Raw genomic sequence first — 112,038 nt, forward strand, 5'->3', positions numbered from 1 at the left:
TAGTGACATAGTAAAAACATACCCTCCCCCTCGTTATCATAACACAACAGGTACGGGCATGAGGAGGCGGAGGGACTAGGACAGGTGGGTGGTGCTAATAAAAACATAATTTTAACAATTTCTGTACACTTTTTCACTTTTTTGAAAAAAATCTTCCTCCTAGTATAACCATAATACCTGAAGATTATGTTTCAGGGGGGGGGGGGGATCACTGAAAATCACGGCACCCCGTCTTTAACTTTTTTTGTTTACTTGGTCTGCTCTTTTTTCCCTCTACACCAAACACCTCTTTGCCAAAACATAGCCGATCGTTGTGAGCTTGTAGATCTATTTTTTGGTAAAGTTCTCCTTAGAAAAGGGATGCTAGGGTTCAAGTGGTTAAGGTATAAAAAAAAATCATATCACACAAAGATTTGGCGGACCCCCTGTAGTAACTCTGAGGACCCCCTAGGGGTCCCGGACCCCCTGTTGAAGACCCCTGATCTACATGATATAGGGCTGGGTCATATAGATACAATCATGCCACACTCACAATACTGCAGTTACAATATATAACTCAATATCGATATTGTGACAATATTGTGGGGATGACTATTGGCGATTTCACAAAATATTCTAAGTAATTTACACATATATAATAATGTAATAACTAAGACAAATAATAGAACAGCTAGAACAGTCAGGTAAGTTCATAAAATGGTATCACTTTACTGTAAAAAAATAGAAAGCAGGAAAAGGCTAAACTTCACATCTCATATCACAAATATCACATATCGAAAATGCCACACATCGGGCAAAACCAGCTATGTCCAAAATATTCACTTTTCAGGAAATGAAAAAAGAAACATGTTTTTAGAACAACACAATACTGGCTCGTCAAAGTTGGTATGACGACTTTATACATTGTCTTACTTGAATGTGTCCTTATATTATCATCACTTTACCCAGATAAAGCACAAGTGGAGTTAGGGCGCGCTCCCACCAAAACATGGTCGGCTAGCGTTCAACGCAGGTTGTGCGCGGCCACTGTTTTTTCCAGCCAGCGGATTCAAAAAAATGGGAGTGACGCACCTGTCACTCACTTTCAAGACCCTCCCCGTTTCCCGTACCGCCTTCCGCCTTCAGTCGTGTAGAGCGGATAAACGCTCTACACGACTGCTCTTGCGTGAATCCACGCATTTACATTGACAAAGCATTGGGAGTGCCCCCTTAGGAGGTTTTTGACCATTAAATTGGGGATTGGTTCTTTTTCCGTCTGACTTTGACGTTCTAATCAATGATGGATAAAACAACTATCTCCAAAGTTGGAGTTAGGGCGCGGTCCCACCGCACTTTTATTTTAAAAATAAAAAAGTGGAAAAATGGACTTAGCTGGTTTCTGCCCGACAGATCACAATATGAGGATGATGTCCAGCCTTACATGATAATAAACCAAATGTTTTATGGTCATGGATTCACCAGGACCCTGGATGGCTTGATTCTAGGCTTAAAATAATTGATATAAATATTTTTGGAAATCTCTATAGGAAAAAAATGCATTGGCTTTCTCTGAGTGGAACCAGAAAATGGCCGCCACTGCTATGCCCTATAAAGCTATGGGGTTTAAGGGGATGAACAAACCCTGATAACGATGAATGTCCAGGTGATTGTCTATGTTATAACATAATCATGGAGTGTTTATAGTTGATGCTGTAAACTGTTGATGATTATTAAGTTAAAGGACGACTTCACCCCTTTTCAACCTGTCTTCATATAATTGGTCCTCACTAATACTCATGATAAAATGGTAAAAAAAAAAATCTACTCAGTCTGTGTCTCAGAGGAGGGCTGTGGACAGTTCAGAGTCCCGTCTACCAGTGACATCATCAATGAGGAATCCAAGCTAATAGAAACTGCAGGCTTTCTATTCCTGGAAAGTTGCAATGCAATAAAAGAAGCCTTTGTTCTTGTGTTAATAAAAATCTAAATAAAAAAAATTAAATCTTGTTGGAAAAAAAAATCATGCCTAACGATGATGTCACTGGTAGACGGGTTTCTGGACTGTCCACAGCCCTCCTATGAGACACAGACCAAGTAGAAAAAAATGGTATCATTTTATCATGAGCATTAGTGAGGACCTATTATATGAAGATAGGTTGAAAAGGGGTGAAGTCGTCCTTTAATCCATTAAGACCTACCTGGAACGCATCTGTGTCATCTTAGATTCGAGCTATAACCATTATTTTGTACTTTGGCTATTCAAAAATAGCAGATCTACAAGATCATTGAAGATCTACAAGCTCATAGTGCGGCACCAAGTGTCGCACTATGAGCTTGTAGATCTGCTATTTTTTGAAAATCTTTGAATATCAATTTTTCAAAGCGAACATTTGTAACTGTCAAACTTCTCAACAAATGTCTGAAAAACTATTGTTGCTATATCTTCTTCCATGTAAAGGACCCCCATCTCAAAATATGTTCCAGGGACCCCCAGAAGCAAAGATTTGAGTTAAACATTTTCGCTTTGAAAAAATAATATATACATATTCAAAGATTTGCACAAATTTTCTCGATTTTTCAAAAATAGCCAAAGCATAAAATAATGGTTAAAGTGGTTAAACAGATGCGTTCCCAGTCTTAAAGGGTTAATATTCCTCGTCCTCACCTTGCTGTGTGTTCCTCAGAGTGTTTGTCAGTAGAGACGTTCTGTCCAGCATCGTGAGCCCTTTCTCGCTCAAACCGTCTCCTCCGACTCGATGCTTCAGACATTATTCCATTGGTCAGCAAGTCTATACTCTCACTGATGGAATGAAATGTAATGTAATTACAGTAAATCCAGACATGGAACAGTGAATTATAGACCAATTATTTGTTTACTAACATTGAGCCTGGACGCACAGGTGATTGTTTCACGCAATCAATTCCCAACCTGTTTCGGGGTGCACTGGTTTCAGCACACCCCAACCCCCTCTTGTGTGTGTTGGCTAGTGAGACGCGTCCTAACGAGACCTGATATAATGGGTTTCGTTGCGCGCATACTGGCTGCACGCAGCCAGTATGACGTCGTCTGTTAAGGGGTCTATAGGATCCAAAAAATGAAACAGCTTAGCCATTTTACCACAACAGTGAAGTCTGTAACACTTTACTTATAGGTTGGGTCTATTAATGCATTATAACAATGCATTATAATGCACTTATATGGCTTCATAACACTCGTTATAAATGTTTATAATTAGCGGTGGTGGAATGTAGCTAAGTACATTTACTTAAGTACTGTAATTAAGTACAATTTTGAGGTATTTCTACTTTACTTGAGTATTTCCAATCTCCAGTACTTTTACTTCTACTCCACTCTCGGATCTCGGATCCAAATATTGTACTTTTACTCCACTACAATTATTTGAAAACTTTAGTTACTAGTTACTGTGCAGATATAAATTATTATATTTCAAAACATACATTAACCACTTTAGCCCTATTTTATACCTAGGCTATTTGAAAATAGCCGATCTACAAGCTCACAACGCATGCGACGCGTTGTGGGCTTGTAGATCTGCTATTTTCAAACATTTTAGTACTTTTACTTTTGGTAATTTAAAGGTAGGGTAAGTGATTTGCGTTGGTTAAAATAATTGTTAAATAGCTCTATATTCTGATAGTACTCATTGCTATAGAGTGTTTGTTCAGTATTAGGAGTCTCCTTGTCTCTCCACCTCTTTATTAAACAGAAAATGCATTTTCGTTTCAGTTTCATTTCCAATTTTATCCAAACCAGGACAGAGAACTCAATCAGGATACAGATTAAACAAGTGAAATCGGAAGTGATGACACTAAGAAATGAGCAGACAAAATTGGAACTGGAACACTATACAAATTAAGCTTAAAAATGGGTACTTTCACCTGATTGGCTGAGATTTTGACACCTACCGAAAAATGTATTTTCTGTTTATTAAAGAGCTGGAGAGACAGGGAGACATCTGTTACTGAAAAAACACTCTATAGCAATGATTACTATCAGAATATAGTATTTTAACCTTTTAACAAAATACTTTTTGTTTTAACCAAAAAATATCACTTACCCTACCTTTAAGTACATGTTGATACCAATACTTTTGTACTTTTACTCAAGTACATTTTGAATCCTGGACTTTTACTTGTATCAGAGTATTTTTATTTTGTAGTATTAGTACTTTTACTTAAGTAAAACATTTGATTACTTTTTCCTCCACTGATAATTAGGCATAACAACTTATAACAAGGTTTATGATGTATTATAAGTGCTGGGTCATCATGCATTATTAAGCTCAGGCTCGGCGGAAAAACACATCATAATAACTACCATACTTATAGTCACTTATAAAGTGTCTTTGTTATACGTTGTTACGCATAATAATTATAAACATTTATAACTAGTGTTATGAAGCCTTATAAGTGCATTAATGCATTAGTAATGTGATTATAATGCACTACTATAGACACAACCTTTATGTAAAGTTTTACCGTGAATTATTTAACAGCAGATTGACTTGCATTCCAGTTAACGCACCTGCAATGACTATTAAGAGAGTAACTGGTTTAATGTTATGCTTCATGTCCAGTAAACTCACTAATAACGATGAGATTGTTGACATGTTGAAATGTTTTACTTAAGTAAAAGTATCAATACCGCAATGCAAAAATACTACTTGTTACTGTTACAAGTAAAAGTCCGGTATTGAAAATGTACTTGAGGAAAAGTACAAAAGTATTGGCATCAAAAATCAAAATATACTTAAAGTACCAAAAGTAAAAGTACTCTTATTATGCAGAAGGGTTTCTTTCAAATGTATAGAAATCTTTTGAAAATAGCAGATCTACAAGCTCACAATGTGTTGCATCGCAACGTGCTGTGAGCTTGTAGATCTGCTATTTTCAAATAGCCAAAGTAAAAGTGGAGTAAAAAAATAATAGTTGCCTCTGAGATGTAGGGGAGTAGAAGTAAAAGTATTGAAAATTGGAAATACCTAAAGTAACAGTACCTAAGTAGTAAAGTAAATTAAAATTGTACTACTTCAGTAAATGTACTTCGTTACTTTCCACCACTGGTCATTGTTGATCAAACAACAACAGGTGGTTGGTATCAGGGGAAGCTGTTGCTGGGCTCCCGTACACTTGTTGCCAGGTGTTACACCCACGCTAGTGACCTATCGAATAACCGCACACTGTGTAGGCTGGTGTTTGAGGTTGTTTGGTTTAACAACACTTTTTAATATTTAGTTTTATTTTAAATAAAAACTACAGTATCACCAACCAGTACTAGGGTTAAGTTAAGTGTAGAGGGGGAATAGAAAATAATAATAATAAATAATAATAATAATAATGGTAATAATAACCAGAGCAGCAGTTTATCTAGGATTTAATTCAAGTTGTTGATAGGCTGTCGTGATAAACAATTAAATCACATCTCTTGGGGAATGTATTTCTTATGCAATTTAAATAATTCATCTTTTAACGTAGAAGAGAATAACGCGCCCGGAGTCACTGACTTCGATAGGTCACACATTTCACCATGACACCGCCATCTATGAAGTAAACCAAAACAGAGACGCAGCGGATACAAAACACAACGTTTATCTCATTAGTTCGTTCAAAACAGCCGCTTATTCAACTCATACAGTTGTATGGTTCAACTCTACATACTTGTGAGGACATTCTAACACAATCATTTTGAGAAAGATTCTTGAAAAACACTTACAGAAAAAATCTCCTCACGAGCCGTTTGAATGTGACGCCATCTTTAGCGTCCTAAGTGACGCTGTGGCCTCACGTCACCTGGTTCTGTTTCCATTCTGAATGAACTCATGAGTTCCGGTATAGAGCCCGCCTACTGTATCCGGTTTGTTTCATGCTCAATAGCATGTTTCTTCTTGACATCAAACTATCTGTATGTCCGGCTGGTCCAACCGTCTTTTGTCTCCTGAGTTCTGATTGTTTTAGTGACCTCAGCAGGGGTAAAAAGTAATGAAGTATTTACTCAAGTACTGCACTTCAGTAAAAGTTGTAGGTATTTTTACTGGAATATTTACAATTTACAATTTTCAATACCACTACATTTCAGAGGCAAATATTGTACTTTTTACTCCTCTACAATGAATTGAAAACTTTAGTTACTACTGTAGCTACCTTGTAGATTTTGGTTATTACAAAACATACATTAACCACTTCAGCCCTGCAGCCTACTTGGCTATTTGAAAATAGCCGATCTACAAGCTCACAACGCACGCAATGTGCCACGTCGTGAGCTTGTAGATCTGCTATTTTTAAAAGATTTTAATTACATTTTATACATTCTAAATACATTTGAAATACCTCACTTTTACTTAACAGAAGTATAAGTATTTCTATTTCTGCATTGGTATTGATACTTTTAAGTAAAACAATTGGAGCACTTCTTCCACCACTGGACCTCAGTGTGCAACAGCACTGTCTCTCAGATCTATTATAATGAAATCATTGTTGTATGGATCTAATTCCTTATTGAAATAGCCTGGGACCAGACGAATCTGCGTGTGCAAAAAAAAATGCACTCTGCAATTTGGGTCTGGCCGCTCCATAGAGAATCCATTTCCTGCTCCAGAAGACGGGGGTAACCAATCAGGGCCCAGTATTCGAATATGGGAGACTGTAATTGGTATGTTGGTTTGTAGGTCTAACCAATTGCGTCGAGAGTCATTGTTTTGATCCCGCCCCCTTGGAAAAAAAACGTCCTCATAGAAGCACCAGACTCATATCCACGCAGTGATATAGTATGTCTACGCCAGGCTATTATTGAAAGTCTATAAACTTGATGCAGTGATAACTCACTATAGAGATATTCAGCTGTATTATGTTCAAATAGTGTACCAGACCACCGTGAACATAAATATGCTGACCCCAGCATGTCTATTCTTGGGGGAGCATTTGCCAAAAATAGCAGATCTACAATCTCCCAACGCGTCACAACGTGACGGGTCGTGACGCGTTGGGAGATTGTAGATCTGCTATTTTGGGCGAAAAGATTTGCCTTTGACAGAAAAAACGAAAAAATACAGTTGCAACTCAGCTTTGTTTTACTAAGAATTGAGAGTTCAAGTGGTTAATTCTCCATAAAGTCATTAGTCTCACCATAGACATGATAACAGATGTCATCCTACTGATATGCCTGGTGTTACATTCAATGTAGGGGATAGAACTGTGTGGAAACAATTCAGAGAATGAATCAATGACATCTATAATATTATCCTTGTGTCAGGCTTTATTTCATTTTAGATACTTTTTAGATCAAGTTATTTTGTCAAAGTGGTCTATTCAATCACAAAGATGTAAAAAACTAATGTAATCCAAGCCTGATAAAAAAAAAGCATAATTGTCTCCACTGTACAAACCTCCTGTAATGTAAAACATAATATACAAAACCACACAATCCAAGAATATTACAAATTAGTGCAACAAAGGACATAATATTCTCACCTCCTGAATCTGATTTACAATATTGATTTGTAATATTTGATATTACTTTTAATAATTATATAAATACAAATTTTCATTGAATGTAAATATTTCATTTTGAACACAAAGCTGGACAAGATGAACAATCTAGAATCTAGGATTACCTTATATTAAAATGTATAAACCATAAAACAAATCAAAGTGTATCAGTAGTTGATATTAAATGTATTTAAACATAAGATGAATCAAAGTGTATCAGTAGTTGATATTAAATGTATTTAAACAAGATGAATCAAAGTGTATCAGTAGTTTATATTAAATGTATTTAAACATAAGATGAATCAAAGTGTATCAGTAGTTGTCCAGCAGTAAATGTTGACTAAACAAAACATAAACAGCTACTTATTGAATCTGCATTAAAACTCTTCATATGGATTTGATCCATTTCCCTCCAGAAACATGCAGGAAAGACAATTACACTAACTTCTGTCACAACATGTTTCTGAAACAAGAACATCTGAAAAACCTAAGCCTGATTTTCAAACACGACGAAAATAGCTGATCTACAAGTTCACAATGCGACACATCGTGACCCGTTGTGAGCTTGTAGATCGGCTATTTTATGTATGTATTTATTTGAGAGGTTTAAAACATTCAAATGTTATCTTTTATATTTCTTATTTGGTTGGGATGCCAGTCAGGTTTCTCTCTTGGCATGTAAGATTGGTCAGTTTGTTTTGTTTATATTTTTGTACTTTAAATGTTTAAAGGGGCTACACCATGAATTTAAAAAAAATATATTATATATAAATATTGCCCCCTAATACGTTTTAAACAGGTTGTAAGCCTAAAAAACATCCAGATATTTTTTCTCACAATCCAGGGACGTGCTGGCCACTGGGAAATTTGGGACAATTCCAGAAAGGCCTCTCCATTTCAGGCCGACCAGGCCGGCCGTAAAAAAAAAACGGCCGAAATTAAGAATCCGGGCCTCTCTATCTGAGATTCCCAGGCTGAATTAGGGGCCCAGCACGTCCCTGTACACAGGTTACAGGTTAAACTGCATGCTACACAGGTTACATGTTAAACTTCATGCTACATAGGTTATGTTAAACTGTATGCTACACAGGTTACATGTTAAACTGCCTGCTACACAGGTTACATTTTAAACTGTATGCTACACAGGTTACATGTTAAACTGCATGCTACACAGTCAGGTTACATGTTAGACTGCATGCTACTGCAGGTTACATGTTAAACTGCATGCTACACAGGTTACATGTTAAACTGCATGCTACACAGGTTACATGTTAAACTGTATGCTACACAGGTTACATGTTAAACTGCCTGCTACACAGGTTACATATTAAACTGCATGCTACACAGGTTACATGTTAACAACTTTGATCATGGAGAGGGCCACTATATTTCAACACTCACTCCAGACGGCCACATTGCATATACTGTCGGGCCTTCTATGTCACACAAGAGTAGCAAAAATAGCAGATCTACAAGCTCAAAATGTGTCGCAGTGCGACACGTTTTGAGCTTGTAGATCTGCTATTTTTGAATTGGAATTCAGATTTTTTTGTGCTATTTTTGAATTGGAATCCTGAAAAGTAACATTTTTATTTAATTTCAAATGCATGTAGTTATACTAATGTTAACTTTATGAACTTAAATACAAATACATTGTACATAAAAAAGATAATTAGAATTATAATACTAGTCATTAAGCTACTAATAGACTAAAGTAATGAAAGCGGGTCATGAATTGTAACAGCTGAAATCAATAATATATCAGTATTCCGATATTAACCTGCGGGCCACATTAAGTGAAGGTGAGGGCCGCATGTGGCCCCCGGGCCGCCAGTTGCCCATGTATGGAGTCACTCGCAACGTTGCCAAGACATTAGTGCTGAATTGTCAGATGTCATGAAAGCTATGAAGAAGCTGTGAAGAACACCCTGCTCTACTTCACCATTTTGAGGTTCACACGGAACAGTGTGTCTCACACATGTTGAAGTGTCTCACACACGTTGAAGTACTATGTGTCTAGTCAGGAGTTTTTACTTCTCCAAAACTGCACAGAGCTGGCTGACCATTTCAATGACGATGTCTGGGTTGTGAGCTGAATAGAATGTTAAAGTTCTATGCAAGGCCACAATGCACACGCCATTCACGTTTCTGTACGACAGAATGGAAAGCATTCTAAAAAATAAGAATACACAGTTTGGGGTCCTTCTTCATCTCTCTATCAGCTAGGGGGTCCTTGACCTGAAAAACTTTGAAGACCCATCTACATAAAAGCGGAAATACGTCATCCAGGCGCACAAACCTACCCAACTATACCCCCAACCCTGTGAGACCGTGTTGGTGTGAAGGACAGTAGCAATTTAGGCAACATAAGTTAAACCAGTCTAGCAAAAGTGTACATACTTCATATAATTTATATGATTCATAAATCATTCATGAATCATTATCTATGAATCGATAATGATTCATAGATAAGCCCTAATAAAAAGCCCGTCAACAGAACCTGCTGTAGCAAGTTCACAATTTTGAGTGTTACTTGCATAGTCTAAATGTAAACCACACTTAACACCCACTGTCTGAGAAACGTTTACATTTCCTTCTTCTGCTGCGTGTTTTTAAAAGTGTTGCATAGCGAGTGCTGACAACTTAATTTGCTATTTTCGTGCCTTTTATACTTGGAGACTGCCATGCTCAACTAAAACATTTTCAGCATTTTCAAACAGCGACCTAACCTACATTGTATTGAATGAGAGCAGGGTGGAGAGCAACTGTGGTTCAGCAAGACCGATATTTAAATAAGAGAAGGGCAATTGCTCCTGTGAAAGCAAACAGGCAGGTGCTCAAGCTCTGGTTGGATCCTATGTGTGCACAGGTTACAGGTTAAACTGCAAAGAATCCGGGCCTCTCTATCTGAGATTCCCAGGCTGAATTAGGGGCCCAGCACGTCCCTGTCACAATCTGACTGTCTGTCATTCCAAGCTTTTTCAGCTGCAATACCAAAACGTCCTATTGGGCAGGGGGGAGCTACTGAGCAATTCTGTCTGGCCATCATCAATGCAAAATCAGGGCAAGTGACATCACTTGCCCTGCCATTCTGAAATGGCCTGTTCAGACACGCCCATTCAGGAAATCCATGAAATGAGCATGAATGACTGAATGTTAAAAAAAAATATTTTTTTTTGTACAAGAGACACTGGGGAGCCCAAAAAATACTAAAAACCTAAAAAAAAAATGAAATTTATGGTGTATCCCCTTTAAATCAAACCCTACAAAATAATGCACCTGTTAAAATGCACTCTACACACTGAATGACCACATCCAATCCAATAAGAACCATACAAGCGCACAATATGAACCAATATAATCCTATATCCTATTTAAAGACGTTTACAGAAACATATTCACATAGTTAAATACCTTCGCAAAACAATTACCACAGTGCTAAAGTCAATAGAACAAAAATAATCCAACTCTAAATTCAACTATGGGGTTTTTGTTTTGCTTTTTTTAGTCCAGGTTTCTCATAGAAAAACAGAAAATCATGGTAAATTAGTTTCAGTTCATTTGGTGTAAATAAACATAAACAGTGAGCAGAGTGGATATGAAGATGATTTGATCATAGACGACTGTCACTGATGATGAATGAACACTTTGATAAAGTATTGTCTTACTTTATACAACATAATAACCTGCCACTGCTCTCCTGAAAATGAGAGTGTGTCATTAGTCTCCTGCACTAATGAGAGCGTTGCTCCACTGATCCTCTCTACATAATATCTATATTCTTAGTTGACTGGAGTCTCCCAGGGATCTGTATGTCATCCCCTCCTTTTGTCCATCTACAGTACACCAAATAGCCGATCTACAAGCAAGCTTGGCTATTTTTGCTGAATGTTCATCCCCAGAATAGGGACACTAAGGTTTCATGTGGTTAAAGTGTTGTGTACGTATGTACGCACGCACGCACGCACGCACGCACGCGCGCGCGCACAAACACGCACACACACGCACACACACGCACACACACACACACACACACACACAAATCACTGTACACAACGCTTCCTCCCAGATGGCTCTGCTTGGCAGACTTTGATATCAGTAGTTATGTTATCACCTGTATTTCCGTTACAGAAATAAGGATAGAGTTTTTCAGTGAAAGTGTCTTTATGAGTGTAGATGTGAGTCATGTCTTCAGGATCGTAGAAGGACACCTCCCCCCTGTCATAGTCCAACTCCACTCTGATCTTCTGAGGATTCCTCTTCAGTGGGAGGGTTTTTCCACACCCATTAGTGTACTTCCCACTTCTCTGATATAAACACCAGATTCCATAGGCTGGTGAGGCATGTCTCTCTCCCTTCCTGTCAACAGACTCTTTAGCCAAACCTATATTCCAGTCAGAATGCTCTCCAACCTCTACCTCCCAGCTGTGTTTTCCTGAACTGAAACCCTCTGAACCTAGAACAGTGGAATACTTAGTGTTCCTCTCTGGGTTGTCAGGAAGCTGCTGCTTTGTGTCTGTACGTCTCACACTGGTCAGGTCTTCAGACAGACAGAGCGAGTCGTCTGCTGTGTTTGGATCCAGAATGACAGGAGTGAACTTGACCCTCTCCTCCATCTTCTCCCACACTCTGAAGGTCAGGTTTTCCAGGTGTTTGGCCACGTCTATCAGAGCTCCAGAGACCAGCTGTGGATCTGACAGTTTACACTGGACTCTGGCGCTGGTCTGAATGTGTTTATAACTGCTGAGAAATTACACACTGGGTTTCTGCAGCTCTTGTTCTACAGCAGAGATGCTGTCTGAGAGAGAGGAGATCTGATCTTGAATGATCTTCATCTCTCTGCTGACAATATTCCCCTTCTGCTCCTCTTCCTTCCTCAGAGCTGCCAGTCTGCCCTTCTCTTCTTCTCTCAGGAACTGGTGGATCTTTTCAAACTCTGCTCTGATCTGCTTCTCTGTGGTCACCACCTGCTTCTTGTTGTGTTGAACCACTTCACTGTATGTCTGTTCAACCTTTTTGTATTTGTTCCTCTTGTCCTTTAGAGACTTGAGGTCAGGCTTCAGTTTGTCCTTCAGGTTATTGACTGCTTGTTCTACATGAACCAGAGTGTGACCAGTGGGGTGAGGAAAGTCACAGATAAGACACACAGCTCTCTGTTCTTCCTCACAGAACAGTTTAAGCTCCTTTGGATGTTTACTACACAACACCTTGACTTCCTCCTCAGGTGACTTAGATTTCTGTGTTTCAACAGAACAGTCAGCTAGTTTCTTCAATGTAAAGTCAATAAGTAGACCCTTTGATGTTTTTCTCTTACAAATGGGACAGTTCTTGTTTTCATTTTGTTCCCAGAATGTTTTCAGACAGTTATAACAGAAGCTGTGATGACAGCTTAGAGATACAGGATCTCTGAAAGTCTCTACACACAAGGAACATTCAAGAGAAATGTTCTCTGTCATTTCCTTTGGTTTGTGAAGACTCGCCAGTTCACATCCAACTTCAACTCAGTGATCAGTGAGTCTCCAAACAGTGCTGCCAAGAAAACAAATGTTCTGTTGTGAGGATTTGTTCTCAAGTATTCAAGAAGTGTGATTTTCTCTATTTTCTTCAGTATAAAAGTATTCTTCAATGACAATATTAAACATTTATATTCCCCTCAATGTTGTATAAACCTGTATTGTTGTGTATAAATCTTACAGCTTATAATGGCAATACAGCCCAGTTCAGCAATGACAACTTTTGCGCATAGCAACACAATGCATTGAGAGCTTGTAGATCAGCTATTTTCTGTGAATGTCACCTCCTGAGGGTCAAAGTAGTTAATGGGTAACCCATGCAATTATAGTGAGTAGTTAATCATTGCTGTTTGATACAAACATCATTGTAGTCATATGCATGTATATGATTTATAGTATTTCATTTTTTTAAAGTTTAATGTTCAGAAATAACTAATTCATGTACCAGGTGTAAAACAAAACCAAAAACAAAGGGCCAGGGTAAGTAGGAGAAAAACTATTCTACTATTTCTGGAAAAACAAAAATAGCTCAATCTTTACAACAATATACAATCAAGGAGCAGTATTTCATTTTGTGTTAGCCCGGTGGTCATGTCTTTACAACTGTCTAAGAGTAAAGATCCATACAAGGTTCTGTAGAAAGTTATTAACTGTCAGACAGTTGGAAGATCTGATTATAAAAAAATGTTTTAAAACAATCACAGAGCCATAATGACGTTTTCACAATTCATCATTACAAAGAACATGACTTTTTTTTTCCAGAAACAAGTTTATGAAGTGATGGTGATTGATTACATGAGTGAATCAATGTGTATGTTCAGGGATGGATTCTAAAGCTAATACAAAATAAGTATAATTTGTAAGCCAAGGAAATGAATTGTCTGATTTTATTTGGACTCGTCCCCTCTAAATCCCCACTGGGATCTTTGCCTACAAACTGAACTATTTGAAATCACACAAAAAGTACTCAATGTTTACAGTCTTTAAACTTACCCCACTCAACAGCGGTCTTCAGTTAGTTTGATGTGTTTTTTACAGTAGTTTTAATGTTGAGAGATTCCACTAGATGGCGATCATGTACCACCTGACAGAAAGAGAGTAAATGACACAGATCCATGGAGGGATAATGACAAAGTAGGAATATTATAATGAAAGCCTCTGAACACAGGGACATTCAATAGAAGATTATTTCTCTGCCATTTCCTTTGTTTTGTAAAGTATCTTTAAATAGCAAGACTTACCAGTTCACATCCAACTTCAACTCAGTGATCAGTGAGTCTCCAAACAGTTCTGTAGAGAAAACAAATGTTCTGTGGTCAGGGTTTCTGCTCAAGTTTTCAAGTGTGATTTTCTCCATCAGTATACAAACTATCCTTCAATGAAAAGATTAAACCATAAATATTCTCTTCAATGTCCTGTACACATGTATACATACGCTTGAGATTGCATCACTGCAAAGTTTAACAATGATAATACTGTCAATTATCTAAACCACTTGAATCCTATACTTCCCAGCAATAAAGAGTTATGACTCCTGTAATAACATGTAAACATCTTGGAACTCTGGAAACGCTGAACATAATTAATAGAACCATGTTTGAATTTTGTATTGTTTCTTGTAAACGTATGGACAGCGTGCGTGCGTGCGTGCGTGCGTGCGTGTGTGTGTGTGTTTGTCACAGCTGATATCTGTCATGTCAGGCAAGAAGAATATGAAACTATTTCAATGTCTTGGTTTGATCTTCTACAGAATACATACTGTAGAATGTAGAACCACAATGGAAACAAGTCCCCAGGACTTTTTTTGTGTTTTCCTTTTAGCCTTTTAGCCTAAATACTTTAGTACCTATGACTAATAAAGTATTCACTCAATCAGGTAATATGTGTATGTGTGATATAATATATTCAGTTTAATGTTCAGACATAATTGATGTTCCAGGTAAAAAAAAATAAGTAAAAAAGAAAATAAATTAAAACCCATTCAAAACACATTTGAATATTTCATTATATTATATACTATATTTAATAAATACCCTTTTTTGCCGGGATGGCTTGGTTCCAGGCTTAAAACAATTCATATCAATATTTTCGGGGGGGAAATAATGGGTTTTCTATCTGTGTTAACACAAAATGGACTGATTCGCCCTATAGAAAAACTATTCTATTATTTCTGGGAAAAGTTAACATAGTTCATCTTTACAAAATGTAAATATGATCTGATTCTACTCACAGTGAATATCTACAGTGTATTTCAACACACTATAACACTGGCCTTCAGTAAGTTTGTTTTGATCATTCTGATGTCATGAAGAACATACTGTACCATGTGATGTGTTCTTTACAGTAGTTGTAAGGTTGAGAGATTCCACTAGATGGCAGTCATTATTTGCCACCTGAGACAAAGAGAGAGAAAGACACATAGATAGAATGGATGAAGACACAATATGAATGTAATGTATTCTCATTGGAGAAAAACAGTACTCTCTATGTGGTTTCTGGTTCAGGCCTTACTTGTCAGGACCCCAAGAGAAACAAGCCCCTAGGGATTTTTGTGTTATCCTTTTAACAATTATTGAAAATCGTACAGCTGTACTGTATACAAACTGTAAATAAAGTAGGCTACTCAATCAATCAATCAAAAGGAGTCCTGTGTGTTCATGGTCCTTGTCTGTAGACTAAAGGGCCATTCACACTGAGCACTAGAACTATATCTATAAACAAGTCGTTTTAAAAAGTCAGTGGATGGCAGAGTTCACACCAACTACATACAAAAATGACAATGGTTAATAGTATAGTTATAGTTATCGTTAGTTAGTGCTCAGTGTGAATGGCCCTTTAGAGTTTTAATCGGTGAATATCTTGCAGTAGAAATGTAGTCACACAGCGTCAGATACAAGTTACAGATACAAAGACAGTTAGGTGAGCTGAGAGAGAGAGAGAGAGAGAGAGAGAGAGAGAGAGAGAGAGAGAGAGAGAGAGACGTCAGAGTATAAATCAAACATGACTGCCGTGGGTGTGCTCTGCCTGTTATGCCTCAATGGCGCGAGTGTGCGTGTCTGTCTGTCTGTCTGTCTGTCTGTCTGTCCGTGCGTGCGTGCGTGCGTGCGTGCGTGCGTGCGTGCGAGAGAGAGAGAGAGAGAGAGAGAATATTTCTTATGAACCATTTAATGCATACTATAAGAGTCATCAATAGATTAACATGGTTTATTATTCTCATACTTCTTTGATTCCTATAAGTATAATGTCAAATTTACGATGAGGAAAGTCACCATGTTTTGTTGTAAAAGGTAGAATAAGTGTCTCCCTGTCTCTTTCAGAATTGAATAGTCCTGCTACTCACACACACATGCATAAACATACATGCCCCTCTCTACCTATAAGAACTCATTACAACACAAACATCCACCCACACCCTCACATATGTGAACAGCTTCCTCCTCCATGTCTCCAGTACCAAGCTCTGCACCATGGCTGACCAGGCCTTCTGCTTGGCTGCACCACGCTGTGTAACAGCCTTACTAACAGCTTAAGGACACTGCAGACCCTGCACTCTTTAAGACTAAAATCATTTTTTATCCAGAAAGGCTTTTTTTGTGGAAAGGTGTCAACTCATCCCACTGGCTATAAAAAGTCTTAACATGTAGAGGCTCATTGTTTTAAGTTACATATTAAATCAAAAAGATGAATAATGGAATGATGGCTGGAGCTCAAATGTAGAAGACAGACTCATGGAGTAAAGTCTTCTGTACTGTTTAGTTACTATATTTGGCTCATTATGTTTTCATTCTGCTTGTCTGAACATTGTCCTTTCTCAGAGTAAACTGAGATATAGGTCTGGTCAGGAAAGACAGGAGAATATGCATGAGTGCATGAACCAGGATCAGCTGAGAGAAGTCCTTATTTTTGTGCCCCTTCCCTTCCTCTATACACTACCACACCAGCACACATTATATTTCCCCTTCCTCTATAAACTACCACACAGCACACATTCTAATGGCCCTTCTTCTATAAACTACCACACAGCACACATTCTAATGCCCCTTCTTCTATAAACTACCACACCAGCACACATTCTAATGCCCCTTCTTCTATAAACTACCACCAGCACACATTCTAATGCCCCTTCCTCTATAAACTACCAACTTAACACACATTCTAATGCCCCTTCTTGAGGTGATTCCTGGCTGAATTTCAAAGAACCAAAAGGATGAAGTCAATTAGTCAAATGATTTGGTGTGATACTGGAGAGGAAAAAGCTGTTAAAACAGTCATATGGAATAACACAAAACACACTCACTGACATAAAGGACCTTACTGTAATTCTCACCTTGTACAGTGCAAAGCGGACACTGGTTCTTAATGTGTCTTTAACCATTTTACAATGAATTCCAAGAGTAAAGTTCTATAGACAATTATGTTACAATTAAAATAAATGTAACATTACAATTCTGCTTTTGTTTGGACTCGTCCCCTCCAGATCCCCCACCCACTAGGATCTGTATAGACTGAACTCTTTGATTTCACACAAAAAGTACTAAATGTCTCCAGTCTGTCTACAGTGAATATCTACAGTGTATTTCAACATACTGAACACTGTCCTTCAGTTAGTTTGGTTTGACCATTCTGCTGTCATAAACATACCATGTGATGTGTTCTTTACAGTAGTTTAATGTTGAGAGTTTCCTTTAGATGGTGAACATTAGCTTCCTGAGAGAAAGAGAGAGAAAGACACAGAGATAGAAGGAGGGATGAAGACACAAGACACAGTGTGAGAAATACAAAGTTAAACACATTATGGATATGTAATGTATTCTCATTGGAGAAAAATCCTGAAACATTAGAACTCTGTACACAATATAAATCTATGTAGTTTCTGGTACAGTCCTTACTCTGTACACAATATGAATCTATGTGGTTTCTGGTTTGTGGTCCTGTGTGTTCATGGTACTTGTCTGTAGACTTTGAGCTTTAATTTTTGAGTATCTAGTAGAAATGTAGTCTCACAGCGTCAGATACAAGTTGATAACCAGTAATATGATTCTATATTTCCTGGTTAAAGTGGTGAGCTGGGCGGGGAGACAGAGAGACAGAGAGAGAGGTTGCAAAAACCTTCATAAAGAACAACTTATCATGTCAACATATCACATCATCATTACAAAAGAATGTGTGTGCGTGCGTCTGTGTGCGTCTGTGCATCTGTGCGTGTGTGTGTGTGTGTGTGTGTGTGTGTGTGTGTGTGTGTGTGTGTGTGTGTGTGTGTGTGTGTGTGTGTGACATGCACATAATATTGCTTATGAACCATTTTGCCATTGTAGTAATACATAAGAGTCATCAAGTATAATAAAAATGGATTTAAATGGTTTATTACTTCTTTGATTCATAATGTCAAATTTACTAGTGGAACCAAACGATAAGGAAAGTCACCATGTTTTGTTGTAAAAGGTAGACTAAGTGGCTCCCTGTCTCATTCAGATTTGAATAGTCCTGCTTCTCACACACAAACATACATGCCCCTCTCTACCTATAAGAACTCATTACGCCACAAACATCCACCCACACCCTCACATCTGTGAACAGCTTCCTCCTCCATGTCTCCAGTACCAAGCTCTGCACCATGGCTGACCAGGCCTTATGCTTGGCTGCACCACACCAGTGGAACAGCCTTCCTAACAGCTTAAGGACACTGCAGACCCTGCACTCTTTTAAGACAGGCCTAAAATCATTTTATCCAGGAAGGCCTTTTTGTGTAAAATTGTATGTAATTATTGTCAGCAATATTCTTTAAGCTTGACACCATTTTCTAACCCTTTGTGAGTCTTGTTTATAACTCTGTAGCACTCTGAGATTCCCTGTAAACAAAAAGTGCAATATAAATAAAACTATTATTATTATTATTATTATTATTATTATGCTAAATGGGTCAGAAAAAGTCTAAAAACTAGACTTGGTATATTGTACTATAACCAGTCGTGTAAAGTAACCAAGTAAATTTACTCAAGTACTATACTTAAGTACAATTGTGACATATTTTTACTTTACTTGAGTATATCCAATTTTCAATACTTTTACTTCTACTCCACTACATTTCAGAGGCAAGTTTTGTACTTCTACTGCAGTAGCCTACAATTATTTGACAACTTGACTTACTACTTACTTTGAAGATTTGGATTTTATATTACATTACATTACATTACATTACAGTCATTTAGCAGACGCTTTTATCCAAAGCGACTTACAATAAGTGTATTCAACATAGGTAGGGAACGAAAACTACTAATCACCAGAAGTCTTAAGTGCATTTCCTGCAAAAAACAAGCAACCAAGAGTATACCTAGCGCTAAGGTAAAAGTGCAATATATCAGCTACCTACTTTCTTAAACAGATGAGACAAAATAGAAAAATCAAATGAGCACGAGCTCAAACAAATAAGTGTATCGACTAAACAAGATCCAATAAAACAATACAAAACTAAAACAAGAGTTCGTACGAAACATACATTAACCACTTCAGACTTATACATTTCGGCCATTTGAAAATAGCAGATCTACAAGCTCACAATGCGCAACACATTCTGAGCTTATAGATCTGCTATTTTCAAAGAATTTGTATGACTTTTATTAATTTGAAAATGTGTGAAACTTGTGAAACATTCTGCGTAACAAGTACTTTTACTTTTGATACTTTAAGTATATTTTGATACCAATACTTTTGTACTTTTACTCAAGTCATTTCTTTATTCGGAACATTTGCTTTTAACAGAGAATTTCTACATTGCAGTATTGGTACTTTAATTTTACTCAAGTAAAATATTTTGAGTACTTTTTCCACCACTGACTATAACACAAACTATTAATTGATTCTTCAGGGTATTGACTGTTTGTTGTTAATTATTATATTTGTTTTTTGATGATTTTATCAGATTTGAACAGAAGCTGGTAATTCATATAACTATAAGACAATCCGAATTCTCTGCCATTACCTTTGATTTGCAGATATCTTTAAATACTAATACTCACCAATTCACATTCCACTTCAACTCCCTGATTATGAGCCTCCAAACATGTACTGTTCCATTGAGATGTAACACACCTTGTAATGGCGTCGCAGTTTTGTTCAAACATGACATTTACTTTCTATTTCAAATGAACTCGCTCCTGGGAACAACAAGGTGTCAACTCCTCCTGCTGGTTATAAACATCTTAACATGTAGAGGCTCATTATCTGAAGTTATATTCAATAAAATAGATAAATAATGGAAGCTTGGAACAGAGAGAGAGAGAGAGAGAGAGAGAGAGAGAGAGATATTATTGATGCCACCATGAAGCACCTCACATTAGACTGTTCTTTCTGAGCAGTCTCAGTCATAGTTACACCATGGTTGGTGACAAACATAGAGCACCCGTGATATATATACTACCACACCACACCAGTACAAATGCTAATGTCCCTTCTCTTATAAACTAACACATCAGCACACACATTCTACATTTCTAATGCCCCTTCTTGAGGTGATTGTAGCCGAATTTTAGAACAAAACTAATCTCATAATAATGTGGAACGATTAACTGTCATTTGAAGTAAAGTTTGCATTTACTGCCCCAGTAGCTCACCTGAGAGAGTGTATACTGTAGTCTACCATTTAAAGGCTAAGTCCTTAGTTCCTACAGCTGGCCTAGCTGGGTTTGAATCCGACCAAAGATCCCCCTTTCTGCCCTTATGATCACTTTTTTCACTGTCAAAATAAAGAAAAGAATAGTCTTTCATGTAAAGATTTAATTCAGAATGTATGCGAGCTAAGGTATACGATTTTGGTGGAGATGGAGACAATGGTGAGGAAAAATCTGTCAAATGGAATAACACAAAACACACTGACATTTAAGGACCTTAGTTCTCAACTTGTACTGTGCAAAGGGGACACTGGTTCTTCATTTTTACTTTAATCACACCACTTTCCATGAAACTGTGATTTCATGGGGGGTAACCATGTTCTTAAGTTTAATCCTGAGGGACTTTTAGGTCAATTGTGGAGCCATTAAAAAATCCACATAATGGAGTAAGATCAATCTTATAATGAATGAATGCACACAGAATGATTCACATGCAGCTATAATTCAGCTTTTATATATAAATGACTCTCCACAAAAATAGGTTTCAATGCACATAAATATACAGTATTAGTTTTGCATGAAAATCTAAAGAAAATCCACATAGAAAAAAAGGTTCACACATGTATTTCACAAATATGGCTAGTTTTAAATATATAAAAATCCACAAATGTTGAAAAGTACTTGTAAGTTTAACCACTTAAACCCCATACGTTGTTGAGTCCTTTAGGGCCCTATAGTGACTTTTCTGTATTTGGTCTACATTTTCTTCACTGAAAATAGTAGATCGACAAGCTCACAACGTTGAAAGTTTGTCGAGCTTGTCGATCTGTGTCAAAGGTCTCCCCAGAATATGGATGCTGGGGTTTAAGTGGTTAATCAAAATATATAAACAAATCAATGTATATGTTCACCAATCAAGCTCAGACTTGCTGTTTTGAATGTGAACCCCAACAAATCATATCAGGGGAGCGGCACAGTGTGAATTAACACACAAATGACAATTGTTCCATTAAGAAACTATCAATGGTCCAGGTGTGTTACATTTTAGGTAGGCTACTGCTACTTTTTAACCACAGCTAATGATTCCAGACAGCAGAATGAGTTTGGGAACAAACACAATGAGACAAAAGAATAATTGTTTCATCATGTGGAATAGTTAATGTATTTGTCTCCTGAGCAACAACTATGCAATGATGGTGAAGAAAGGGAACTTGGACTTATAGGACACTTACTGACAAACCACAAATGATTTGACTTCCAGCCGAGAAAATGAATCAGTATTCTATGTACAGTATGTGTCTCATCAGCAACTACTGCAGTGCACAGTGATTTTCCAGTCGACAATGAAGTGAGCAGAACGTATAGCACACACACACACACACACACACACACACACGCACAGACACGCACGCACGCGCACGCGCACGCGCACACACACACACACACACACACACACACACACACACACACACACACACACACACACACGCGCGCTCTCACAGACACACACACACACACACACACACACACACACACACACACACACACACACACACACACACACACACACACACACACACACACACACACACACATCACTGTACAGAACGCTTCCTCCCAGATGACTCTTCTTGGCAGACTTTGATATCAGTAGTTATGTTATCGCCTGATCTTCCAACAGATATACATGGATAGAGTTTCTCAGTGAAAGAGTCTTTAAAAGTGTAGATGTGAGTCCTGTCTTCAGGGTCGTAGAAGGACACCTCCCCCCTGTCATAGTCCAGCTGGACTTTGATCCTCTGAGGATTCCTCTTCAATGAGAGGGTTTCTCCATGTCCATTAGTGTACTTCCCACTTTTCTGTAATAAACACCATACTCCATTTGATGGTGAGTCATGTCTCTCTCCCTTCCTGTCAACAGACTCTTTAGCCAAACCTATATTCCAATCAGAATGCTCTCCAACATCGACCACCCAGCTGTGTTTTCCTGAACTGAAACCCTCTGAACCCAGAACAGTGGAATACTTAGTGAACCTCTCTGGGTTGTCAGGAAGCTGCTGATTTGTGCCTGTACCTCTCACACTGGTCAGGTCTTCAGACAGACAGAGCACAGGGTGTGCTGTGTTTGGGTCCAGAATGACAGGAGTGAACTTGACCTTCTCCTTCATCTTCTCCCACGCTCTGAAGGTCAGGTTTTCCAGGTGTTTGGCCACGTCTATCAGAGCTCCAGAGACCAGCTGTGGTTCTGACAGTTTACACTGGACTCTGGCGCTGGTCTGAGTGTGTTTATAACTGCTGAGAAATGACACACAGGGTTTCTGCAGCTCTTGTTCTACAGCAGAGATGCTTTCTGAGAGAGAGGAGATCTGCTCCTGAATGATCTTCATCTCTCTGCAGACAATCGTCCCCTTCTGCTCCTCTTCCTCCCTCAGAGCTGCCAGTCTGCCCTTCTCTTCCTCTCTCAGGAACTGGTGGATCTTTTCAAACTCTGCTCTGATCTGCCTCTCTGTGGTAACCACCTGCTTCTTGTTGTGTTGAACCACTTCACTGTATGTCTGTTCAACCTTTTTGTATTTGCTCCTCTTGTCCTGTAGAGACTTGAGGTCAGGCTTCAGTTGGTCCTTCAGGTTAATGACTGCTTGTCCAATAGGAAGCAGTGTGTGACCACGGTGGTGAGGAAAGTCACAGATATGACACACAGCTCTCTGCTCTTCCTCACAGAAATGTTTAGGCTCCTCTGGATGTTTACTACACAACACCTTGACTTCCTCCTCAGGTGACTCAGCCTTCTGTCTCCCAGCATAAGAGTCAGCTAGTTCCTTTAGTGTAAAGTTAATACCTAGATCCTTTGAGGATTTTCTCTTACAAATGGGACAGTTCTTGTTCTCAGTTTGTTCCCAGAATTTCTTCAAGCAGTTAGAACAGAAGCTGTGATGACAGCTCAGAGATACAGGGTCTCTGAAAGTCTCTGAACACACATGGCAGTTCAGGTAACGCTCGAGGAAAGTTTTCTCAGCCATTTCCTTTGGTTTGCAAAGTGTCTTTAAATAACACGACTCACCAGTTCACATCCACATCAACTCACTGATCAGAGAGTCTCCAAACAGTGCTGTAGAGAAAACAAAAGTATTGTTCAATGAACGAACAGATTAAGCACTTTATATTCCCCTAACAGTTCTATAAACCTGTATGGTTATACATCTTACAGCTTACAATTGCATCACAGCAAAGTGTAGCAGTGATAACATTTACCTTATTGGTAAGTTATCTTACCTTGTCTCTTACGACTTAAAACCTATATTTAGTTGAACATTATTCCCATGGTCTACACTAAATATCTTTGCTGAAAATAGCCAATCTACAAGCTCACAATGCATCGCAACGCTTTGCATGCTTGTAGATCGGCTCTTTTCGGTGAATATTCCCTCCTGAATAGGGATAGAGTCAAAGTGGTTAATGGGTTAATTATAAAAAAATAATTAATTAAGAGTTGTTAATCATTACTGTTTGATACTGTACATCAAACCTTACAGAACTTTTTATATCGTATTGTGATTCTTATAAACCCTTAGTATTCTATATACTCTAAAAGTATTTTGATTTATACAATTTTGAATGCATATAATTACCTTATTGGTAAATAAAGTAAATATATAAAGAGTTGTGATCCTATAATAACATGTTAACAGTAGAATAGGATGTGCAACAGGTCCACACAGCTGAAAGACATTGAGAGTTCATTGTGTGTGTGTGTGTGTGTGTGTGTGTGTGTGTGTGTGTGTGTGTGTGTGTGTGTGTGTGTGTGTGTGTGTGTGTGTGTGTACTATACAGGTGATTTATCACCTGTATAGAACATTCAAGAAGTTTTTCTCTGTCATTTCGTTTGTTTTATACAGTATCTTTAAATAACAAATACTCACCAATTAATTCACATCCAACTTCAACTCAGTGATCAGTGAGTCTCCAAACAGTGCTGTAGAGAAAACACATGTTCTGTGCTCAGGGTTTTGCTCAAGTTTTCAAGTGTGATTTTCTCCATCAGTATATATCCTTCGATGACAACATTAAACCATTTATATTCTTTTTAATGTCCTGTACACATGTATTGTTGTGTATAACTCGTACAGCTTGCAATGGCATCACATCAAAGTTCAACAATGATAACATTTACTTCCAATTATCTTAACCACTTAATCCTATATAGTTGACCGAATTCTCATGGTCTGTGTCACAACGCATGTGCATGTGTTTGTCACAAATAATAAGCTGATACCTGTCATGTACTAAGGCCTGAACCAGAAACCACATACATTTATATTGTGTACAGAGTTCTAATGTTTTTCTCCAATGAGAATACATTATATTCATATCGCGATTAACTTTCTATTTCTCACACAATGTCTTGGTTTGATCATTCTGCTGTTAGGAACGTACCATGTGATGGGTTCTTTACAGTAGTTTTGATGTTGATAGATTCCACTAGATGGCGGTCATTATTAGCCACCTGAGACAAAGAGAGAGAATGGAAGAAGACACAAGACACTGTGTGAGAAATAGAAAGTTAATCGCGATATGAATATAATGTATTCTCATTGGAGAAAAACATTAGAACTCTGTACACAATATAAATGTATGTGGTTTCTGGTTCAGGCCTACTTGTCAGGACCACCCAGGAGCCCAATAGAAACAAGCCCCTATAGGGCTTTTTGTGTTATTCTTTTAACAATCATTGTAAAATCATACCACTGTACTGTTTACAAACTGTTAATAAAGTATTCAATCAATCAATGGAAAGGAGTCCAGGAGTGTGTTCATGGTCCTTGTCTGTAGACTAAAGGGCCATTCACACTGAGTTCACACCAACAATAAAATACAATGGTGAACAATTTACAAGAGTATAAATCAAACATGACTGCCTTGGGTGTGCTCTGCCTGTTATGCCTCAATAGTGTGTGTGTGTGTGTGTGTGTGTGTGTGTGTGTGTGTGTGTGTGTGTGTGTGTGTGTGTGTGTGTGTGTGTGTGTGTGTGTGTGTGTGTGTGTGTGTGTGTGTGTGTGTGCGCCTCAATTGTGTGTGTGTGTGTGTGTGTGTGTGTGTGTGTGAGAGATAGAGATAGAGATAGAGATAGAGATAGAGATAGAGATAGAGAGAGAGAGAGAGAGAGAGAATATTGCCTATGAACCATTTAATGCATAATACATAGGAGAGAATGGGGTCAAAAGTAACACTTTTTACATTTTTTTGTTTATTGTAACACTGTAAAAATAAGTCATATTAACACACTATATCTCAAATAAAAGCACATAACTAAGTAATATGTGTTTTTTATAATTTAATATTTTAACTTAAGAATGTTTTATATAATTCCAAGTGACAAAAAAAAAAGAATGTTTTATATATGTAATTACAATTCCGTTTTATTTTTATTCAAATTATTTTATTTTAAAATTTATTTTTTTCAAATGTATGTCTATTTTTTATTTAAATGTATTTTTACTTTGAAGTGGGGCAACCATGATGAAGTCGCATATTCTAGCTAGAAACACCTATAGCACCTACAGGCTGCTGACGTTAATTTGTGACCAACATAGAGATACCATTCATAAGTTTAAATTAGCTGTCATCTTAACTTTACACAGCAAAATCAGTTTTTGTTGAACTTCTGCTGAGATGAAATGATCATTCTACAGTTCCATAGGCAGAGAGAGGACCCTACTGAGCATGTGTGGAAGAAGTCTCACCCCTCTAGCTTGTTTCTGATTAGAATTATTGAGTGTGTTACGTTTGCCCCCTGTTACTTTTGACCCCAGTCTCCCCCTAGGAATCAAATAAGTATGAGAATAATACACCATGTTAAACCATTGATGACTGTTAAGTATAATGTAAATTATGATGAGGAAAGTCACTTTTGTTGTAAAAGGTGGCTCCCTGTCTCATTCAGAATTGAATAGTCCTGCTTCTCACACAAACATACATGCCCTTCTTCTCTACCTATAAGAACCCATTACTCCACAAACATCCACCCACACCCTCACATCTGCAAACAGCTTCCTCCTCCATGTCTCCAGTACCAAGCTCTGCACCATGGCTGACCAGGCCTTCTGCTCGGCTGCACCACACCAGTGGAACAGCCTTACTAACAGCTTAAGGACACTGCAGACCCTGCACTCTTTAAGACTAAAATCATTTTTATCCAGGAAGGCTTTTTTGTGGAAAGATGTCAACTCCTCCTACTGGCTATAAACAGTCTAAACATGCAGAGACTCATTGTTTTAAGTTCTATTAAATCAAATAGATGAATAATGGAATAATGGCTGGAACTCAAATGTTGAAGAAAGACCCATGGTGTAAAGTCTTCTGTAGTGTTTCGTGACTATATTTGGCTCATTATGTTTTCATTCTGCTTGACTGAACATTGTCCTTTCTCAGAGTAAACTGAGATCATACTGTAGGTCTGGTCAGGAAAGACAGGAGAACGTGAGTGCATGACCCAGGATCAGCTGAGAGAAGTACTTAATTGTTGTGGTATGTGGTCAGTAATCCACCAGGGCCCCATAAGTATTTTTTAAGTTATGTAACAGTATGGCATTATAGTAAGTTGCACAGTAGCTGTTAACTGGGGAAACAAATACAAATGTTTAAATAAAAAGACAGTAATATAGTCTCTGTCTGATCACAGTAGTTACACCATGGCTGATGACAAACACTGTACAGCACCCATGATTTATAAACTACCACACCAGTACTAATGCCCCTTCCTCTATAAACTACCACCAGCACACATTCTAATGCCCTTTCCTCTATAAACTACCACACTAACACACATTCTAATGCCCCTTCCTCTATAAGGAAAAATCAGTTGTTCAATCCTGTTACTTTCAGTTGAGGAACATTGCAAAAATCAAGCCATTCCTGTCAGCCCCCAATCTCGAAAAGGTCATTCATGCTCTCATATCATCACGCCTCGACTACTGCAACTCCCTCTACTCTGGCCTTAGCAAGAAAGTCACATCCCGCCTGCAAATGATACAGAACTCTGCTGCTAGATTACTTACGAATACAAGAAAACAAGACCATATCACACCCATACTAGCCGCCCTTTATTGGCTGCCTGTGAGCTCCAGGAGTGATTTTAAAATTTTACCTATTACTTATAAAGCCCTGCGTGGGCTGGCCCCTATTTATATCTTTGATATGCTGTCCCCTCCTAAGTCTGAGCGCATTCTTAGATCCTCAGACAAGGCCCTCCTGGAGGTACCAAATACTAACCTAGTAACCCGGGGTGATCGGGCCTTCGCAGCCCGGACACCTAGGCTGTGGAACACACTGCCGGTGCAGCTGAGGTTAGCACCATCCGTGCCTCTGTTTAAGTCACTACTGAAAACCTACCCTCTACACTAAGTGTTTTTCTTAACAGTTTTTTATATGACTGTACACACCCTAATGTTGTTATTTGTTTAATCAAACTGTGTTTTGCTTTGTTGATTTTTTAAACCTTGCTCTGTTCAGCACTTTGTAACTTTGTTTGGAAAGGTGCTATAGGCCTACAAATAAAGTTCATTATCATTATCACTCTATAAACTACCACACCAGCACACATTCTAATGCCCCTTCCTCTATAAACTACCACACTAACACACATTCTAATGCCCCTTCCTCTTTAAACTACCACACTAACACACATTCTAATGCCCCTTCCTCTATAAACTACCACACTAACACACATTCTAATGCCCCTTCCTCTATAAACTACCACACCAGCACACATTCTAATGCCCCTTCCTCTATAAACTACCACACCAGCACACATTCTAATGCCCCTTCCTCTATAAACTACCACACCAGCACACATTCTAATGCCCCTTCCTCTATAAACTACCACACCAGCACACATTCTAATGCCCCTTCTTGAGGTGAGTCAAATAGTCAAATCATTTGGTGGGTAGACTAGTGTTACAAAGAGAGTGCAGTAAAGTGGAATCCATCCTATCGTAACAAAGAAAAGTATTTTTGAAGACGATATCTATCTATCTATATACCATCTTGGTTGGATCTTTAAAAAAAAAAAACATGGCCGCAGTGGGTTTACACTTAAACTTAATCTAGGGTTTACACTTAAACTTAATCTATGGTGATAGACAATGGTGAGGAAAAAGCTGTTAAAACAGTTACATGGAATAACACAAAACACACTCACTGAGTGCAAAGGGGACACTGGTTCTTAATTTTTCTATAACCATTTTACAAGAAATTCAATTTTTGTTCTAGGACAAAAATCACAAAAATGCTTTTGTAGAGTCAATTCCAATTGAAAATCTAATTATACTAAGATCCAGACCGTTCTCTGCCATTTCCTTTGTTTTGTAAAGTATCTTTAAATAACAAGACTCACCAGTTCAACATCCAACTTCAACTCAGTGATCAGTGAGTCTCCCAACAGTTCTGTAGAAAACACAAGCGATTCTGTCAGAATTTCGTTTTCAAATTTTCATTTGCTTGATTAAAGAACATCTGAGGATTAAACCGTTTATATTTAGCTTAATATCCTGAAAACCTGTATTGTTGAGATCTTACAGCTTGCAAAGGCATCAAAGCTCAGTTCATCAGTGATATGATTTACTTTGTACCTTGTACAGTAAATGAGTTAATTATTATCCACGCCAGCCTTACAGGCGGTGAGGTGGATATTATATTTAATTTTACAGTATGTTGTTATATTGAGTAGTCAATCATTAATGTTTAATACCAACATATTGTATCATTGTAATTATGGTACATTATAGAAGTTATGTTGTATTGTGATTCTTATTTATTCATCTTATTTATAAACATTGTATAACTACCGCCCTATTTCTATTCTTATAATCTCGAAAGTCATGGAAAAAATAGTCTATGAACAGGTTGATAAGTACCTTGCCGAAAAAAATCTAATTTACGAATTCCAATCTGGTTTCAGAACAAACCACTCCACTGACACATGCCTTCTCTATTTGAACGACTCTATCAAACAAGATGTCGACAAGGGCAAATATTGCGGCATGGTCATGCTGGACCTCCAGAAGGCTTTTGACACCGTTAATCACCCAATTATGATCAATAAGCTCAAAGCAATAGGCTTTGATGACACGTCGGTGAACTGGATGAGATCCTACCTGGAAGGGAGGGAGCAAGTGGTGGAAGTAAACGGCACCCAGTCCCCTCCCCTCCCAGTGACTTGTGGTGTTCCTCAAGGAAGCATACTAGGACCACTACTGTTCCTGATATATGTGAATGATATGTCCTCAGCTTGCGACTGCAAACTGTTCCTGTTCGCAGATGACTCGGCTCTGCTGGTCTCGGACAGGGACAGGCTGCAGGTTGAGAAAACTCTCAGCACTGAACTCAACAAGATCTGCATCTGGCTCTCCGACAACAAACTCTCATTACACCTGGGTAAAACTGAATCCATCCTCTTTGGGTCCAACCCTAACCTTAGAAAGGCTGAGAGTTTCACGATCAAAGTGGGTGAAAATGTTATCACAAGAAAGGAGGAAATTACCTACCTGGGTTCCATCTTGGAGGCAAACCTCTCAGGTGACAAAAACGCTGAAAAGACGATCAAAAAGGTCCACAAAATAACACGGAGGATGTGGAGGCTTGTTCGTAAAGTCAGTAAGAATACTCTGAAGATTCTTGTAGGGGCCCTCATACAAGGTCATTATGATTATGCATGCACTTCATGGTATCACAACACCTCCAAGGCCCTAAAAACAAGGCTCCAAACATCCCAAAACAAACTTGTAAGGCTACTTCTTGGCCTCAATTACAAAACCCATCTAACCCATGCCCATTTTGCTAGGCTTGGATGGCTTAGGGTTGAGGACAGAGTACAGCAACTTGCTATGGGCCTGGTCTTCAAGATACACCACAACATTGGGATCCCCCTGTATTTGTCAAAATACTTCCAAAATGTTAATCAAGTCCATGATCATAACACCAGAGGCAGCTCCACAAACCATGTTCAACCCAGATTTGGCACAACAAAGGGAATGAACTCTTTCTCATGCTATTCATCTAAAATGTGGAATGCCCTACCAAAAGGAGTAAAGGAGTGTAAAACCCTACTCACTTTCAAAAATGCCCTAAAGATACACCTTCAGGAGGCTGCAATTCAAAAATGGCCCCTGTCCAAGTCCTAACCTACCCCATTAGTCCTTGGGCCAGACGAGATATCGCTACCACTAAGTTGGCAAAACCTTACCTATACTAAATTGTTTTTTGGGCCAATATAAGTAAATAAAAATATGATAGACTTTCCATAGGAGCAGCTTTTTACATTTTTTGACATGTTGTTATTTTTCTCTATAGGCGGATTTTCATTCATAGCCAACAACATATTAAAAGTTATATAACACACTTTTTGGACATCACACTGCTCCTTTTTTTTATAAATTAAACAAACCTGTGTCCAATTAAAGTAGTTGATGAAGTGGGTGTGGCCTATTTGGTGGTGGAGCAGTTTTTTCAGGAATCAAAGCTGAAGTCGTAGAGGCCCTAGGAGGGGTCCACGCGCGACTGCTTATTTTTAGCGGCGCTAGCCGCTCTATACCTTTAGGTATAGAGCGGATATTAGCCCTCTATGCCTGGCTTTTGCGTCAACGTTCTGATTGGTCAGGTGCGCCAACGTTCTGATTGGTCAGGTGCGTCAACGTTCTGATTGGTCAGGTGCGTCAACGTTCTGATTGGTCAGGTGCGCCAAAGTTGTGATTGGTCACTATTCATGACATCACTATGATGTCATGAATATAGAATTCGATGTCTATATAAACGATGACAATGACTTCATCTTATTATTCATTTGGCTAAAGTCTCCGTCTAGGTAAGTTATTTAAAGTTAATATGACGAATAGAAAGAGAAAGATACAAGAACAGATGAAGGGTGAATGTATAGAAAGTCTGAGTTCGGGACCCAGTCATCCGTTATGACAGAATGGTTTGATAGAGACGATCGAGAATCCAAGAGTCCGTTAAGGTTCTGATTGGTCAGGCCCGTCAAGGTTCTGATTGGTCAGGCCCGTCAAGGTTGTGATTTGTCAGGCAAGGGGACTATTCATGACATCACTATGATGTCAAGGTTTATTTTTTATTTCCTCATGTTCTTTTTTGTATATATTTTTATTTGGCTAAAGTCTCCTTCTAGGTAAGTTATTTAAAGTTAGATCCTCAATTTAACTTTATCTGTCGTCGACGCTCTGATTGGTCAGGTGCGTCAACAAAGTGATTGGTCAAGCTTCACATGACACGTGGCTATAAACACATTATAAACACATATCGATGACAAAATGTATTCAAAGGCGCCGCTACCTTCACACAGGGTGTGATTTTTTTTTCTAGTTTTGATTTTTGGCATCCATAGGACCTCTAATATTGGGATGTTGATGATCCCAAGAAAAAAAGTGGTCCCAAGTGTGTTTTTTTCAATGTTTTATTAACCCTATGAGACCTGCGGGATGGCTGGCTGGAACGCCGGCGATACTGTCTTTCGGAGACTGTGGAACACTCAAATTTAGACGTAGCCCAAAGATAGAGATACCATTTGATTCCAGTCAACCTCAGGTTTCCAATGGGACCAACCTTGTCATGCTACCTTGTCGGGAAGGGGGCTAAATACCTAATGATTCAAAGTTAAGACAACATTTTGGCGAGGGAAAAACGACCATCACCATTTTCCAAATGGTCCCTTGAGCTGTCACCTCAATATATGTGAATGAAAATGGGTTACATGGATACCTACAAGCCTCTCCTGTACAGACATGCCAAATGTATGCCTATCTCATGCAGTTCTGGGCAAGAACCATGCAGTGTTTTGCATGCAGTACAAATATGTAATTTCTGCCTATTGTAAAAAGGAGACCACTTCTAGGAGATGAGACTGCATCTACAGCTGTATGAGACCACTGTACTGTATCTAGAAACCACTGTACTGTATCTAGACCACCACACTGTATCTATTGCTATATGAGACCACTTTAATGTATCTAGAGACCACTGTATTGTATATATACCACCGCACTGTATCTATTGCTATATGAGACCACTTTACTGTATCTAGAGACCACTGTATTGTATATATACCACTGTACTGCATCTATTGCTACATGAGACCACTGTACTGCATATATGAGACCACTGTATTGCATCTAGACCACTGTGCTGCATCTATATCCCACTGTACTGAATCTATAAACCACTGTGCTGCATCCAATCCCACTGTACTGAATCTATAAACTACTGTACTGCATGTATAGACCATTGTACTGATTTACAGATCACGACAGGGGTCTACAGATGCACTACATGGTCTACAGATGCACTACAGTGGTCTACAGATGCAGTAGAGTGGTCTACAGATGCAGTAGAGGGGTCTACAGATGCAGTATAGGGGTCTACAGATGCAGTATAGGGGTCTACAGATGCAGTAGAGGGGTCTACAGATGCAGTAGAGGGGTCTACAGATGCAGTAGAGGGGTCTACAGATGCAGTAGAGGGGTCTACATATGCAGTAGAGGGGTCTACAGATGCAGTAGAGGGGTCTACAGATGCACTAGAGTGATATACAGATGCAGTATAGGGGTCTACAGATGCAGTATAGGGGTCTACAGATGCAGTAGAGGGGTCTACAGATGCAGTAGAGGGGTCTACATATGCAGAGTGGTCTACAGATGCACTAGAGTGGTCTACAGATACACTAGAGTGGTCTACAGATGCAGTATAGTGGTCTACAGATGCACTAGAGTGGTCTACAGATGCAGTAGAGGGGTCTACAGATGCAGTAGAGGGGTCTACATATGCAGTAGAGTGGTCTACAGATGCACTAGAGTGGTCTACAGATGCAGTAGAGTGGTCTACAGATGCAGTAGAGGGGTCTACAGATGCACTAGAGTGGTCTACAGATGCACTAGAGTGGTCTACAGATGCAGTAGAGGGGTCTACAGATAGAGTATAGGTGTCCAGAGATGTCTACAGATCACGACAGTAGTCTACAGACATACTAGAGGGGTCTACAGACACACTATAGGGGTCTACAGATCACGACAGGGGTCTACAGATGCACTACATGGTCTACAGATGCACTACAGTGGTCTATCGATACAGTACATCAGTCTATAGATACAGTAGCTAGTCTATAGATGCAGTACAGTGGTCTTTAGATGCAGTACAATGGTCTATATATGCAGTACAGTGGTTTATAGATTCAGTACAGTGGGATATAGATGCAGCACAGTGGTCTAGATGCAATACAGTGGTCTCATACATTACATTACATTACAGTCATTTAGCAGACGCTTTTATCCAAAGCGACTTACAATAAGTGTATTCAACATAGGTAGGGAACGAAAACTACTAATCACCAGAAGTTTTAAGTACATTTCCTGCAAAAACAAGCAACCAAGAGTATACCTAGCGCTAAGGTAAAAGTGCAATATATCAGCTACCTACTTTCTTAAACAGATGAGACAAAAATGGCAAAATCAAATGAGCACGAGCTAAAACAAATAAGTGTATCGACTAAACAAGATCCAATAAAACAATGCAAAAATAAAACAAGAGTTCGTACAACTAGTTAACAACAAGTAGGCCAGGCAAAGAGGAAGGATAGTGTTTCCTGAAGAGGTGGGTTTTCAGCCTGCGGCGAAAGATGGGCAGTGACTCTGCTGTCCTGACATCAGTGGGAAGTTCATTCCACCACTGTGGGGCCAGAACAGAAAAAAGTCGTGACCGTGTCGATCGACCAGAAGGACCGTTGAGTGGCGAGGGAGTCAGTCGCCCCGAGGTGGCAGACCGGAGTGGTCGGGCAGGGGTGTGGGCATTGACCAAAACCCGGAGGTAAGAAGGAGCTGTTCCTTTCACTGCTCTATAGGCTGTGAAAGGAACAGCTCCTTCTTACCTCCGGGTTTTGGTCAATGCCCACACCCCTGCTCATATAGCTATAGATGCAGTACAGTGGTCTCATATAGCAATAGATGCAGTACAGTGGTATATATACACAATACAGTGGTCTCTAGATACAGTAAAGTGGTCTCAGATAGCAATAGATACAGTGTGGTGGTCTAGATACAGTACAGTGGTTTCTAGATACAGTACAGTGGTCTCATACAGCTATAGATGCAGTCTCCTCTCCTAGAAGTGGTCTCCTTTTTGCAATAGGCAGAAATTACATATTTGTACTGCATGCAAAACACTGCATGGTTCTTGCCCAGAACTGCATGACCATCTTGGATGGCATCTTGAAAATTATGCCTTTCTGCTAAGTATATTTTCCTGGATATTTGGGATGTTCTCAAGCATGCCTAAATGTACCAGAATCAATTGAAAACCCTTTTGTATCAATGTTTAGGGAGGTTTAGTGGTACTCTTTCTTATATGCCTATTGACCGGTCTATTTCTCATAAAAAGTGCTTGTTTAAGATAAGGCTGAAAATGACCACCCCAGAATGAAATACTATGGGTAAATTATACATTTCCTGAATCCTTAGGGTCATGACAGTATTCCAGTTGTTGTGTTTTGTGTCTCTGATGTTTCTTGATGCCACAGAACTAAAAGAAAATATATGGTTTAGGCGGAAATTGTGAGAAAAAAAAGGTTATTAAAGGTTTGAAGAGCTCCAGTGACCACTGTACTTATCATACATAGTCACCAAAGGGCTCGAATGAAAGCTCAAAGTGTCCCCTTAAAAATGATACCAAACATAAAATATAAAACATTGTAATATGCCCTGAACGTGAGCCAATACCAAGATATGCACATGTGTCTAAAATGCCATTTTTCAATGGGGGGTGGTAACTTTAGCAGCTGATAACCCCAATTTAGCTGGGCCTCAGGAAGGTCTATCATACTAAAATAATATCTAGGGATGTATAGGAATAAAAAAATCCCAACTAGAATTTGCCATCCCAGGTGGTAGCGATATGTGAGATTTTGGGGTTTGGCCCAAGGACTACATGTCCTAACCTAACCTACCCCCCCCCCCCCTCTCTTTCTTTTTGTACATATTTTTCACCCTTCATACTTCATACCAGTAACCTGTAAACTGATTGTATGACATTCTGTATAGTAGTGTGTATATCTGTCTGTCTCTTATATGTCAACATGATTTGTGTGCATGGGGATCTCATCTTAAACAAGCTACGTGCTTAACTGAGCTATCCAGTTTAGTAGACCTTGTATTGCGAATTTGTACTTCCATGTACTGTTATGTACTGCCATGTACTGTTCTCATGTCTTACTAAATAAAGTACATCAATCAATCAATCAATCAAATGTATTCAGAAGTATTTTTTTTCTGTTAAATCTGCTTTCCCTGGAAATAAAGCAGAAAAAGTAATGATAGAAAGAGATCTGGAATAATACGAAAACAGTAGAAGGTGTCAAAGTCTGCAGTTCCACAGAGCTGTAAAGACATCAGATTTCAGAGTTAGAGTGTGTGTGTGTGTGTGTGTGTGTGTGTGTGTGTGTGTGTGTGTGTGTGTGTGTGTGTGTGTGTGTGTCCACTTGCATGTGTTTGTCACAAATAATTAGCTGACACCTGTCATATTTGATCTTCTAAAATTGGTGATATGATTTATATTTCATTTATTTAATTCCAGGAGTAAAAAAAAGCCAAAGCAAGCAAGAGAAAAACTATACTGTTTGTGTAAAAAGGTAATAGAGCTCAATACAAAATATAAATCTTATCACATAATATTCGGTAGAGCAACATTTCATTTTGTGTTCGCCTGATGATCATGTTTGTAAAACTGTCTAAGAGTCTAAAAATCTAAAAGTGGCATTTCTTCATTGGCCCAATCTGAAATACCCGTTTTGTTTAATGACTCTAGAGATACTGTGTATTGATTTGTGGGATTTTTGGACAAAATCTGTAGGAGTACTGTCAAAAAATGTGTTTTGCACAAATCGGCCTCCTGGTAGCGCTATGAAAGGCCCATGTGAAGAATTTGGGGCAGAGGTTCTGCTGTGGCATCCAGGGAGTGTGTGTGTACAGTTTTGCTGCGATCAAGCCAACGGTGCCAGAGATTAGCTGTCCACAGACGGAGGGGGCGACGGACACGGACACACACACACACACACACACACACACACACACACACACACACACACACACACACACACACACACACACACACACACACACACACACATGTAACAAATACTCACCAATTCACATCCAACTTCAACTCAGTGATCAGTGAGTTTCCAAACAGTGCTGTAGAGAAAACAAAAGTTCTGTGCTCAGAAAAAATGACAAGATGAAACCATTTATATTCTTTTCAATAAATGGTAAATGGTGCATTTATATAGCGCTTTTATCCAAAGCCCTTTACAAAGATTGTGCATTACATTCACCCATTCACAGTTCATACACACACACATACCGATGGCAGAGGAAACCATGCAAGGCACCAACCTGCTCATCGGGAGCAATTAGGTCAATGTCTTGCTCAAGGACACTTCGACACTAACTCTGAGGGAGCCCGGGATCGAACTGGGAACCTTGCGGTTTCCAGTTCACTCTACCCTGAGCCACTGTTGCTATTAATGTCCTGTACACATGAATTGTTCTGCATAAATCGTACAGCTTGCAATGGCATCACATCAAAGTTCAACAATGATAACATTTACTTCCAATTATCTTAACCACTTAAATCCTATACTTAGTTGATCGAATTCCCATGGGCTGCACTAAATATCTTGGCAAAAATAGCCGATCTATAGGCTGTGTGTGTGTCACAACGCATGTGTTTGTCACAAATAATAAGCTGATACCGTTATGTACTCGGTCAGAATAATATGAAACGAGATTTCAATGTCTTGTGTATGTGCATGTGTGATATGATTTACATTTAATTTATTCAGTTTAATGTTCAGAAACAATTGATGTCCAAGTGAAAAAATGGAAGAAAGAGGCAGAGCAAGGGAAAAAATATTCTACTGTTTGGGTAAAAAGTTAACATAGCTCAGTCTTTACAAAATATAAATTTGATCAGATATCACTCTATCGTAGAGCAGCATTTCATTTTGTGTTAGCTTGATGGTCATGTTTTTACAACTGTCTAAGAGTAAAGTTCTATAGACAATTATTACAATTCAAATAAATGTAACAATAAATGTTCTGGTTTTGTTTGGCCTCATCCCCTCCAGACCCCCCACCCACTAGGATCTGTACCTACAGTATACACTGAACTCTTTGATTTCACTCACAACTTAGTAAATGGCTACAACAAATATCTACAGTGTGTTTTGCTTTGATCATCATTATTCTGCTTTCATAAACGTACCATTTGATGTGTTCTTTACAGTAGTTTTATGTTGACAGACTCCACTAGATGGTGATCATTAGCCACCTGAGAGACAGAGAGAGAATGACACAGAGATAGAAGGATGGATGAAGACAAAATGTGAGACATACAAACTTAAAAAAACATATTAATATAATGTATTCCCATTGGAGAAAATCCTGAAACATTAGAACCATGTAGGCTACACAATATAAATCTTTGTGGTTTCTGGTTCAGTCCTTACTTAATGAATTGAATAATGAATTCATACTTGAATTGAATACACAGGACCACAATGGAAACAAGCCCCTGTGTGCGTGTGTAAACCGTACCTATAATGCATCATTCAGATATCAGAAGGACAAAACATTCTGTATGGCTGGATATTTTAGTGCATTATTATAAATCTGGTGTCCTATAACTTGCCAAACAAAACCTGGGTCAGACTTGACACATGTGAATAATCCACTGAGAATTACACATAACAAGCCTACAAGATGTGTAGTTTTTATAAAGTGCTTCAGTTCAACTACAATAATTCTGGAAAAAGGCTCCCTCAGCAACACATGGTTTCTGACAGAATGTGGGAACAGAAAAATGTAGACTATAACAAAATAACATTTCAAATAGCCTATTAATATTGTTCAAATCCAAACAGAATCCTGTATTTGACATTTATATCCATTTGACCATTATATCAACGGTCCATGGTCCTTGTCTGTAGACTTTAATTGTTGAATATCTTGCAGTAGAAATGTAGTCACACAGTGTCAGATACAAGTTGATACTGTATCATGAGAGTTTATATTGCCTGGTTAGACTTAGTGGTGAGCTGGGCGGGCAGAGAGAGAGAGAGAGAGAGAGAGAGAGAGAGAGAGAGAGAGAGAGAGAGAGAGAGAGAGAGAGAACTGATAACACATGCCACAACTTCATTAGAAAAGAATGTACATGAAAAAGTAATGTGTTACATTCAGTGTCTTATGAAAGCAGACTGATTCATTCCACCAAAGCAAAAGCTGCACATCAGATCTCAATGCTTGTCCTGCATGTCCACAACTAAAGATTGTCAATACTCTTAAAGTCATAACTGACTCTACTGTCACTAACTTAAGACTGGGACGAGAGAGAGAGAGAGAGAGAGAGAGAGAGAGAGAGAGAGAGAGAGAGAGAGAGAGAGAGAGAGAGAGAGAGAGAGAGAGTGAGAGAGAGAGTGAGTGTGTGAGTGAGTATAAAACTGCCATGGTGTGCTCTGTCTGTTATGCCTCAATGGTGTGTGTGTGTGTGTGTGTGTGTGTGTGTGTGTGTGTGTGTGTGTGTGTGTGTGTGTGTGTGTGTGTGTGTGTGTGTGTGTGTGTGTGTGTGTGTGAGGGGGGGGGGGGGCGCCCGAGTTGAACATATTTGCATACGTGTAGCATAAGTTCAGGCATTGTAAGTGCAACAAAAACATACTATCATAAAAAAGGTTTTGACACCCCTCTGTCTCTCTCTGTGTCTGTCTCTCTCTCTCTCTCTCTCTCTCTCTCTCTCTCTCTCTCTCCAGTCTTAAGTTAGTGACAGTAGAGTCAGTTATGACTTTAAGAGTGTTGACACTCTTTAGTTGTGAACAGCAGGACAAGCATTGAGATCTGATGTGCAGATGTTTTCTCTCTCTCTCTCTCTCTCTCTCTCTCTCTCTCTCTCTCTCTCTCTCTCTCTCTCTCTCTCTCTCTCTCTCTCTCTCTCTCTCTCTCTCTCTCTCTCTCTCTCTCTCTCTCTCTCTCTCTCTCTCTCTCCTAACCTTTCTTCAGGTTATTGACTGTTTGTTCTAGGAAGCAGCTAGCCCCTACGGAACCTCTCCCTCCGCTATGTAGCTCCGAGATGAGGTCCCTCTTTATTTCCTGCCTGATGCTGTAGGCCTCGTCGCACATTTTCCACTTTACATGTTTCTTACCCCTTTCTGCACATCGTATCCAAAAAGTAAAGCATTTGCGCCACTCTCTCAGATGTTTAAAATTTTAGCTGGCAATAAAATCTATCCAACGAGTTGAAGAAAGTATTTAATTTGCCTCGGTTTTCATCCGGTTCCAAAATATTTTGCATTAGAAGATGCAATTCAACATTGGACCAGTAGGGTAACCAGTAATGTTATCTCTACGGGCGCAACTCTTGCGCAATGTCTTAAAAACATGGAACCGGATGAAAACCGAGGCAAATTAAATACTTTCTTCAACTCGTTGGATAGATTTTATTGCCAGCTAAAATTTTAAACATCTGAGAGAGTGGCGCAAATGCTTTACTTTTTGGATACGATGTGCAGAAAGGGGTAAGAAACATGTAAAGTGGAAAATGTGCGACGAGGCCTACAGCATCAGGCAGGAAATAAAGAGGGACCTCATCTCGGAGCTACATAGCGGAGGGAGAGGTTCCGTAGGGGCTAGGAAGCAGCTTGTGACACACAGCTCTCTGTTCTTCCTCATAGAACAGCTTACGCTACTCTGGATATTTAGGCCAACAATACAACATGCTGTGTAGTAGCCCTGAAACATGACAGTCATGGACCCACTTGGTCCTGGTATTCGTTTTTTTTTTTTACATTTACAACTCTCACATGTACATAAACGTTCATATTTCAAATATAAAGTGCTTACCCCAAAGGCACGGATGTAAAAAGTTGAGGCAGAGCGCGATAAGTACCCGAATCTCCCGTATTGTTCAATAAAAAGCATTTTAATCCGATCGGCGGCCATTTTCTTAATTTCTTTGTAATGTATCAGAGTGCAATACACCTCCCAACCAGTAGTGTCGCATAGTTGAAAGCATCGGAGAACATTCGGGGGAAATGGCCGGCGGTCGGATTAAAAAGCTTTTTATTGAACAATACGGAATATACAGGTACTTAGACCTTTAGCGACTCAACTTGTTACATCCGTGGCTTGGGGGTAAGCACTTGATATTTGAAATCTGAACGTTTATGTAGATGTAGCAGTTGTGAATGTAAAAAAATCAAAAACCAGAAACAAGTGGTTCCATGACGCTTGTGACAGACGAGCGTCATGTGAACCATGGTTAGTTGTGTAGTAAACATCCTCCTTTTTGATTCACCCAGTATCATCTCAGTATATTAAGTTAATTGTTAAAGGCTATTTGAGTATTTCCCCCTACAAATGGGGCAGTTCTTAGTTTGTTCCCAGGATGTTTTCAAGCCTTTACAACAGACACAGGAGTTCTGAAAGTCTATGAACAGATGTGGCAATTCATATAAATAAGAACATCTGAATGATTTGCAAATATCTTTAAATAATAACACTCACCAATTAATTCACATTCCACTGCAACGCAAGGTTTACGAGTCTCCAAACGTGTAATTGTTCCACTGAGACGTAACACACCTTATAATGGCGTCAGTTCTGTATGACATTTACTTTCGATTTCAATATTAACATGTGCTAGCTCCTGCAAAGCTCCTGGGAACAACAAGTTGTCTACTACTCCCCCTACTGGCCATAGACATCTTAACAACCCTTATTGTAAGTTATATTAAATCAAATAGATAAATAATGGAAGCTTATTGGAACAGGACTGGTGGCTGGAGCTCAAATAGAACACAGACTCAGTGTAAAGTCTTCTGTACTGTTTAGTGACTATATTTGTCTCATTATGTTTCCATTCTGCTTGACTGAACATTCTCCTTTCTCAGAGTAAATTGAGATCATAGGTCTGGTCAGGAAAGACAACAGTATTGAGGGTGGATGAACCAGGTTCAGCTGGTAGAAGGGCTATAGCCTTATTTATTATGTGCTCTACTCAGTGATCCACCCGGACACCAGGGCAGGAGAGTAAGTTGCACAGTAGCAGGGAAAAAAATGCAATGGATTTACCATTTATGATTCAAAATATGATCTTCAAGTGCCTGACTGTTAATTGGGAAAACACATGAAGTTTAAATCATAAAATGAAAAGACAGTAATATAGTCTCTGTCTGATCACAGCATTTACATACATGAATGAGTTTGGAATATTGTATGCTTTTACGTTTAACCATTTAAACCCCATATGTTGTTGAGCCGAGTCCCTCAGGGCTCTATACTAGTGACTGTTTTGTTTTCATTAAATCTACATTAAATATCTTTTGTGAAAACAGCCGATCGACAAGCTCACAATGTCAAAAGTGGTCCCAGAGTACGGATGCTGCGGACTAAGTGGTTAAACAAAATACATTAAAAAAACTAATTTACTGTAGGCTATATGTCCACCATACAATCATGCTCAGGTTTGCTGTTTTGAATGTGAACACCAACGAATAACAGGGGAGTGGCACAGTGTGAATTAACCATGGAATGAACACAGGAATGACCCTGGCAGCATATCAATGATCCAGGTGTGTTATGCATGTTTAGTACTAGACTAGTAAGACTACAACTACTTCTAAACCACAACTATCCAGACAGCAGTAGAATGACTTTGGGAACAAACACCTGACATGAGACAAAAGACATGGTGACAATGAACATTTTTTTCATCATGTGGAATGGGAAATGTATTTGTCTCCTGAGCAACAACTTGACAGCAATGGTGAAGAAAGGGAACTTGGAAAGACACTTAACCACAAACCATTTGACTTCTCCAGCCGAGAAAAAGAAAGAAGCAAGTGAAATCTCAGCTACAGTATTATGCATTTGTGTACCGTACATGCAACTGGATAAAGAGCTGTCATCACATCTGCAGCACAGTTGGTGAAGAAAGAGAACTTCCAGACAAACCACAAATAATTTCACAACATTTTTCGAAAAGACACAGAGGTGAGAATAAGACAGAAGGAACTGAAACCTCAACCATGTGTACCGTGCAGGAAACTTGATGAAGTGCTGTCATCAGTATTTTAAAAAAGTATTTTTGTACAGTTACATCTGCATTGTTGTGTAATGTGAATAACACTTATGTTCATAATGTATCATGCCTTAATTATTCATTTTAAGGTATTGACTTATTCATGTCGTTGCCCACCCCTGTTCGCTGAATAGTGTAGGTCGTTGGTTCTCAAAGTGGGGTCCGGGGACCCCCAGGGGTACTTGAGCTTGTAGATCTGCTATTTTTGAAAAATTGTGAAAATGTGTGCAAACCTTTGAATATATATATATTTTTTTAAAGCGAACATTTGTAACTCAAATCTTTGCTTCTGGGGGGTCCCTTGAACACAATATTTTGAGATGGGGGTCCGCGGCCAGATACATATCATTTTGGGGGTCCTTGACATGAAAAAGTTTGAGAACCACTGGTGTAGGTGAACCCCAGTGCGGACTTAAACACTGGGGCAAGAATTAATTAAAAAATGGAGTTGTATTGCCAGCCAAGCAGAACAACAAAAGTGGGAAAACAAAGGATTAGGTAAACATTTTAGGCCTGGTTTAGGTTTAGGCTGGTTGGGCAGGCGAAGGGAGGTCCAGGGAAGCCACAAAAGCAGAGCAGGCAACAGGACAGGAATCAGAGAGCTTCTGCAACAAAAAAAACACACACATTACAAGGACCTGACAAGGAATGAAGAGCAGAGCAGAGCCTAGAGGCTACTACTAGATTGCCAAAGAACTGTAGCTGATGAGGCTCCAAACTACTTTCCACGCACACTCTAGTCATACGCACTCACACACACACGCAAGGAGATGAGAGGTAGATAAAGCATGGGAGCTGATGTAACACTTCTAGAGTATACACAACTGAATATGTTGCTTTCTGTGAGATGAGGTGATTTAGAGAATGTTTAGAGTGAGACCCTCAGCAGACAATCCCATGGGGCCCTTCTGACCATCTTGAAAGAGCCTTCAGGGGCCTTTATTGCTCTGGGCCCCAGGCAGTTGACTACTTTACCTGTTTATAAAATGTACCTCTGTATGTGGGGTGATTTTGGTTCAGCTTCTGAAACTCAGCGTCAGGGCCAGTTTTCTAGAGAGGGCCTCACTGACCTTTAGGCCCCCGGGCCTGGGATCCCTGAAGGGGCCTGACAGGCCCGTTCAGGGATCCAGCTCTACAGTCCACTAGGGGATGCAATCACTCAGAAAAAGAAACAACACAGACAGCTCCTGGTAAATTGACTCTGTCCTACTATTTATATGATGATATGCCTGTACACAGTCATATCAGCTGTGCCTGATGTTGGATAACCTGGGAGATAATCCTGGGTTATTCATTATGTTTCAAACATAAAATCTTTATCAAGAGAACAGATGTAGCCACTTGACTTGTCAAGGTTAATATAACAAAAATATTTCTAGACATACAGTAGCCAAAATGTGACATCTACCTCTTGAATGGGAATGAACCTACTGTATATCTGTGTTAACAATGTGAATTATGTCTGTCTACCCATTACAATGAATTAAATTGAAAAAACATTATAGGTTGTACCAGTGATTGTGATGTTGATGGACCGGCTGAGTTCTCCTGACTCGGACTGACACCAATAAAGTCCACTGTCGAAAAGGTACACTTCCATGAAACAAGATCCTCCTACACAGAATCACAATGAAAAGAAAGATATATAACATACCTTCTGTGGATCCCCATTCATTGCAGGTTTCATTCCTACTCTCTCTTTGCACAGACCACCCCAGCACAGGGTTCCCTTCTTCTTCCTCACAACTCAGTGACATGGTCTCGGATCTGAAGAACTGTGATCGTTCAGGGCTGACTCTCAGAGACACTGAAAGAAAGAAAGAAAGAAAGAAAGAAAGAAAGAAAGAAAGAAAGAAAGAAAGACAGAAAGAAAGAAAGAAAGACAGAAAGGAAGAAAGAAAGAACAGAGGGATGAGAGGGAGAGATACGCCCTACCTGTAGACATAATCTGGTCTGAGCAGTACTAAGCTGCTATGTGTCACTACAACTAACATTAACAATAGATGAAAGACCACAATGCATCTGACCAACTGTAATGTCTTCATCTGTAGTCTGTTGTATACTAGGCTGCACTAGCCTTCCTGCTTTCGTGTATAGAGGGGCGGGTTTAAAATCAGCGCGGAGAGAATGCGCCTGATCCCATTGGTTCACCAATCTGTCCGTCAGCCCCCGCCCCGTCAACACAACATTGCGAGCAACGCCCACTGCACTCTGGTTGGTTGGGGAAATGAAACACTTCCTATACCGGGTACACTGACACGCTGGTCCAGGCTTTTATTTTTTAGCAAAACTAAACAATAAAAGCCTGGAGATAGAGGCTAGTTAGTAATAGACTTGTACACAAATAACTAAACTAATTTGTCCGTGTTATGGTGTGTGTGTGTGTGTGTGTGTGTGTGTGTGTGTGTGTGTGTGTGTGTGTGTGTGTGTGTGTGTGTGTGTGTGTGTGTGTGTGTGTGTACCTGTGCAGCCTGGCTCAGTGTGCGTTGCGTGTCGGCAGTAGGGATGGAGCTCGAAAACCGGGTCCATTATATACCCGGGCATGAATTTATCGAGACCCGGTTTTCGATAAGCTTTAGGCTTGTCGAGCCTGTTATCGAGTGTAGCGGCCCTTGACGTCACGTCTAAACTATCAATACAAGAGGCAATCAAGAAATAAATCTAATCACCCACGCTTGCACAAACATGTTGGTCTAAAAGTGTATTGATAGCTGCAAGTTGTGCCAAACAGCGCTGTCCGTCCCTCAGTCTATCGTTGCCGAAAATGGCAGATCTACAAGCTCACAACGTGGTGCGAACAGACGCAGTGTGAGCTTGGAGATCGGCCATGTTTTGGTGCGTGACACCGTCGTACGATGAAGTATACATTGCGCTTTTAAAGTGACAGTACACACATTAACCGTTTCTTCAATATTATTTTCCAAAAGTAAAAAGGTCACTTGCCTTCTGTCTGTTAGAAAAGTACTGTATTTGAAGGCCCTAGTAAAATGTAGTGCAAGTGATATATTTTGGTTAAAACAAAGAAAAAAGAATAGAAAAAATAACTATGCATTTTTTGTTTATAAAAAGTTGAAGAGACATGGAGATTTTATAGTAATTATTACAGTACTATTCATAATATAAAGCCATTTAACACTTATTGCACATTATATGAATGGTTGTTTTAATGATAGGCAAACATATTTTTTACTTTTGTCATCTTCATTTAATTTTAGATAGTGGTCAGCCACAAACTCACTGTCACAACTGGCCAATAAAAAAAGATACCGGTTCTGTTCAGAGTTTTTCGCCTCACGTCTTTTTTCTTAATAATAGAAAAAGATCGATAGTGGGCTCGATAAAAGCTCGGTTCGATAAGCAGGCTTGATAAGGTGCTCATTATCAATAAAAATTAACGAGCTCCATCCCTAGTCGGCAGTGTGCGCGTTGAGTTGTGCGGTTAGCGTGCGTAGTTGAGCGGACTGCTCCTTTAACAGAGCCTGGGCCTCCTGCTCAGCGCCTGGCGGAGCTCCGCACACACACTCTCAAAACGCTCCACCAGCACCTACACACACACACACACACACACACACACACACACACACACACACACACACACACACACACACACACACACACACACACACACACACACACACACACACACACACACACACACACACACACACACACACACACACACACACACACACAATCAAAATATACTTAAAGTACCACAATGAGTACCTCAAGTAAAAGTACTCATTGTGCAGAATGTCCCATTTCACATGTTCAAAATGTGTAAAAAATATTTTGAAAATAGCAGATCTACAAGCTCACAATGCGTCGCGATGCGACACATTGTGAGCTTGTAGATCTGGTATTTCCAAATGGCCGAAATATATATACGGCTGATGTGCTTAATGTATGTTTTGTAATAATAATGTGTTCATATCATTTTAGTGGAGTAAAATATTTTATATCTATATAAAAACCTAAAAATTGTACTTAACTCATTCAGTGCCACTGGACGTCTAAGACGTCCAAAAAAAAAAAATGTTCAGAACCCAAGATATGATGATTTGAAGATTTGCTGCTCCATTCACTCTTTGTTTAAAGGAGGAGTTCACCCAAAAAATTACTTATTTTCTATCAATTGCACACCCCATGAAGCCTTGAATTAATGGATTTATTTTTGTTTTTGTGGCATTCCTAAGCCAATAATTTGATGACCGGGTGTGTATCCGGTAAGAGACACAAATAATCTACTTTGTGTCTCCTACCGGATACATTAGCCGGTAGGAGACGGGAATCAAATTATTGTCTTAGGAATTCCACAAAAACAAAAATAAATCCATGGATTCAAGGCTTCATGGAGTGTGCAATTGATGGAAAATAAGTATTTTTTTGGGTGAACTACTCCTTTAACTTCTTACTGAAAAAGGCTGTATCTCGGCTCCTAAGCACTTTTTTTTTACAATGAATTTTGGCTGTGGCACTCAGAGCCAAAATTCCATAAATAAGCTGGGCACTGAATGAGTTACAGTACTTGAGTACATGTACTTCGTTACTTTACACCATACTATATTAGCTCTCATTCAAAATAAAAAAATATATATATAATTTCAGGCAGTGCGGTGGGCAGCCTCACCACGTCACAGGGGTCCTTGTGGCGGTGGTTTCCACGGTTACCCTTGGACGCTCGTTTCAGATTGGCCAACTCCAGCCGGAGGGACCGCCTCTCTACCTCAACGGAGTGCAGCCGTTGGCTGAAAAGCAGGAAGTGTTGCTGCAGGGAGGAGACCAGAGTCTGGAGGGAAAAATGACACGTTTAACACTTTGTTGTTGCGTCGACATTCTTTTCAGGTGAAAAATACGCAGCCATCGTTTTGTCTGAACCACTTATGTAGGTGGGGTGGGGGGTAGCTGTGTGGGTAGAGCCTGGCAATAGGCTCTATGCACAGCAGCCATATTGGGAATGAATTGGGCCCCTTCCTTACTTCCTTCACAGGTGATACCAATGATACTAATTAAGGCTCTGTTCCATTTAGTGTGGCATAGTGGTTGTCTTATTTTCAAGGACCCCTATAACTCTGAGAGTGTACAAATGGAACCAAATGGACCCGTAAGGGTCCATTTGGTTCCATTTGTACACTCTCAGAGTTACACACACCCACCATAAGGGGCCATTTGGGAACCAAAATGGAGTGTTTCTAGTGAGCCAACATGCACGATATCAGCACCCTGACCAGAATGGAACAGAGCCTTCATTAGTATCATTGGTAACACCTGTGAAGGAAGTAAGAAGAGGCCCAATTTATTTCCAATATGGCTGCTGTGCAGAGCCTATCAGAAGGCAACAAACCCCCCCCACAGTATAAAGTTCAAGTTGCATGTTCGTCTGTCTGTGGCGGGCGCGCAGATATGCCTATACTGCATAATATGGACTGGACATGTGTGACACGCTGTTAAACACAATAATCCCAGCAAGGACTGCGTTATCAGCCCACAAATGGACATGCCCCATGTCGGCGCAAATCGGCACGTACAGTAAAATGCCCATATATGGACATAAGATCCCTGCCGTCAGTGCCTGGCACTCAATGTGCTAAGTGACTGGATTATGCCCAAATATGAACATATATGTGTCACAGGGAAATTGGCATTCCAGGGAATTTGAAAAAGGAGCGCTCGTTTTTAGGCGCGGGGCTTCGGCGAGAGGCGGGGATTTTAGAGACAGGGTTTTTTACGCAAGTCGCTCCTCGGAGGAGGAGGAGGAGAAGGAGGTGGCGGCGCGAGGCGGGGCTTTGATGCGAGGCGGCGGGAGGAGGAGGAGGAGGCGCGAGGCGGGGCTTTGATGCGAGGCGGACCTGGATTTGTTGTTCCCCCCCACGTAGCAACCAGGAAGCTACGCTAGGGGAACGCTGAACACGTGTTCACACGCACACGTGATAATAGTTATTGTCCATGACGGAGGCGCGCCGACTTAGCAGAGCTTGAGGCCGAGGAGGCGTGCCCGCGCCGACCGGCCGATGGTCTGCTAGTCGAATCAGCGCCGTCCGAGTTGTAAACCGATAGGGTGAGAATAGATCTTTTCATGGATTACTATCCACGTGTGCATGTGTGTGTGTCGTGGATAAACTAAAACAAATGTTAAAAGCCAGAACACAATAAAATTATCTTAACAGTCATGCTTTCAAATACAGAATTCTACAGAATTGCCTGGGGGGGTGGGTGAAAACGAGCGCTCCTTTTTCAATTTCCCTGGAATGCTGATGGTCTCAATACTGACATCATCCAATGCTGGGTACCGAATCCCGATCGCGCCGAACAATGCGACACACCGGGCAAGCAGATAACAGGGTGTGAAGAGAGTAGAGGAATTTTGCTTGTATCTGAACCTTAAGGAACCTATAAGGAAGTCTTACCTTCCTATTGGGTGGTGGAGCTGTCAGTCGAGCCAGACCCCGCCCCAGCCTAACCACCAGTGAACACTGGTTTCTACGGAGCCCCTGAAGGGACATTACTAGGTAGATTGTTTGAAGTGTAGATACATTTTTTTAAAGGGTCACTTTATTTTTAAAAGCTGGCGGTTTATGTTTTGTGGTATGGGAAAAAAAATCATATGTTGGCAGAAAAAAAGGAGGAGGCTATAAAAACAAAATATTTAGGGGAAGGATTGTTTTGGGGGGGTTAACATTTTTTTTTATAGTTGCTTAATTATTAAAGGGTGTATAGAATAATCTTTTTAGAGAATGACATTTTTGTAAAGAGGGATGATTTTTTTTTTAGGAGAAAAAGATTTTTTTTTCAAAGTGAGGTTTTTTTTCAAAGTGAAGAAAGTTTTTTTTTCAAAGTGAAGAAAGTTTTTTTTTCAAAGTGAGTTTTTTTTTCAAAGTCGTGCGCACGACTTTGAAAAGGAGGGAAAATATTTTTTTTTCAAAGAAAAATTTTTTTTTTCAAAGAATTTTTTTTTTTTTTTTCAAAGAATTTTTTTTTTTTTCAAAGATTTTTTTTTTCTCAAAGATTATTATTATTTTTTTCCAATTTTTTTTTTTTCCAAAGTGAGTGTTTTTTTTTTCAAGTATTGTTTCATCTTCAAAGTTTTTTTTTCAATGGCCGGGGGTCCACAGGGGTCCCCGTGGCGGGGATGGCAGCCGGGGTTCCACCGAGGTCCCAGTGGACCGGCCAGGGGTCCACGGGGCTCCCCGTGTCGGCCGGTGCTCAGCTGCCCGACCCGTCCGAAGGGCCACCCTTCCTGGGTACCAGATGGGACGAGTGCCCTCCCTACCCTGGAGGTGCGCCTCGGAGCTCCGGGCGGCCCGTGGACCGTCTCTACCCGGCAAGCGTGGGGTCCCCTCTTCCGCCTCTGCTGAGTTGCTCCGGGGCTCGGGCAGGGACAACGGGGGACCCACCTGGAGCTCGGAGGCACACCTCCAGAGCTGGGAGGGGGGCACTCGTCCCATCTGGTACCCAGGAAGAGTGGCCCTTCGGACGGGTCATTATTATTTCCCCCTTTTCTCTTCTGGACCATTTTCTAATGCAAGTTTAGTCTGAAGTAATTACGCCGCTTTTTAGTTTCAATAAATTGTAGAATATTAAGTAGGTCTATAATATGCCACCAACGTAATAACACAATGTATAATGCCCCCATCTTTCTAATTCATTAACATGCCTCATGCTTCTGCAATTGCAGCTATTGGAGAACTAAAACTAGATAGGCTTAGAGAGAGCTTCGCCTATTTATAGAATCACTTCTACAAATTAAAAAAGAATAAAAACATACATGCATGCATGTATACAGTATAACCATATAGACCTATTTAACTACTGCTGGAGCCCATATGTGAATGAGATTACAGGATTGAAAAACGACTTTGATCAAAAATAAGTTACTTCTATACTTACTTCCAACTTCTACAAGTGAAAGAGAGGTGATTCACTCTAACAATCATCATCTTGGGTCATGTTCTGCTATTACAGCTATTAAGTACCTCAAATGGCATGTGAATGCAGAGGTGAGTCGTCTTGGGTCATCTTTCTAATTCATTGACATGCTAAGGCACAGCTATTGTCATTGAATTTATTGAAATAATAAATCAAATAGATAAGTCACTTTAACTCCTCATCACAACCATGTAGCCTGCAAAATCAGGGTCTTTATTTGCCACTCTTTGCAGAAATGTATACATCAGCAATAACTGTGTCATCACATCATCACTGTGTCATCATGTTGGGTGTGTTGTTCAAGCCCTCTTAGATGGCTGGCTGTAGACATGGTCAGGTCAGGTTGTAACCTTGGCAGGGCGTCCAGCAGCAATCCGATGTTTTCCACCAAAGCTGTGTGTGTGTGTGTGTGCGTACACACACACACACACACACACACACACACACACACACACACACACACATATACATATTTATACACATATACATACACACTGATATAAATGACAGCTTAAATTAAAAGTGCATACAAGAATTACAAATAGACATTTGTGCTTTGACATTTGCCATGTTCATGACTGCTGTTTCCTACATTATCAATTGCTTACAGAGTTCAACGTGACGTTGAACTCTGTTGAATAGTATTACCCCACAAAACATATAGATCTTAGTTCATTACATAAGTCATTACATGCTAAATGTTGCATTTATCTCATGCTATGCTGACATACATTCCCACATTCATGTTGCTAACAGAAAGCCTTTGGCCAAAAAATAGACCAATTAAAAAACCTTTTTCTTTTGCACTTGAAGTATACTTAGCTTACATGACAAAGACTCAAACCATTGGAGGGGGGTAACTCTTGGAAGCTAGTGTACTTTACTATCATCAGGATGACTTGAACCATTGAACAGGGGTGTGGGGGGTAACCCATTTTTGAAATCTTGGAAGCCTACTAGCTCCTTCCATGCACCTTAACAAAATGTCATCCTACATAACAGCAAGTTGAGATCTCATTCATTTAACTGCATTGGATTCGCTTCCTGGGATGTCAAAGATGAAAGTCTGAATGAACTCCCAAACCTGGGAACATGGTTTCAGGGAAATTGAGATCGAAGACATAAAATGCTTTAAAACACCCATCACCCAAAAGAGATGGGTGCGCCAAGGTCGCCCCATTTATTATCACATAAGCTTGGGAACACTGATGCCCCTCCCCTAGCATAAAAACATATGGATACTCTGTGGTTGCTGCGGTCAGCTACTGCACCAGGTTTGCCACAGGCTGAAGAAGAAAAGAAAAGAGAGGAAAGAACAAGATTATTACAAGTTGATACAACAGGTTAAATTGAACTCCAAAGCTCCAGTGCTGTAGTCAAGTCACTATATCTGGAGTCTAGGTTGAGTTAATTCCCCAGTAGTGCTCAAGTCCAAATAGTGTCCAAAGTTACTGAACATGAGTGTGAATGCACATGTAGGTGGAACACACATGCCTGCCCTTACACAGCATTAAAATAATGTCACTGTAATTAGCTATCAATATCTTATGCCAACTTATATATTAGGCTATATTACAAAAAATGTGTCTGCATGATCCAACTGTTTGTTGGGCTTCTTCCTCACGGAAGACCAAGGCTGGAGACCAAGGCTGGGGCGCTAACCCATACTGCTCCCGGAGTATGTGAGCTCTATGTGAATACCAGCTGAGAGCAAATCTACTGTATGTTGACGCGAAGGTCACCCGCCTTCTCCTTCCTGGCCGGCCATGTGAGTGATCTTCGCAGAGAATTCAGGGTTCATCTCCCAGTACACTCAGGATTTAACATCGAGAAATCATGAGAAATCTACAGACAGGAAAAGACAAAAAAATGTGTAAGGCAAAAACAATAATCGATTTAGTCTGTACTAAACTTATTCTGTGAGATGTAACCTCACCATGCCTTGAGTGTCCACTAGATGCGGCAACTCTTCGATTATGGCTTGGATTGAATTTGTCCCATCTGCAGTCTGCAGTGGTGGCCACATGTTTTGGCAAGGCTTGTCTGCAGTTATTTGATTCTGTGAAGAGCAGAAAAAGATTAACTCAAGCTAATGGTGATAGATGAACATCCAAGTTTACAAGAACGGTTTGTTGCAAAAAGCATAGTCACATGAGTTGGATTGAGATAGAAGGGCAACTTGTACCTTATTTCAATCCAAGACACCTTACTTTACCTTTTTCATGTGACTCCTCCCTGGCCTGGGTTGAAACATGCATCATAAAGTAGAGAAAGATATCAGAAAAGAACACACACAAACACACATGCACACATTAGGAAATAACCAGCAGCAACACTGAAATTAAGAGTTGCCAATAATGGTTCACATTACAGTAGGATTCACAATGGAATGTTTTGTAACAATGTATTAACTTTACTTACTGTCCCATGACAGTCCCTCAGGCATGGAAATGTATCCACTATCGATGACACCAGCTTTGCCTTCGTAGCTGAAGTTGGAATTTAAAACAATAGACATTTTATTAACATTTCTTTTTGGATAGTAGGGCCAAACATATTTTATTGCTTTACCTTAGCTTGACATTCCTCTCCTTTAGCTGTGCTAAATTATTCTAAATAGCCTGTATTGTACATACAACTGATATTTGTTTAAGTAGGCCATCTTTTACATGGCTAAAATTCTACATTTTGATGCTGGCCCCTCTCACATCAGTAAATTGCTTTGCTTAGTGTCTGTGCTACTCTCTGTTTCTCTAAAATGCAAGTGTGCTGACCGCCATCATCTGTAGCTAATACACTGACTATATATATAAGTACCTCATACAACCCCAATTCAAATGATCTGAACTATCCTGTTTAAACCTAGTTCACACCCGAGATTACCTGGATGAGATTGTTCAGAATGCTGTTGTGGTTCGCATTAGTGAAAATGTACCACTAACCACACACTAGTCAACAAATGGGCTTAATCTGTGTGTGAGAATACTCACTTCTCTACGAAGCTCTCCATCAGATGAGACGAGTATACGGACCATTGATCTTCTTTCAGTCATAGAGATGTAATGGCTTTCCTGGAAACTGGCATCCAAGCATTTCCCATCACCGGTTTTGTTGAGGATTTCACATATTCTATTTAAAAAAAAGAGGAATGACTAAAGGAATTGAAAAGAAAAAAACATGAATCTCCAAATAGACTAATCAGACAAAGTTGTTTGTAACCCTACCCTACCTATAGTCAAGGTGAAGCTAGTCTTGTAAAGCTGCTTTAACAGAAAAATTGAACTTACAGTGCAAATGTTGCTGCTTCCTCCCCTGAAACGCTTTGCTGTTCTGTAGGCAATTCTGGAGTGCCTTCTGGGGCTTGAATCCTGAAAAGTATGAAAAGGGAATTATTGCTTTATCAGAACTATACAATGGATACATTTGTTAAAATCAAATACAAAACAATTACACTCTATTTATTAATTTATTTTAATCAATGTGTTTACAACACATCCCTAATACTACAGTATGTGAGAATTTGGCCTTCAACCTAGCTAAGTTGAGTGCAACTTTTTAATCCTGTCGTCCTCTAACTTTTCCCATTCCTCCACTTAAGTCGCACAGCATTCCACCTCACCAAACACATGTATGAAAAAATGGCTATTTTGTCCAACATGTAAAAAAAGAAAAACATGATGTGAACATACACGGTATATCATGATAATAATAATAATAATAATAATAATAATAATGTAAAGTATACATGATGTGAACAAGCACGGTATATCATAGTAATAATAATAATGTAAAGTATACATGATGTGAACATGCACGGTTCATCATTATAAAAATTATGTTAAGTATCATAGCAGTATAGTACAGTAGAGTATAGCAACAACACCTCATTAAGCTACAAGTACAGTACAGTATAGCAACAACACCTCAATAAGCTACAGTAGGTATGCTACATCGCACAACGTTGTCGGCCCCAAAAATAGCAGATCTACAAGCTCACAGCGCGTCGCGGACGCAACATGTTGTGAGCTTGTAGATCTACTATTTTCGGTGTCAACGTTATTCATGTGATAGAACATGATAGAACATGCCAGCCAATATGATGACATTCTCTACCTAGAATTAAATCACTTTGAAACGCTGCGCTCCATGTACCAGTGGTTCTCAAACTTTTTCATGTCAAGGACCCCCAAAATGACACTTATTACCCCACGGACCCCCATTTGAAAAGATAAGCCATGGACCCCAATAAGAGAAGGTGTTTACGGCTCTCTAGCAGTGATTCTCAACCATTTTAATTTCAAGGACCCCCAGTTTAACATGCATTAGGCTACGGACCCCCATTTAATGGCATCTATACCTCTGGGACCCCAATTCATATTGTAAAATCAATGTTAATTTAACTCTTGAGAGTGTACAAAAGGAACAAAATGGACCCGTATGGGTCTGTAACTCTGAGAGTGTAACGGGTCCATTTGGTTCCATTTGTACACAGTGGATTTGAGTGCCAGTGCTAGCTGGGTGCTACCCATGGAGCTAACGGTGCTAATGTTAGCGTTAGCTAACATAATGGCTAACGTTAGTAAGCAAGCTGTACTTACCATACCTCTATGGTACACACGCATACATTCATTCATTAATTCTCCCAGATAGCGGTAGATTAATGAGAGCACCTTATCACTTACAATAATTTCCTTGTAAACAAATGAACGTTAGCTGACCAGCTATTTCCTCCGTGGTGGAAACTGGAAACTGGAAGTGGAAAGTCTGGTGACCAAATTTGGTCAAAGAGGAAGTGACGCACTGATTTTCAAACTCGTGCGCACGAGTTCAAAGTCGTGCGCACGAGTTTGAAAAGGAGAGGTTTTATTTTCAAGATAGGTAATATTTTTTTTTGTAAAAGTTTTTTTTTTTTTTTTGTAAAAGTTTTTTTTTTTTGTAAAAGTTTTTTTTTTTTTGCAAAATATATATATTTTTTTTTGTAAATTTTCTTTTTTTTTGTAAATTTTCTTTTTTTTTGTTAATTTTTTTTTTTTGTTAAAGTTTTTTTTTTTTTTGTAAAAGTTTTTTTTTCAAAGTTTTTTTTTTTTTAAGTCATGCATGAAAAAAAAAAACTTGAAAAAAAACATTATATTCCCTAAATAAAAAAAAATCATCCCCCTTTAAAAAAATGTCATACTCTAAAAATATTATTTTATACACACTTAAATAATAAAGCAACTATAAAAAAAAAGTCACCCCCCCCAAAAAAAAATCTTTCCCCTTTTAAAATACTTGTCATCCCCTAAAAAAAAATATTTTAGAGCCTTGTTCTTTTTCTGCCAACATATTATTTTTTTCACCATACCACAAAACATAAACCGCCAGCTTTTAAAAATAAAGTGACCCTTCAAAAAAAATGTACCTACCCTTAATACAATCTACCTAGTGATGTCCCTTCAGGGGCTCCGTAGGTTTCCTCTGTAGGGGGCGGGACCAGAAACCACGTCTGATTGGCTGAAAAGATGTTCCAAGAGGTGGGACAAACCTTCCCGAGCTGCTGACGTCACTTCTGGAGGGGTGGAGTCTAAAGAAGACGAGATAGGAGGAATTGTGTGTGTGGTGAGAGCACTCTTCTGTCTTTGTGAGGACATTTGGTCATTTTAGTAGAAAGATGAACATTTTGGAAATGCAGTCACTTTTCAACAGGCTGTAGAACTACATATTCACTCCCAATTCTCACCTCTTCAGACTCCACCTCAGCCCGTTGCACTTGACCAAGTTTTGACGACCAATGCAGACTAACCCTGGTCATTTGTTCTTGTGTTTCTGTTGTTTTTTTTACCACAAGGTTAACATGTAATTCAGATAGCATGTTATTTAGACATATGTTCATTGTACCTGATATCCTATAGTTTCAATGTACAGATTATTATTTTGATAGTAGTATATTGTTTAGATTGATTCTAGGTTCTAGGTTTACCTGTGATCCTAGTTTCTGGAGACACTACACTGTCTCTCTGCATTTGATGTATGCGTTTACCTTGCTTGTTTAAGTCTCTCTGGATAAGAGGGTCTGCTAAATGCCTACATTGTACATATGGACAGGACTTAAAGGAATACTCTTCGTAACCAAAACATGAATGACCAATTCATTCATGTTGCAAATGTTAAATTAATCAATAATAAAGAAACTGCATGGCCCATTTCTCACCTAAAATGTTATCAGAAGCTGTTTTGTTGAACCATAAAAGGGGAAATGGAGATTGTTTCCAGGCAAGCTAACCTTAACCCTAACCTCAACCTTAACCTCACAGAAATGAAGCCTAAACCTAACCTTAACCCTAACCTCACAGAAACTATGCCTAAACCTACCTTAATTGACAATTTGGCCAATGTTTGACATTTTTTATGGTATAGTTTGTTGATTATTTTTATGCAGTAATGGTCTTTTGTCTTTTTTTTTCCCTTCTTTTTTTAGGTATTAGAACCTTTTTAGGTCTTTAAATTCCTTAAATTGTCACTTCACTCTCATCTGGGGACCCCACCCCCCAAATCATGTGGGGACCCCGACCCACAGGTTAAGAACCAATGATCTGCTAAACCAGTGATTCTCTGCATTCTCTTTTTTTTATCAAGGCCCTCAAGTTTGATATGCATTAAGACTACAGGCCCCTATTTGATACGATGTTTATCTCTGAGCCCCCCCATCTATCTACACTGTGAGACAGTGTTCATTTAACTCTGAGTGTGTAAAAAATGGAACCAAATGGACCTGTATATAGACCCATGAGGGTCCATTCTAACCCCAGAGAGAAGTTCATGGTTAGAGTTAAGTACAATGTAGTTTTTATCACAATCTAGAAATACTCTGCCATTACAAGTAAAAGTCCTGTAGAGCCTATCAGTGATACATTCATGTGTTCATCACTTTGACAGCCGGTAAAGATGGGGCTGACTTTAACCCATGAAGACCTGAGACCGATTCTACAAATGCCTTCTAAAGCAGTAGTTCTCACACTTTCAAAAATGTCAAAAAATAGCAAATGTAAAAGCTCAAAGCGCAGCATGAAGTGTCCAGCTTTGAGCTTGTATATTAGTGTAAATAGTGTGCTACTATTTAAACCGTGACAGTTCCAGAAACTGTTTTATCCACTGTCCTGGCTCTTAAGGTGCTAAACAAAAAGAAGTTCTTATTCTTGGGTTATCGACATCTGTCAGTCAAGAGTAGTAGACGTCCAAATAAAGTTGAATTCAAGTCTTCCTCTGAAACTGTTATTCACCTCTATTGTTGGGGGGGGGGCGGGGTTCAGAGCGAGAGAGGGAGATTAAGACACATTTCACCTTATCTGGTATTAAACCACTGACTCATGTTTCAACAGGGTGAATGCTTCTCTCTCCCACGCGGCGCGCCGACACACACACACACACACACACACACACACACACACACACACACACACACACACACACACACACACACACACACACACACACACACACACACACACACACACACACACACACACACACACACACACACACACACACACACACACACACACACACACACGATCTCTGAGGATTGAGGAAAAGAAGCCAAACGGCCCTCTACCCGTTTTCCAGACAGTCCGCAGTACAATTGCACAGCAGCAGCAGCACTAAGTAGAGTAGAGGTTCGTCCCGAGACCCGTTCTGAAGAAAAACACCACGTTGGCTGACATGATGGATGTAAAGAAGACGACTGTAGCTGCTTCTCCTGATCACTGCTACGATGGACCTGGAGATGTGGCCTGTGATTTCTGCACCCGGAGAAAACAGAAAGCTGTGAAGACGTGTCTTCAGTGTCGGGTCTCTTACTGTGACGCCCACCTCCTGCTTCACTATCGATCCCCTGCCTTACAGGCACACAGGCTGGTCAAAGCCTCCGGCGAGCTTTGGGAGAACATCTGCTCTCGTCACGACGAGGTGAGGAAGCTTTTCTGTCGTACTGATCAGCAGTGTATCTGTTCTCTGTGCTCCATGGAGGAACACAAAGGGCATGATATAATCTCAGCTGCAGCAGAACGGGCTGAGAGACAGAAAAGGTTTGATATGAGCCAGCAGAACCTCCAGCAGAGAATCCAGGAGAGAGAGAAAGACGCAAAGGTGCTTCACGAGGAGATAAAGAACATCAATCACTCGGCTGATAGAGCAGTGGAGTACGCTGACACTGTCTTTAATAAGCTCACCACTTCCACTAAGAGAAGACGATCTGAGGTGAGGGAGCTGATCAGAGACCAGCAGAAACGTGAAGCGAGTCATGCTGAAGAGCAGAGGAAGTGTGTGGAGCAGGAGGTCACTGAACTGGAGGGGAGACATGCTGAGCTGGAGCAGATCTCACACATAGAGGATGACATCCATTTTCTACACCGCTACATCTCCCTCTCACGGATCAGCGAAGCTACACACCCAGTGAGCAGCAATGTCCGTCCTCAGAGATCCTTTGAAGACGTGACTGTGGCGGTGTCAAAGATCAGGGACGAACTAGAGGACAGTCTTAGAGAGGCAGGGACAAACGTCTCAGAGGGGGTGAAAAGAGTGGATGTTTTACTGTCAAGGCCGCCAGAAAAAAAACAACTAGAGGACGTATTAAAAATTAAAAAAATGAAGAGGGCATTTGTAGTGATCCTTTTCTTTGTAATTACTTTGACACATTCTCTTAGGAGCAGTGTTCAGCCCCAGTCGACACACGGGGAGCGGTTCTTAGGACACCACAACACAACTCCTGGTTGGCTTGAACCCAAGACCAGAGAAGAGTTCTTACAATATAAAGTTCCAATCACACTGGATCCAAACACAGCAAACTACTATCTGTCTCTGTCTAAAGGGAACAGAAAAGTAACAATGATGACTGAAAAACAATCATATCCTCATCATCCAGAGAGATTCACCACGATGCAGGTTCTGAGTATAGAGGGTCTGACTGGACGCTGTTACTGGGAGGCAGAGTGGAGTGGAAACCTTGTTGACATAGCAGTCTCACACAAGGATATCAGCAGAACAGGATCCCAATATGAAGTTGTCAACGGATTTCGATTTGATCTAAGTATATTTGCATTCAGTGATATAGCCTTGTCTTTACGGTGTTGGCCAGGTGGTTATAGTTTCAACCACAACAAATCTTTATATATGATCCCAGGTCCTGTGTCCTCCAGAGTAGGAGTGTACCTGGATCACAGTGCAGGTACTCTGTCCTTCTACAGAGTCTCTGACACCATGACTCTCCTCCACAGAGTCCAGGCCACGTTCACCCAGCCCCTCTATGCTGGATTTGGGTTTTGGGCTGGTGAAGGAGACAGTGCTGAGTTGTGTGACTTCGAGTAGATCAAACCCTGGGGGTCGTCTCTCATGACTCCAGAATCATATTCATAATTGTTTTGTTGTTTTAATCTAAAAAGGTCAACATTCTCAACATTCAAAAAGTAAAATGTTCTGTTGATGCAAATACTATAACCTAGTGGTTCTCAAAGTGGGGTCCAGGGACCCTCAGGGTTCCTTGAGGATTCATTTGGACGCCTATATGTCTGTAACTCTTGAGTTATGTGGCTCCTTGAATTTAAAGTTTGAGAGCCATCAGAAGCCAGTAGTGTTGTTCCTAAGCTTTGTCATTGTCACTCGATTCATATGTTTATCTTGTCTAGTGAGAAGATGTAATTGAATCGGCTGTTTTACTTTAAAATAAATACAGTTAATCAGATGAATCACTTCCTGTCAGTTTTAGGGAACATTTGCAGATTTAAGACGGCAATGAAATGTTGCTCAAAAGGCTTCCTGTTTCAAAGGGTTCACTCAAATAATTGCGTTTAACAATTTAATTGTGTTTCTGTCGTTGAACATTGGAACAGTAGATATAAAAATGTAATTTCTGTTTGGCTTTTAGGCTTTGTAAAAGTGCACAGGGCAGATATGACAAATAACTTACATAACTGAATAACTTTATACTTTATATGAATAGTGGAAATTGACACGTTTTGGGCTTGTAGATCGGCTATTTCCACTATTTTTGAAAATATATGAACATTTTTCAACATGGAAATGATTATGATGATTATGCCAATTATCTCAATTAATTGCAATTAGTATTTACTATTATGTTCTCCTCTTCATACAATTAATTTCATGGGACAAATGAGGATTATTAATGAGTTTTTTTGTATTATTTTGTCTTGTTATGAAGTAATGATTATTATGTGGGTTTTGATATTCCATGTTAAATAACATTCACTGATGTTGATTATTTTTGTCATGTTCAAACATTATCTGAATAAATTACAAATGAATTCACACTCTATCATTCTGGCATTAAATGATACATGTGATGAATAGTAAACAACAATGATACATGTGATGAATAGTAAACAACAATGGTAAATATGTGTAAATACTATTGTTTGAGTAAATGTTGGTGTATGACTGCATGTGTATTGTGGCTAGAACCAGGTTTAATGTCCTGGCAGAGACATAATAACATGAACAATAGTACTAGGCCACAATGCAATGCAACTGAAGTTGTACACAGAATATTTAGATAGGGGGTGTCCTAGCTTTATTCAAAGGGGAATATTGGAAAATATTAACCTATTAAAACAAAAATATTTTGCAATGGGGGTCCGCGGCCAAATACATATGATTTTGGGGGTCCTTGACATTAAAAGGTTTGAGCACCACTGATATAGCAGCATATGTTTTTTCAGAAAACTGATTTAGAAGACATTAAATGTCTTTTTTGTAGACTCGGCCTCAGGTCTTAATGGGTTAAAATACCTGGGGGCCGACAGTATCTCCTGTCATACTGTACATTTGGACCAAAATAAAGTCACATACAAATGCAGCGCACTACATTTGATTTAACTACAGTGCAATTTCAATAGAATGTCTGTTGGTAGAGTAGCAAAATGTAAGCCACTTACAGTATCTCTGCTGGGAACAAGAGAACAACTATCTAGCCTTTTCTCAGGCTTTTCCCAGTTGTCTTTTGATTAAATGGTGCTGTAGCCAAATGTAACCAGATGTGAAAAGGTCTTTACAAACATTTTTAATATAATAACAAAAGCCTTTCTTTCACACCTTGAGAATTAAACAACACAAGGAACACGCAGTTCCTGAGAGACAGCCCATATGCCCAGTTTAGCTTCAAAACTCTTAGAAACTTCAATGCATATAATTCGGTACAATAGCGCCTGAAGTTAGCCGTTCTTTAACACTGCATAGGGAGCGACCATGACCTGGTACCTCACACATTTAGAACATTCTCATTCCACTACTCCCTGACACCATCCATTAAAGGATGTGAATCACTCAAGGAGTCCACAAGGGGAGGTAAATGTAAATTCCCATCGAAAGGAGGTGTCTTACACTACCGTAGTTTTTCCTTTTAATCCTTTGTACATAGCGTTTGTATTTGTTGAAGAAATGTATTATCGTGTACATTTTTATGCTATGTCGATGAATTGAATACAAACACTATGCCTATAACCTTAACCCTAACCTCACAAACACTATGCCTAACCTTAACCCTAACCTCACAAACACTATGCCTAACCTTAACCCTAACCTCACAAACACTATGCCTAACCCTAACCTCACAAACACTGGCCCTCATTTATCAACGCGGCGCAGACCAAATAATGGGCGTACGGCAAGATCACCGCAACCTTCGGCATTCATCAATATATCCTGACGTTGGCTTCATCCTACCGTACGCTGAGATCTCACGCCTGGTCGATAGCAGTTGTTGACTTTGGCTGCGCCCGTTTATTCCATTCTAGAGCTGCGGAGCAGCATTGTCTGACTGTCTGACACTCATCTGGACACATAATCCACTCCAAAATGTATATCTACACCAGGGGTATTCAACTAGATTAGGCAGGGGGCCACAACTGTAAAATAATTTGGAGTCGGGGGCCACACAGCGCAAATGCACGCGCGCGCAGCGCGCGTGCATGTGCGCACACAATTCGCGCGCGTGCGCGAAGCGCACGCGCGCGAAATTTTTCGGGTCTAATTTGGGTCTAATTCGGTCTAATTCGGGTCTAATTCGGGTCTAATTCGGTTCAATTTGACCAATAGAAATCAACCTTTTTTCGGGTCTAATTCGGTCTAATTCGGTTAAGGTTCTAAGTTAAGTTCCAATGAAAGATGGCCTTTCAAGAACTAATGAAGGATAAATAATTTGTACTGTTTTAACTTTGATAACATAAATCAAAGTTAAAATAAATAATAATTATGAAAATTAAAAAAAAAGAAAAACATTTTTTTTTTTTTTTTTTTTTTTTTTTTTGGAATATGGCCAGGGGCCACAAGGAAGCTCCTCGCGGGCCGCACGTGGCCCGCGGGCCGCCAGTTGAATATCTATGATCTACACTAATAAATAATCCCTGTGAAAATATATCATTTTATAAAGTAATTTAAACAAACTGCTTGCCTTCAACAGTCATTCAGATAAGATTGCAGATCTGGCTGCGTTGAAAATAGCAGATCTACAAGCTCACAAGCAAGGCGTTGGGAGCTTGTAGATCTGCTATTTTCAAAATATACGAGCGCTTTTGCGAGAGCCTTTTCGGGAGTCGCCGTCGGGACTCCCGACCATCTTTTCATGGACAGTGAGGTCTACAAATTTACAGTAGCTTGTCCTATGGTATGGAGTTATGTCATAGAGAGTTATATAGGCTACAACCTGGCTGGGTTAAGGATATAAACCCAACGCTCCAATGTCTTATTAACATGGTGGCACGGGATCACTGCAGCCCGCCTTACAGGGAGGGAATAGCCTACATGACTGCTTTTATTTTAGTGTACGTAACTCCAACGCGCACTGCTCGGTATGGGTTAAATAAATTAATATACAAACGTATTCCATTCATGGCGATGTGATTGGTATCATACTATGTCATTCATGTAGGCTACCGCCAGGGCAGGAATTTCACGGCGGCCACGGCGGCCATGGCCGTCGTTGCCCCTCTCATTGGCCGTGTGCCCCTCGAATAATGACATGCCTTCACGGCCACAGTGGCCATGGTGCCCCAGCTGCGCCCAGCAACTGATTTCAGTTTTTCCTCTGCGCGATTTTCCTGTCAATACGTTTTTTTTAGACACCAGTCCCTTTGGTTGAGCTGCGCAGCTACAACATGCACAGTGGTAGGTAGGTTTGATTTTGAGCCTCCTATGAACCTTCGGAATCCCGCAACACCGTGTAATAAACACAAAAGCATTACCGGGCCAAACCGGAGATAAATCTAACGCAGCCTGTTGAATGGTAGGTTTGATTTCTAGCCTGAGAGAGAGAGAGAGAGAGAGAGGATTCCGTAGTCCTACAGACCGATGTGCCCCAATGTTTTTTTCAACAGCAAAATATAGATGAATACATCTAATAAAATACAGCGAAATCCCCAAATTATGAGTCTTAATATAAAGCAAGCAACAGAATAACTGCAGACAAATTAAAAGTTTAGGCTATCAATATCATACAAAAGAGTGACCTCACCGCTCTGATGGACAAGAAATTCCTTTTGCAAACCACATCCATAATATCTGTTTGTTTGTCAACAATGTTCTAATTGGGAAGTTTATTTCAACAGCTAGAATGTGACAGTTTTAGTCCGTTTGTTGGTGCGCAACACAGCCCTCGTTAAGTGAATTACTTTCACCTGCAGCGCAGTGTGTGGAGTGTGCGCAACAGGGCATATCTCCGCCAAGCCAGGGTGACCTACCCAGGCTCATGAAATTCATATGCAGGCATAGTAGCCAATTAGAATGAAATCTGCAAAAACGGACTCATACAGAACCATATATTGGCTATATATTATGGCTGTGGGGTGGAAATCTTGCATGTTCCTTTTTTATTATTATTTAAAAACAATTTAAAATCGTGAAAATAGCCAATCTACAAGCTGTAATTATTAATAATTAAGAAATACTATATTTTAAAGAGTGAAAAATCAACTAAAGTCATTATTAGTGCAAGTTCAATCACATTTCATTTGAATGAAAATAACTTGTGGGGAAAAGACAAAATCTCAGAGGTCTTCAACAGGGGGTCCGCGAAGGTACTGCAGGGGGTCCGCGAAGGTACTGCAGGGGGTCCGCGAAATTGTTGTTTGATTAAAAAATATTTTTGTTTTTAAAAACTTTAAAAACTTTTTTTCATTCTTTTTTTTCCCATAAATGTAAATTTGTCTTTAAACATAACATGACATATTTTAATAGCTTAGTAATGAATGCACAATAACATGGTACGTTTATACATATTTTGTAGAGAAAGATCAGTGGTGTCAGTTCAGCAAAAGCTAAGGTATGGCAAGGTTAGGGTTGCCAACTCCCAGAGATTAAAATAAGGGACATCTATCCTTTTTTTTAGGGGGTCAACCGCCCCAAAACCCCTGAAATGCATAGAAACTATGCATTATACCTATAACACAATGCAAACACAATGGTCTTACACCTGCATTAGGCTACTATTCATGATTTTATTTCTCTTTTTTTTCTGGAGCCAAGGTATGGCACCTGCCATGCCTTGCCATACCCAATTGACGCCCCTGAGAAAGGTCCTTTTGCACACCTACTGGGTCAACCTGTGCGTAGGAGCAGGCAATTTTTTCATGTGTATTTATATAAAACACAATTTTATACATAAATATATGATATATATAGTAGCCTACCCCCTACCTACCCTACGAGGTAGGGGGTCCCTGCTCCATCACCCCATCAGTTTGGGGGTCCCTGGCCTGAAAAGGTTGAAGACCCCTAATCTGTGAATCTAATGTGATTAATGTGACCCCTACTTCAGTCAATGAAGTCCAGGGCTGAATGTGACATATTGAGACCTATATAACCAAATATTGGTCATTTGCCAACACATTATTTTGACACCGGGACAAAAACACCGGGAAAAGAGACTCTCCCCAATCCAGGTATAGGTGACAAACGACACAGCAACAAATTGTGCTATTTTCACTATAGGGCTTAAGTGGTTAAATATCGGAACATACCTAACTCCTAGCTTATAGATCTGCTATTTTTTAGAAACCTTTTTGAGTAAAAACAGGGCTTAAATGACAGCGACACCTAGTGTGTGTTTGTATAGTTAGTTACCAGTGTGTGTGTGTGTGTGTGTGTGTGTGTGTGGTTACCAGTGTGCGTTTGCACCTCCTGCAGTTGTGTCATGGAGGAGAGGATGAGAGAGGAGAGATGTTTAGACCGCAGCCAAAGCACAAACCCTGCTCCACCACCTTCCTCCTTTTCTTCATCATCATCCTCCTTATCTGGAACACACACGCACGCACACACACACATGAACTTACATTTTGAAAACACACTGAAATGTCCTATACTCTTCTCTCTGGGCGTGTGTGTGCGCGTGTGCATGCGTGCGTGCGTGCGTGCATGCGTGTGTAGGGCTGTCAGAATCATAAAATGTTACTTGACGATTAATTGCCATACTCAATTGTGTTTTTGGCAATAAACATTGGAACATATAAATCAAAATGACATTTCTGTTTAGCTTTGTAAACCACAGCGCAGATGTGACAAATAACTTGCATATACAAAGAAAGACAATGACCGATACCGAAGGCCACAATAGGCCATCAATTATCAATAGCACAACAGCTGATCTACACACCGGCTTCGAATGCTATCAATGCATTGAATGGGAGATTATCACGTTTTATCAGACCATTGAATGGGCGAGTAGGTGACGAGTAGGCGATACACGGACCTACCCGCGATTTGTCAGACCATTCATTGGGCGTAATCAGGAGCTACTGACCTACTTTGGAGGCGGAGCAGTCCCCACAACAATATTTACGATTCTGTGCCTATCGGTACATAACTCCAACGGCGCTGAATAGGCTCAGGCTCCAGTTCGCCTGAGACTGCGCGCCTCCGTCATGGTCCGAAACCAAAACAACCAAAACCAAAACCGAAACTGAACTATTTAAGTCATCTCCGTTGGTAGGTCAGTATGTCTTGATAACACCCAATGAATGGTCTGATAGTAAGTAGGTCGCCTACTTCGCCCATTCAGTGGTCTAATAAAAGGTGATAATGTCCCATTCAATGCATTGATAGCATCCAAATCAGGTGATCTACATCTACAAGATCACAACGCATCACATCGCGCTATTTTTGAATACGTTTGAAAATCTATGGCCTTTTTTTAGGTAACACTTGCTATGCCATGTCTACATGGCATAGCCAGTGACATTCCCATGTCTATGATGCATTATAAACATACTTATAATGTATTATAATCTGCATTATAACACTGTATAATTATAGTTATAAGAACTCATTAATGCTCATAATGCTTTATAAGAATAATCATAACACATTATAAAGCATTATATAATGACTTAAGATCAATTATTATAATTGTCTCTAGTCATTTAAAGCAACAAATGACCACTTATAATGACTTATGACAGTAGTATGCATTTTAACAGTGATGACAATGCATTATAAGTAGGGCTGGGACTTTAACTGATTCATTTAGATTAATTAATTACAGAAAATTAACGCGATTAAAAAAATGTATCGCATTTTAATCACGCTTAGTTTATGCACCACAGAACCTTCTCACTGGACGAGTTTCAGGTGTACCGATCATACCAGTGCACCAACCAACAGCCAACACACCCCAGTGCACGCAATGGGACAAGAAGCCGATCAGACTGCTTTTCTTGGCCCAGGGGATGGGAAATTTAGATTTAAAAAACTCTCTGATGGAAGCGTGGATAAAAACACGGTTGTGTGCAGAACTATTTTTTGTTGCTTAAACTTATGTATTCACTCATTGATTCACTCATATACCAAAATCTGTTTTAACTGAAAATAAATTGCTTCTCAGGTCAAATATTGATATGCGATTAAACATGCGATTAATTTAGATTAATTAATTAAAAAGCCTCTAATTAATTAGATATATTTTTTAATCGAGTCCCAGCCCTAATTATAAGGTGATTATAAAGCATTATAACATGATTATATTGTCTTACAACTATGATAATTAACATGGGATGCATAGAAAGTGTCATTATAAACTGGTTTATAATGTATTATGATTGCATTATGAGTGCTTACGAGTGCTTATAACTATAATTATACAGTGTTATATGCATATCAGATTGCATTTATACATGACTGTATAAGTCTTTATAGCATGCTTTATATTATAATGTGTTATAATTATTGTTATAAAGCATTATGACAAAGGCGTTCTTATAACTGTGTGTGTGTGTGTGTGTGTGTGTGTGTGTGTGTGTGTGTGTGTGTGTGTGTGTGTGTGTGTGTGTGTGTGTGTGTGTGTGTGTGTGTGCCTACCTGTTGTGGGTGTGAGTTCCCTCTTGGCTGCCGTCTGCCCACAGACGCACACACACACCGCCTGCCTCCCACCATCCTCTTCCCCTCCTCTCCTCCCTCCCCTCATCCCTCCATCCTCTCCTCCTCTCCTCTCCACACGGAGCGCCACGCTGGAGCTCCTGGCTAACGCTAGCAGCCTGTTAGCCGCCAGCACGGCGCACACCCCCTTCCTCCACCTCCGCAGTCCTCTCCCCGTCCTCTGCTCTCCTCCTGCTAGGGGCGGAACAGTTCATTGAATTAATCATAAGATAATTTAACCCATTTAGACTTGTTTTATTAGTGCAAGTACCTTTCATTACGGGAGCACAACCACAGCATGTAATAGGCTCTATGCACAGCAGCCATATTGTGAAGACATTCACAGGTGTTGCCAATGATACTAATGAAGGCTCTGTTCCATTCTTGGTCAAACAGAGTCAGGGTGCTGATGTTGTGCATGTTGGCTCAATGGAAACACTCTGCTACACCAGTGGGTCTAAAGTTGGGGTTCAGGGACCCTTATGGGCTTCCAAATGCCTCCTTACGGGTGTGTAACTCTGAGAGTGCACAAATGGAACCAAATGGACCCGTAAGGGTCCATTTGGTTCCATTTGTACTCTCTCAGAGTTATGGGGGTCGTGGAAACCACTGTGCTACACTAAATGGAACAGAGCCTTCATTAGTATAATTGGTAACACCTGTGAAGGAAGTGATAATATGCCTGCTGTGCATAGAGCCTATTTTAGATGATGCTATATAAATATATACTAGCCCATACCCGGCAATGTGCGCAGCCAAACTATATGCAGACTTTTGGGTTATGAGCTCGGTATGCATAGGTCATTGACCATTAGCACATGCAGGTGACAGTGAGGTGTGGTGAGTGTGTGATAACCCGGTCATTTACGACCCTAAGTCTGCTAATAACACAGTTAATACGCAGTGTGTGTGTGTGTGTGTGTGTGTGTGTGTGTGTGTGTGTGTGTGTGTGTGTGTGTGTGTGTGTGTGTGTGTAAGCCAAGTCTAGCCAGCGGCTAGAGATCCCATAGCCTGCTGGGCTGTAACCATCTCTGCTAGAGAGGCTGAGAAAAGTTTTTTTTTTATAGTGAACATTGACAATTCCGTAAAGTCGTTCAGAAAACGCTCACAACGAGTGTAAGCTTGTAGATCAGCTATTTGCCTTTTTACATGCATACAATTATTAAATATGTCAATAATGTCTTTGCATATTTTTTATATTTATATAAATATATTATATTTGTCATATCTGCCCTGTGCAATTTTTTATTACGACGCCTAAAAGGCCTCATAGTAAGTGTTCCAATGTTCAACGCCAAACACACAATTAAAATCGTTAATCGCAATTATTTGAGTGACAATTAATCGTCAACTTAACTCACTGAGTGCCAGGATTGCCAGAATTATTTCAGAATTGATTCTGAAAAGTGCCACAGTTTTTTTCACAGAAAACAAAAAGTGCTTAGGAAGCGAGATACAGCCTTTTTCAGTTCTAAGTTAAACAAGGAGTGGATGGAGCTGCACATCTTCAGATGGTGATATCTTGGGTTCTAAACATGTTTTTCAAAAAAAAAAACACGGTAAAAACACGTGAAACACGTTAATGGCACTCAATGAGTTAAATTTCTAATCGTGACAATTAGTGAGGCCCTTTTTTTTTATTACACAAAAAGCGTGCCTCTCCATTATTCAATTAATGGAAAAAGCAATCAGCAGCATAACCGCTAAGAAACATAACGAATAGTTGCAGCCATACTTCCTGTGTCTCCTCCCGTCTCCTCCTCTCCGCCCAGGGCCTCCACCAGTCTCCTGACCTCCGTCTCCACTCCCTCTCTCTCCTCCAGGAGGCGATAGAACAGGGTGCGCTGTGTGGAGAGGGCGCCCGCGCGTCGGTAGGTGTGCACGAGCGCGCCGGCCAGGAGCGCGCACGTGGCGAGGAGCGTGGCGTGTGCCCCTCGGCTCCGGGTCAGGAGACCCCGCAGGCGCGCAAGGTCGGAGGTCGCGGCGGAACGCTCGCGCTCCACAGAGGAGACGCGCAGGCGGAGAGACTCCACCTGAGAGTGATACAGCTGAGAGAGAGAGAGAGAGACACACACAGAGAGAGAGAGAGAGAGAGAGAGAGTTGTGTATTTAAGATGATTGTCACCTGCTGTGCACATGCCAACTGTGTCCCATGTCTTTTTCTGATTGAGGTTTTCTAATCAAGCTTCCATTGTCATTTATGATGTCATCATTTTTATTAAAATAAAACATTATAATAAAATCCCTGATTTGAATAATAAACTGATTAATCAGATAACATTTTTATTTATTTATTTTTTTGTAATTAAATCAACCTTCTTAATGTATATATACCGTAATAGTATGCAATGTTTATATGCAACTGCAGAAAAACTCCATTGCATGTTGAAATGTGTATTTCATCAATCTAAATCAGTGGTTCTCAAACTTTTTCTCGTCAAGGACCCCCAAATTGATAAATATTTGTCCGCGAACCCCCATCTGAAAATATGTTGTGCAGAAGCAAAGGTTTGTAAAAAAATGTACACCAATGTTCGAGATTTTTGATAAATAGCAGATCTACAAGCCCAGAGCGCGACACTCGGTGCCGTGCTATGAGCTTGTAGAGTATAAAAGGTTAAAGTGGTTAAAATGATTGTGATGCTATGTCAACTACTTTTGCTGGAGATCCCCTGGAACCACCCCCCAAGAACCCCACTTTGAAAACCACAGATCTAAATCACGCAAAGGAATCAAACTTGAATCATGCGGATCTCGGGATCCACATAAGAACGGAGTTGCTCCAATGTGGATCTCTTACCAGCCTGTGAAAATAGTCATCTATGATGTCAGTTGTCTATGACTTGTGTCTATGATGTAGTCCATATTTGGCCAAGATTTCAACGCAATCAGAGCAAAAACAATCAAAAACAGCAGAAGTAGCAAATCTACAAGCTCAAAATGCACTCTTTGCGCCGCGTTTCGAGCTTGTAGATCTGCTACTTTTGACGCTTTTTTTGTGACGCTGTAGTATGATCAAGTAGGGCGTTAATTTCCGAAAAAACACAAAAAGATAATATGTGGATCTTTATATCTTTATTATATAAAAAACTGTGAAAAAAGTGGTGTGTGTGTGTGTGTGTGTGTGTGTGTGTGTGTGTGTGTGTGTGTGTGTGTGTGTGTGTGTGTGTGTGTGTGTTACCTGTGCTTTGTTGTGTAGTTGTGTGACAGTGTGCGTGTGCTGCTGGTCCATCTCCTTCCTGTGCGTGTCCCAGGCCTGCTCCCTGTGTCGCACGCTCTCCTCCAGACGAGACAACACGCACTGCTGACTCCTCTGCAGCTCACGCACACACACACTCTTACTGTCACACACACTCTGCAGCTGCACCATCTACAGAGACAGAGAGAGAGAGAGAGAGAGAGAGAGAGAGAGAGAGAGAGAGAGAGAGAGAGAGAGACAGACAGAGAGAGAGAGAGAGAGAGAGAGAGACAGAGAGAGAGAGAGAGAGAGAGAGAGAGAGAGAGAGAGAGAGAGAGAGAGAGAGAAAAGATGAATGTTAAAGAATTTCATATAATCACAGTTTTTTTTATGAACAGTTTGGAACTATGGATAGGCAATGCGGATTTGATCACACTTTCAAATTTCATCAATTTATCATTTTCATCATGCAAACACATTTGCGTTTGTTAAAAAAAGTTTTAAAACGCTCTAAATTCTAAGTGAGAGGGTCTTGAGTGGCTCATTGTCGGTATTCGCGCGAGAACGAGGGAGTCTAACCAGTGTTGATTTCGTCGACTAAGACTATGTAAAAAAGAATTTGTCGACTACCTTTTTTCACTAACGAAAACTAAATAAAACCGAAATAAAAACGAAGCTATAGACCACCGAAGTCCTGACGTCACTCGTTCATCCCCTGGTTCGGTTCGTAAGGTAATTTCTCTATGGAGAATAACATTGGGTCATCTTAGAATCGTCTCATATAAGTGTGGTCCAAAAACAAACTGTCTCGGCGATATTGTCAGGGAGGAGGTTCTGTACCGTTTATGATAGTCAGTCACTTATATTTGATACAGTCTGTTTCAGGCGAAAATGTAACTAATTCGGCGGAAGTAACATTATCGTTTTCTCACCGTCAGTTGATGCTTCATATCCATACGAGTCTAACCGCCGGGGTCATTTGTTTATTTTTGGAACACAGTTCTTATTTGACGCGATATTAAATACGTCTATGGGGATTCAGAATGGGGCTGGAAAACTGCGAACCAGGTAGACCAACAAAGGATGTGTAAATTACGTCAGACTTCGGTGGTCTATGATGACTAAGACTTAATATATTGACAATTTTGTCAACAAATTAAACTAGATTAAAATGTTAGTGAGGGACTAGTGGAAGTCATTTTATGCTTTGTTGCGCTCGACGCCATCAAGGCACCGCTAAAACACATTTTAGTAGACTAAATCAACTGTAGATTTAGTTAACTAATTCTTATGATAATTCTTATGATATTTAGACTAAACTAGACTAACAGTAAAACATTTCAGATGATTAAAATATGACTAAAACTAATGGAATTTGATTCAAAAGACTATGACTAAAACTGAATCAAAAGTTCCAATTCCAATTGTGTGTTCCATTTTATTTTGTGTCATCACTTCCTATTCCACTTATTTATCCTGTATGAGCTCTCTTTGATTGGATCAAATTGATATCCTGACCTGAAAATGTATTTTTGAACTGATCTGAACAAACACTTCATAGCAATGATTACTGTCAGAATATAGAGCTATATTAACATTTATTTTAACAAAAATATGTCACTTACACATTGTTTTTAAATGCTGTTTTTAATGTTGCTGCTTTTATACTGTTGTTTTTTAATTGCACAGTTTTAGTTTTTTTTTGTTGTGTTTAGCTGTATTTTATTTATTCTGCCATGACCAAGACCTAGGTAACACATTTTGTTCTATAATGGAATGTCAATAGAGCTCCTTGAACTCTGGTTAATGGTAAAATTAGATATTTTTCTGACCCAAAGAGTTCAGATATAATCATAATCACATTCATACAGTAAAATCCTCAGTGTTCATTTAGCCATTATTAACTCTGAGTTAAAAGGTAGGTTAAGCGATTTACCTTGGTTAAAATAAGTGTTAAATAGCTCTATATTCAGATATTAATCATTGCTATAGAGTGTTTGTTCAGTGAAAGGAGTCTCCATGTCTCTCCAGCTCTTTAATAAACAGAAAATGCATTTTCAGTGCTCTCTCCTGATTGGCTTACATTTTGTCACCTACCTGAACATGTACTAAAGGCCTATTCTGTTTACTAAAGAGCTGGAGAGACCCCTGTGACCGAACAAACGCTCTGTAGCAATGATTACTATCAGAATATAGAACTTTAACCTTTTTAACAAAAACAAATATTTTACCCCAAAAGATATCACGTACCCTACCTTTAAATGAACACTGAGGAGTGTACAGTGTAAACTCACCGTGTCATTGGCTCTGCTGAGGTCAGAGGTCAGGGTGTTGACCTGTTCTACGATGACGTCACACAGCTCCGAGCACGAGAAGTTACCCAGCATGCACTGGGAGGCGTCCAGCAGCACACAGCCCGCCACCAGACGCTGGTACAGAGAGTACAGGAACGACACACGCTCCTACACACACACACACACACACACACACACACACACACACACACACACACACACCATGTTTAGTTCTTCAGTATTGAAGCGGTTGCTTGGGTAGCACAGGGATAAAGTTCCTCTCCACCACCCAGGGTTTCCGCTAGACAACTTTGGGGCCGGCCCCCTTGGCCGACAGGCCATAGTATAATTAACGTCACATGCATGTTTGCAGATACAATGCAGATAAATGCATTTTGATACCAATACTTTTGTACTTTTACTCAAGTACATTTTGAATTCCGGACTTTTACTTGTAACAGAGTATTTCATTTTCGTCTTTTCATTACAGTATTGATCCTCTTACTTAACACATTGGGTGCCAAAACCGTATATATACTGTTTTTGAAAATAGTATATATATTTTTTTTTTAAATTCCTTCACAGCATCAGGAGATATCATTTTTCGAAGATTTAGACTTTAATCCACTTCCTGGTTAACTTATGACTTCAAAAGCCTGTATCTCGGCTCCTGTGTACTTTTTTTTTTACAATGTATTTTTGACTATTTTTGACTATTTTCAACTGGCTGCAACTATGGAACGGATTTTTTATTATTTTACATGTTTTTCCCCCGATTGTACAAGACCTCTATGTATAATGAATGGATGCATTTTTTTTACATGGATTTGCTCGTCGTGGAGTCTAGAGCTTTAAACAGTAAAGCGCAGTCAATGGGGAGAATGCTGGCACCCAACGTAAGTTGTTATGAAAAAATGCTGGCACCTAATGTGTTAAGTAAAGAATTTGAGTACTTTTTCCACCACTGATACAGATAAACCTGTGGGTACCTTGGATTCTTTCTGGAAGACTTCTGTGACACGTTGGAGCTCCGCCTTGCCCTCCTCCCTCTCTCTCTCCCTGTCCTCCCTCTCTCTCTCCCGCTCCTCCCTTTCTCTCTCCCTCTGTTCGCTCTCTCTCTCTCTCTCCTCCCTGTCTCTCCTTCTCTCCTCCTCCCTGCCCTGTCGCTCTGTCTCCAGGGTGAGCTGGGCGCTCTCCACTTCCACCCGGAGCCTGTGTGTCAGCGCCGACGAATCAGAGCTCTCCTGGCGTAGGTGCGTCACTTCCTCCCTCGTGTTGGCCAATAGCAGGTCAGACTCCTGGGGACATAAGACAGATGAGTCCAACGAGTGGGAGGAGTCACAAGGACAAGTCCTTTAAAGTCACTTTAGCAGTCACTTGATGCTTAGCTGTATGTTGACGTTTTCCCTCCCTCGTTCCATTGGAGCCAATCAGTTTGTTTTTAATCACATTTATAACCCATTAATAAACTTAGTTTTTCTTATTCTTTTTATAAAAGTAGAAAGAGCTCCAAATTTACAAGAGCTCCAACTTGTTGTGAGCTTGTAGATCTGATATTTTTGCTCTTTGCTGTACGACAAAGTTTGGAATCATTTATGTATTTTTTTTGGGTCATTTTCTTTTTTTCATGTAAGGAATTTTGTTAAAAACGCAGAGGTTTTTCCTGAATTCTGGGAATGTCAGCAATTTGGGGATTTTTGTTCTTATATACTTCTTTAAAAGACAAGGTTATACAGAAATAAAGAAAAACATGGATTGGTGGTAGAAAAGTTCTACAAAGACTTTATCCAGAGGACTGGGCGGCTCCAACTGTGACACATTTGGTGAAGTGGATGAGAGGATGTACCTCAGAGTGTGTGTGTGTGTGTGTGTGTGTGTGTGTGTGTGTGTGTGTGTGTGTGTGTGTGTGTGTGTGTGTGTGTGTGTGTGTGTGTGTGTGTGTGTGTGTTTGTTGTACCTCAATGTGTTTGAGTTGCTGTGAGTTGATGTGTCTGTGAGTCTGGTTGTCCTGCTCCAGTCTCTCTGAGGCACACAGCAACTCCTGGAGCTGACGCACACAATCACACAATCACACACACACACGCACGCACGCACGCACGCACGCACGCAAACCATAATTACAGCAAGAAACAGCTAAACACTAAGATGCAGTAAGACAGCTACAAATGTACAGTAACAAACCGTTACACAGTGATATCAAAAGAAGCTATGGGAAAATGAACCGGAACAGGACCTGGGAGTACATTTATGCACACAACTTATTGATTAATACTACTAGTCCATACCCGTCGGGGGATATGAGCACCCAACGTATATGCAGTTTGGGTTATGCGCTGTGCACAGATAGTATATCAGGGATGGAAAGTGACTGTTGGTACCTGCAACAGTCCCATCGCCGCGTCCCCACACAAACATACACGGCCGGACAGACCCGCACGCGTCGCGGCATCCTGGACCCCCCCACACACACGGCCGGACGGACCCGTCGCCGCTTAAGCACGTTCTCTATGTGTGCTTGTGGAAGAACCGCACACGCGCACGTCCCGTCGCCGCTTAAGCACGTCCTCTGTGTGTGCTTGTGGCAGACGGCAACAGTGTAACACAGTGGGTCTATGGATTCGACGCATGCGCAGTTTGTTCATTCATCCCATAGGTCGGAAGGTCATCCCACAGCTGGGGAGTCGTAACCATGGCGACATTCTTTTACATTAAAAAAACGCTAATAAACAGCTGACATTTGGGGAAAGCGAAAAACGGGCTTCGGTGTTCCGTGCACATGGTAATGGTCAATGGCTGTGAGCAAATGCAGATCAATTGGAGGAGAACTGGGCGATTCTTTGCACACAGCACAAACAGCTACAGAGCCACAGAGAGCTTTGGTTAGTTATTTGAGGATGTCAATGATCTATTCTATTGCTTGTAGATTGTTATTTTTGCTACTTTTAACACGTAAGAAAGAAAGAAAGATATTGTCACAATATGTGTGTAGAGGCACTTGTGTGTATCTTTTTGTTAAGTGTTGTGTGTATTGGCAGTAGTAGTTGGACACGCGTGCATGAGTGCGCGTGTGCCTTGACAAACTTGCAGGCTTATGCATAGGCTCCCCATCTCCTTCAGGACCGAATACAAGATTTCCCTTCTCACCCATCAGTACATTTACGGCAACGCCCCCCCCTACCTCAAAGAACTCCTCACCCCAAAACCTGCCACACGAAGCCTCCGCTCCAACAACACCAACCTTCTTGTTGTGCCTGACACCAACCTCCGCACCATGGGCGACCGGGCCTTCTGCCACACAGCCCCATGTCTGTGGAATGCCCTCCCAGACCACCTGAGAGCGCCACAGTCCACTGATGCTTTTAAAAATGGACTGAAAACCTACCTTTTTAAAAAAGCATTTTTCTAACTTTTCACTGACTTTGATTGTTTTTTGTATGAGTTTTAAATTCTAAATGTTGGCCCTCTTAGTTTAGCCTGGTTGGGTCTTTTAAAATTGTTTTGTTGCCTATGCTGCTTTTATGCTCTGCTTTTAATCTGTAGCACTCTGAGATTTGTGAGAATGTAAAGTGCGTTATAAATAAAATGTATTATTATTATTATTATTAGGCTAAAAAGATTTAGATAGAATGTTATGCAGACAGATACCAGGTCATTCATTTGTAGACCTGGCATTTTAGACCTATAGATTTTTGGATATTATACTGTTTAGACTGATGATAGGCTCTATGATCCTAGATGACCATTTTTTTGTTTTGTTTTTGTTTTTTCCCCCACGATTTTGTAACCCCTTTTCACCCGGTGCCAATGTTCTTTGCGTACCTGTGTGTTAGTGTTGTCCAGTGTGTGTTGGTAGTAGCTCAGTGTGTTCTTCAGTAGTAGTAGAACAGCATTGGTGTGCGTGTGTGTGTCCTGTCTATCTGCAGCCTCTGGAAACAAACAAGTCAACATCACAGCAATCTGGGAACCTGAACAATGTACTGTATTGTAGAGCTTCGAAAGCACTAGGTAAACACCACTAAAAACTATATTATATTTTATACTTTATACTTTGGCCATTCAAAAATAGCAGATATATAAGCTCATAGCGCGTCACTTTTGGCCGCGCTATGAGCTTGTATATCTGCTACTTTAAAAAAACAATCGTGGAAATTTTTGCACATCTTTGAATCTATAATATTTTAACTCACTTTTAGATTTGAGCTAAAAAGCATTATTTTACACTTTGGCTATTCAAAAATAGCAGATATACAAGCTCATAGTGCCGAGTGCCGCGCTACGAGCTTGTAGATCTGCTATTTTTGAAAAATCGTGAAAATATGTGCAAATCTTTGAATATACATATTCTTTTAAAGCGAACATTTTAACCCAAATCTTTGCTTCTGGGGGTCCCTGGAACAAAATAATTTTAGATGGGGGTCGGCGGCCACATACATATCATTTTGGGGGTCCCTGACATGAAAAAGTTTGACAACCACTGGTCTAAACAACATGCTATCTAAATCACATTCTGTACATTGGTGGTCAAGGAAAAAAAAGAGAAAAAAAAACACGTACCTGTGTTGTGTGTTGTTGCAATGTTGTGTTGCTGTAGTGTGTGTTGGATCTGGTTTATACAGTTCATGTACGTCTCTTCTATACAGGACTGTGTCTTCCCAGCCTACACAAACACACACACACACACACACACACACACACACACACACACACACACACACACACACACACACAACTTAGTGATGGAGAATACATTAATGTCTTTAAAAACAAACAGCTCTTGCATATGAATGAGTGTGTGTGTGTGTGTGTGTGTGTGTGTGTGTGTGTGTGTGTGTGTGTGTGTGTGTGTGTGTGTGTGTGTGTGTGTGTGTGTGTGTGTGTGTGTGTGTGTGTGTGTGTGTGTGTACCTGCTGTAACAGTGACAGACAGTGTGTGTGTTGTCTCTCCTCTTCCTCCAGTCTGTCCATCAGCTCAGAGCTCCTCTTCCTCTCTGTCTCCACGGCGACGCTCAGCTCACATCTACACTGCTCGTACTCCTTCTGCAACCTACACACACACACACACACACACACACACACACACACACACACACACACACACACACACACACACACACACACACACACACACACACACACACACACACACACACACACACACACACACATTTTAAAGTCCTTCCATTTCCAACCGGCATCCAACATTTTCTAAACTTTTGACTAAACCTTTGAATGTTAAATAAAGTTCAGTTCATGTGTTTATTTGTATCTACATCAAAAAGTTAGCATTTTATTGCCTTCTTCTCTTATAAGAAATATGTTATCACATAGAAACTAGATCAAATAAAAGCCTTTCAGATTTATTAGAAAATGTTGCACTTTTTGACAACATCTTGGTCCAAACATTGGTAATCGGTGGTCTATAGGACAGTGGTTCTCAAAGTGGGGTCCGGGGACGCCCAGGGGTCCTTGAGGGGGTTCCGAGGATCAAACCGATAGATATCGGTCTAGCTGTAGTTTGCATGGATTCAAGCTAAATACAATCTCACGACTGAAAATGTTTGTTATGACCAAGTCCTGATGTGGGAATTGTGAAACAGTGTGAAAGGAGACCCCCCCCCACACCACACAACACAATATGTAAAACTATGAGGGTTTTAGTAATATTGTTCCTGCTATTCTACATACTGCGAACCAGGCCAACACATCACAGATTGAGGCTTTAACCCATTAACACATTGAGTGCCAAAAACGGTCCGGACCGTTTTTCATAATCCAAACGAGGAGTGCCAAAAACGGTTATAGCCGTTTTTTGGGGAAAAAATATATATATATTTTTTTCCTTCACAGCACCAGGAGATATCATTTTTCGAAGATTTAGACTCCAATCCACTTCCTGGTTAACTTAACACATTGACTGCCAGAGTTTATTCATAATGTACTCACCCCTGTGCCAGCAATTTGCGTGTTTTTTAATTTTTAATTTTTTTAATTTTTCATTCAAATAAATTATCTGATTGTGGTTTTAAGCACATACAACAGTTCCACCAGTAGAGAGCAGCAAATCCACACATTGAGCACCTCGCTCGCCCCCTCCCAAACAGGCCCACGTCACATCCGGTCATTCACCGGATGTTATGATTCGACAATCCCTGATCCCCGGATCGGCCTGAAAACGATATGATACACGACGACGATGACTGTTAGTCACCCGGACCAAAGAAAATAGAAGTTGAGCTGTCCGTTTGTATTTTATACCGTGTGAAAATACGTGTTTTTCCCTATTCTGGCCGAAAATGACCGGAGAAAAACAATGTGACCCGGAAACGAAATCTGCGTTATACATCCGGCTCCGGGTGAGTGTGACGTAAGTGGAAAACGAAAGTGCTGATGAAAAATAAACAGACCCGCGCGATCACAGATTAAACAATGAAAATTCAAAAGAACCCATCAATGCGTTCTTTTGAATTGCTGGCAAGCAAGCGATGGATTTGAAAGAACGCATCAATGCGATCTTGGCCATCAATGTGTTAAGACTTCAAAAGCCTGTATCTCGGCTCCTGCGTACTTTTCTTTTTTACTATATATTTTTGACTATTTTCAACTGGCTGCAACTATGGAACGGATTACCGAATGTTTTTAATTTTTTTCCCCCGATTGTAGGAGACCCCTGTGTGTGTAATGAGGGGATCACCGTGAGGACGGTGATCACTGAAAATATTTCGTGACTACTTGAAAAAGGTTCAAAAATGGTTAAAAACTGCCAGTGACACTACATCGTTTTTTTTTAAAACCTCTGGCACTCAATGTGTTAAGACCTGAGGCCGATTCAAGAATGTTTTCTAAATCCTAACAGTTTTTTGAAAATGAAATTAAAAAAAAATGTTTTCACGATTTAAAATAAATAGCAGATCTACAAGCTCATAGCGCGGCACTCGGTGACGCGCTATGAGCTTGTATATCTGCTATTTTTGAACAGCCCAAAGACATCTAAAGTGACACAGATGCGTTCCAGGTCTAAATGGGTTAAGATTTTATGGACGATGCTTCTGAACATATTGCTAGTTTGACCACTTCAAATGCTCTAATGTTAAAATTATAACCCAAAATAGCAGATCTACAAGCTGTAGATCATCTATTGTCCCTGCGCAACATGCTTCCAAATCCAAATGACTGAGAACTTGAAATCCATGAGTTTGGATGCAAACTACAGTTTCCATGTGTGTGTTTTGGATGGAAGGAACGTGTCTTACTTGTGGTGTGCATCTCTGTCCAGACTGGCAGCTCTCTCCAGCTCTATGAACTGACTCCTCAACATCTCCAGGCTGGAGAGCGCCTCCTGGTGGCCACAGCGCTCTACTGACACGGCTACCTCTAGGTCTCTGATACGCAACTGCAGGCGCACAGGCGCGCGCACACACACACACACACACACACACACACACACACACACACACACACACACACACACACACACACACACACACACACACACACACACACACACACACACACACACACACACACACACACACACACACACACACACACACACACGCTTTTATCCGAGGCGACTTACAATAAGTGCATTCAACATAGGTAGGCAAGAAAACTACTAAATCACCAGAAATTTTAAGTGCATTCTCTTCTTAAACAAGCGACTAAGAGTATACCTACATTACCTAGCGCTAAGGTAAAAGTGCAATATATCAGCTACCTACTTTCTTAACTCATTCACTGCCACTGACGTAATAAACGTAATTATTCCCGTTTACCAATGCTGCCACTGACGTAAAACACGTTTTTTTGTTTTGTTTTTGTTTTTTTGACCCAAAGACCAAGGAGATATGATTTTTCGAAGATCTAGACTCCCACCCACTTCCTTGTTAAGTTAAAACTTAAAAATTCTGTATCTCCTGAGTACTTTTTTTTTTTCAATGAAAAATCTCTGGCAGTGGGCAAACGCGGCCAGCAATAATTCAGGCAGTGAATGAGTTAAACAGATGAGACACATAGGAAAATCGAATGAGCCAGAGCTAAACAAATAAGCGTATCGAATAAACGAGATCCAATAAAACACGAGCTTGTACAAATAATTGACAACAAGTAGGCCAGGCAAAGAGGAAGGGTAGTGTTTCCTGAAGAGGTGGGTTTTCAGCCTGAGGCGAAAGATGGGCAGTGACTCTGCTGTCCTGACATCAGTGGGGAGTTCATTCCACCACTGTGGGGCCAGGACAGAAAAAAGCCGTGACCGTGTAGATCGACCAGAAGGACCACTGAGCGACGAGGCAATCAGTCGCCCCGTGGCGGCAGACCGAAGTGGTCGGGCAGGGGTGTAAGCCTCGACCACACCTCCATACACACACACACACACACACACACAGAGTAAATAATTTAGTTGTATAACACCACCAGAGTAAAGAAACAAAGTCTCGCATAAGGTTAGAGAACAAATGGGCGACCCGATAGCCAAGTGGCGAATACCACATGGATGCAATGCTCTGCATTATTTTCTTTCTTTCTTTCTTGAGCCCATTAAGACCTGAGGCAGATTCTACAAATGTATTCTTAATTCTAACAGTTTTCTGAAACACAAACACTTGAGTTGCTATAATATCAGTGGTTCTCAAACTTTTTCATGTAAAGGACCCCCAAAATTATATGTATTTGGCCGTGGACCCCCCATCTCAAAATATTTAGTTCCAGCGACCCCCAGAAGCAAAGATTTGAGTTTACAAATGTTCACTTAAAAATATATATATATTCAGAGATTTGCACAAATGTTCAAGATTTTTCAAAAATAGCAGATCTACAAGCTCATAGTGCTGCACTCTGAGCTTGTATATCTGCTATTTTTGAATAGCCAAAGTATAAAATAATGGTTTAAGTGGTTGGTTACACAGATGCGTTCCCGGTTTTAATGGGTTAAAGGGGCCATGCCCAACAAAACTGTTAGGTCAGAGTTAGCTATTAATAGCTAACTTGCATCTCTGGTCTCTTACTCAGCGAGTCCCAGCTGATTCGATTCCCGGCAGGCCAGACCATTTGCTGAATGTCATTAATAGATAACTAGCATTTTATTATTTGTATTATAAATGACTTGCAGATTGATTGAAAAATGAAAGTCATTAAATAGGGGCAATAATAGAGACAACAGTGTGCAGCCCAGCACACTATGTCCTCCTACTAGTGATGAGCGGGTCGGGTTTTTTCATGACTCGGCCCGCCCCGCCCCGCGACGGAACCCAACCAGCCTCAACCCGCCCCGCGAACCCATATATAAATCTATGGCTCAACCCGCCCCGCGACCCGCGATTTTTTTTAAATTCTGTAAAATCATGGTTAGAAAATAATCCCCAAGTGTATTCAAACTGTTTTATTGTTATTATTCTTATTCTTATTAGGAATAAAGACAAAACAAGAGCATGTGATCATTTTTTTTTTTTTTGCGTGTGAGAGCGGCTGACCCGCTCACCCACAACCCACATAATTGCCTCTGAAATTCTGACTCGACCCACCCGCGCCGCGGGTTGACCCGCGGGTCCCGCGGGTTACGGGTCGACCCGCTCATCACTACCTCCTACTGTATGTATCCACATATTCCACACAGTTAAGTCCTCAGTGTTCACTCATCCATGTGTAACTCTGTACATTTGTAGGCCATCAGAGGTAAATTAACACTGAGGATTTTACTGTGTAACTCTGCACTGATTTGTGTAGAATAAGTGGTTCCCAAACCTTTTAGCTTGAAATCCAAAAGAGACATTTTCACTACTTCTTAAAAAAGGGTTTTATTTTTGGAATCCCTTTCATTATTATTATTTTTTATTAAAAGAAGGAAAAGAAAAAAGGGATTTTTATTCCCGACCCACTGTTTGGGAACCAGTGGTCTATATGGACTTCTAAAATCAGTGAACTATAGTACTATGGTGTTGTACTGCCACCTACTGGTGATTTGACTTCGTTCACGGTCACATCTCGCCTCACTGAAGCGTTTTGTAGTGTGTGTGTGTGTGTGTGTGTGTGTGTGTGTGTGTGTGTGTGTGTGTGTGTGTGTGTGTGTGTGTGTGTGTGTGTGTGTGTGTGTGTGTGTGTGTGTGTGTGTGTGTGTGTGTGTGTGTGTGTGTGTGCGTGCGTGCGTGCGTGCGTGCGTGTGTTACCTGTATGATCTCAGAGTTGAACTTGGTCTCCAGGTGAGCGGATCTCTCTGCTTCCACGTTGGATTGTAAACTCTTCGCCTTCTGACCTGACAACTACAAACAACATTCACATCACACAGCTGAGTTGGATGGAACAGACAGACCTCCCTCACAAATGAAATCAATTTCAATACATTTTTACGCTACATCCAGTCCGGATTCCTAATTCATCCAAACAGTAAAATCAGCAGGGTCAAGACATGCTATTTTCAAAGGCAGACAATTAATGTCAACGAGGTCGCGATAATGGAGATAAATATTCTGTGACTACTTGAAAAAAGTAAGAAAATCGATAAAATCACTGGCAGTGGGCAAACGCAGCCAGAAATAAGTCTGGCAGTGAATGAGTCAATCAAACAAACTTATATTTCTTATTGAAATAATGATTGCCGAGATATTTCTAAGATCACAGATCAGAAAACAAAGTGATTCCAGTCCTATTCATTGGTTTTGAACTATGCAAAATCCAATTCTGATCCAGGCGGGTAGGGATTCAAAGTGTTTAACTCTTGGGCCCAGGGAATTTACATTTTCACTTTTAAATGCCGTGTCGGGTTTCATAATGTTATGCATTGGCAGAATCTGCTTTGGTTGTGTTCATTTATGTACTAAAATGGTGTATTTGAGAGCTGATTCACTGCAATGTAAGTCAATGAGGAGAATCATTTGTGAATGATCAGTTTCTAATCAATGGAGTAACCATTGAAGATATGTCACTAATACAGTACCGTATTTGGAGTTACATCATGGCAAGGTAACTACACAACCCAACCTCTACCAAAGTGTCATTATGCTTTAAGGCTGCACCATGTAACTTTCCTCTTCTACCCCGGATTTGAACCTGGTTTCCTGTGCAAATGCAGATTTTTTTTACCATGGAGCTAATAGAGCCTGGCTGCTTGCTGACCATCAGCTCAGAATTTGTGTCAGATCCTGTGTCTAGGTGAGACATGACCTTTGACGCAATCTAAATGTCTCAATAGAAGAACAGGGAGACAAAATACAACCACCCCAATTGTAAAAGTTATATTGTATTAACATACTCTACCATACAGATTGGACAAAATTACATTTTATTCATTAAAAAACTAAGTTACATAGTACCGCTTTAACTATTTGCATTTGATGTTTTAACATTATTTTTTGCTATTTTTGTAAGTTTGGGTCATGGAAAGACACCAATTTTCATATCTGACTCTGAGCTGAACGTGTTTGGGAACATGTGGCCTAGAGAGGCTTCATCAGAGCATTCTAATAAAACATGGTGGAACTAAATAAAACTCATGCGTTTGTATCTTTTGGTGGATCTCTCTCTGTACCTCCAGTTCCTTCCTGCTCTTCTCTTCTCTCTCCATCAGGTATTTCAGTTCGTTGGTCTGTCGTCTGAGGGCCTCGCTGTCTCTCTCTCTCTCCCTCTCCACCTCCTCCAACCTCCTCTTCAATCCCTCCATCACTTCTTCCTGCTCCTGAAAACGAAGGAGAGAGAGAGATGAGAGAGAAAGCATGTGTACAAAAACGCAGAAAGATCGGATGTGCGCGTGCGTGTGTGTGTGTGTGTGTTACCTGCAGCAGGGTGTGTAGTTTGTCGTTCTCTGTGTTGACGCTGAACAGGAGTCTGTCTCTCTCCTCTACTTCCTGTTGCAGTGCATGCTGGTCCTGCTGTCGGGACTGTCTGGTGACCTCCAGAGCTGTCTGAAGGTCACACACCGTCTGCTGCAGCTCTGCACAGCGCACTGCTCTCACACACACCCACACACACACACACACACACACACACACACACACACACACACACACACACACACACACACACACACACACACACACACACACACACACACACACACACACACACACACACACACACACACACACACACATTGTGTACCACTGACATAATGAGTGTTTCCCATTAGTGAACCACTTAAACCCCAGCATCCATATTGTAGGGGAAGCTTTCACAGAAAATAGCAGATTGACAAACTCAGCTTGTGAGCTTGTCGAGAAAACAGAAAGTACACTGGTGTTGAGCCCTGAGGGACTCCGATCAACCATATGGGGTTTAAGTGGTTAACTATTCCGTGGGGTGGTCCGCCATAGTGTAATGTGTCCCTCCACGGTCTCATAATGAACCGTTTTTGTTTTGTTTGCTGTTTTTTTCACACAATTCTGTGTGTTTGACTTAATTTACGGGGACCACTTTGGTTGCATGTCCACAGTATCCTGGGCTGCAGAAAAAATCTTTAAAATGATACAGATTTGGGGAGAAAGTGTTGGAAGCAGAAATGTGTTCACTATTCTCTATTAATGCTATCTATTCTAAAGCATAAAGCATCAATGTCCACAATGTTCCTGCTGTCAGACTGCTGAATTACCAGCCAGCGTTTTATTCAACAAGTCTATCTTAACTGAATGAACTTGAGAGGGATTTTTTGGGGCGGTGTAGCCGCCCCCTATAAGTGAGTTTTGGACACCGACCAATCCTGCACCGTGATTGGCCAATAGTCTACAACGCATTGTATACCCCCTAACCCTTCCATTGTTAATGCAAATCAATACTTTTGCAAAGTCAGCCAATCACATTACAGCTAGTGTCATCACCACTAACTGTAATGTGATTGGCTGACTTTGCAAATTCAGGACTGTGATTGGCTAGTGAAACACATGACACATGTACAGCCCTATGAATAGCAGTATGGACTTTAAAAAAAGTCATTCTTCCTTTTTTTAAAGTGAGTCCACTTCACACTGGGTGTGATTTTTATTATATGTTGCAATAATTTGGGGATACATTTAAATTGACCGAAACAAAATGCAAATTCTACTCCTGATATAACTGTGTACAGCAAAATAAACACTTTGCTTGTAGTATTATGGGAACAATATTGTTTTTTTGGGATGTTCAGTAAGCATAGATGACAAGGATGTAGGATTAGGTCTATTTGGGGAGTTGGCAACGGTTTGTAGAAGTGAGATGATAAAGCAGGATTAGAAAGTGTGAAAAGGATTATGTATCCTAATCCTGGTGACACACTGACATGAATCTGTAAAACAGATTGTATCGTCTCGGTCGGGTGGAAACCTCAGGATGTCCAAAACTGTTACTTTTCAGGATTCAAATTCAAAAGCATCAAAAGTAGCAGATCTACAAGCTCGAAACGCGGCGCGAAGCGTCGCGTTTCGAGCTTGTAGATCTGCTAGTTTTGATGCTTTTGTGTGACGCTGTAGCATGATAAAATAGGGCATTCATTTATGAAAAAACACAACAAGTTAGAATATGGAGATAAGAGGTTTCGGCCAACAGCAACGACATGTATGGTTCATTTGTTATCAGGGGTTTTTGAGACCGGCATGTCGTGACACAAAAAATAATAAATATACCAGTAAACATCCAGCATTTCAAGCAAGTGGAGAAGGGATGTTTCTAGTAGAATTACCAGTGAGTGCGTCAGTGTGTTCGGTCAGATCAGACAGTTTAGCAGCGTGTCTCTTCTCTACAGTCAGTTGATATTCCAGGGTTTGTCTCACAGCTTCTCCTCTCTCCACCTCGCACCTCAGCTTAGCGAGCTGGGACTGGAGACTGGACGTCTGAAACACACACACACACACACACACACAAACTTTTGGAATGACAATTTGGAAATACACATAAAACAAGATAAAACAGACAAAAACACATAAAACAACATTTTAGATGTTCTTGCTACATTGCACTCTTTTGATTTACAGTTCATAAATGATTTTACTAGGTGTGTTAGTATGAAGTCGTGTCCCACTCTGGAGAAGGACAACAGACACTACATGAAAACATTATCAGGATTATGATGGAGATTTCAGGGATATGTTGGACAGACTAGGGGCAAAAACATAACACAACATAGCTTGGTGGAGGTTTAACAATAAATTAAGAAGATTAAGCATCCGTATTCTGGAAAAAATAGCAGATCTGCAAGCTCACAATGTGTCATTACAATGCATTGTGAGCTTGTAGATCAGACATTTTTGGTGAAGAAGTTTTGTGTCGATGGAAAAAAGCAGAAGGACAACTCTGGTCTGGTTTACTATGTTTTGAGGGTTTAAGAGAAGGAGAAGGAGAAGAAGAAGAAGAAGAAGAAGAAGAAGAAGAAGAAGAAGAAGAAGAAGAAGAAGAAGAAGAAGAAGAAGAAGAAGAAGAAGAAGAAGAAGAAGAAGAAGAAGAAGAAGAAGAAGAAGAAGAAGAAGAAGAAGAAGAAGAAGAAGAAGAAGGAGTAGTGTGTACCTCCTGGTTATGTAGGGAGATCAGCTGTAGTTTGTCTTTCTCCAGCTGGTGAACTCTCCACCTCAGACCATCCTCGTTTCCCTCAACACCTCCCGTGGTCCTCCCCGTCTCCTGCTGCTCCTCCTGAATCCCGCCTCCTCTCCCCTCTCTCTCCTCCTCCTCTGAATGTCTCCTCCTCTCCCCCCCACCTCCTCTGCTTCTATCTCTCGCCTCCACCTTCATGCCTCCTCCTCCTCCTCTCCTCTCTCCCTCCTTCCTCTTCTCCTGCAGCACCTCCTCTGGAGCCACTCTACCTCTCTTCCTCTTCTCCTCCTCTCCTCTCCTCCCCCTCCCTCTCTCCTGCTGTCCTTTAGCTTTCAGGGCGACGGTGACGTCTTTCGGCCTGAGGAAAGAAGACAAACGTCACACAGTCGCAAATGTACCTTTCATACTAATCTAAAGAGGCTAGAGTTTAATTAAAGGGATATTTCACTTTCAAAAAAACTTTTGGTATTTTTGTCGTCTACTCAGGCCTTTGTGAGCCCCCAGACAGTTTTTAAGTTGCTCGATTCAGTATTTAGATATTTGATGGTCATTTTATCAGACACGCCTTGCCCTCCTAATGCGTGAGGGGGCCGTGTTTTTCCGATAGTTTTTTTCATTTATTTTATTTTTTTATTGAATTTAATTTTTTTAATTTTCCAAAAGAAATATTAAAAGTAAATGAAAAAAGTAATTGAAATAACACGGCCCCCTCGCATATTAGGGTGGCGGTATGAGTCACCAGAACCAAGGACGGGTGTTTTTGATGAATCTAACATGGTTAAAATGGAGTTTGAAGTTACAATGGGTTTGTATAGGAAGGGGGCGTGTCTGATAAAATGAATATCAAATATCTAAATACTGAATCGAGCAACTTAAAAACTGTCTGGGGGGCTCACAAAGGCCTGAGTAGATGATACAATGACCAAAAGTTTTTTTGAAAGAGAAATATCCCTTTAACACTAATACATGTTACCATATCTACATGATATAGGGCTGGCAAAATATTCTAAGTCAGGGGTCTTCAACCTTTTCAGGCCAATGACCGCCTGGATGGCTTGATTCTAGGCTTAAAATAATTGATATCAATATTTTTGGAAATCTCTATGGGAAAAATGCATTGTCATTTTCTGAGTGGAACCAGAACATCACCGCCACTGCTAAGCCCTATAAGGCTATGGGGTTTAAGGGGATGAACAACCCCTGATAACGATGAATGTCCAGGTGATTGTCTATGTTATAACATAATCATGGAGTGTTTATAGTTGATGCTGTAAACTGTTGATGGTATATTACTAAGTTAACCCATTAAGACCTACCTGGAACGCATCTGTGTCATCTTGGATTTGAGCAATAACCATTATTTTGTACTTTGGCTATTCAAAAATAGCAGATCTACAAGATCATTGAAGATCTACAAGCTCTTGTAGATCTGCTATTTTTTTTAAAAATCCACATTTTTGCAAATCTATTTTTGAAAGCGAACATTTGTAACTGTCAAACGTCTCAACAAATGTCTGAAAAACTATTGTTGCTATATCTTCTTCCATGTATGACCCTCATCTCAAAATATGTTGTTCCAGGGACCCCCAGAAGCAAAGATTTGAGTTAAACATTTTCGCTTTGAAAAAATAATATATACATATTCAAAGATTTGCACAAATTTTCTCGATTTTTCAAAAATAGCCAAAGCATAAAATAATGGTTAAAGTGGTTAAACAGATGCGTTCCCAGTCTTAAAGGGTTAATATTCCTCGTCCTCACCTTGCTGTGTGTTCCTCAGAGTGTTTGTCAGTAGAGACGTTCTGTCCAGCATCGTGAGCCCTTTCTCGCTCAAACCGTCTCCTCCGACTCGATGCTTCAGACATTATTCCATTGGTCAGCAAGTCTATACTCTCACTGATGGAATGAAATGTAATGTAATTACAGTAAATCCAGACATGGAACAGTGAATTATAGGATCCAAAAAATTAAACAGCTTAGCCATTTTACCACAACAGTGAAGTCTGTAACACTTTACTTATAGGTTGGGTCTATTAATGCATTATAACAATACATTATAACGCACTTATATGGCTTCATAACACTCGTTATAAATGTTTATAATTAGCGGTGGTGGAATGTAACTATGTACATTTACTTAAGTACTGTAATTAAGTATAATTTTGAGGTATTTCTACTTTACTTGAGTATTTCCAATTTCCAGTACTTTTACTTCTACTCCACTCTCGGATCTCGGATCCAAATATTGTACTTTTACTCCACTACAATTATTTGAAAACTTTAGTTACTAGTTACTATGCAGATATAAATTATTATATTTCAAAACATACATTAACCACTTTAGCCCTATTTTATACCTAGGCTATTTGAAAATAGCCGATCTACAAGCTCACAACGCGTCGCAATGTGACGCGTTGTGGGCTTGTAGATCTGCTATTTTCAAACATTTTAGTACATTTACTTTTGGTAATTTAAGTACATTTTGATACCAATACTTTTGTGCTTTTACTCAAGTACATTTTGAATCCTGGACTTTTACTTGTAACAGATTATTTTTATTTTGCAGTATTAGTACTTTTACTTAAGTAAAACATTTGATTACTTTTTCCACCACTAGGCATAACAACTTATAACAAGGTTTATGATGCATTGTAAGTGCTGGGTCATTATGCATTATTAAGCTCAGGCTCGGCGGAAGAACACATAATAACTACCATACTTAGTCACTTATAAAGTGTCTTTGTTATAAGTTGTTATGCATAATAATTATAAACATTTATAACGAGTGTTACGAAGCCTTATAAGTGCATTAATGCATTATAAATGTGATTATAATGCACTACTATAGACACAACCTTTATGCAAAGTTTTAGCGTGAATTCTTTAACAGCAGATTAACTTGCATTCCAGCTAACGCACCTGCAATGACTATTAAGAGAGTAACTGGTTTAATGTTACAGCCTCTATGCTTCATGTCCAGTAAACTCACTAATAACAATGATAAGATTGTTGACATCTCAACAGTGTTTATTTTATCTTCATGTGGTTGCTACTGTAGCAGTTCAGTGATTGTCAGTGTTGGAAAAAAGTACTCAAATGTTTTACTAATGTTTTACTTTAAGTAAAAGTATCAATAACCGCAATGCAGAAATTACTAATTGTTACGGTTACAGGTAAGTCTGTTATTCAAAATGTACTTGAGTAAAAGTACAAAAAGTATTGGCATCAAAATATACTTAAAGTACCAAAAGTAAGAGTACTCATTATGCAGAATGTTTCAAATGTATACAAATCTTTTGAAAATAGCAGATCTACAAGCTCACAATGTAAGCTTGTAGATCTGCTATTTTCAAATAGCCAAAGTAAAAGTGGAGTTCAAAATAATAGTTGCCTCTGACATGTGGTGGAGTAGAAGTAAAAGTATTGAAAATTGGAAATACCTAAAGTAAAAGTACCTAAGTAGTAAAGTAAAAGTACTTAATTAAAATTGTACTTAAGTACAGTACTTCAGTAAATGTACTTAGTTCCTTTCCACCACTGGTGATTGTTGATCAAACAACAACAGGTGGTTGGTATCAGGGGAAGCTGTTGCTGTACACTTGTTGCCAGGTGTTACACCCACATTAGTGACCTATCGAATTACCGCACACTGTGTAGGCTGGTGTTTGAGGTTGTTTGGTTTAACAAAAAAATATTATATTCTTGTTTTTTTTTTTTTTTTTAAACAACAGTACCACCAACCAATTTCACATAATGTACTAGGGTTAAATGTAGAGGGGGAATAGATATGAATAAATCATAATAATAATATTAACCAGAGCACCAGTTTATCTAAGATTTTATTCAAGTTGTTGATAGGATGTCGTGATACACAATTAATTCACATCTCTTGGGGAATGTGTTATATTTCTGCATTTTAATAGAATTATAATCTAAAAGTATATTAACGTTGAAGATAATAACGCGCCGGAGTCACAGAATTCGATAGGTCACCAATGTCACCAACACCCCCATATGAAGTAAACCAAAACAGAGACGCAGCGGATACAAAACACAACGTTTATCTCATTAGTTAGTTCAAAACACCAGCTTGTTCAACTCTACACACTTGTGTGAGGACATTTTAACACAATAGTTTAAGGAACGTTGTTGAAAAAACACTTTAAAACACTTACATAAAAACATCTCCTCACGAGCCGTTTGAATGTGACGCCATCTTTAGCGTCCTCAGTGACGCTGTGACCTCACGTCACCTGGTTCTGTTTCTATTCTGAATGAACACGTGAGTTCCGGTCTAGAGCCCGCCAACTGTATCCGGTCATTTTCAACAACACATAAATGCACTGACTATTTCCGTATCCGCTCTAGACTGGACCGGATCTTTAACCTGTAAAGCAAATTCATCCTACTGCAGTGACGCTATCATGTCCATGTGATTCATTACTACACCCTGGATTGGTCGAATCGGACTATGACCTATATAAAGTCTGTTTATTTTTATTATATCATATCATATCATATCATATCATATCATATCATATCATATCATGTCATGTCATGTCATGTCATGTCATGTCATGTCATGTCATGTCATATCATATCATATCATTATCATTATTATTATTACATTTATTATTACATTTATTACAATTATTATTATTATTATTATTACGCTAAATGGGTCTGAAAAAGTCTAAAAACTAGACTTGGTATATTGTACTATATCCAGTAACTAAGTACATTTACTCAAGTATTGTACTTGAGTACAATTTTGACACATTTTTACTTTACTTGAGTATTTCCAATTTTCAATACTTTTACTTCCAATCCACTACATTTCAAAGGCAAATATTTTACTTCTACTCCACTACACCGATTATTTGAAAACTTTAGTTACTAGTTACTTTGCAGATTTGGATTAATATTACAAAACATAACCAGTTCAGCCCTATATAGGCTACATTTCGGCCATTTGAAAATAGCTAATCTACAAGCACACAATGCGCTCAACTCATTGTGAGCTTGTATATCTGCTATTTTCAAAAGATTTTTATACATTTGAAAACTACATTTTGATATAAATACGTTTGTACTTTTACTCACGAAATGTCTTTATTGCGAACATCTACTTGTAACAGAGTATTTCTACATTGCAGTATTGGAACCTTTACTCAAGTAAAATATTTGAGTACTTTTTTCCACCACTGACTATGACACAAACTATTAGTTGATTCTTCAGGGTATTGACTGTTTGTTAAGTTAATTATTGTATTCTGTTTTGATGATTTTATCAGATTTGAACAGAATCTGCGATGACGGTCCAGAGACACATGCGCTCTGAAAGTCTATGAACAGAGGTGGCAATTCATAACTAAGACAATCTGAATTATCTGCCATTACCTTTGATTTGCAGTTACCTTTAAATAATAATACTCACCAATTCACATTCCACTTCAACTCCCTGATTATGAGTCTCCAAGTCTCCAAACATGTACTGTTCCATTGAGATGTAACACACCATGTAATGGCGTTGCAGTTCTGTGTTCTGTTCAAACATGACATTTACTTTCTATTTCCAATGAACTCTCTCCTGGGAACAACAAGGTGTCAACTCCTCCTGCTGGTTATAAACATCTTAACATTTAGAGGCTCATTCATTTAAGTTATATTAAATAAAATAGATAAATAATGGAAGCTTGGAACAGAGAGAGAGAGAGAGAGAGAGAGAGAGAGAGAGAGAGAGAGAGAGAGAGAGGGTGAACCAGGATGAGTTAAAAGAAGGGCTATAGCAGTGTGAATGTCAGGTTATGTATTGTTTTTGTTTAAAATCATAAAATAAAAAGAAAGCATAGTCCACTGTCTGAACTTGTACAGTGCAAAGGGGACACTGGTTCTTCATTTTTACTTTAACCACACCACTTTTTAACCATGTTTTTAAGTTAGGGTTAGGAGTAAGATCAATCTTACAATGAATGAATGCACACAGGGGAAAAAATAGGAAAAAAAAGTGGAGTTAGGCGGTTTTGTTCATCATTGATAAGAACAGCTGAATGGACCTCCAAGCTCACAATAACCCTAACCCTAACCCTCACAATGAAGTTTGAGGTCAAAAGGGGGTGGAGCCTTGAGTCAGCTAAACCAGCTAACTCCACCCCCCTTTGGCAGTGTTGTAGTGCTAACTTTGACACATGCATGCGCGCGAACATTTTTCGGGTATTGCGCGGATTGGAGGGCTTTTTTTGTTACTTTATTTCGGTTTTAGGGTTATAATAATAATAATAACATATAGTAATGACAAGGGTGCAATTATATTCAATGATATTTAATTGTTTTGTGGAAAACACATGGCTCTTTAAATTATAAAAAAAAAAGAAAATCATTTAAAAAAATAAATTTTAAAAAAATCATATTTTTATTTTTTTATTTTTTTAAGCAGTTAGAGAAGTGAGGGAGCGCCGCTCCCCCGTGTCCCCCCTCCACTACACCCCTGCCCTTTGGTGAACTTAGCTGGTTTAGCAGAAAGTTTGAGGATCCAATGGAGTTAGCTGGTTTTGTCAGAAGCGCTTTTTAATACTTTTCATTGGTTCAATATTGTTTTAATCAACACACAGACGTAAAGGGTGTTCAATAGCACTGAGTTATGAAAAAAATGCAAAAGCGGAAAAATGGAGTTAGCTGGTTCCTGCCGGACAGCAACGATATACATATACTGTATATAGGACATGGGTCATGTGGCCTATTAGTTGCTTGTTTTGGGCTTGTTTTCATAGACCTGCATGGCTGCTTATTTCTCTCGCAATCTGACAATACTAGTCACTGTGATTGTTGTGTGTTTGGATGTATCAAGGCCCCTAAACTTTATTCCATTCTTTAATAATGTTACAATCAAACACATCTTTGTGCAATACTGTACACAGTCATATAGAGTTCAGTCTTCTCAGCACAATCGTACTAGTAAAATGATAGATATGTCCATATTATCACACATATTATTATGTAGCACCGTGGTCCCTGAGAAAGACACTTAACCCTTAACTGCCCTCCCTGGTTTTAGAACCACTGCTTAAGGGGCCACTTCACCCCAAAAAAATCAATGGATTAGTCACCCCATAGAGACTTTAATTCATGGATATTTTTTTCGTTTTTTGTCTCATTCCTAAGACAATAATTTGATGACCGGCAGCAGTTCCGGTAGGAGACACAACGACTCGCTGTGTCTCCTACCGGAACCGCTGCCTACCGGTCCGCTGGTCATCAAATTATATGACATGGAAGCACAGCGCTGAATGGAAACCTACATTCTATACATTTGTCTCCATACAGTATGTATACAACTGCTCAACTTGAATTGTGTTTCCTGGTGAAGACCTAATCAATATCAATAGCATGTTTCTTCTTGTCAAACCATCTTTATGTCCGGCTGTTCCAACTGTCATTTGTCTCCTGATGGTTTTAGTGACCTCAGCAGAGTATTTCCAATTTTCAATACTTTTACTTCCACTACATGTCAGAGGCAAATATTGTACTTTTCACCCCTCTACAATAATTTGAAAACTTTAGTTACTGTAGCTACCTTGTAGATTTTGATTATTACAAAACATACATTAACCACTTCAGCCCTGTACTATGACTATTTGAAAATAGCCGATCTACAAGCTCACAACGTGCGCAATGTGCCCCATTGTGAGATTGTAGATCTGTTATTTTAAAAAGATTTTCATACATCCTAATACAATTGGCATACTGCCCATGCTCGGAGTGCCACTGCAGAAGTTTGCGCGCAGCTGGACCTCAGTGTGCAACAGCACTGTCTCTCAGATCTATTATAATGAAATCATTGTTGTATGGATCTAATTCCTTATTGAAACTCTATAAACTTGATGCAGTGATGACTCACTATAGAGATATTCAGCTGTATTATGTTCAAATGATGTACCAGACCACCGTGGTGTGAACATAAATATGCTGACTCGAACCCCAGCATGTCTATTCCTGGGGGAGCATTTGCCAAAAATAGCAGATCTACAAGCTCCCAACGCGTCACGTTGTGACGCGTTGGGAGCTTGTAGATCTGCTATTTTGGGCGAAAAGATTTGGCGTTGACAGACAGTTGTTTTTTTTTGCTCTGTAAAGCACTTTGAGCTGCATTTATGTCATGAAAGGTGATATATAAATAAAGTTTATTATTATTATTATTAAATCAAAGTGTATCAGTAGTTGTCCAGCAGTAACTGTTGACTAAACAAAACATAAACATAAACAGAGAATTAGTGGCTACACACTAACTTCAGTCACAGCATGTTTCTGAAACAAGAACATCTGAAAAACCTCAGCCTGAAAAATCTCTTTTATTGTTCTTATTTGGCTGGGATGCCAGTCAGGGTTCTCTCTTGGCATACAAGATTTGTCAGTTTGGTTTGTTTATACTGTAGTATACTGTATGTACACAAACACACACACACACACACACACACACACACACACACACACACACACACACACACACACACACACACACACACACACACACACACACACACACACACACACACACACACACCTCACTGAAATCACTTTAACTTCCCAAAGACATCAACTTGGCAGACTTTGATATCAGTAGTTGTGTTATCACCAGCCTTACCAACATATATATAGGGATAGAGTTTCTCAGTGAAAGTGTCTTTATGAGTGTGGATGTGAGTCATGTCTTCAGGGTCGTAGAAGGACACCTCACCCCTGTCATAGTCCAGCTGGACTCTGATCCTCTGAGGATTCCTCTTCAATGGGAGGGTTTTCCAATCCCCATTAGTGTACTTCCCACTGCTCTGCCGTAAACACCAGAATCCATATGATGGTGAGATATATGTCTTTCCCTTCCTGTCAGCAGACTCTTTAGCCAAGCCTATATTCCAGTCAGAATGCTCTCCAACCTTCACCTCCCAGCTGTGTTTTCCGGAACTGAAACCCTGTGAACCCAGAACTCTGGTATACATAGTGTTCCTCTCTGGGTTGTCAGGAAGCTGCTGCTTTGTGTCTGTACGTCTCACACTGGTCAGGTCTTCAGACAGACAGAGCCAGGGGCTTGCTGTGTTTGGGTCCAGAATGACAGGAGTGAACTTGACCCTCTCCTTCATCTTCTCCCAGACTGTGAAGGTAAGTTTTTCTAGGTGTTTGGCCACGTCTATCAGAGCTCCAGGGACCAGCTGTGGTTCTGACAGTTTACGCTGGACTCTGGCACTGGTCTGAGTGTGTTTATAACTGCTGAGAAATGACACACTGGGTTTCTGCAGCTCTTGTTCTACAGCAGAGATGCTGTCTGAGAGAGAGGAGATCTGCTCCTGAATGATTTTCATCTCTCTGCTGACAATCATCCCCTTCTGCTCCTCTTCCTCCCTCAGAGATTCCAGCTTTGCCTTCTCTTCCTCTCTCAGGAACTGGTAGATCTTTTCAAACTCTTCTTTGATCTGCTTCTCCGTGGTCACCACCTGCTTCTTGTTGTGTTGAATCACTTCACTGTATGTCTGTTCAACCTTTTTGTATTTGTCCCTCTTGTCCTGTAGAGACTCGAGGTCAGGCTTCAGTTGGTCCTTCAGGTTATTGACTGCTTTTTCAATAGGAAGCAATGTGTGACCAGTGGGGTGAGGGAAGTCACAGATATGACACACAGCTCTCTGTTCTTCCTCACAGAACAGTTTAGGCTCCTCTGGATGTTCACTACACAACACCTTGACTTCCTCCTCACATGACTCAGCTTTCTGTCTCTCAACATAAAAGTCAGCTAGTTCTTTAAGTTTAAAGTCAATTACTGCATCCTTTGATTCTTTTCTCTTACACATGGGACAGTTCTTGTTCTCAGTTTGTTCCCAGAATGTCTTCAAGCAGTTGGAACAGAAGCTGTGATGACAGCTCAGAGATACAGGGTCTCTGAAAGTCTCTGAACACACATAGCAGTTCAGGTAACGTTCAAGGAAAGTTTTCTCTGCCATTTCCTTTGGTTTGCAAAGTGTCTTTAAATAACACGCCTCACCAGTTCACATCCAGATCAACTCACTGATCAGAGAGTCTCCAAACAGTGCTGTAGAGAAAAAAAATGTTTTGTTGTTCAAGAAATGTGATTTTCTACAGTATTTGCTTCAGTATAAAAGTATCCTTCAATGAATGACCAGATTAAACACTTTATATTCCCCTAACAGTTCTAAAAACCTGTATTGTATTGTGTATACATCTTATAGCTTACAGTTGCATCACAGCAAAGTGTAGCAATGATAACATTTAGTTATCTTACCTTGTTTACCACTTAAAACCTATATTTAGTTGAACGTTATTTCCATGGTCTACACTAAATATCTTTGCTGAAAATAGGCGATCTACAAGCTCACAATGCGTCGCAACGCTTTGTGAGCTTGTAGATCGTCTCTTTTCAGTGAATGTTCCCTCCTGATTAGGGATAGGATAAGTGGTTAATAGGTTAATTATAAAAAGATATATTTATGTGTTGTTAATCATTACTGTTTGATACATCAAACATTATAATGAAGGTACCTTACATCATTATTGTGATACCCTAAAAGTATTGTGATTTATACAATTTTGAAATCAATAATATCATATTTACTTTATTGAGAAATAAAGTAAATATATATAGATTTGTGATCCTGTAATAACATCATTGTCATACTGTATGTGCATATGGGTGATATGATTTCAATTTCATTTATTAATTTTAATATTGAGAAATAATTGATGTTCCAGGTGCAAGAGAAAAAATATTCTACTGTTTGTGTAAAAAGGTAAAAGAGCTCAATACAAAATATAAATCTGATCACATAATATTCTGTAGAGCAGCATTTCATTTTGTGACAAACGGCTACAGTCTTTCTACTTGAGTATTTCAACAGCTCAACACTGTCCTTCAGGTACTGTAGTTTGATTTTTGATCATTCTGCTGTCACACCATGTGATGTGTTCTTTACAGTAGTTTAATGTTGAAATATTCCAATAGATGGTGATCATGTATCACCTGACAGAAAGAGAGTACACAGGGAACATTCAAGAGAATTGTTTTCTGCCATTTCATTTGTTTTATAAAGTATCTTTAAATAACAAATACTCACCAATTCACATCCAACTTCAACTCAGTGATCAGTGAGTTTCCAAACAGTGCTGTAGAGAAAACAAATGTTCTGTGCTCAGGGTTTCTTCTCAAGTTTTCAAATGTGATTTTCTCCATTATTATAAAAATGAGAGAAAGGCATAGCTCAAACTTTACAAAATATAAATGTGATCAGATATCATTCTATCATAGAGCAGCATTTCATTTTGTATTAGCTTGAAGGTCATGTTTTTAGTAAAGATTAAAGTTCTATAGACAATTCTGTTACAATTAAAATAATTGTAACAATAAATGTTCTGGTTTCGTTTGACCTCATCCCCTCCAGACCCCCCACCCACCTACAGTATAGACTGAACTCTTTGATTTCACTCAAAAAGTACTAAATGTCTCCAGTCTGTCTACTTACAGTGAATATCTACAGATTATTTCAACACACTCAACACTGTCCTTCAGTTAGCTTGGTTTAATCATTCTGCTGTCATAAACATACCGTTTGATGTGTTCTTTACTGTTTACTGTTTAATGTTGACAGATTCCACTAGATGGCGGTCATCATCAGCCCCTGAGACAGAGAGAGAGAAAGATACATAATAGAGAATGGATGGAGACAGTGTGAGAAATACAAAGTTAAACACGATACGAATGAACAAACTGTTAATAAAATATTCAATCAATGGAAAGGAGTCCTGTGTGTTCATGGTCCTTGTCTGTAGACTAAAGGGCCATTCACACTGAGTGTTCTATGTCAAGTGGATGGCAGAGTTCACACCAACTGTGTGTGTGTGTGTGTGTGTGTGTGTGTGTGTGTGTGTGTGTGTGTGTGTGTGTGTGTGTGTGTGTGTGTGTGTGTGTGTGTGTGTGTGTGTGTGTGTGCGCGCGTGCGTGTGTGTGAGAGAGAATATTGCATATGAACCATTTAAAGGTAGGGTAAGGGATTTACTTTGGTTAAAATAAGTGTTAAATAGCTCTATATTCTGATAGTACTCATTGCTATAGTGTTTGTTCAGTAAAAGGATTCTCCCATGTCTCTCCAGCTCTTTATTATTAAACCGAAAATGCATTTTCAGTGCTCTCTCCTGATTGGCTTAAATGTTGTCACCTACCTGAAAATGTACTAAATTCTGTTTACTAAAGAGCTGGAGAGACCCCTGTGACCGAACAAACGCTCTGTAGCAATGATTACTATCAGAATATAGTACTTTAACCTTTAACAAAAAATCACTTACCCTACTTTTAATGCATACTACATAGGAGAGACTGGGGTCAAAAGTAACACTTTTTACATTTTCCTTCATAATTCACAGAATTCTTGAAATACACTAGTACTCTTTTGTTTTAAGAAACATATATATGCCCTAATTACAAGACTAGAATATTACCTTTAATGCAATTTGCCCCCGTGACGGGGGCAATTGTACCAATAGTTGGGGGCAATTGTAACACTGTAAAAATAAGTAATATTAACACACTATATCTCAAATAAAAGCACATCACTAAGTAATATGTGTTTTTTATAATTTAATATTTTTTCTTAAGAATGTTCTATATATGCAATTACATTTTTTTTTTTTTCAAATGATTTCATTTTTAAATTTTGTTTTTTCAAATGTATGTCTATTTTTTATTTAAATGTATCTTACTTTGAAATGGGGCAACCATGATGGAATCCCATATTCATTCTACCCTTCCGTAGGCAGAGAGAGGACCCTACTGAGCATGTGTAGAAGAAGCCTCACCCCTCTCACCCCTCTTCTGATTATAATTATTGTGTGTGTTACATTTGCCCCCTGTTACTTTTGACCCCAGTCTCCCCCTAGGAATCAAAGAAGTATGATAATAATAAACCATGTGAATCCATTGATGACTGTTAAGTATTATGTTAATTATGATGAGGAAAGTCACTTTTGTTGTAAAAGGTAGACTTAGAGCGGTTTCACACTATGGTCCCGGGTGCGCACCCTGGGCCACTTGGCTGATATTGTGGTAGTGTGAACGTAGCAAACCGTTCCCCGTAACGCATCACCGTTCCGTACCCGAAACCACCTCGGGAGGTAGTTTCGGGTCCGATTGCTGCGGAGTCGGGAACGGGACGCGGCAGTGTGAATCCATCCGTACCAAGAGAAGGAAGTGGACTGTTAAAATATCATTTATATATTTATATAGTGACGCATTATTTTAGCTGGGTTATACCTTCTCATAGTTATACTTGAATGTTGACAATAAATAATAATCCCGCTAGTGTTTGAGTAGCGCGAGCCGTGAAAAATAATAAACAAAAAACACATGTGTGGCGAACGTATTTGTAAGGATAAATACACCAAGGATTAGTCCGTGACGTGACGTCACTGCTAAATTACAAAGGATGCGTCCGTGACGCCAATATCATATTAACAGACGACAGTGCATTTCGAGGTTTCAAAGACCAGTGCACACACTGCTTTGGTTGTGTATTGTTGATCTGTTGTTATAACTCAAGACAACTTTATTATTCACTCTAGAATGACTTTTCTTCTGTGAATGACATTCGCTCTCCCAAAGCGTCATAGTCCACAGCGCCCCCATGAGGCACCTATTTACCATTACTGTTAAATGAAATGGTCTGAGTCTTGGCCAGTGTGAATGCTGGCCAACCAAGCGCACTCGGGAACGGAGGGGGAACGCTTCGCTTCAAACGCACCCAATGTGAAACCGCCCTAAGTGGCTCCCTGTCTCATTCAGAATTGAATAGTCCTGCTTCTCACACACATGCATAAACATACATGCCCCTCTCTACCTACAAGAACTCATTACACCACAATATCCATCCACACCCTCACATCTGCAAACAGCTTCCTCCTCCATGTCTCCAGTACCAAGCTCTGCAGGCCAGGCCAGGCCAGGCCTTCTGCTCGGCTGCACCACACCAGTGGAACAGCCTTACTAACAACTTAATGGACGACTTCACCGATTTTCAACCTATCTTCATATAATTGTCCTCACTAATACTCATGATAAAATGGTACCATTTTTTTCTACTTGGTCTGTGTCTCATAGGAGGGCTGTGGACAGTCCAGAAACCTGTCTACCAGTGACATCATCGTTAGGCATGATTTTTTTTCCAACAAGATTTCACATTTTTTATTTAGATTTTTATTAACACGAGAACAATGGCTTCTTTTATTGCATTGCAACTTTCCAGGAATAGAAAGCCTGCAGTTTCTATTAGCTTGGATTCCCCATTGATGATGTCACTGGTAGACGGGACTCTGAACTGTCCACAGCCCTCCTCTGAGACACAGACCGAGTAGAAAAAAATTGTACCATTTTATCATGAGTATTAGTGAGAACCAATTATATGAAGATAGGTTGAAAATCGGTGAAGTTGTCCTTTAAGGACACTGCAGTGCAGACCCTGCACTCTTTTAAGACTAAAATCCTTTTTACACACAAAGGATTTTTTGTGGAAAGGTGTCAACTCCTCCTACTGGCTATACAAATTGTAGCATGTACAGTAGAGGCTAATTGTTTTAAGTTATATTGGCCCTCATTTATCAATGTAAAAAAAGGCTTATTTTTTTGCCTTAAATCTGGCCGTAAGCCAACTTCCAAGTGAGATTTATCAAAGGATCCTATACAGCCAATCCTAGCATACATTTGGTCGTAGCTTTGATAAATCTGACGGCTGAAACCAAGCATCATTTAAATAACACGCCCTTAAATATTCTCGAAATGCCCCGATTTTACGACATGAAGAACCGGAATATGACCAAAAAAAAGGCATGGAGAAGAGTTTCCCCCGCCGCCTCACTGCCTGTCAAGTCACACACGTCACAAACACACACACACACACAAACACACACACGCACACACACACACACACACGCACACACACGCACACACACGCATACACACGCGCACACGCGCACTTATACCTAATTACAAACCCAACTGTGTCTTTTGTGTGTTCCGTAACGGTACAATCTTTGTCAAGTAGGCTAGTAGCCTACATGAATGACAGATTATGACACCAATCACATCGCCATCAATGGAATGCGTTTGTATAGTACATTATTTAACCGTACCGAGCAGAGTTACACTAAAATAAAGCATTCATTCCCCGTGAGACTCGGGCGGGCTGCAGTGAGTCCCGTGCCACCACGTTAATGAGAGATAGCCTGGAGAGGCAAAGGTTTGGAGCGTCGGGTTTAAATCCTCAACCCAGGTTGCACATAACTCTGTTAGACATGCTACTGTAAGTTTGGAGACCTCACTGTCCATGAAAAGATTACAGTGGCGCGGCCGCGCCAGTCCCGACTCCCGAAAATGTTCTCTGCATAGCTCACAGCGACGCGTTGTGAGCTTGTACAGTAGATCTGCTATTTTCAAATAGCCAATGCAGCCAGATCTGCAATCTTGTCTGAATGACTGTTAAAGCACTTTGTTTAAATGAGTTTATAAAATGTTATATTTTCACAAGGATTATTTATTAGTGTGTCAAATATACATTTTGGAGTGGATACATGTGTCCAGATGCCTGTCAGACGGTCAGACAATGTTGCTCTACAATGCAATGCAATTGCAGGTCTACAATGGAACAAACGGGTGCAGCCAAAGTCTACAACTGCCTCAGACCTGATGTGAGATCTGTGCGGGTACGCTAAAGTCAAAGTCAGGATATATTGATAAATGCTGAAAGTGCGGTGATCTCACCGTACACCTATTATTTGACGCCGCATTGATAAATGAGGGCCACTAAATCAAATAGATGAATAATGGAATGATGGCTGGAGCTCAAATATAGAAGAAAGACTCATGGTGTAAAGTATTCTGTACTGTTTAGTGACTATATTTGGCTCGTTATGTTTTCATTCTGCTTGACTCCTTTCTCAGAGTAAACTAAGATCATACTGTAGGTGAGTGCATGAACCAGGATCAACTGAGAGAAGTATTTATTTTTGTGGTATGTGGTCAGTGATCCACCAGGGCCCCATAAGTATTTTGTAAGTTGTGTAACAGTATGGCATTATAGTAAGTTGCACAGCAGTTGTTAACTGGGGAAACAAATAAATGTTTAAATCATAAACTAAAAAGACTAGACTTGGAATATTGTATCAATGCACACTTGCTTTCTCTGCTGAATGTGTGGATTATTGATGTCACAGCAGCATTAGATTGTTCTCTCTGACCAGTCTCTGCCATACAGTAGTTACACCATGGCTGATGACAAACACTATAGAGCACGGAGCACCCATGATTAATAAACTACCACACTAACACACATTCTAATTCCCTTCTTTTATAAACTACCACACCAGCACACATTCTGATGACCCTTCTTGGCTGAATTTAAAAACGTTTTTTTTTCTTTTTTTTAAACGGAAAACGCAAAAGGATGAAGCCAAATGACTGGTGGATTGGTAATTTTTCTTTAACCATTTTACAAGACATTTGATTTTTGTTCTGGGACGAAAACCACAAAAATGCTTTTGTAAAAGTCACTGAAAATCAAATGATACTAAGATCCCCATTCTCTGCCATTTCCTTTGTTTTGTAAAGTATCTTTGAATAACAAGACTCACCAGTTCTCATCCAACTTCAACTCAGTGATCAGTGAGTCTCTCAACAGTGCTGTAGAAAACACTACTGTTCTGTTCTGTCACATTTTGTTTTCAAGTTTTCATTTGCTTGACACTAGAAAATATCCTTAAATGTCATTTAAATTCCGCTTAATGTCCTGAGAACCTGTATTGTTGAGATTTTACAGCTTGCAAAGGCATCACAGCTCCGTTCACCAGTGATATGATTTACGTTCAAGTTCTCTTACCATGTACAGTAAATGGGTTAATTATTATCCACGCCAGGCTGACAGGCGGTGAGTCGTTATATTGAGTAGTCAATCATTAATGTTTGATACTAACATACAGTATCATTGTAATTATGGTACATTACAGAAGTTTTACGTTGTATTGTGATTCTTATTTATTCATATTATTTATAAACATTGTAAATGTATATTGCTAGGTTTTTTTTGTTGTTAAATCTGCTTTCCCTGAAAATGACATTATGTCATGTGACAGTCACCTCACTGCTATCAGGCTTTATAAAGAACAGATGAGGAGACAGTGGTTTAACACTTGAATTGCACATTTATACCCCAGTGTTTGAACATGTTATGATGATGATGTGTATTTATTGGTTGTTTTAAATGCATGTAATTGCTGGTGAACTGAATTTCACTCTTGAGGGATAATTAAGATGAAGCTGACTTACAGAACATTCATCATGTAGTGTTGATGACATCAAGAAGACCTCATCCCAAATAACCTTCATAATGTAAAATGATCAGAGTAGGATGAAGAACATTTGAATCATAATCTGTTTATTGGTCAACTATATGTTCACATAAAAGGAACTGGATTTGGTGTATTTACTCTCAGACATTATTATAAGAGAAAGGTAACAAAAAGCTAATAAGAAAATACCTTGCCAAAATAATGGCCTATTTTTTCCATGCTTTTCATAAAACAGAAAAAAACATACTCAAAATAGACCACATGATATCTTTTAATCATTTCACTCAAAAAAGTTTATAACAATATATGCCCCTTATAACTATTGACATACAAATAGCTGTCACTGTCTATTATGTATTACATTGATTGATTGATTGATTGATTGATTGATTGATTGATTGATTGATTGATTGATGTACTTTATTTAGTAAGACATGAGAACATCAGTACATGGAAGTACAAATTCACAATACAAGGTCTACTAAACTGGAAGACTTACACTCCTTTACTCCTTTTGGTAGGGCATTCCACATTTTTGATGAATAGCATGAGAACGAGTTCATTCCCTTTGTTGAGCCAAATCTTGGTTGAACATGATTCGTGGAGCTGCCTCTGGTGTTGTGATCGGACTTCATTAACATTATAAACCTGACTTAGGCCAAATTATTTCTGGAGTAAATGACTTTATTTTTGTTTAAGTCACATTGGCAGAATTAAATGTCCGAGGTCGCCCTCTTTTTTCAACAGGGATATAGGCTTTTTTTTTTTTTACCAGAGGTGGTCAGTGGCATGAAGAGATGGAAAAAAAATAAGGAAAAAAAAATGCCTAAAAAAATGACATAGGCCATTATTTTCAGAATCAGAATAACTTTTATTGTCACTTCCATAATACACAATAGCCATACGTCGGAGCAAAATATCATTCTCTGTAACTCATGTTATTTGTTACATTAAAAACAACAGACACACGAGGCAAAAGCATTCAAAACATTTAAAAAAAACTGAGAGAAAGCAGCAGTAAAATAAGGAAAAAACAGCATTGGTAAAAAATAAAAGTGCTAATGCATTCAATGTGCAATATAGGTATAATAGTACTATTCAAACGTGCTATTTAGGAATGTAATATGATACATGAATATATAGATAATTATAAGAGTTACAAAAGTGTAAAAGTAACTTTATTTTTCATTTGTTGCACCCCTTCTGGAAAAATATCCAATTTAATATTGCCTATTTCGACATTGTGGATTAAATCCAATGTTTTATATTAAAATATTGTTTTTTTTATTCATTAAACTTGTATGTGAAAGGTTTAGACTACATAATTATCATCAGCAAATACTGAATTGGCCGTGGGTTATGGGGTTGACTACAGAGCCGATTCTAATGACACCCTTTTGAAAACCAAATAAAAAATCTGCAATGTTTTAATACCCTCTCCTGCTCCTCGGAGAATCCTTTTGTTAACCCAGCCCAAGCTGGGCTGGTACACTCGAGAGCTGGACAAATAAAATAAGTCAAGTATATGTGTTTTAAATTGTCATACGGTACACCAGCTATTGGCAAAACAAACATTATGATCTTTGGCTGTGTCTGTAGAGATCATACTATATACTATACTATACATATACTGTACATATGTACATATATATTATACATAATATACATATCATATACATACAGTATGTGGGCATCCAATGACAGATTATATTTAACCGCCTTACTGTATACTTAGTTGACCAGAGACCCCCAGGAGCCTGCAGCCCGAACCTCTAATAGTCGATACAATTGCACAATATACTATTTTAGTATGCTAGGCAAGGCAGTTTTATTTGTACAGCACATTTCAACGACAAGGCAATTCAATGTGCTTTAAATGGTAAATGGTAAATGGTGCATTTATATAGTGCTTTTATCCAAAGCGCTTTACAGATTGTGCATTACATTCACCCATTCACACACACATTCATACACCGATGGCGGAGGAAACCATGCAAGGCACCAACCGCTCATCGGGAGCAATTACACAGAACATCAAGCAGAACTCTGATTTATAGTGACATCCCCCGTGACAACAGATACTCCGCCCACCTGTGTGGCTACTCAGTCAATTGTTTATACAATGAAATTGTTTATACAATGTATCAAAAGTGGGCAGGTACAAAAGCAGAAAAAAGGTGACAGACAATAATAATAAAATATTAAAATGCAATACACGGGGTCACGGGGGATGTCACTATAAATCAGAGTGATCAGTCACGCCTGTGTATATAGCACCTGATGAAGCCAACACGGCGAAACGCGTCGTGCTAAATAAAGCTTAAAAAATGAAGCATTAATGGAGTCTTGAGTCCATCGTCATTTGGATATATATAATATATATATATATATATATATATATATATATATATAAATTATCCTTGGACGTGTCTTTGGCTGTGTCTTTGAGATCATATAGTTAATGTGATGTGGACGTCCCATGACATGACATTTAACCACTTAAAACAATATAATTGAGAGGAGTCTGCCAGGGCTCTATAATAGGCCTACTGCTTTTTTCCCCTCTACACTGAATATCTTTGCAGAAAATAGGCTTAAGCTTGCAGATATGCTATATTCTGAAATATGACCAGATAACGTTGTATGGTATTTCATTTCATTTTGTGTTCACCTGATGATCATGTTTTTACAACGGTGTAAGAGCAAAGTTCTTTTATTACACAGGTAGATATATTACACCTCATATCGGACAGTTAGAACATCTCTAAAGTCCACTCACATAAAAATGTTTAAACAAGTCAAAGAGCCATAATGTTGCTCTGGTCAAAACAAACGTGACCATGATTGATTGTTTGAGTGTAAAGACATACACATATGTACTGACGCCAAATATTATTTATAAGCAGGTCAAATGTAATGTCTGGTTTTGGGCTATTTGTAGGTTCTGTTGACAATAAGGAAAAGTAAGTAAGTTCAACACGAGTCACGGCACGTTGTGAGCTTGTAGATCTGCTAGTTTCACTGAATGTTGATGCTGAATGTTGGCCAACCATCACATGTTCAGAATTGGGATGCTAGGGTTCATGGGGTTAAAATCAAAACAAAACTCGTGAAAATGTGTTGCCCTATTTTGATTACTTCCTGGTACATGCATTTTGCCATGTCTTTATAATCTACACTAAACTCAGACTTAAGTCTCTTTGTATAATATGTAACTTTTTACCACTTCATTACTAATGTTAAATCAGACCAGTGCATTTTACAGCGCATAAAGTATAAAGCAAAGTCCTCTGATCCGTCTCAGACAAATGTGTCATTGTGTGTCATATAAAAAGACAACACTGACAGTCTGTGTTAGACCTGTATAATAAACTGATAGGAAACAACACATGAAGTCAGATGACTGTCATGAAGTGATGTGCAGATACAGCAAGAGAGAGAGAGAGAGAGAGAGAGAGAGAGAGAGAGAGAGAGAGAGAGAGAGAGAGAGAGAGCTGATGTCTATTGAATTACAGTAGCCTGTAGTATAAAAGATTAACTTGACTTACAGAACATTAACCATGTGGTGTTAAGAGGAAACATTTGAATCAGAATATGTTTATTGGCCAGAATACGTTGTCCTCCCTCCTTCACACTACACAGCCACATGCAAGTGGTTGAAAAGGTTAAATTGAGTTACATCAGCAAAATCCATAAAGGTTCCGAGAGAAAGATTTTTTCTTCTCCTCAGGTGCTGTAAAGACACTGTCACATCACATGTTTAATATGTTAACCACATTAACAATGGTGTCACTATATTGCAAAAAGTCCCAAAAATTGCTTACGTATATTATGCTTAATTTATACACCAGTCGATGAATAGAATGGTACCATGTCAGGCTTAAATGTTTAAACTGTCAAATGGCTCCAATATTGAAAAGCTACAATAGCCATCAGATAGCAAAGAAATAATATACAATGTAATCCATCAGAGTAGAGTACTTTGATAAGATGATTTTTGGAAACGCTCTGTCTCCTGTTGCAAATGAAACCATTGAAAAGCTGTGGGATTTCTTTGTGTTCAATGAGAGCTTCCTCTACTACACACACAACCCATTGAAAAGAGGAGACACTCTTAATCAAGGATTTGTTTTTATTTCTCAACATACACAGATTAACTGTTACGAAGGACGGTAGCGATATCCGGCACTACATCCGTATATGGACACAACGCCAACGTGACGTAGTCTTACGACAGTACCCATAGATACTACGGTCATCAGTTGAGACACCAGTCCGACGGTTTGAATAGTAATAATAAATAGTAATAATAAATCGTTATACTATTCGTAATAATACTTAGATAAATAGTAGGCCTATTCACTTGTATAAATTAGGTGATTAAGGAAAGTTCTCCGGGCCTGTGAGCACACTGCGGCGGTCATAATAGCCAGCGATTAGAAATACAGTCCTTATATCTTGCAGTACCCTCTGCAACATTAACAGAAACATATATTTAATCAATTCAACAGTTTAACACTGTCAACTGAAAATTTAACGTTAGGTGCAAACAGTACATTTTACAGTAATTAAGGTGCATTCAGGTCCAAGATCCCTTTTATGTTAGGCGTTGTGCTGACAACCCCACCCTGTAAAAAATATATTGTTACGGAAACTACACAAATGTCGTCAGGTCCATGTGATTTTTGAAATAACGGACTTTGAATGGGTTTCATGGCCTTGGCTCGTAGACTCATCCATAATGGACCATAGCAACTTTCAGTTCAATTTCAAATCTAGAAGTTACATCAGGTATTCATTCACGGCATAGACAAGAACATGGAAATAAAATATAAACTAGAGCTGCTTAATTGCTATAATACTAAGAGCTCATAATACAATAATTTAACCTGTACACTACTTATTGCTCATAACAAATCTTGTTTTAAGAATGTATAAACAAAACTAATCACAACATCAAAACGACAGGAATTATATATTGGCAATACAATAATAATGTAACCATATAAAGATTGAAGTACTTATAAATCACCTTCAACATCTAAAATTAAGAAATGTATTAATTATAAATGTTTAATATAATGACATTATGCCTGGTGTAACATTTCCAAAAGTAGAAAATAAAAGAGCAGATCTACAAGCTCACAAAGCGGTCATATCGTAATTAATTGAACTTGTAAACCTGCACGTTCAAAAGATCAATAAACAACAGCTAACCAATAACCATTTACAGGGTACAAAATAAATCACTCATTTAAAGAAATAAACACATATTGAGAATGAAATATAGTAGGTTATATATACATTGCTATTGACAACTTGTAACTATAGTATCTTATTATGAAACATATTGGGGTCTTACAACTCCATAGGGAATTGGGTCGCTCACATTACTACAGCCAGGACAAAAAAAAAGCATGCATGTGAATAATATGATCTAGATAGGCAAGTAGTTATATTAAGGTATTCTACTTATGGTGTCAGACAGTCTACATAAACATCTTATTACTGTATGTCTGACGATCGAAGTCAGAAGTCAGTGCAATCAGGAGTCTAGATGCACCATGAATTGGTTGAATTGTGAGTAATTCTTATTTTTTTCTGTGTAATAGTCACTTGGTTTGATTTTGTGACATTAATGTTCAAACCTTGACTGGGGTCATGAACAGTTATGTGCAGTGTTGCCAGATTTTGCAAGAGAAATAAGCAACCAGGTCGATGAAAACAAGCCCGAAAGAAGCGACTATAGACCACATGAGCACTTTTAACCTACCGGTACACACACCGGCTATTTGAAAATAGCCGATCTACAAGCTCACAACGTGTCGGACAGCCCATTTTCCGATTACACAAAATATCAGCTGTTTATTAGTGTTTTTGTGTTCGCTGGCTCCCGGGTTGCCAGATCATGTGCGCATACCCCCCCACGGGTATGGTCTAGTACATATTAATTTGGGGGTCCTTGACATGAAAATGTAACCACTGGTTTAAAGAACATTAGGAAACAAGAACCCAAATGCCGTGGCGTGGCGGGGCCCCCCGTCAAAAGAAGAAATGATGTCTCGGCGGTGCTGAGACTAGGGGGGACGATGTGAAAATTTCATGTCATGAGTATCGTGGCCAAAATAATTGTGATTAACAATATTATTACGATAAGCAAAATATGCTTATAACTCTTAAAATACACCCCGGCATCCATATTCTGGGGTGAACATTAGCCAAAAAGAACAGATCTACAAGCTCATGATGTGTAGTTTGTAGATCTGTTTTTTTGTGTGCAAAGAACAGTCGAAGATGGTCGAATTGGCGATGGAACGGCAGCAACAAAAATATTATTACAAAACATACACTAACCACTTCACTCCTACATATACTTAGGGTATTTGAAAATAGCCGATCTGCAAGCTCACAATGCATCATATTGTGATGCATTGTGAAGATCTGCTATTTCAAAAAATATGAAATGGGGACATTCTGCATGATGAATACTTTTACTTTGGTACTTTAAGTATGTTTTGATGCCATTGCCGACACTTTTGTAATTTTATTCAAATAAACTTTGAATACCAGAATTTTATTTGTAACAGAGCATCTCTA

The 112,038-nt window shown here is 39.5% G+C and overlaps 3 protein-coding genes, 1 long non-coding RNA gene and 1 pseudogene across 5 annotated transcripts; 1 reads left to right on the forward strand and 4 right to left on the reverse strand.

Moving 5' to 3' along the window:
• Positions 1-11,528: 11,528 nt before the first annotated feature.
• Positions 11,529-41,317, reverse strand: LOC311055806 (annotated as a pseudogene). Its single transcript, XR_014602898.1, has 10 exons — positions 41,212-41,317; positions 37,922-37,987; positions 36,801-36,849; positions 28,998-29,047; positions 25,040-25,109; positions 24,526-24,578; positions 22,204-23,714; positions 16,411-16,500; positions 15,322-15,391; positions 11,529-12,979 (listed from the first exon to the last, which is right to left on the reverse strand). The product of XR_014602898.1 is annotated as an uncharacterized misc_RNA (transcript).
• Positions 41,318-51,211: 9,894 nt separating this feature from the next.
• On the reverse strand, positions 51,212-54,088 carry LOC311055940. Its single transcript, XR_014601835.1, has 6 exons — positions 54,001-54,088; positions 53,704-53,842; positions 53,135-53,202; positions 52,929-52,953; positions 52,650-52,772; positions 51,212-52,558 (listed from the first exon to the last, which is right to left on the reverse strand). It is a non-coding gene; the product is annotated as an uncharacterized lncRNA (long non-coding RNA).
• Positions 54,089-58,414: 4,326 nt separating this feature from the next.
• Positions 58,415-60,055, forward strand: LOC311055807 (tripartite motif-containing protein 16-like; the record flags this gene model as incomplete). The annotated part of the gene is made up of 3 exons (XM_084072075.1): positions 58,415-59,283; positions 59,395-59,679; positions 59,887-60,055. 3 exons carry the CDS (start codon positions 58,415-58,417, stop codon positions 60,053-60,055), a joined length of 1,323 nt encoding a protein of 440 aa, XP_083928201.1.
• A 1,737-nt stretch (positions 60,056-61,792) lies between these two features.
• Positions 61,793-89,869, reverse strand: LOC311055809 (coiled-coil domain-containing protein 171-like; the record flags this gene model as incomplete). Its single annotated transcript, XM_084072077.1, has 18 exons — positions 61,793-61,798; positions 65,876-65,991; positions 68,189-68,302; positions 69,843-70,155; positions 71,289-71,477; positions 73,580-73,747; positions 74,569-74,877; positions 75,537-75,626; positions 77,399-77,505; positions 78,134-78,236; positions 78,484-78,622; positions 80,829-80,968; positions 83,736-83,828; positions 85,094-85,240; positions 85,338-85,507; positions 87,212-87,362; positions 88,033-88,193; positions 89,818-89,869. The coding sequence occupies 18 exons, from the start codon at positions 89,867-89,869 to the stop codon at positions 61,793-61,795; spliced, it is 2,568 nt and encodes an 855-aa protein (XP_083928203.1).
• Positions 89,870-96,517: 6,648 nt separating this feature from the next.
• On the reverse strand, positions 96,518-98,042 carry LOC311055927 (zinc-binding protein A33-like; the record flags this gene model as incomplete). Its single annotated transcript, XM_084072201.1, has 1 exon — positions 96,518-98,042. One exon carries the CDS (start codon positions 98,040-98,042, stop codon positions 96,627-96,629), a length of 1,416 nt encoding a protein of 471 aa, XP_083928327.1. The 3' UTR covers positions 96,518-96,626.
• Positions 98,043-112,038: the final 13,996 nt, after the last annotated feature.

This window comes from Gymnoscopelus microlampas (genome assembly GCF_963454915.1).
Source record: "Gymnoscopelus microlampas genome assembly, chromosome: 11".
Taxonomy (NCBI): Eukaryota; Metazoa; Chordata; class Actinopteri; order Myctophiformes; family Myctophidae; genus Gymnoscopelus; species Gymnoscopelus microlampas.